The sequence below is a fragment of the Eulemur rufifrons genome, chromosome 29 (genome assembly GCF_041146395.1).
Source record: "Eulemur rufifrons isolate Redbay chromosome 29, OSU_ERuf_1, whole genome shotgun sequence".
Lineage (NCBI taxonomy): Eukaryota > Metazoa > Chordata > Mammalia > Primates > Lemuridae > Eulemur > Eulemur rufifrons.
In genome coordinates this window covers 69,100,409-69,244,587 of record NC_091011.1, presented here as the reverse complement: position 1 = coordinate 69,244,587, position 144,179 = coordinate 69,100,409, and the positions used below count along the sequence as shown (strand labels likewise).

At 36.9% G+C, this 144,179-nt stretch overlaps 1 protein-coding gene across 1 annotated transcript; it reads right to left on the bottom strand.

Annotated features, from left to right (window-relative positions):
• Positions 1-52,609: 52,609 nt before the first annotated feature.
• MDFIC (MyoD family inhibitor domain containing) lies at positions 52,610-133,630 on the bottom strand. The gene is made up of 4 exons (XM_069462094.1): positions 133,492-133,630; positions 114,626-114,748; positions 80,526-80,801; positions 52,610-53,512 (listed from the first exon to the last, which is right to left on the bottom strand). The coding sequence occupies exons 1-4, from the start codon at positions 133,583-133,585 to the stop codon at positions 53,265-53,267; spliced, it is 741 nt and encodes a 246-aa protein (XP_069318195.1). The 5' UTR covers positions 133,586-133,630; the 3' UTR covers positions 52,610-53,264.
• Positions 133,631-144,179: the final 10,549 nt, after the last annotated feature.

The window sequence follows — 144,179 nt, the reverse complement described above, 5'->3', positions numbered from 1 at the left end:
AATCTCAGAGGACACAGAAAAAGGGTTTGGAGTGAGAGGGCCAGGTGCCTTAGTGGTCATGGTCATAGATATATAAAGTATTTAATATGGGCCTAAGCCTTAGTGATAACAGGTGGCCTGAGAGGCTTAGACTTCTACGGGCAATGGCAATAATCTGGACTATGAGGCGAGCTGGAGTCAGTGCTGATTGTCTCTTACAAGAAGAGTAAAATATTCAAACTGTCTTCTCAAATATCTATTAATAGTATGATGGTGTGGGTACCTATTTTCCTTCCTGGGGGCTCTCAGTGGTACACAGACAACAGAGGGGAATACTGACCCGGCGTGGACACAACTCCTTCTTCTAGTTCACCATTCAGTAGTAATAATTATCCCACAAAAACATAAATGGGAAGTTCTCTTTGTAGTATTGGCACCAAAGAAATTGATCTATTATATGAAATAATTTAAATGTGAATGGTGGGAAAATTCAAACCTGGTCCCTTGGATCAGAATAACACAGTGCCAACCTGGCCACTAGGATTCACCTTTTCAACAGGGACTGTGACCGCAATCTTCCAAAGGAGGCACTGGGGTCTGGGTCCTAGTTTCTATCTGTTTCGCTATTCCTTTTAGTACTTATTTATCTAATTCAATTTTCACAATAGTTAACCTAATTTTTAATAAAATTATATATATTTAAGGTATACAAAATGATGTTTTCATATATATTTATATAGTTAAATAATTCCTACAGTCAAGGTAATTTACATATTTATATCCTCACATAGTTATCATTTTGTATTTATTTTCGGTGATGACAGCACCTAAAATCTACTCTCTTAGCAAATTTCTAGTACACAATACAGTGTTATTAATTATAGCCATCATGCTGTACATTAGATCCCTAGACTTATTAATCGTACATAATTGCAACTTTATACCCTTTGACCTACATCTCCTCAATTCACCCTGCCCGCCTACCCCCAGCCCTTGGTATCCACTACTATACTCTCTGTTTCTATGTGTTTGATTTTTTTAGATTCCATATGTAATTGATATCACACAGTATTTTTTTCTCTCTGTATCTGGCTTATTTCACTAAACCTAATTTTTAAAACAATCCTTTGGTCTTTAAGTTCTTAGCCATTTAACCTATAACTTTCTCTTCCTCATAGGAAGAGAATGGGAGGTGACTCAGCTATAAGAAAAAGATTGACACTGAATGGGAGACACAATCGGCCTCAACATTTTGAATATTTCCTCATCTAAAGCAAACTCTATCTACCTACCTCTCTATATAAAATATATACTTACTACAAATATGTAAAAATATATTATGTTAATATTTTCTGTTATTAAGTATAAATAAAATATATTTAAAATTTTCACATATCTTTCATAAGTATAATTTAAGATGACAATTATCTGAGTTTAAGATATTACTAAAATGTAGAGTTTCTAGTACACAAAATAATTTCACAACTTTCAAATATGATGCAATATTGGCAAAATATGTTGAAGTACTTAAAGAGGAAAAGGAGATCGATCACATGATTAATACAACTTTACAGATATTTATTTTTTCCTGACTCTCTACATTGCACTGAATTTGGTATTATTAAATGTGACATTTTACCCACCATGTTTTAAGTTTCTTCAGGGAAATGAAAAAAATATAGCAATTTTTCTCTTTAGGAGTAAAGGACCAATAATGTTATGTTGTTATGGTAACTAAAGTTGTAAAACATCTAGAGAAAGGCAGTACTTCAAAAGTTGCCATAACTTGGTAATCAGGCAGGAACAATACCATTTGTTCGAAATGCATTCATTGTTACATGATTGTAATTGTCCCCAGAATGCTCCAACGGATTTCTAGAAGAATAACTTCCTAAAAGCTTTTTAAAAAATTAACGAGCCAAATATTTATTATTTTATTAAGAAAATTATTGCCAGCATTTCACTAGTTTTAATATATTTAAATTTATTTTCTGGCAATTTATGCATATCTAGAAACTTTTCTATGAAGAAAAAGTAGGCTTAACTTCTTGCTAGAAAGGGTACTATAAAATTTATCAGTCATGCTTATACCTATTAATTGGGTTTTGAGTGGAGAGTAAATCAATATTTTAGGTGACTCTTACTCTGTTTCTACTGCCTACTTGATATCACAAATATACGATGTAACTTTAATGTATGAACTTTAATTTCTGAACTCTAACAGTACTTCAAAGTAAACCTTAAAAGGATTCTCTTGGACAATATTGTTCAACCAACAGAGTTTGTGACTAACACTTGGCTGGAAGATCACTCTAGGATACGTGGGACAAACCAGTGGCCCTCGTGCCAGACTGGGCCAGCAGCCTTGCTGTTTTGGCCTGCCAAGTATATCTTAGTTTGGTTTGGATTGAGCTAAACATTCTTGAATTGTAGGAGTTCAACTGTAACCATTCTATTTCTAGCTTCTCTTGGAAAATAAGAAGTTCTGGCAGCATAGGGGTTACTTTTCCACTGAGGCTAGACCATGCTTTCCCTTTTAGCTGGGCTCTCCTGGTTGCCATGCCCCGGCCCCTATGGTAGTGGTGGGAAAATACCTCCTTCTTCGTCAGAGCTGGCTTCCTGAGCATGCAGCCTATGCCATTGCAATGGGCCCTAAACATTAGGTAGCCAGTCCTGCCACTCACTCACATCCATGACCTTCCCCTTAGGACTGGGGTTTGTACTTCTGCACCAGCCATTGTCTTTTTTAACTAGCTAACTCCCCAGCTACTTTCAATATTCAGCTCAAGTGTTCCTCCCCCAGGAAGCCTTATCAGAATCACCAGAGGCTAATTCAAGTGCCTATTTTCTGGGCTCCCATAGCCTAGATTTATTTCTAAAAATTCTCAAACCATTATATTGAAAATCACTAAAACCAAAGGCAGGAGGGTTTTGCACATGTGAGTAGGCAAAGAAAAGGTTGAGAACAGTAGTGTCTAAGCCTCATAAGGGCAGGCAGAGTGTCTCTGTCATTCATTCATCCAAGCATGTATGCACAAAGATGCATTGAGTTTCTACTCTGGACCACATATCTGTGGTATTTTGATGAATACACCAGTGATGATAAAGACAAAGTCCCTGACATTAAGGAGCTTGCATGTTAGTGCCCAGAACATAATAAGTAGTAATTGTAACTGAATTAAACTCTTGAAATCCAAAAAGAAGTACCATTTCTGAGACATTCTAATGATTAATTGTTTTGCTTTGTTCTCCTTCCTGCTATGAAGATAAAGCAATCAATTGTCCCCAGGTTTAGGGTAGGAAACCACATCAGCTAATAGCTTTTTAACTAAAGATTGAAAATCAAAGCAGGAGATGGGATACGAAACTGTCATAATCAAGATGCTTCATTTCAGAGTGACAATAGAGAGAGACAGAGTGGAGAAGGGAAAAAGATGAATGAGTATATAGCTGTAATTGATGGGGGCAAAATAGGCCAGGGAAGATTTGTGTAGAGAAATGAAGTACTAGATGCACCTTATCCATGTGAGTTCTCTTAATATTCCTCAACAACAGCAGCACTAAAAGACAAACTTGAGAGAAAGTGTAACAGTTAAAGACAGGATAAAATGTGAGTCAAAGAATGGTGTCTTCCAAGCCTCAGCAAGAAATATATGTTGAGTTAATATCACTGTGAAATGTTAATACCTTTATTCACTAAGAAAGAGAAATTTTGTAACATGGGGCTTATTTTTTTTTTGTCTTGCACAGAAATGGGAGAAAAAAAGAAAAATAAGGGCACAAAAAATGGGGTAAATAGAAGTTCACCTGGAGCAGAGACTCTCTAAAGGGAACAAATTTTCATTTGTAGACATATCCATCCGGGACCGACACTGAAACACTTTTGAGGATAAATTAATTCTTTGGAGGTGGTCTTAATACTCAGCAACAATGTTAGTTTCAGGGATCTCCCACCTTTAGGTGCACAAAACTTGGACTACTTCATTGTTAGATGAAATATTTTTATTAATATGTACCTATCGGGTCATTTTATAAAGAGATCCTCCAGTTATAACTATTATTTTTAGCTCTAGAAAATAAAAGAGTAAGCTATAAATCTGAACCTTAAATTTTAATGTACATTTTCTTTCTTTAAAAATAATTCATATTCAATAGAAAAAGTATAGCAAACAAAGACAACATGGAAAATTGAATGTTTATTAATTCTATTTTCATTTCATAAAACTGTTTGCTTTTTGGTATATGTTTTTCCAGACTTTAAGGACGTAAGTTTTAAAAATATTGTCTCTTGCCAATAGATATTCTTCTATCGCAACAACTTAAGATGCACAAAGTTGCATTCTTTCAATGTAAAATGATTTACTTAACCAATCCCTACCCTTGAGCATTAGGCTGCTATAAATTCATCATTAATGTAACTAACCCTGTGACATACATCCTTCTCTCTGTAATGTTTATGTGCAACTCTGAATATTTTCAGGAGATAATTTCATAGAAATCTGCATTTTGGGGGGCTTGATCCAGTGTTCTCAATTTCCTTTTTAGAAAAGTTGTATGGATTTGAATGAGAGGGCTTATATCTACATTCTCAGACCAGCAATAAAGGGCATTGTTATTTTTTTTCTGTACCAAATATATTATTTTTTTGTGCAATGTAATAATAACTTTTGTGGCTTGAATGTGCATTATCTTAATTGTTACTGATTTTGCTTTATTAATAATTACTTGTATTCTTCTCTTTTGAATTCTAATTTATGCTCTTTATCCATTTTCTATTATAGAGTTTGTTTTTTGTATTGCTTAGCAAGAGGATTTTAATATTAATATTAACCCTTTGTTATGTTATGCACATAGTTCCAAGCTTTTCAAATTTCTGTATGGTACTTTTAAATTTCAGAAGTTGGCATTTGTTTGTTTTTAAAACGGCTGGTTTGATATAACAATAGCATTTATTGAATGAATTGTGTGTGCCATACTCTGTACTAAGGATTTTAAGTACAGATAATGGTAAAATTTTCACTATGATCTCACGTTGGTACTCATATTATCTTCACTGGCAAACCAGTAATCACAAAGAAGGGAATAGCAGGAGATGTTTTCAGCATTGAGAAGCCAGAGCCATCAGGTGGGAACTAGAATCAAAGTGAAGGTTGCCCAGTAGGAACTGGAATCACAGACCAAAGAGCTGCCCAGAAGGAGCTGGGGCCCTGAAGGAGTCAAAGCTGCTGCCTGGCCAGAAAAGCCCTCCAAGGAGGAATGGGGGTGGAAATTTGTACTCCTGGCTTCTCCCTGTCTCCCACCTTCTAATCTTTTTCTGCTAGTGCCGCCCTGCTCTGAACCCAGACAGAAGCTAGCTCCAGCAGGAACTTGGGAAGCAAGAGTAGTAGAACAGTGGAGGAGCAAGGGAAAAACATGGGAGCAGAAAGTCAAATGACCAGCACACATTCACACTAACATATACTAAGTACTACTATATTATTGGGTGGTTTTTTTTTTTTTGCAGTGATATTCCTGCGCCGGCATAATAATCTATGTTGTATATTAAAGTTCTCTTATTTTGTTCTTTTTTCCAATATATCCTTGGCTATTTTTGCTTGTTTACTCTTTCAAATGAAGTATAGAATCACTCTTCCCAAGGTTCTGAAAAAATTACAGTTAACTTTAGAGATTAAGTTCTGAAGAACAGGAAATACTTTAGGGAAGAAAGGTATGGATATCTTGCTGAACCTTATTTATACCACTTATATGAATTCTCCAGTATGAGCAGATTATGAATATGTTAGTTCTAGCCAAATTTGTAGATTTAGTGTAATTCCAACAAAAATATCAAAAATAATTTTCTATGATATTTACAAAATAATTCTGAAATTTATAGGGAAAAAGACAGTAGAAAAATATTTTGAAAGGAAAACTAAAATGAATAGGTACTAAAATTTCTATATATTAAAACATATTATCAAGCTACAATAAGAAAAATTATGTCAAAAGACCCTAATTTCTTTTTTCCTAGAATTTTTATTGCTATGGAAATTATCTTTTTTCCATTTTATTTTCTGCCATATGTACATTATTCCTACCATTATAATAATTCCTTATTGTACTTTTATTTTTCATGGTTATTGGCTATTTAGTTTTTTTTATATTTTCTTGAGTCTATTTTGGCAAATTGTATTTTTCTAGGAAAACAACAATTTTACTGAGATTTTTCAAACTTATCTTCATGGTTTTTTTTTTTTTTTTTTTTTTTTTTTTTTTTTTTTTTTTTTTTGCTTCTTTTTTTTTTTTTTATTTAATTTTACAGAATCAAAGAGTCTAACAGTATATCTTGTTAGATACAGTATATCCTCATAATGTATACATTATTTCTTGTACAATGATATGAAATAATATGGGAAATATTCATGATAAATTATTAAGTGAACAGTGCAAGTTAAAAACAATAGTTTCATATTTTTTTCCCCACCCCCCCTTTCCCGAGTCAGCACCATCAAGTGTTACCACTCCCCAAACGGTGCGCAATGCACTCATTGTGTAGGCATACCCCCATCCCCTCCCCCACCCCCCACCTCAGTCTGATGTCCAATTGGTGTCGTTTCCAGATTTGTATTTAGGTGATGATCAAGGAAACCAATTTTCTGGTGAGTACATGTGATGCTTGTTTTTCCATTCTTGGGATACTTCACTTAATATAATGGGTTCCAGCTCTCTCCAGGAGAACCATAGAGATGTTGTATCTTCATCATTCCTTATAGCTGAGTAGTATTCCATGGTATACATATACCACAGTTTACTAATCCAATCATGTATTGATGGGCATTTGGGTTGTTTCCACATCTTTGCTATTGTGAATTGTGCTGCTATAAACATTTGGGTACACGTGCCTTTGTTACAGAATGACCTTTTTTCCTTTGGGTATATGCCCAGTAATGGGATTGCTGGGTCAAATGGCAGGTCTACTTGAATCTGTTTAAGATACCTCCATAATGCTTTCCACAGAGGTTGCACTAGTTTGCAGTCCCACCAGCAGTGTATTAGTGTTCCTGTCTCTCCACACCCACGCCAACATGTGTTGTTTTGGGTTTTTTTGATAAAGGCCATTCTCACTGGGGTTAAGTGATATCTCATTGTGGTTTTGATTTGCATTTCCCTGATGATTAGAGATGTTGAACACTTTTTCATATGTTTGTTAGCCATTTTTATATCTTCTTTTGAAAAATTTCTATTCATGTCCTTTGCCCACTTTTTGATAGGGTTGCTTGATTTTTTCTTGCTGATTTTCCTGAGTTCTAAATAGATTCTTGTTATCAGTCCTTTATCTGATGTGTAGTATGCAAAAATTTTTTCCCATTCTGTAGGTGGTCTGTTTATTCTCTGGACTGTTTCTTTGGCTGTGCAGAAGCTTTTTAATTTAATCATGTCCCATTCATTTATTTTTGTTGCTGCTGTGATTGCCTTGGGGGTCTTCTTCATAAATTCTTTGCCTAGGCCAATGTCTGTAAGAGTCTTTCCTACATTTTCTTCTAGAATTCTGATTGTATCACGCCTAAGGTTTAAGTCCGTTATCCACCGTGATTTGATTTTTGTGAGAGGTGAAAGCTGTGGGTCCTGTTTCAGTCTTCTACAAGTGGCTAACCAATTCTCCCAGCACCATTTGTTGAATAGGGATTCTTGTCCCCAGAGTATATTCTTTCCCGCTTTGTCGAAAATTAGGTGACTATATGAGGATGGTTCTATATTTGGATTTTCTGTTGTGTTCCACTGGTCTGTGTCCCTGCACTTGTGCCAATACCAGGCTGTTTTAAGAACCACGGCCTTGTAGTATAGTTTGAGGTCTGGCAAATTAATGCCTCCCATTTTGTTTTTGTTGCTTAAAATTGCTTTTGCTATACGGGGTCTTCTTTGATTCCATACAAAGTGTATAATTATTTTCTCTATGTCTGTAAAGAATGATGTTGGTAATTTAATAGGGATTGCATTGAATCTGTAGATCACTTTGGGTAGTATAGACATTTTAACAATGTTGATTCTTCCGATCCACGAGCATGGTATATTTTTCCATCTATTTGCAAGTTCTGCTATTTCTTTTCTCAGTGTTTCATAGTTTTCCTTATAGAGGTCCTTTACCTCTTTAGTTAGATATATACCTAGATATTTTATTTTCTTTGTTGCTATTTTGAAGGGTATTGAGTCTTTAATTTGGTTTTCCGATTGACTGTTATTGGCATATATAAATGCCTCTGATTTGTGTATATTAATTTTGTAGCCTGAGACTTTGCTGTATTCGTTAATCAATTCCAGGAGTCTCTTGGTTGAATCCTGGGGGTTTTCCAGATATAACATCATATCATCAGCAAAAAGTGAGAGTTTGATCTCTTCCTTCCCTATTTGGACTGCCTTGATTCTGCTCTCTTGCCTGATAGCTCTCGCAAGGACTTCCAATACTATGTTGAAAAGTAATGGAGACAATGGGCAGCCCTGTCTGGTTCCAGTTCTAAGTGGGAGTGCTTTCAGTTTTTCCCCATTCAGTATGATGTTGGCTGTGGGTTTGTCATATATGGCTTGTATCATTTTTAGGTAGGTTCCATCAATGCCTATTTTGTTAAGCGTTTTTATCATAAAAGGGTGTTGAATTTTGTCAAATGCTTTTTCTGCATCTAATGAGAGTATCATATGGTTTTTGTTTTTGCTTCTATTTATGTGGTGAATTACATTTATAGATTTACGTATGTTGAACCACCCCTGCATCTCGGGGATGAACCCCACTTGGTCGTGGTGGATTACTTTTTTGATAAGTACTTGGATTCGATTTGCTAGTATTTTATTGAAAATTTTTGCATCTATATTCATGAGGGAAATTGGTCTGTAGTTCTCTATTTTTGTTGTGTCCTTTCCAGGTTTTGGTATTAATGTTATATTGGCTTGGTAGAACGTGTTAGGGAGAACACCATCCTTCTCAATATTGGAGAATAGTTTATGTAGGATGGGCACCAGTTCTTCTTTGTATGTATGGTAAAATTCAGGTGTGAACCCATCTGGACCAGGGCTTTTCTTTTTGGGAAGGTTTTTTATTGCTGTTTCGATTTCAGTTCTTGATATTGGTCTGTTCAGGTACTCTATTTCTTCCTGGTTGAGCCTGGGAAGACTATGTGTTTCTAAAAATTTGTCCATTTCCTCCACGTTCTCCAGTTTGTGTGCATAAAGATTTTTGTAGAATTCATAGATGATATCTTGTATCTCTGTAGTATCGGTTGTGATTTCTCCTTTCATGTTCCTAATGGAGGTTATTAGAGATTTTACTTTTGTGCTCTTGGTTAGTCTAGCCAGAGGTGTGTCTATTTTGTTTATCTTTTCAAAGAACCAACTTTTCGTTTTATTAATTTCCCTTATAGTTTCTTTGTTGTCCTTTTCATTTAGTTCTGATTTGATCTTAGTAATTTCTCGCCTTCTGCTGGGTTTGGGATCGTTCTGTTCTTCTTTCTCCAGTTCTTTGAGTCTATTCGTTAGGCTGTCTATTTGCATGTTTTCTGTCTTTTTGATATAGGCATTTATGGATATGAATTTTCCTCTCAGGACTGCTTTAGCTGCATCCCATAGATTTTGATAAGTTGTATCTCCATTGTCATTTAATTCAAAGAAATTTTTGATTTCCATCTTGATTTCTTCTTTTATAGAATAATTATTCAGGAGAAGGTTATTTAGCTTCCATGACTTTGAGTAAGAGTGAGGGTTTCTGTTTGTGATCATTGTTACTTTTATTCCGCTGTGGTCTGAGAAGATGCATGGTATAATTTCTATTTTTTTGAATTTTTGAAGACATGATTTATGTCCTAGGACATGGTCAATCTTAGAGAATGTCCCGTGAGCTGATGAGAAGAATGTATATTCTGTGGACTTTGGGTAGAATGTCCTATAGATGTCAGCCATGCCCATTTGTTCTAGCATTCTATTGAGGTCCATTATGTCTTTGTTTATTTTCTGTTTAGAGGATCTGTCCTGTACTGTCAGTGGGGTGTTAAAGTCTCCAGCTATTACAGTATTGTTATCTATCATTTGGTTGAGATCTAGTAGGGTTTGCTTTATGAATCTAGGTGCACCTAGGTTGGGTGCATATATATTGAGTATAGTCATGGCTTCTTGATGAATTGTGCCTTTAATCAGTATGTAGTAGCCATCTTTGTCTTTTATTATTTTTGTTGGTTTGAAAGCTAAGCTATTGGAAATTAAGATTGCCACACCAGCTTTCTTTTGGTTACCATTTGCTTGAAATATCGATTTCCATCCTTTTATTTTCAGTCTAAATGCATCTTTGCAGGTTAGGTGAGTTTCTTGTAGACAGCAGATACTTGGATTGTATTTTTTTATCCATTGGGCCAGTCTATGTCTCTTGAGCGGGGAGTTCAAGCCATTCACATTTATTGAGAAAACTGATAGGTGAGACAGTTTTTTGTTCAGCTTGTTGGGTAGAACTTCATTGTGATGTTTTCTCTCCTGGGCCATTGTGGTATCTGGAATTTGATCTTTAGCTCTTGAGTAGTTTTACATTCGTGGATCTTTCTTGTGCTGATCCGTGTATAATTCTCTTTTGAGTACTTCTTGGAGGGCTGGTCTTGTCTTGGTGAATTCCCTCAACCTTTGTTTATCTGAGAATGTCTTGATTTCTCCTTCGTATAGAAAACTTAGCTTAGCTGGGTACAAGATTCTAGGCTGGGCATTATTCTGTTTCAGAAGCGTGAAAATGGGACCCCAACCTCTTCTTGCTTGTAAGGTTTCAGCTGAGAAATCTGGCGTAATTCTGATGGGTTTTCCTTTGTAAGTTACTTGTTTCTTTCTCCTTACAGCTCGGAGAAGTGAGTCTTTAGTGGATATTTTGGTCAGCCTGATGACTACGTGGCGTGGTGTTTTCCTATTTGCTATGAATCTCCCAGGGGTCCTTTGAGCTTCTTGAATCTGTATGTCTAGAGTATTGGCAAGGCCTGGAAAATTTTCCTCGATTATGTCTTCAAATAGCTTGTCCAACCCTTGCTTGTTATCTTCTTCACCCTCAGGAATGCCAATAACTCTCAAGTTAGGTTTCTTCACATAATCCCACATTTCTTGAAGACTCAGATCATTTCTCTTACTTTTTCGATCTATCTCTGTGACTGACTTATTTAGTTGGAAGGAGTTATCTTCAATTTCTGAGATTCTTTCCTCTGTTTGATCTACCCTGCTCTTGAGACTTTCCACAGTGTTTTGTAGCTCTCTGAGTGAATTCTTCACTTCTAGGAGTTCAGTTTGGTTTTTCTTCAATATTTCAATTTCTTTAGTGAATTTTTCCTCCAAATCCTGTATTTTTTTTGTGTTTTCCTTGTGTTGTTTATCCATTGATTCTTGTATATTATTCAGCTTGTTTATAATCCATAATTGGAATTCTTCCTGTGACATGTTGGTGTTTTGAGTCTGGTTTGTGTCAGATGGTTGGGAGCTGGTATTTCTCTTTGGGGATGAGCTTTCCATTTGATTCTTTTTGCTCTCCGTGTTTTTTCGCTGGGCCCTTCCCATCTAGATTTGTCGTTGGATCTTTACTTATAGGTTTAGTCTGGTTAACAGGACTCTTTGTGCTCTATTCTTAGGCTGTGAAACAGTCTAGGTATGTTGCTTCTTTTGGCAAGACGGGGAGACTGTTGTGTATTGTTCAGAGATTTTTCTGTTTCCGTTGGGGGACTGCTTCCGATGGGTCCAATCCTAGAGGATTGGAGTGATCCAGGACCGCTTTGGTGAGTTAGGACACTGTGTTGTGGTCTTTCAGAAGGCAGGCAGGGTCCACACTAATAGTAGACCGAAATTCTCTTTGTTTGTTTGTTTGTTTGTTTCCCTTTGGTTCTTCCTCTATAGGGGAGGTTTCTGACTCTATCTGCCGGCAAGATACTAGCTATGGGGAGAGGATGGTGACTTTGCTTGCTCAGCGCCCCAGTTGCTGTAGCTCCCACGGGCAAAAGTCTGTCTTGGCCCAATGTCCCCAGGGATCAGGTTCCACACTCTCGCTTCTGGAGAAGTATTCAGTGTTTACACTTGGGCAGGGATCCTATATAAGGTCCGTGGACCAGGGGAGAGGGCCGTCCAGGGAGCCTCTTGGTACCCTATTGCTCCGCAGTGACTTGGCTGTGGGCCCTAGAGTGGCAATTGCGTGCCCGCAGATCTCCGGCCCTGGGGGTGACTACTCAGGATCCGGTATGTACCAGAGCCAGGGACCTGGCCCGTTCCGAAGCTCACCGTGGGTCCCCAGTTAGAAGGCGAAAAGAAAGGAGAAAGAGAAGAGAAAAAAAAAAAAAAAAAAAAAAAGAAAAGAAAAAAGAAAAGGAAAGAAAGAAAAGAAAGAGGAGAAAACGAAAGAGAAAAGAAAAAAAAGAAGAAAAAGAAAAAAGAAAAAAAAAAAAAAAAAAGAAAAAAAGAAAGAAAGGAAACGCAAAAAGCCAAACCAAAAAACACCAAAAACGCCAACAAAAATGAACAAAAAGAAACTACATAGCACCTCACCACACCACAAGGCAGAAAAATACACAAATCTGAAGTATATAATTCAGCGACTCAATGTTTTTTTGTTTGTTTGTTTGTTTTACGCCTTAGCACAGCTCTGCCCCTTCACTTCCGCTCGGCTGGGTCCGGAGCGGCCATAAGATGTTTTTGTTTTTACGCCTTAGCGCAGCTCCGCCCCTTCACGCCCGCCCGGCTGGGTCCCGGGCGGTTTCGCAGTGGATTTCAAGATGACGTCTGCGCGCCCGCACAGCTCCGAGGGTGGTGGGGATCCAACCTCCGCGCTCAAAAAGGCGCGGCAGCCAGAGGCCCAGAGGGCGAAGGTGCCCGCCGAGGCTGTCCGCCGCCGGAAAAAAAAAGAAAAAGAAAAGAAAAGGAAAGAAAAAAAAGAAAAAACCCAAAAAAACCAAAAACAAACACAAACACAAACAAACAAAACCCAGAAGAAATTTACCAAGAATAAAATATACAGTTCGGCGAGCCTATTCTTCTTGTTCGTGTTGTTTTTTTTTTTTTTTTTTTTTTTTGCCTTAGCGCAGCTCTGTCCCTTCACCCCGAGCGCGGCCCCGGCATATCCCGCACTCCTGGCGTTGGTTCAGAGACCAGCGGAGGGCGCCGGGCAGAGAGAGCCGCTCGGCACTTTATGGCTCCCGAGGGGTTTCGCCCTCGCTTTCAAGATGGCGCCTGCCGAACTCCGGGGCTGGAGGGGACCGGCTCCCCGGCAGGCAGAGACCGCCACTGCCCAGGGGCTGGCCAGCAAGGACACGCACCGGGGGTGACCGGCTGGAGAACCGCCGAAAAAGGCAGCACCGGCAGAAAGAGCCGCTGGGCACTTTTTGGCTCCCGAGCCGTTTCGCTCTCGCTTTCAAGATGGCGCCTGCCGAGCTCCGGGGCTGGAGGGGACCGGCTCCCCGGCAGGCAGAGACCGCCACTGCCCAGGGGCTGGGCAGCAAGGACACACACCGGGGGTGACCGGCTGGAGAACCGCCGAAAAAGGCAGCACCGGCAGAAAGAGCCGCGGGGCACTTTTTGGCTCCCGAGCCGTTTCGCTCTCGCTTTCAAGATGGCGCCTGCCGAGCTCCGGGGCTGGAGGGGACCGGCTCCCCGGCAGGCAGAGACCGCCACTGCCCAGGGGCTGGCCAGCAAGGACACACACCGGGGGTGACCGGCTGGAGAACCGCCGAAAAAGGCAGCACCGGCAGAAAGAGCCACTGGGCACTTTTTGGCTCCCGAGCCGTTTCGCTCTCGCTTTCAAGATGGCGCCTGCCAAGCTCCGGGGCTGGAGGGGACCGGCTGCCCGGCAGGCAGAGACCGCCACTGTCCAGGGGCTGGCCAGCAAGGACACGCACCGGGGGTGACCGGCTGGAGAACTGCCGAAAAAGGCAGCACGGGGTACAACGCTATTTGCTGTCCGGGAGTCTTTTGTGTTTTTCCGCCCTGGGGCAGATCCGTCCCTCCTCGCCAAGCGCTGTCTCAGCTGAGATCCCCCAGGTTCTAAGGTAATTTCGCAAATAAAGCCTCCTGTCTCCAATGCGCCACGTATCCCTCAGTGATTCTGTGCTGGCCTGGGTCAGGGCTCTGTTCAATTGGGAGCGGAGGGCTAGCCGCTTTCCCGAGAGGCTGCACCCACCCCGGCTGGGGGCGGGTGTATCCGACCCGCGCTCCGCTGGCTAGTGTCTGTCCCGCGTTCCCAATTTTCGTTCACCTCAGACCTCACTCGCTCTGTTTGTCCCACGCTGATTCTCCGTGGATTCACACCGCTGTTCCAGTGTGGGAGCGGTCTTCTAGCGTTGTGGCAGGTCCGGATCGATGCCTTCCTTCCCGGGAGCGCAGATTCAGGCCGTCACCACCACTCCGCCATCTTTCGACAATCCTCCCATGGTTTTTTTTTTTTTTTGATAATTTTTTAAAACCCCCTTGAGGTCTGTGGTGTTATCACCTCATCTTTTTCCTAACTTAATTTATATGCCAAATAAAATGCTTTTGTGTCATCTGACGGAAGACTCAGTTCAAATTGGCTTAAGCAAAAGTGACAATTCATTGATTGCACTGCTGAAAATTTAGGTAGATCTCACTTTGGTTATTGCTGAATAAAGGGGCTCAAAATATGTTATAGAAAAATATACGTTTCCCCTTTCATATCCACTGCCTCTCTTTTGCCTACAGTTTCAAATATGTCTCAAGACGGCAGCCAGGATCTCCCAAGATCAGATATTTCCAGCTTCAGATAAAGTATAAAAGAGCAAGAGCTTTTGCTCCAGCAAATCACCTGAGTCATTCTTGTGGGACCAGCATGGGCCATGTAGCTACGCATTATCCAGTTACTTACTGTAGGCAGTGCTGACTGGCTTAGGTCAGCCACATGCTTCTTCTCTTCGGGGTGAGTAAGTAGCTCTGGGGAGAGTGAGGGTAGGTCTCCCACTCTCTGAAAATCGGGGCTACTGATATATAACAAAGAGCCACTATCACATTGTCTCTATATGGTTTTTCTTTTTACATAATTTCTTGATAAGATTGGCTTGATGGTTTGTCTATATTATTGGGTTTTTTTGCTAGGATTTACTTGAAAAATCTAATTTTCTAAAACACAAATTTCTGCATTTACCTTAATAATCCTTTTCACCTGCTTTCTTTAGTTTTAATTTGTTGGTGTCTTACCAACTTCTTGACTTGAATGTCAAAAGTTTCTTATCTATCTAATTTTAAATTAAGGTAAAACCAACTGGACGATAGTTGATAATAGATTAAGAATAGTTTTACAAATGGATTCAGTCCAAGATAAAGCTCAGCATCTTATTTATTACAACTCTGCTTCCCCTTCCAACTGTCATGTGACACAACTACCAATGGAGAGAGATTTCATCAAAATCAGTCTTTTTGGCATAACATGAGTTAGGCTACAAGGTGAGACTAATGGGTATAATAAACATACACAAAGTTTCTTCATTGAAATAGCAAACATAATGAGTCTAATGCAAATTACTTATGTGTATATATATTAAGCGATTTAATGTTCAACTTATAAACACAGTTCTACACCAATATATCTGCCCCTGTGTTTGTGATGACACTTCTTTAACTTGTGTATGCTAAACACTCCCTAGTCATCCCTTAGACAAAAATAAATTGCTTAATATTAAGAGAATCCACCCTTGGCTAGGACACAATGGAGTGAAGCAGTTCATAATGTTTTTATTCAGGCATTTAATTTAAGTAAAGACAATGATGCCATTTGTGTCTAGGACAATAAATTTTTTTCATGGAAATAATAGCATGAAAGGCCTTACAGGCATACATTTTCTGAATAACCCTGACATATTTCTCACTGAATATTTTTGAGCATTTTCTTTAAATTATGCTGCCAAACATCACCAGATCCCGTTTTATTTTTGTATCCCAAAAGCCTTATTTCAAGCTTCTAAATAAAATGAAGTAATCATATAGCAGTGTTTGTTAAATTATAGTTAAGAAGTAAGCCACTTGGGCACAGCTGGCATTGCCTGTGAGTAAATGAGGAAGACCCAAGACGAAAAGCCTTTCACTTCCCAATGCAATCTGACTAGAGCACAACCAAGGATAATTTACAAAACAGCATGGAAGTTGATCCTGAGGATGCTTCAACACATTAATCTTGTGTCTAAGTGGCAGGCTGTGGAAGTCCTCTTCTCATCCACCTTATGAAAACACTTCTACATAAACAAACATGAGGTGAAATTTATAAATTGCATTCAAATACAACTTTCTGAATAGTGGTTAAGAACACAGCTGGTAGAACCAGATTTCCTGGATTTCACCCCAGCCCCTCCCCCAAGGAGCTCTGTGACTTTGGGTAGTTTCTTCCTCTCTCTAGACCTCAGTTTCTGCATTTGTAAAATGGGAATAATAATAGAACTTATCTCATAAACTTATTAAGAGGATTGAATGAGTTACTGTATCTAAAGTCCTTGTAACCATGTCTGCCCTAGTGTAAGGGCTACTGTTTTACATTTCTTTTTTTAGTGAGGCTGCTCACATATATCCTCTACCTTTGTCTAATGCTTTGGAACCCTATTCCATTATAATACATAATGCCCATATATTTAAAGCAATAAAGCCTGAAACTTAAAAAAATCACATGCTGAATCAAAAAACAAAAAGGGTGCTGGGGCTTCTATGAATAGGGCAGCTTCCCAGTCTTCAGAGGAAGAAACCAGGGATAATAGGAATAAGGATTTGGTGCCTGATGCCTGAGGGGTCTCTTCTTTAGCTAGTGATTCTCAGTCTTCTCTAGCTAAAGAAGGTGACTCCAAAAAGCCCTGAGAATACAGTAGCGATAAAGATCAGGTGGGTGGATGTGACTTCATGGTGCAAGGTAGAATGCTGCATAAGCTCTTTGGGACTCTCAGAAAAATTACTGCGAAACACTGTCCTCTCCTGATTTATAGGACCCCAGATCCTAGAATTCTGTTGCCTTATCCCCTCATCGACAATGCCTGACCCTGCTATCTGGCTTCAGAGTAGCAGAACAAATCTGCCTAACTTTGCTGGTTTTTTGTCCATAATGTTTGACAACTGAGCTGAGATTGTGTAACCCCAATGAGGCATGTGACACTATCATGAACATGAAATTCTTAGGGCAAAACCCTGAGAGCAGGGAGGTCATTACTTTTCCAAAAACATACAGAGAGAATGCATTGGAATTTCTGTAGCCCACCCTCTCAAAATATTATTTCCTCTGCTAAAGCAATTAGCTATAAAGCACCTTCATAAAGTCAGAGTTCAGGCTTGGCCTTCAAATTAGACGGGGAGTACAGAGGCCAAAGGGTTAAGATCTTAGCACACTGCCAGACAGGTGACAAGTCTTCTGTAAATCTAATTGTTGTTTTATCATCACCATCATTATCATTATTGTTATTACCGAAGAGATAGAGAAGCCTTTTACAAGGACCGAAGAAATCAACTGCCGAGAATTTTTCAAGAGCACTGGAGAAATCAAATCTCTTTAAGAAAAGCATCAAAAACAGTTGGTTCTTAAAGTGAATGGAACAACTGAAGCAAAATTGGATCACTTTGGATAAAAGTAGAAATTTTCACTGCCTAGGCATTTCCTTAGACTCTCAGACTCATCTCCACTTTCACTCTCAATAATCTGCTTTCTCCTTGACTTGTGGGATTCTTCCAGTTGGCAGCCACTCTTGGTTCCAGACCCACTTGGCTTGGAATCTTGGCTCACCACTTCTTGTCTTATTCCATTTGGACTTGTTAACAAGGATCCAGATTGTCTGCTCCATGAATAGCTTATAGAGCACAAAGCACCCTAACACTAGGAATTGTCCGCAGCTTTCCCTCTGACAGGCCTATGTGGGTCTGTAGAATTCTCACCGTAATAAACCAGTCCAAAAAAGCCTCTGGAGAAGAAAGTGTCACCTCAGCAAGGCCAGTGTGGACAAACAACCAAGGATTACCAATATCTGGACAACTTATTAGGTTGGGAAATCTATATTGGCTTAAAGAGACATTATGCTCTAGAAATAATGGACTCAGTTTTCATCAATCCCCAGTAAGGAAAAATCAGCTATTTCTATTACAAACTCATTGTATAGTACTGACAATTATTTATTTTGGGTTCAATCATCCTAAACCAACCTTTACTGTTGCTTTCAAAGAGTCCAAAAGAGTGAATTATATTTGAATATTTTATCAAAACTTGGGGGCAGAGAGGGGGAAAAAATGAAGCAGAATTCCTTACTTAATGCTGACAAAGAAGAATCTTCAGTCTGTGAGATGCTACTCATCAAATAGTAATCCCTTCAGGGAACTATTGTTACTGTCTATTGGTGTGGTCTACCTTGTTCGTTTTTACAAAATTGAGACCAGAATCATCTGAAAAGCATGACTTCGGACTATACTCTTTACTTTAATGCCCATCCCCATCCCCAGTTTTTTCTTGTAATATCATCAATTATTTTCTTCATACTTTTTATGGTAATTTATAATTGTTTTGTTTATTTGTTAATTTATCATTGTCTCTATGTTTTGTAAAGTGGACTATAGCAGAGACTAAATTTTCAGCTTCAAATACAGCTCCGAGTATATAATAAGTGTTATATTAATGTTAGTTACATAAATTAGCCTGGCTCAATTCTTGCATATTGCATTTACAGATGAGGAAATAAGATTTAGTGGTATTATTTGATGTACTGAAGATCATGCTTTTGTTCACTGGCAAATTCCAGAAATGATTACCAGGTTTCTGAATATTAGAAGTTGTTATTTTCCCTTCTACAACAATTTGCCCCTTTTAATAAGTTTAAAAAAATGGTTCTCAGCCCAGAGTGCACATTAAAATCGCCTGGGGAGCTTCATAAAACTCTGATGACAAGGCCACACTCCTCATCAATTACTCAGAATGAGTATGCTTAAAGTTCTCTGGCAGATTCCAAAGTGCACTAACGTTGGCAATTATTGTGCATGTGTGTGCATGTGTGTGCACATGAAGGTGTGAAAGGGAAGAGTTTGAGTTTTGTTTAGTTGCAAATGAACAAGTAAAACCATGTTTCGAAAAGGCTCATCTGGCAGCTGTGTAAAATGGTTTTGGATAGAGACTGAATGACAGCAAGGAAACCAGTTATTTGAACAGTTCACTAAACAACAGATCAGAAAGAAATGAACTCAGGTGGTAGCAATGGCAATATTATGAAGGGAGCAGGAAGCCTAGATGAGATGCTTGTAGAAATAGCTCTACAAGATTTGGAAAGTGATTGGATGTGAATGCTACAGGGCAGAAAAACTCCAGGGCCTTGACAATTTTGCCTAGCCTGATTCCAGGAGTAATTTGTTACCCACATGTGGTAAATTAACACTTTGAGTGACAGTGTACCAATTTGCAAATTACTTCTTTCAGAGCATTAATGACTGAAGAGTATAATCACCATGGCATTATTTTTATTGGCATTAGCATTAATAAATATTTCATGAGCAACCAAAAATTACAGCGCCTATACTTTGAAGAATAGTGTTTCCAAATATGAAATCCAGATCTTAGGCTATCACCAGTGCCAAAAATTATCTAAATATTTATAAATAAAATAACAATTCATTTGAGTAGAAGATTAATTGAGATGAGTTGCAATTATGCTTAATGTTAAGTAGTTTTGTTTGTGTAATTATAAATTGGAGGGCTTGAAGAATTGAGCAGCATGAATTCTAGCAACAATTTAACTGTAACATTGGGAGAGTTTATAAACTCTCTGGATCTCAGTTGCCTTATCTGTACATTGAAGAAAATAATATTTTATCCACCTCATAGCAACAGTCTGAACCAGATTTTTTTCCCTTACTGTAGGTGTTCAGGTTAAGAAAATATGAATGGTGGTATAGTACAGAAATGGCACTAGACAGGAAGTCTAGTGTCTTGTGATCCAGTCTGTATTCCAAATGAATGATGTATATTATGGTCTGAATGTTTATATCCTCCCTCCCCAAATTCATATGCTAGAAGACTTACACCCATGGTGATAATATTAAGACATGGGGCTTTGGGGAGGTGATTAAGTCTTGAGGGCAGAGCCCTTATGAATGAGATCAGTGCCCTTATAGAATAGACCTGAGGGAGCTCATTCACCCGTCCATCATAAGAGGACATGGCAAGAAGGTGCCATCTATAAACCAGGAAACAGGCCTTCACCAGACACCCAATCTGCTGGTACTTTGTCCTTGGATTTCTCAGTCTCCAGAACTGTGAGAAATAAATTTCTATTGTTTATAAGCTACTCAGTTTAAACATATATTTTGTTGTAGAAGCCCAAACAAAGATGATAGGAGAATTACACTAATAATCTCTAATTTTCTTTTTCTCTCTAAAGTTCAAATTTCAGTATCATAGATGTGATGCTTTCAGGAAGATGGGTATAGCAAGATACCAAGAGAAATGAGCATACTGAATTTCTAGAAAATTGAGAAGACAGTGGCCTGGATCTAAAAAGAAAAGAGTAGGAGTCATACAATTGTTCTTGAGCCTTTCTTCATCCACTGATTATATGAAAGCACAGGAAGATTTGTGGTGGCATTGTAAGGTCTTTCTAGAACATATATTTTTTTTAAATTTTATATGAGTATTTTGTTGCCATTTTTGAATGTAGGAGGCCAGGCCTTTGTTTTATAGAAAAATTTAAGAGAATTTGCAAGAGAAGTCCTCTGCTCTACACAAATGCCAGGCTTGCAATAAAGAAGGCATTTTATTTTGCAGTATTTTTGCAGATTCCTTTTCACCATCTTGTATAGGCATGTAAGTAAAGTAAGTTAATGATTTAGTAGGATTGAGTTGATGAATTGCAGCAATAAAGACTGACTGGTATAGGAATAACTCAGTCTTTTATTTTTAGCCTTTCAAAAGCTATAACACCAGAGAGAAATAGTCACACCATTTGCAAGCCCACAGAAAATGCCTTTATACCATTGTAAAAGTCTCTGCCAAATTTCTCAAGGAATTATGATGTGAACCAGACAAAATAACCCAAGCCACCAAATATCAACAAGACAGGTGTGAGTGGCTGGCGATTACCATTTCCCAGACAGTTGTCATTTAGACAAGCAAGACAGGGGATTATATAAAATGCAAATACAGAATGATAAAAACATTAGCATCAGGACCACCGCTCCAATAAGATTACTTTGAGGGGGGAAAAAAGATAAAAAACAGAATTCTTAAGGGCATGATACTGAGCTCTGGTAAAAAATGGCAAAGTTATTTAACAAGAATAGTTAAAAAGAGCCAAAGTTATTCAGTTTATAGGAAAGAAGTGATTCAACAAATAGTTATTGAAGACCAACTATGTGCCTTGGTGGGGCTTATATGCTGAAGAAAGAAAAACACAATAAATGTAGCAAATTAGAGAGTATGTTAAAGGGGAATATGCAATGGATAAAAAGAAGAACTAGAATAAGGGTCTGAGGTTTGGGTTTTACTCAGGGGAAGAAATAGAAGAGTCAGGGTAAACCTCACTGAGAAAGTGAAATGTGAGCAAAGACTAGAGAAATCTGAGAGCATTAACCGGGGGCTGAGTGGTGAGGAACATTCCAGGCAGCAGGCCAAGGTCCTCAGATGAGAGCATGAATGGCTTGTTGAGGAGCAGCAAGGCTGGAAAAGCAGGACTGTGTGGGGAAGTTGCAGTCAACCAACAAGGTCAGAGAGCAGAGTGTGTCAAACGTAATCCAGTCGGGACAGGAGACCATCCTGTAAAGGACTTTGGCTTCTACTTGAGGTTTCAGGCACAAGAATGACATTTTTAGAGCAGAGGAGTCAGAACTTCTGTGTTGAGAAGAGACTGGAGGTGCAGCAAGCTCACCTATTAGTAGGCTGTGTTTATATAGAAAAAGAGAACAGCCTAACTCTCATAAGGATGTGCTCTGAGCTCATTACCTATAAAGGAAAAGGTTGTATGGTATGATATCTATACCTGCTTCCTCGTATTGACTCATATTCAATGCACATGAAACATGGTGGATTCTGAAAGGGAGGAAGAGAATTGCTCACACCTGGAGATTATGCTCCTTTCTCTTTAAATATGTCCTTCAAATAATCCATCCATTTTCTTAGTTCAAGTACATTCTTTCTCCTCCAAACCCAAAGCCATATTCCTGATCCCATCCTCTACCCTGAACTCTAATTCTTTGCCTCCAAAAACCTGCCAGTTTTCACTTGGTTGTGTGTCCACTTCCCCAAATCAATGTTTCCAAAATTTACTCTGTCACGACTCAATTTAATTATCTCTGTCCTGAGTCCACAAGTCTGTCAGTCACTGTGGCTTAAACCCAGAAGCCTCTGATTCATAGTTCTTTATTCCACACATCGTGGCAATCTCTGTAAGGTTTTAATGATTCCTTCAAAATATCTCTTGTATAATTTGTTTCTTCTCTTTCCTATATCCACGACCTAAAACAAAGTACAGGTTGAGTATCCCTTATCCGAAATACATGGGACCAGAAGCGTTTCAGATTTCAGACTTTTTCAGATTTTAAATATTCACATATATATAATGAGATAGCTTGGAGATGGGACCCAAGTCAAAACAAAAATTCATTTATGGTTTGTATACTTTGTCCACATAGCCCAAAGGTAATTTTATATAATATTTTAAATAATTTTGTGCATGAAACAAAGTTTGTATACATTGAACCATCAGAAAGCAAAGATGTCACTATCTCAGCCACTCATGTGGACAATCTGGTTGTCTGGCATCTCCTCATTCCTGACTCTGAATTTATATGCTACCAATAAGAAATCTTCTTCTTACACTTATTCACACAAAAGTACTTAACAGTAAAAAATATGATTAACCATTAAAAGAGTGAAAAAACAATGTGTTCAGGGTAACAAAGCAGCATAGAAGCATCATCAGAATACCTGGGTCAGCTGTTAAACAGCAACAACAGACAGCATCAGTTTTCAATCTCCATGTCAATGTTCAAAAAGTTTCAGATTTTGGATTTTCAGATTAAAGATGTAATCTGAACATCTCATGTACATCTCATCCTTGTATTACTGGAATAGTTTCCCAAGAGTTATCCCATCTATCCTACTGGATCCTACCTAAGACTCTTATAAACATTATTTTTATTGATACGCAAAACATTTCAATGGTTCACTATGTATATTCTAGCATCTAAAGAAGAATCATTAAGTATGCAAATATTGTTAGAAAGAGCAAAAGAAAGAAGTCAAATTTTTGATTGTATAAAAATTAAAATTAAATTTATCTAAAACATGATGATTTGAAAGATGAACTAGGAAGAGTAAATAAAAGCTTTCTAAAAATGAGATTCCATGTAGTCAAGTTGGAAAAGCTGTTTTCAGCGATGTCATTCATTGTCAGTGGGCTGTTGTTTGGAGGCCAAATGAGTACAACCTTTTTGAAAAGCAATCTGGTAATACCAATGGCAGTATAATTAAAATTCTATTCATTTCCTTAAGGAAGAATGAATTCAGGAAATACATTTTTGAAAGTGTTTTCAAAGAATTAGTTACTGAAACAGAGAATGAAAAATTACTTAAATGCTGAAGAATAGATCTTTTTAAAAAATTATGATACATTGAATGATTATTATACAACCATTAAACATATAGTTCTTAAAGAATATTTAAAGCGATAGAGAAATACTTATGATTTAGTGTAAAATTGTATAAATTATAAAATTATAAATACAGTATGTATTAGTTTCATTATGCCACTGTAACAAAATACCACAAACTTAGTCACTTAAAACAACACTGATTTATTATTTTATAGTCCTGGACATCAGAAGTCTGAAATGAGTCTCACTGGGCTAAGAAGTTATTATCAAGACTGTATTTCTTTCTAGAAGCTCTAAAGTATAATATGTTTTCAGTTTCTAGGGGCTGCCTGCATTTTTTGGCTCATTTTTTGACTGCATTTTTTTGGCTCCCCTTCCATCTTCAAAGGCACCAATGGAGATCTAGTCTTTATCATATTTTATTACTCGGATACTGACTCTTCGACTCTCACCTCCAATTTAAAGGGCCTTATGATGACATTGGCCCACCAACATAATCCAGGACAATCACCTTATTTCAAGATTAGATGATTAGCAAACTTAATGCCACTTGTATCCTTAATTCCCTCTTGCCCTGTAATACATAATTTGGTAATGTATAACCTAATAAATATAGTCACAGGTTCCAGGACTTAGAACATGGCCATTTTGGGGGGCTCATTATTCTGCATACCACGGTATGTTTTAAAATTTTGTAATCTACTGATACTTTTATACATATGAAATGATTTAAGAAATGTAATCAAATATCAACAACCAACCTTAGTGGTTGGATAACAAGTACTTTTAATTTTTTTATTTGTACTCTTTTGTATCTTCCACATTCAATGTAATGAGCATTATAATCTTTAAAAAGTAGAGAGTAAAACTTTTTAATTACTTTATTTTTGCTATTACATCAATCTAAACTCCTTTCCACGATCTTCAAGGCAAATATTTTTCAGTTCATTAAATCAGACTTTCACTGATACATTCCACCTTTGGTCTTCTTCCCATGTTGTTCTTTTACTATTTTCCTTTTACAACCACCAGCCACCCCTCAAAAGTCTAGAGTCTTAACTAAAATGCTTCCTTGGATTAGTACAACTCTTACTCACCTAAAGTTCTACAACACAGTGTGTACCATGAAATTCAACCTGTTGCTCACCACTTAATTTTGGAAGCTAATTTATCACCAATAAAATGTGGCTTCTTGAAAGGCAGCAACACCATATTTATTCATTTTACATTGAGGCTTGCTAACAATATTATGTGCACACATAAATGCTTGTTGAATTATGCTTCTGAGATTTTAAAGCAATATTTCTAGAGTTTGAAACAATCTTTTTTCTTTCTTTTTGGTTTTGCTTATTTTCTCAATGAAAACTATTTTTGCATATAAAAAGAAAACCCATTGTCATCACCTCCTGGCCACCAAATTATTGAAGCCATCACTTCTGTCTACTCTTAATTTCTCTCCGGTTATTTCCTTTTCCCTCTGTACCGATTCTCTTCTCCAGCCTATAAACATGATTAAATCACCTGCAATTAAAAGAAAACTCGCACAACTCTTCATTCCCTTCTATTTATTTCCCTCTCTTCTCCCACTAACAGCTAAGCCTTTTAAAAGTCTGTTTTCTGTATTTCAGCTTCCTCACATTTCTGATGTTGACTTCCAGCACTCCACTGATACTGATCTGACAGATTATTAATGATCTCCTGGTAGCCAAATCAAGTAGACTAGTTTTGATCTTCACCATACTTAGCCACTCAGCAGTACTCAACAATGGTGACCATCATCTTCTTCTTGACACTCTTCTTTGACTTCTAAAATGTTTTTAACTGGACTCTAGTCTTGTTCCCATCTAATGCATCCTTCATGGTTGCCACTAGAATGATCTTTCTATTAACAAAACATGGTTCTCAATGATACTTTCTATAGTGATGGGAAGGCCTTTTATCTGGACTGTCCAATATAGTAACTAGACACATCTGACTATCGGAGAAATAAAATGTGGCTAAAGCAACAGAGAAACTAAATTTTTAACTGCATTTATTTTGAATTAATTGTAATTTAAATAGCCACAAGTGGCTAGTGGCTGCAATATTGGACATCATAGTTCTAAAACATATGCTACTTTTGATGGCTACTCATTGTCAAAAAGTTCTCAAATTTTAACATGCCTAAGGATCATCTGAAGAGTTTGTTGAAAATGTTGATTCCAGGGTTTTATTCCATTTATTTGTTTGTTTATTCATTTATAAAATCAAGAGCCTACTGGACTAATAGTTATTTTTCTCACAGATATTGCAAATGAGAAGACTAGATGATCATTTTTCCTCTTCTTTAGAAATGGATAGAACCAAGATAGGAATGTAATAGTCCTGACCTAGGCTCAGATGACTGTTTGACACATGGCAGACCCAACTCCCACCACCCCGCAAATTTAAAGTTTATTGACTTTATGGTTTAAACAAAGTGTTTTACTCAGTTTTCTGTTCCCAGGTTTTAAGATGGTAAAACTCAGATTTAGGAATGATGACCCTTCCCTGCTACTGATATCAAGGGTAGAAATCAACATGACATATGGTGGAAACGTAATCAACAGAAATATTGAAGCCACATGGGTAGGCCAAATTTCTGTGGGTAGGGCTCAGGAATATGAATTCTCAATTTTGGGTAATTCTAATGGAAACTACACAAATTCCCTGCCATGTTCTAGAAAAACCTTTCATCCTCTCCAGTTTCACCTTATATATTACCACCACATTCTTCCCACCATCCTTTATCCCATTTTGCCAAGCCATAGGAAACTACTTAATACATATAAAGTGTTTCTATGCATTGAGAATTTTTCATGTGCTAGATACCTTCATGCATTTGATCATTTAATTTTTACATAATTTTATGAGATGGACATATCATCTATAATTTCACAAATAAATTGAGTAATTTATCCATTATTATATAATCAATAATTAGCATGTTAGTAGGATTTATATGCAAAATCAATACTTTAGATACATGTAAAGCAACATGAATAGGTCCTAAAACTCAATCTGAGTAGCAAAAGCATAGGTGACCCAATATGCAACATCATTTATTAAAATTAAAAACTATATGCAAAAAAATTGATGACATATTTGACAGAATATATGCAAAGATGATGGAGTTGGAAAGAATGGGAGCAGGGTAGGTGGATAAATGACAGTAAATGAATAAATAAAACAAGAGAAGGGCTTCATTTCAGCCAATTATGATATGCTATGACCTGGAGATAGGGAGAGAGACAGAGAGAGAGAACTTTCCATAATTAGAATATGTTAATTAGAGCAATTGTGAATTTCCTCCTGAGGTTTTTAAATATAAACCTACAACACTTTGCATGTACTAGGTGTTGAAAGTTGAGATTTTAGCAACATTCCACTTTTTACTCAAAAATACACTTATGTTTCACTAGGGAGTCAGTAAAGCAGTTAATTTTGTCAGTATGTGGTTTGCTCAGTGTTTATTTTCCAGTTGTCTTAATTGTCTACTACATGTCTGTTTTTAAGTATTGTTTCTCTTAGAATCAAAATCTATGAAAACAAAAGCTTTTAGGTACTTAATTTGCTTGGCATATACTCTAATTTATTTATTCAACAAAATCATATCTTTACTTATATCTAACTCCTAGATATATGCCAGAAACTATGCTAAATTCTTTAATGAATGTAAAATATTTCTGATGATTATGAAGTGTGAAGTAGATGGCATCCCAAAGTCTGATTATTTACCATCAAATTTTACCATGCTTAGTATTAAATTTAGTCCTTGTGTCTAAAACCATCAAATTTATGTTAGCATATGCAGATTGTTTTAGTTATATAATCCTAACTCTTCATTCCAGAAAAGAACTAGGAAAGACAGATTAAACTGTATCCTTAAATTGCAGAAGGTGATAGTGGAAAGATCCTATATGCATATATTGGTTCATACTAAATTATTCTTTAACATATTTGTCAACATTTTACTTCCCTTGGTATTCACCTCTGTATGTATTTCTCACCAAAGTGACTTGCATAAGGAGAATAGCTAAAAAATGGTATCTAGTAAAAGAAATCCAACATTCTTCTTCTTTGTTGTTGTTGACTGACTAAATCTGGTTCTAATACTGAATGGAATTTCCAAACATGACCCTGGGGCAAGACAGAAAGCAAACGTCAACATATTTCCCTAGGTATTAAAACTATCAGAAGGAAGTTCTAGTATTTCCTTAAACACACACAATAGAAAATGAATCAAGATATGATGTCATGCTTTATTGAAATATTTATTTTCATTACAATTCACACAGTTCTGCAAGGTCAAAGTGACACTGGTCTTACCAGAAAATATGGGATTTGAGTTACATAAATCATTCTCTACTGTTTAGAAAACAAACCATGAATTTTCATGAATTTGGGACACAATTGCAGGAACTAGATGGTATGAAAATTCAAAGAAAAGTGACAATATTTCTTTTTTAAAGCCTTCATTGGAAAAAAAAGTTAACTTTTGTGGTTATGTTGAAAAAAAAATGCAAAGACCAGTACAGCCTCTCCTTTTTTCTTTTAGAAGTTGTGGAGGCCTTTTTTTCAGCAGTGTGATTCCCTGACATCCCCCTACCCTGCCATTCTACTAAATTTCCTCTCACATCTTCTATACAGCCCCCTCCCACATACACAGGACAGAAGTGGAACAAGTGGAGAAGAAAATGATGAGAGTAATGCCGAGGGAAGACAGCAGTGTGTTTAACATCACAAGATCAGAGGGAGCCCAGAAGCAGAACCTAGAAAAATCCTTTCACAGCATGCAATATAGAACAAAAATCCCCAGAAAACTCAAATACTACTATTATCATGTTTCAAAACAAGAAAGCTAAGAAAGGTGACAAAAGGACCCAAGAAAAGATAGCACACACTTTCAGCCACCTGTGTGTCGGGTGGAAAGTTTTCATCAGAACCCTTTAATTCTTTTCTTTGATGTATAAGCCCAATCAAGACAATAATATGTCCTTGAACCAAAATGAATCCTCTATGATAGACTATCACTCTGGGTGATAAACAAAGCTTTTAAAGACATAAACTAGCTCTGTAGGTGGCCTTCACTCACTCCAAGAAAGCTTTTGATTAAAATAAAAAATGTATGTAGGAGCAAAGTTGAATGAAGGCATACAAAAAGTTTTATTCCATTTGGGAGAAATAAACATGAAAATGAGACCTCTTCAATACCTCTACAAGGGTAGACAAATTGATCAAACCAGACAGCAAGAAAAAAAGAAGAAAGAACAACTGCCCTTCAACTGTTTTAAGATTTTTACTTTTAGGAGAATAACCATCAAGGGTTGAACTACACTTAAATAATTCTTTCCTATAGTGTTCCCTAACTCGCTCAACAACAAACATGAACATCTGTTCAATGGGCTTAGCTAAGAAAGCTGAAAAGCAAACTAAAGTTAAAGGAAGCTTGTGACTTCTGACCCAATGGCAATCTGAGGCAGCTGTCTCAGATGAAGGGGTGAATGCTGGTGCAAACCAAGTGAAAGAAATCAAAAAAGCAGGTGAGAAATGGAAGAACAATGGGAAACAAAGGGACAAAATTGGGGCTGGATTTCAGCATTAAGAGAAGAACTTCTAATGGATAAGAATTGCTCTGGCTCATAACTATAGACATCTATGATAAAAGTGGACTCTCTTGCTGTCCAGCAAAAAATGAAAATATGGAATCACTAGCTATTGGGTAATTCACAAAGAAAAGTGATTATAATTATTACAAATTCAATAACCTAGGGGAGTATTCTGTTGGGTGTTGAGTATAACATAGACAAAGCTCTCTAAAAACAACTCTGATGAGGCGAGTTCATTGGCACAATCACTGAAGCACCACCATTTTTCAGACTCGGAGCAGGTAAGAGAAATTCAGAATTGAGGATACTGTTAGTAAACTTATCATTTGGTTGCTCAAAGATACCAGAGTACTCAAAAATGGCAGAGAATAGTGTCAAACTATTCACTTCAAGTTCTCCAAAAGCATATTTTTATAAAACAACAAAAGCTGTTCAGGGAGGAGAGGTTGAATTTGATTAAATTTGGTTGAGTATGGTTAGTTATTGTGTTTTTAGGAAAACTGAAAGAAATGAAAACTGTACATAAACCAACATTTTTAAGCTACCACAAGGTTATGCTGGCAGATTTGAAGGTTTGTAGAGGAAAAATATTGCAATGTGACTTAACTGCAAGAAAATATACAGTAGAATGTTTTCTTTTTTTACTTTTAACTTATCCTTTAACATTTAATTGTTAAAAATTATGGAAATGTTGAAATGGTATTATGTAAATAAAAATAATTTCAAAATTAATTTAAATGTTTCCTTCTCATTTATTCGCTTACACTGAAATAAAAGTAAGTAAATAAAACCACAGCAAATTGAATTCCAATTCTTCTACAATTGAAATTCTTGGCTAATCCCTCAAATCATGTTCAACCAAATATTAATAATTCTTGGATATTTTTAATAATAGGTTACTGATAAGACAAGACTAATTTAAATCAACATTCATTACCCAAACCTATTTAAACCAATGTCTTTCATTTCATTCTCTTATCAAATAATTCTTATTTTAAAAATCAGAATTGCCAATAATCAAAGACATTTATTAACACTAACAACTGGGACTCTGTTATAAACAGTTATATATAATATACTTCTTTGTTGCAAAAGTGCTATGTGTTTGGAGGAAGCATCAAAAACATCTATAATTATTAGTGTCTATAAGGAAATCATGTACAAATACATTTAAGTACTCAATTGTTTTATTCAAATTATTATAAAGATTTAAGATTATCGATTTTTGGTTTTACATAGTAAAGAGTACCAATATAAATGAATCATATATAGATGAAAAAATAATTTTGAAAAATACCTGGCCTTAGCAATTTTTCTGGCACAAAAATGGAAACCATGTCAATAAACTTTTTATATTGTTGCATTAAAATCCATCGACCTATCTTTCACTTCGAATGGTCTTTCACCCTTACAGGATCTTTTAATATCATTCATTGGTCTTTGGGAAATTTGATTCCCTGATACAGATCATCCCAAATGTGGACATATTCTGTTACAAAATATTTTTAAAATTGCACTTATTGCTATTATCATTGATTTAATTTAAAAAAGATTTTGGGTAATGGATATAAGTTTTCAAAAATTCTAATTTTCACTTGAATTCTCACATTTCATAATATTCAATAAATACTGACAGTTGTTTTCCTTAAAGTGACAGACTTCATTCATTTTCAAGATATGTCCTCTGAATTCCCAACTCTGAATAACCATAATTTTTCTGTTAGTAATTGTTTCAAGTTAAAATGGTCCACCATAAAAAAAGTGACAGGTTCAGCTCAAGACTCAATTGCACAAGTGTTTTTTTCTCAAAAAAAAAAAAAAGAAAAAGAACCATTTTATCATGGCATGTAGAAATGTTCTTCCAATTTTGTCAAACAGAAAATTTAGAAAGTCTTGTGGCCTGACGGTTGACATTTACTACAATTAATAAGTATTGCTGCTTGATCAAAGATATTCTTAAGTAATAATGGCAACTTCTTTTAATACCAGCGTGTGCTGATGTGAAGGCAACAAATTTTGCACAGATTGGTGCCAATGTCATGCTTTGTGTTAATGACAAACAGTTCTACTCACCATTGCTTTTGTACCATAAATACATAAATACATAAATATCAACATGGTGGGGAAAAAAAATCAAATAATCACTTACTCTTACTATGACAATAGTTTTGATCTTGTGGACTCATTGAAAGGCTCTCAGGAGCCTCTAGGAATATGTGGACTATATTTTGAAAACCTCTACATTAGAGAATTTCTCTGACAGGATTCTTGGAGAATACATGTGATATTTCCAGTGCTATTCCTCATTGTTAGAATAATAGTTTGTTTTATTTAACATATAATATTTACCTAAATAATTTTTTAAAGCAAATTGGCAAGCATCTTTCTCCTTTTCCCAGCCAACCACCACCACCACCACCAAATAATCTGGCTACTACTAGATTGCCAAGGTCATGAAGAAACAACTAAAGACTGAGAAAGTGTTACAGACCAAAGGAGATAGGGGAGGAATGCCAACTTAAAGGAATGTACTACCCTGGACTGAATCGTGGGACAGATCAAGGACATTAATGAAGAAATTGATGAAATCTGAAGTCTAGAATGTGGTTAATAGTAATGTACCAATGTTGGTTATTTAGTTTTGCCAAACATACCATGTAAGACGTTAACAATGGGGAAACTGTGTGAGAACTATATAAGAACTCTCATTGCTATCTTTACAACTTTTCAGTAAACCTAAAAAATTATTCTAACGTTAAAAAAATTAAGTTGGGGGCGCAAAAAAAAAACTTTAAGGCAGATCATTTTGCTTCTCTGCTCAAAATTCATTTGTGACCTATTTTGCTCAAAGTTAGAGCCAAAGTGCTTTAAAAAAATCACTATATAATCTCATCACCCACAAACTTTCTAATATCTTTTCTTGTGAACTAGGTCTTTCCCTAGTTCACTTTGCTCCAGCTGTGCAGGGCTCTGGACTGTTTTTCTAACACATTAAGCCTGTCTGCCGCAGGGCCTTTGTACTTGCGCTTCCCTCTGCCAGGAACATTCTTCTCCCAGCTAGCAGTGTGATTTATTCCCTCACTTTCTTCAGGTCTCTGCACAAATTTCACCCTATTAGAGAGGTCTTCTTTGACTTTTCTATAGAAAATAACTACCTATCCCACTCTGGTACTATTTATTCCATTTACTCTGTTTTATTTTTCTCCCTCTGATATAATATCACCCTCTAACATATATATATATATACATATATATATATACTTGTCCATTTGTATATTGTCTCTTCCTCTTAGAATGTAATCTTCTTGAAAGCAGGGACTTAGTTTCAACATTATGTCTTATTTCAACATTATGTCTTTGATTAATATTATGTGTGTATGAAAAAGTCTTTTGAAGATATTAACAAAAACTAGTGGTTTTTTTAAAAGTGGTTTTTTAAAAAATGTCTTTTTTAGCAAAAAAAAAATAGTTAAAAATCCTATATTTGCTCTGAGAATTTTTTCTGGAAGTTTTACTGGTCTAAGAAATTCAAAAGTTTGATTTTAAACTTCTATATAGTACAAGGTTCTAGGGAGATTCAGTAAAAAAATTGACTATCAAAATGGGACCATATTTTAACGGCCACCATCAATAATTTAAATATTACTAGTACAAAATAGCAACATGAGTTTTATATCTTCTAAAATCTTATAGTTCTAGAAACTTTTCTCAAGAATCTCAGGTAGAAAACTTCTCAATAAATCTTATCTTCTGAAGGACATTACTTTTATTTTTGTGTATAACACAAAAACAGCCTGGGAAAACAGTCTAGGTCTTTTTTCTATGACAAAGATTTAGTTAAAGGATATATTTTTTATAAATTTTTCCCCAGCTAAATATGTAGGTCTGCTTTTTTTTAAAATATATATATATTCCTTATTTTAATTCACATTACTAGATAAATAACAATCTAAGTAAAAAGTATGCTATATTAGAAAAGAAAGTCCTTCAAGGTCTGATTGCATTGTCCTTCACTAATTGCGTATAACAATTTATTCAAACTTTTAAACCTTTTTAAAAATTATGCTTTACCCCATTTATAAATAACAGCAGAAAATTAAAGGCTACGCTGTTGTATTCTGAGTTACCGTATTTCTTAAAAGACAATTGGTTTTCTTTACACATTTCTAGAATTCTAAATGATAAAAAATTTTTATTGGGTTCTGAGTTGCATTCAAACACTATTTCTTATTTTTTAATTTTTAAAATTTGAGATCTAAAAATATTTGATTGGCCTGGAAATATAGTGTTTAATTTTTAATATTGACAAAACGGATACATTTAAAAACTGAGCATATTAATTCCCCATCCTTCCTGACTACACTGTCCCCACTTCCCAGAAGATTATGTCTGGATTCTAGGTAATCATAATTTGGAAGACCTGACAGTAATATTTAGTATATGGCAAGTATATAAATGTTTTAAGGTCATCAAATTATTAGAGCACAAAAGAAAGTTTTGAGATTAGAAATACAATCAATAGTTTCATCAAAGGCTATAAATTTACTCTCCAAATAGAAGTAAAGAACTCTGTTGATTTAAAACCCAGCTCAAAATTAACTCTAAACCTTAGGTGTCAGTGAATAACCTTGTGAAAGAATTATGGCATATACATTTCTACTGTTCTGTTTAAATAAGCTTTTATTATTATATCTTTTCTTCCAGTCAAGGTAGCATTTTAAGGTCATCCTTTGAGATCCTTCTCTGTTCCAACACATCGACACACAGCAACGTGGAAAACTACGAATCCATCTATCTCTATCTATATTTATATCTATCTATATCCATCTATCTATCTATCTATATATCTATATATATTTTGCATATATATTATATATATATATTATATATATATATATGCACACACACAGAGAGAAAGAGAGAGAGACCTGATCTCAAAACAAGCTAAAGGGCTCTTGGTTCTGTGGCTCTGTGGAATAGACTGGAACAGGTGAACCAAGTAAGTGGTAAATAAGGCTGAGGCTGTGGATTCACTGGGCTCCAGACCCAGACACAGGTCAAGAGAGCAGAAAGTTCATTTACTGTGATACAATGAAGATTCCACACAATATGGGTAATCTGAACCAACCTTAGTTTTTGAAACACGTACCTATTAATAGGATATTGTTTCCTATTCCCTGCTTTTGACTTTCACTGTTCTCTGAAAGGAGGAGAAAATAGCTGCTTTCAATCTCTTGGGACCATGATTTATATGACAACACATACTTTGAGAGGCAGGAAGTAGCGAATGTAGACTTGAGGCCAAGCCCAAACTCAACCCAGATATTAACCGCTCACATTTTTGCATATCTTACAAGAATGTTTGTACAATGAACATCCTTAGAAGTTAGAGATATTATCTCCCTCTGGAGCACAAGCCATGTTTTCTTATTTTCTAGTATAATAAACATAATATCTTCCTCTAGGCAAAAGTAAAGTACATTTGCTTACTGAAGATTAGAAAATATTTGAATTGGTAAGCTTGGGTAACCCAACCTTCCTCATATGCAGGCATTGCCTGTCCTTCTTTGCTTTACCCTGTGGGAATTGGAACTCAGGGAACTGGTACAAGTGCTGATTGTTATTGCTATTAGTAATTAAGTTCTTTGTCTCTAACCCGTGAGTCTTGTTGTGTCTTCTACCAACATCCATGAAATTGCGGAAGATTAATTTTTAACTGGCAAGTAGAGTAAAACTCTCAGACTTTTCACAATTGTTGACATTGTTAAAAGATTGAGGTAAGACTCCAGGAAATGTTGTGGAAAGATCTCCAAGACATACTGTTGAAGCAAAAAAAAGTCTCAAAACTACATATGTGTGCATGAAGATATAAATATGATTATATATATGCATGTGCATATATGAATATATACACACTATAATAAACCCATTTTTAACTCAATATACATAAACAAGTGTATAAATATCTAAAGAAAGTTCTGGAAAATATATACCAAAATAATTACAGATGAGTACTTACCTACTGAAAGAGAAATGTGATTGGGCATTTGGGTTAGAGGTGGGTTGGACAACGAGTAGTGTGTTGAGAAGAAAAGCGTTCAAGCAGTTGACTTGTGATCCATTCAGTCTCTTTGTGGGTAGGGAGAACCCCTAGGTGAAAGAAAATAAGGAAAAGTCAATTGATCTAATCTCCTTGTTCACTGGATTTCCATGTAAATAGACTAATACTATTTGCTAGGAGAAAGAGACTTTATTCACAGAATTCCCTTAGCAGAATATCCCTGAGTAAAGGTTTATTTATAGTAAATACACCCAGAATCTATAGATTTATGAGGCATGGCTCCTTGGAGGATGTCTCATAAATTACAGAACTCTCTTGGGTATAAAATGAAGATGTTCCATAACTTAAATGCTCCCAACTGTGTAAAGTAACCCTGGACGGCTTTATTTGGAGGGCTCATACATGATTCCGGGCCAGTTATAATACATGAAAAGTAGAAAGAAGAGCCTGAGGAGCCATACAGATGTCCCAAAACTTTCTGCTTCATCTGTGCTTCTTGAGAATATCTTTAAAATGATTTGTAAAGCTTGATACTGGGTGTGATGTCTGATTTGTGAGTCTGCTTTGACAATTCAATATTTGCTGCTCAACACGCTACTCTCCTGACCTCTATCCATCCATTGAATTTTGACTGTTCTTGAAAATCATCAAAAATTCAATACACTTTTTTTCATATCTTTTATATATTTGCCTAATTAAAACTATCATTTGCTTCTTTTTGAAACTTTTGAAGGGATTCTATTACACTGTCTCTTCCTGAGTATTTTTCTACCTTTCTGAGAACTTTTTATGCAATGAGCATTTGCTTTATCCTAAGTATGTAGCACTCCTTTCCTATTTCATACTCACACCACCACTGTGATACGCGTTACTATCTCCATTTTATCTGTTTTACAGAGGATCATCATGAGGCTCAGAAAATGCAATAACCTGCTCAAATTCACATAGCAGTAAGTTACAGAGCCCAGATCAAACTCAATCCTTTATGATTCCAAAGCCTAGGCACTTACTTCTTTCTCCATCTTTTCCTCTCTGACTTAAATGTTGTTTTTCCAAAATTTCTTTTCTTACACTTCCATTCTTGCTCCAAATTTGTATTTCTTAAACTGTTCTGGATCGAGAACCACTTTGAGAGCTTAGTGAAAACTATGGACTTATTTTCCAGAAAAGTGCATATAGAAATAAATACAAATACTTTCCATGGATTTTCAGTGAAATCTGGCCATTTCAAAAGGTGTTGGTCTTCATGTTTACTCTAGTGATCTCATCAAGTCTAGCAGCTCCAACTAGCACCTATTTGTAGTTGTCTCTTATAGCACACACATCTGATGCCCTGACTCACATCCTGTAAGTGCTAACTCTGTTTTCACCTGTGAAGAGTGTGGACAGGTCCATGTGGGCTTCTACCTATTTCATCTTGACCAAATCTAGCATTAAAAAAATCCCTTCTTAATCTTCTGCACCAAGAGTTCTAGCTCAGACCACTGTAGAAGCAGGGTTGGCCAGAGTGTAAGTGTAGCTTGGAAATGTGGGATGTTACCACTGGGAGAAATGTCAGCCAAAGGAGTAGGGCTTTATGTGTTAACGTCCCTACCCTCCTGTCCTTCAGGTGCACACTTCTGGGAAAAGTCCTTTCTCAGCAGCACTGGTGGAGTCGAGCAGCACTACCCACAGTGACAGCCTCAATAATGCTCTTAAACTGCCTTTTCCTCCTTGCCTGTCTCTCTTTTCCTACTCCTTCAGTCTTGCTCATAGTGTCACCTCCCAAATAAACTGTGTGCATATTCTTGTTTCAGGCTCTTCGTTCAGGGCAACCCTATCCAGGCTAAAACAACTCTCAAATTTACTTTTCTAGTCCTGAGCTCTTTTTTGAGATCCCATTCTGTGTGTCAAACTGCATGAATAATTAAACTTTCATATTGTATGAGGGCTTCATTCTTAGTACATTCCATTCATCTAATGTTCCTTATCTTGGTTAAGTGACAATATTATAAGGCAGTTCTTCAAGATAAAAACCTGGTATTATCCATGACTCTTTACTCTTTCTCACACTCAAATCCTATTGCTAAGTCTCATCTGTTTGTTTGATCATCAGTTTATCTTCTGAATGTCTCCTCATTCCATCATCCCGCCCCCACCCCCCGCCCCCACTTCACTTCAACCCACTGCTATAGCCTCAATAGCCTTAGCTTCTAGACAATTGCTTACCTCTCTATTGTAACAGCCTCAGATCTGGTCTCACTTTCTCTTTTCTCTCTCCCTCATTTTCAATATCTCCCATTCTATTTGCCTAAATGATCTATCTACACCAAAAATCCAAAACTGCACTTAAGGTTTTAAATTATTGCATATAGGATATAATCTAAATTACTTTGCATGGCATAAAATTTTGTAAAAACCTCCACAATTTGGCCATAGTTTATTTTCAGTCTCATCTCCTACCCTGTTCCTCTTGTACACGCTATTTTTCAGCCACGTTGAACATTCTCTGGTCTTAGAACATTCTGTGCTCTTCACCACTTCATATATTTGTAGATGCTGTTCCTCCTGCCTCAGTGGTCCTCCCTCTTCTCTCTTATGTGCCTTACATCATCTTTCAGGAACTGGCTCAAGTGACATCTGCATCATAATTCGTGTTCCTCTCAAGCTTCAGTATTCTGTAATCCCATACAATTTTCATGTTTCTCTGTCTTCTTACAATGTATTTTAATGATTTTTTCACCTCTTTATCTCCCTCAGTCTACTGTGTGCTCCATAAATGCAGGGGCCACCTCTGATTTATCTTGTCTTCCCAGTGCCTAGAAGAAAGTGGCCACTTAAAAAATGTGTGCAAAATTAATTGAATGATACCAAGAATGGCAAGAGGAAAGAAGATGTTGAAGAAAAGCACAGGGAAAGAAGGAAGATGGACTAAGGAGGCCTTATTTATAAATAGGCAGTTTAGGGGAAGAATGCAAAGTGATGAATGAAAATAGACCTCAAATATAAAAGGAAAGCCAGAAGTCATAAGAAGAAAAATGTCCACAGACAGAGTGCAAAGAAAACAGTAATACAGATGAGGCAGACAGATGTTCAGGTTCAGGGATGTTGCTGCAGTCAAAAAAAAAAAAAAAAAAATTATCCCACAGGTGGTTAGTGCTATTATTTCCAAGGTACTGATACTATGTATACAAACTCCTGTATTTTCAGAATTAATTTAGCTTAACATTTCAAATTATTCTTTAAAATTATTGTGCAAATAAAGGGAACATGTACACAATACTATTAAGTGATTTAAATGATATTTTCTATTTTTGGAAATGTTTTGTAAACTGCAATTTTCCTTTTAAGAACGTTGGTGCTCCAAGCTTGTGTCTCAGAAAGAATGTTCAGTGTCAGTTTCTGAGTTTCTCATATTTTACCTAATTTAAAAGCCAGAGATGGAGCCCCATGAGTAGTGGTATTAGGCTGCCAAAATGGCTCTGAAACTTTTGCAAATAAAAAATTCAACATGTCTCATCATACAAGTAACTTCAGAGGAAATAGTTTTGATTTATAGTATTAATTCCCCTTGCCAGACTATAGTAGGCTAATAGGCAGACTTGAAATCTATTTTGATTTTAATATAGAAGATATGTTGGAGAGCTTTAGCTTTCTAAATTCATACAAAAAAGGATTTTCCATAGTTCTAATAAAAAGGATATTTTCCCCACGAGTACAGTGTTCTTTTTCTGCTATTCTGCAGTGATATGATAACCTGTTGTACCACAATTTGCTGTTCTATAAATTCTTTTTTTGACACACTTCCAATGGTATCTGTTAATATTTTTTTAATACAGTATAATTTTATTTATCTGTTCTCTATCTGCCATGCTTTCTGTTTATCCATGCTATTTTGCCATGGGTTCCTCCTCTTGCTTGGGAGGAGACAGCTAGAATTCTCATGCCTATATTATAATCAGATTTTGCTATAGAAGTGTCAGCAAATCTTCTTCATATCAGTTATTCAGGATACTTTTCCAGAATATAGGTGGTCACATTGAACAAGGAGACATATGTGTGCATGTGTGTGTATATACGTATATCCTATATACAAATAATATATACATAATATATATAATTGTTTCTGTTTATATCAATACAACATTGAAAGTTGATTTCTAGGATCTTTTTATATTTAGGTTACCAGAATATGACAGAAATCTGTATTTCTAGCTGACTTGGAAGCATCCAGAAGATACAAAAGGCAAACTGGAAAATGACACATCAACCTAATTTTTAGACTAAGTGAATACTGTTGACATGTTGCAAATATAAACTTAAAAAGGGATTGTATAAATTTTATTCCTCTCCCATGATGAAGTTCAATATAGGATATTAATATTTCTTTTTTCAATATAGGATATTATATATATATATATATTCCAGTTTCTCCCATTACCTTGTAAGAGTTCCTGGACCATAAACTATCCCTGAGAATTGATTCCACACTCCCTCAGATATGACTTTTCATAAGCCAAGTCCTTTAAAAATACATTTCATATATTTCTCAGACTACATGTCAAATCAGTATCATGCAAACATAATACTTTTACTACTTTCTTAGAGCATGGTGCTGAGAGGAAAAAATTTAATATATCTGTGCGACATCTACATTAATGCAATGGTGCAATATTGAAACTGCTTTTATCTGCCACATTTCTCAAATGAAAGCGGCAGCTAAATTTTATGGTAGTTAAACTGTGAACCTTGCTCACAATCTTGCCTATGTGGATGTGGCCCTTTGGTGTTATTAAGGCAGTAGTCTTTATTCCGCATCTTGGACTTTAAAAGTTGCTAGGGATATAAGAAGCCTATCATGTGGTCATGTCTACACCGTAAAATCTTCCCACAGTGTGCAGCAAATTCTTGATAGAATTCACAGGCCTTTCCAGAAACTAGAGTAAAATTTCAGCTGGCATTTCTGAGGCATGCTGTTGAGGAGACTATGATCTAGCTCGGCTCCCAAAGACACCGGAAATGAACGTGTCAGTAGTTCCCAAGTGAGTTTGGAGGAATCTGCCTGTTGTTTGTAGCTCCTACTGTCTGCCTTATAATAACCTTGTACTTCACACACAAGGAAAGTGTAAATTCCACTATTTGAACAAACAAAGGCTATAATTCGGTATTTTGAGGAAAATATAGTCTTTATTAGAGTTAGGGTAAATCTTTCAGAGAAGTACACCATTAGCAGTCAAAAAGGGTTACAGATAAGCAACTTCCCATGTGAATATGTTTAAGTGGCTTGGAAAGGAATTATGTTTTAAATATCCTTATACTTTTATGTAAATTGAGTATGCTGGAATCCTTGCTGTGATGCTGATAAACTCCTTGCATCACCCACAGTCAACAAGATCCTTTCTTTAGCTGTCCTGATTAAATGAGTGACATTCACTATTGGTAAATCCCCCACGGAGTAACTTGAGCTAGCATGTGCCTAGCCACAATAACAGTAATGACATGATTCTGAGGGGATTTGAAACCTTACCTCAACAAATTTATTTCTGTTTTTCAACATATATTCAAAGCAATACTTTGGCATTGTAATGTGATTCTTGACAGGGCTAAGGTAAATTCATCATGCTAAACTGAAATGTTTCTGGCAGATGTCTACTCTGTAACAATCAAATTGTGTGTACTGTGATATATGACAACCACAGTGCTACTTCTAGTTGTAAAACTTACAAGTATAATACTTTATTAATGCAAACTGGGAATGTAATTATGCAATGTATTATTCCCCCATATTTTTTCATTAAACAAAAAACTTTTTGAAGACAGTCTGCCAGCTTACAAATAACGGGAACTTTTAATGAATATAGAAAGAATGTAACTTTTTCATCAGGAAGATATTACAGCATTTTGGTGCTTTTCAAAATCATATACTTGTTGAAATTTAAGAATGCATAAAAGTAAAATGTTTTCTCTTAGTGAATATTAACTGTGCTCACCACGGAAATAGTCGTTTGTCTTAGGTAGATGCTCTTCTTTAAAAAAGAAGTGATTAAAATGCTAACACTAAGCATTGAAATATTTTAAAAATAAATAGATTTTGCAATAACCTCTGCATAAATATCTGCATTATCTATACACTTCAGTATACTTTATCATATTTTAGCTTTAAGAGCCTAAAGAATGTTTTGCTTAAAAGAAAATTAATCCAAATGAATGACAAACTTTTGACTTCCCAGTAAGTGGAAAGCCTCAACACATGACTCCTATTCTATGACCTGTTCACTCAATACAAAAACACAGAATCAGAATATGAAACCTTTTAAGAATCTGACAATTTTTCCATATATTGCTTTGGTTTCCCACTGCCTTGTCTGCCCCTCTCATAGTTTCAACAATTATTTCAAAAATAAATATTTGTATGTACAGATAAAAGCTCTCAGCTCCTATTTGATGATCCAGTTGCCAGATGCAACTTGAACTTCTGCCTTCGGACCTACATTGTGATTTTCTCTCAGTACCAGCCTCTACTACTAGAGACAATAACAAATTAAATTAAAAAACACAACAACAACAAAACCCAAGTGACTTGCTCTTGCTCTGGTGGTTCTTCTTCCCCCTCGTTATTTTTAGTAAGCACCTATATTTTAAAGACCTTGAAATTTCACTGGTATTTCCAATGTGAATTTAAATATTTACATTTTAACGTAATTATTTTTTTAAAAAACAGAATTTCGTTCCATGACCTTTTAGTAATTTACTGTGAAAATAAAATAGTTATAGCAGGTTTGGATCATTTTATTAGGACTAAGAAAACATGATGTGTGATGCATATAACGTAAGACAAATTAGGCAACCTCTTAGAGCCAGTAAACACCCTCCTAGACTAACACAAAAAACTGGAATATGCCGAATTGAGAACTGAGAATTAGGTTGTCTAAAAAGACAAAAGCTGGCAAGAACATAACCTTGGAAGAATTACTCATTCACTTAAGAGCTGCTGGAGGCTGACCAAAGAGATTTGGGTCATACAGTACCTAAGACTTATGACTGGAATTGGACTTATTCATTAGGCCAGTTAAAGAATGACTCATTTAACCAGTTGGTTAGTAACCCGTAAGATGTTAGTAGTAATCTGTTGATTTAGTCAAAAATGGTCAAGCCAGTGTGTGTGTCTAGCTCCGTGGAAACTTTTCTTCTCTTTTCAGTTATTATGCTTGTAATTGTCCTCCAATGCTTCTTAGTACTATATATCTGATTCTGCACATTACATAACTTATTCAAGCTACAATATGCATATATATGCACTCATTCACTCAAAAATCTAAAAATAGGTAATTAAACACCTTTCATATGCCAGGCACTCTGAATATCCTTTGTCCATATTTACTTGCTCCTTGCCTTCCTCTCACCTCTCCCCACCCCTGTACCCACTGGCTTGCATACAGCGTTAGTATACTAGGGAACTGGAAGATTTCACTCTGGCATTTAACTTGTTAGTTCACCCACCTGAACAACACATATTACTATCCTTGCCACCGTGTAAACCATAATAGCAATTATGATGGAAGTTCCTAATATTGGTGAAACTGTTTACAAAGCACTTTCAAATCCATTATCTTAAGGAAAACATGACATTTGTGGCCTGAAACATGAATGTGCTTTCAAACTTCTATGAACTTGACTTTTATTTAATATTCATACATTAGGTTTTATACATAAACACAGGGCACATTTAACATGCCCCTTCACCTGAAATAGTCTTTAATTCACTACCAGAAACGTATTTAGTTCAATTCCCTCTTTCCACTCTATCCCTCAGTCAATGCCTTAGTTCAGTTCAGGCTCTCAGCATCTTTTGTGTGTGTGTATGAATGCACAAGCTCTCAAATGCCTGTCCAAGTTCATTTCTGATCCCCTCTATTCTATAATCCACACTACTACCCCCATAAAAATGTGATCAAAATATAAATTTGATCTCACCATTTCCTTGATCCTCAGGGTTCACATTGTCTACAGGGTAGACTTCAGGGCCTTCAGCAAGGCAGTTAAGGTGCTACCTCATTGGACTCAGCTCTGCTTCTTCCCATCACCCCCTACTTTCCAACCTGCTGCAATGTAACTGCAACCTCAGAACGCACCTGAGGCTGCGTTCCCAGTTTGAATGCTTGCTCTTCTGGGAGATCTTCCTGGCTCACCTAGGAAGCCTTAATCACTCTCACCTGACTCCTCTCATGGCAATTATACTTGTGTCTATTCTAACTCTTTAATTACATCAAATTCATCTGCACTCTCTCTCGCTCTCTCTCTCTCTAACCTAAGAACTCACTGAGGAACACCATGCTATCATTAGTCCCAGCACAGAGTCTGGCCCACACAGGTGACCAATAAATGCCTCTTGACAAGTAGAGGAATATTTGAGACCCCATAAAAATGTTGCCAGTTTACTAACCTAGGGTTGAACTAGATATCTAAGGCTTGATACTGGACCTAGTTTAGAAGTGTTTGGTGCTAAAGGCATATAGATGTCATATTAATTTGTTTTATTACTATTGGTTATAGTTATATTAAAAATCCCCCCAAATAGGACATTTCTTGGTGGATTAACTTCCAGGCTAGGATTTCTGCTGTAGGTCTGCTTATGTTGATAATGATGTTGATTCATTTTAGGCTATGGGGAACAAAAGAAAACCTTATCACCTCCCAGGATCCTAAAGCTTTGTATACGCAATTGTAAACTTTGTGTCACTCATGGTAATGATACTTTCTTTCCCGTGCCCCCAACTTGTTATAGTGTCAAATGTTAGAATGGGGGATGTGTGACCATCGAACCAAAACTGTTGAGTAAATTTCTGGAATGTCTAATGTAGTTCTTACAATACTATATTAATATTTGAGTAACTGTTCATGTTAGACACAAACATCCAAGAAACCCCAAGACTTAGATTATTTTGATAAATCTTAGAAATACATAACAAGATTGGATTCAAACAACATGTGCATTTGCACACACACAAACTCATTCTTCCTAACTCCTTCATTATTCAGAGTACTGGCAGGAAACAGATGGCTCACTCAAAGGGCTTAATTGAAGGGAGTTTAATAAAGGGGACTATTTGCAGAGAAACAATCAAGCTTAGGAAAACCAACAAAGGAGTTTAAAGTCCCAGGAACTAACAACCTTGGGAAACCCTTACTTCTCCATGCCTGAGTGGAGGGAGCTGTAGTTACAGTGGAGGAGCCACTAATGTGAAGCCCTAATGTGGAGGAACAGAGCCACTGTCAAACCACTGTCTGGAAGGGAGGAGGCCAAGGGATAAGGTGGGAGTTAATACCTTGACCTCTCTCTCCTCCCACCTTTTGATTTCCCACCATTGCCTACCGTTAGCCAAAGTCAATGAGAAACCAGAAAGCAAGTGAGACTGGCACATAAAAAGGCAGAGAGAGAAAACAGATCTGAAGGGGTAAATAGTGAACAAGCAACACACAATCTTACGAAGAACATCTAACTCTTGGTTTCTCATCCAATCTAAAAAAAGAAGACATCATTGATAAGAAGGCACAAGACGTAACATAGTGTGAGTGCACTGACTTTTGGATCAATACACGTAATGAAAAGTAAGTAGCACAGTAGTTATTATGCTTTTCATTCACTCTTAGAGCTCAAGCCAAGATATCCACACAGGGTAGGAAAGATGGGAGACCAGAAACAAGGCAGACAAGACTTTAGATCCCCGTGTATCCACTCCAGCTTCAAGCAGAGCAGTTGTGATTGAGTCTATTGAGTAATATTTAAGATTTTATAAGAAATGTATGCACTGTTGGTGGGACTGCAAATTAGTGCAACCTCTATGCAAAATGGTATGGAGATTTCTCAGAGAACTAAAAGTAGACCTATCTACCATTTGATCCAGCAGTCCGACTACTGGGTATTTACCCAAAGGAAAAAAACTCATTTTTTCAAAAAGACACTTGCACTTGAATGTTTATAGCAGCACAATTCATAATCGCAAAGATGTGGAATCAACCCAAGTGTCCATCATTTCATGAGTGGATTAATAAAATGTGGTATGTGTACACCATGGAGTACTACTCAGCCATAAAACAAATGAATTAATACCTTTGCAACAATCTGGATGGAACTGGAGACCATTCACCTAAGCGAAGTATTGCAAGAATGGAAAACCAAACACCACATGTACTCACTATTAAATTGGAACTAAGTGATCAGCACTCATATGCACAGATGGAAGTAAAACTCAATGGAAATCAGGCAGGTGGGAGGAGGGAGGAGGGGATGGGTGAAACCATACCTAATAGGTACAATGTATACTATCAGAGTGATGGGTACACTTACAACTTTGACTCAAACAGTACAAAAGCAATTCATGTAACCAAGACATTTATACCCCTATAATATTCTGAAATTTAAAAAAAAAATTAAAAAGAAAAAAGAAAATGACACAATTCTTTAAAAAATAAAAATTATGGATCTCATGGAAAGATCTAGGATTTAGGTTTCCTAGCTCTATCAGTAACTAACAATGTCACTTTAGTAAGTAAACTTAAGCAATCTCTGCTAGATTTTTCATCTATAAAATGGAAGTAAAAATGTATATCCTAGAAGAATCATAATGTTGTGAAGATCAAATGAGAAAAAGGATATGGTTTCTCTTTGAAACGTTAAACAAGCTCTACAAATGTCAGGCCCTATCACTTCTGGATGCTATCTTATAAAGCTGGTCCCTGGGTGTATGCTTGCCAATCATCACATCCTCTCTTTTTGGCTATCTTTCCTCTACACATGGAGCACTTCACTCAACTCCAACTTAAACATCACATACAAAAGAAAGATAAGCAGTAAGAAAATCCAAATGCGTTGGCAATACCACTGCATGTTAAAAAGAAAGAACTAGATTCACGTTGAACTTCGTTTTCGTGGTGCATAACTCCCCTTTCCATAGGTCCTATTAACTTCAAAGGGAGCTCTGTGCATGTAAATGATTATATTTATTGGATGCGCCAACTCTTTCTTATCCTCCGGGCACAATTAGAAATATCATAGAAAAATGAATGTCAGAGACTTGGATCCATATTTGATATTCTATGGGAAATTTCCCATAGTTACAGATGTTAAAAATTCTGCCCAATGGTCCAGTTACGAATTTGTAGTATTTCCTCTTCTATATGCTTGGAATTATTTTTTCTCTGACTTTAGAATATTCTCTTTACATTAAAGGAAAAATATTCTCTTTAGGTCCAGATGAACTAGAGATAAATTCTTGGCTTGCTGTAAAACTTGGTGTGGTAACAAAAATTTAGACTGCATAACCCCTCTGTTAAGGAACTGTTAGTGCTTCTTTGAGATTATCCCATTAATACTTAGAGAATACCCTGTTCCTACTTCAAATTCACTCTGGGAACTGCTGTTAGAGTCAGTGTCTAGGAACTAAATCCCTGGATGTCCAGTTTAATATTATATCCATGAAACCACCCTGTAATTTCAGGGCTTGTTGTAAATTCAGGCCATTCTCAATGTTCTTGTTAGTTAGCCATAAACTCGGGTTTCTCCAGGTGAAGTTACCACAGCCCATGAAAACAGACGGTAGGTGTACGAAGCCCTGCACTTTTCACACCAATTTGTTGTTTGTTCACTTTAAATTCAATAGTCTCATGGCTCATGGTGAGATTGTCCGTGGTACTGACTCTGACAAACAACTTAGTGTCCCCACTCTGTCCTATCAGGGACTATAAAGACCTTGCAAGTGTTATAGACATGGCTCTTTAGCAATATTTTATATATACATATACATATATATGTATATTTATATAAATAAAACATCTAAGAGGGTAGGTCAACTCTTTAACTGCATATTTTTTAAGTGACAAAAAATAGAAGAAAAATAGAAAAAGCCTCTCAATTTAAATATTTAGAACTATTATAAAAGGGAAAACGTTACTATGTTAAATGATGAAAACCTTTACTGGACATGTACCCACATCTGGTGGATGCTTTGAAAGATAGAAGTACTGTTTAAAAGAATATATTGATAAGCAATACAAATTCCCAAAGATTCATTTTGACTAGCCTTATAGACAAATACATAAAACCATATCAAAGTAATTTGGATCCATTTTGAGTTATCTGTAAGAAATATGTAAGCAAGGACAGTCTAATTTTAGTAAATATTTATAGAGCAAAACAATCCAAAGTATATATAACAATCAAATTTCTAGTGAAAATGTGTAAGTGGGTTTATTTTGAAAGGAAAAGTCCTACTCCCAGTGTCATAACCAATTAAATTCTCCAGGTAATGACCCCATTTGCATAGTGAGCGGAACCCACAAGTGGGAATTTTAATGGGTACACCACCTGAGTACAGTAATTGAGAGTGACATAACTTGAACTAGTTTTGTGCTTACCCCACTGAAAATTCTACTCATATTATTTTTAATGTCAAGCTACAAGTCAAATTTCAAGATGATGGATTTGTTCTTTTTTAAGCACTGGGTTTGAATAAAAGAAATGCTTTAATTCTGTTATGCATTGCATATCTTTGCTTTAACTAATCTGTAGTTCTGATTCTCACCATTGCTTCATTTTCTTCAGTGATTGGAATTTAATTTTATTCATTAATTTGTGAATAATTAGATAAAAAAAATAACGCCCCCAGCAGCTAAATTGCTTTTGGATTGAGATTTAATGTACTTTTTACCAGAATATGTGTTATAGTTAAGCTGGCATAATAGTTTACTAAAATGTAATTGTGTAAATATGCCCAATTATTCTTTCTGATGATCTAACAAAATCTAATATAATAACCATTCACGGGTATTTCACTCCTCCTTCACCTCAGCACCAATAAAACGCACTTTCTGCAGAGCTGATCAGAGATGCTTTGTCATATCTAAAGGTGTTACTTTTAAAAGATATTCTCCTTCTCTCTCAGGAACTATTCATGTCCTTGAAAGAATTGTGCATTCTGATTGAGGAATCATATGACGTCCACATTGAACTATATAATAAAGGTGATTTCAAGACTCTAAGAGTCAAACACACATGACGAACTGTGCTTTCTAGGTTTTGAGATGACATTTTAAAACTTCTTTTGTTTCACTCTAAGATTACTTGCGATAATAACTGTTTGTAGGTATTTGACACCACTCCACCATATCTGTAATTGGCATAGCATCCAGCAGACAGGCTCTGTACATCTTTACACTGCAACCTACCAAGTTAAGAAATGTATTGGTTCAATATAAAACAGCAGGCTGTTTTTAGACATAGTTACTAGTGCACAAGCTTTAATATGGCTTGGCTTCATCCTATAATGAGATCTTTTGGTTCCCTGCTCAACAGGCTTTTATTCCTCTGCAAAAGGCTATGAACTATGTCAAGTGGATCAGTTGCTTTTGTACACCCTCTTTCTTGGCTTTGGAACATAATTCCTTTGCTTCTACCCCTTTATGCATCAGACAGAACTTAAGAACCTTTTCAATTTTTCAAGCTAAACTTAGAATTTGTTTGAATTTGCTTTTCACCCTTTTTTTAATAATTATATTCTCAACTAAACGTTACACAAAGACCTGCCTGGAAGTGAACATCTAATTGCAGAGCTATACTTTGTCTTTAGCACATGTATCTGTGCCCCATGTTGATAATGTGTCAAAGGATGGTTATCTAAAATGATTCCTTCACAGTCATCTCACAACTAAATTAATGATTCTCTTTTGGTGAACATTAAATGGGATGTGGTGAGGGATTGAGGGTATAAATAATGGACAAATAAACAGTGAAACTAGAAGCACTGCAATAATTCAATCCAAAGGCAGGAAACTACTTATGGCAACATCTGGCTGCTTAGGAGCTATAGTTGTGACCCTCGTGAAAAATGTCATGCTGTTGTCTCAGCTTGAAAAAGAACGGGGTGAAGCAGATCTGCTTGCCTAGAGACCCTGCTTTCCAGATGGAGCTTGGCCATGACTTTGTTTATAAACCTTTTCACTTACAGATTGCCTATTGACTTCATTAAAATTTGATCATACATACAATATTTTGAGTCACAGCCCTTTAAAGGGAACGATCACTGATCACTGGGAATTTTGCAGTGTAAAAATACATGGTGGATGTAATCACCAATGATGGTTTTTGCAAAACTCACCCTCCACATTAGGGCTGCATCACAATGTTATCCCCTCTCCACAATGTGTTCTATTTTTACCAAAACCTCTAAAAGTAATCTTAAATAGGTAAGTAAATATCAGCAGTCTCACCATTGGAACGGTTTTCTCATGGGAGGTGCCATACTTTTTCCCTGGGTTGACACTTCCTGAGGGCTCTGTGATTTCCTTGAGGTTCCTAGTACCAATCCAAGCAAAAAAAAATACTCACTATAAATTTATTGTTATAAGGGGTACATGGAGATAAAGGGTTGAAAGGACTCTGTTGCAATACCCAATCTTTGATTAAAAATATAAATAGTAAGTATGGAATAAACTCTATTCAATATATTAACCATTGTTTAAAACAAAAATGATACGCTCTCCTGCATTAGTGTAAATGGAAGAGAAAAATGAGTATTATAGTATTTGATGAAATTTTATCTTGCCTGTCAGATTAGATGCAGCAATCCTACAGGCCTACAAATCACAAGTAATTGGAAGGGGCATAAAGGTCTTGAATAATTTGAAAAATAACCTTATTAATAAATAAACTTATTCATTAGGTAGTTGGGTAAATCTAAGCATTTAACTATAGTATTCAAGAAGGCAAGACACAGAGTCTCTGGGTTTGACTCTTATCTATGTTAGGCAGTGATGTCTGATGTTTAAAACACAGAATCTAGGGCACTGATAGAGTTTGTATGGATAAGAATGGAAAGTTATTACATAAGGTTGCCTTGGTTACTCCTTGAACTGCTCAGATAAACTGACTATTCAGGTGTGGAAAATAGATACATTTAATACACTGTAAGAATACAAAAATAAAATTTGCTAAATAAAAAAGCTTCTCCTAAAGTCATAGTATATTGTTTTAGTTAAATATTAAAAGCAAGACATTTACAAAACTGGTGCCACTAAAATACCTAGATGGAAATGCTTTTCATGATTTACTTCTGTGTAAAATTCATTAAATCTAATACCTAATTTCCTACATCTTTAAGTATTTTTTATCTTGGTGTTCAATCTTAGCATATATAAAAAATTACCTTAATTTTATAAATTGAAATATAATTCCAAAGTCAATAAATGAAACCAATTTACTAAAAAATGTACAAAATTTGTATTTTTAAATATTGTGAATTTCTAAAAGAACACTATTTTTTGAAGTCACATATCAACTATGATTTACACTATAAAGATCTGTATCTTTCATAGTTCACTTATGGGCATGAGTCATGTGATTTACATAAACAGACTAGGAGATCTTCAGAAAAGGATGTAACAGGATTAAAAAAACCTTCAGGTTTTAAATTATGGTTGAATTCATTCAAATATAAATCACTATATCAATTAGATATGAAAATATGCTAAAGCACAATAAAGATAAAGAAGTACTTTTTTAATTTTAAAATAATATATTCAGGATAATACAGGTCCAGTTTAAAAATATTTAAGATTACGTTTCCACATTTAAAAACAGACCAAATCTGTAACAGGACATTACAGCACTTAGTCACGATTGCCATACAATTCCACAAAACATTTTACATACAGAAATCCTAAAAGATATTGAAACTATTTTCACATTTGCCTACTTTTTCATTTTCTTTTTGAAATTATACAAGATGCTTTATGGAATTACTGCCCAGAGTAGACAACAGAGGAAAAATACTATGAATATAAATATGAAAATAAAATTCTGGTATCCATTAATGTTCTCCGTTATGGAGAAACATTATTTAAAATGTGCCAATATTTTCATCGCAAATAGTAGCAGGATATATTTAAATATTAGACAAACCACTTCATTGAAAAACTCTGCAGGATAAAAAGTTAAATATTCTAACAATTCCAGGTCATTAGGAGGCTTTATGTGCTCATAAACAGATGATACTCTTACATTCTAATATATAAGCATAAGTTAATTTTGGATATATGTAAATATTCAGATTATGATTATTGTGAAACAGTACAAAGATCTCCTTATATTTGATGTAACAAATGAAAGAAAATCTTCAGAGGAGAAAAAGGGAGACAGCTGTTTACTAGAATTCTATTTAAATCTAACAATTTAAAGGTTTTGTGTGTGTGTAAATAGCACTAAAAGAGAGATTCAAGAGTTTGCTAACTTTTTTTTTTATTTCTTAAGCCCTTTAAGTAATGATGTAACTAGAAACCTGGCTTCATTTCAAAGGAAAAACTATAGGTGACATTCTCATGCTTCAGGTTAAAAATCTCTCTTAAAAGTCTAGATTTGCTAAAGGCTTCCTAAAAGTATGTTTTTGTTGTTACTACCAATTTGATATTCAGCCAGAAAAACTGAAAATAATTATTAATCCCAAAGTATACTTTTAAAACTTCTACAAGGAATTCTATTAAATGAAACCAAACTATAATTTTGGAGAGCTCAAATTGAGTAGGAGAGCAAAGTAAGAAAATTCACTCTCCCTTTCATCTGAGCCACACAGTCTCTATGTCTCAGTAACTACATAATTAGTCTTATAATTGACTTATTTCTTTATACTTAAGGATCTTCATAACCTGCTGTATTAGTTTAATTTAACATAAAATTGCAATACTGAGATTTGGTCACACTAGTGGATGTCTAGATTCCCTCTACATTGGAAGGAATGGTTTGCATTTAAGATTAACTGTATGTATAAAATATAACATTGGTTAACAAACAAACCAAAACAAACAATATCCCTCCCTTACAAAAAAAAAAAAAAAAAAGACATAAAGCTCTCAAAATAAAAGAAATCCTTTGAATAAATCAAAATCAGAACACTGGGATTTTAATATAATGCAATTTCAATTTAAATGCAATTTGTCAAAAGTATTCAATCTTCTTTATAAAAAATAGCTATTATTTATAAATAATTGCCTTATAAATAATAGCATTATTGTTTCATCAAAAATTATCATAGCATTTAAATTACAGGTAAGAAAATGCATATTCTTAGTGAATTTAAATTTTATTGCTTTAAAAAGCTGTATGTCTGCCACACACAAAAACAAAATATGCTGAAGACATTTTTCTTTTAACTGGTTAAAGGCACAGTCCAGGCTGTCCATCTTAAACGTTGTCCTAAATCTAAAGAACTCATTCAAGTAGGAGATGAGTCACTCTTCCTAAGAGGCTTCCTCAAATGCCACATCCTCCTTGAAGCCTTTCTGACTATTCTGGTAGCTGCTTTCTGGGTATCCCTACAGCCTTTTGAGTTTCCCTCTTTTGTAGTCTTCATTTCAGTAATGTTTTCTAGTATGGTTCATTCTTTACAGGTCTCTTTCCTCTGCTAAACTGCATATTCCTGTGGACAGGAGAGGAACGATGCCCATCTCCACAGTCTGGGCAAGAAAGTCTACACAGCAGGCACTCAAGGTGGGTTGAATAAGTGGAGAAGATAAGGAAGGGAGTGCAGAAATCATCACTGGTGGCCCAACTATTGTGTGGGTTTTTTTTCTCCCAAAGTGTACTTTAAAGCAAAGAATGCTTACTTTTAACCATCAATAGATACACACCTAAAAATAAACTGTCCGGTTTAAATAATATATTTGGAAATAACATATTTGGAGCAAGGGACTCCTAAGAACGGTTAGAAGAAACAGAAATATCAATAAAAAGGAGACATTTAATATGAGGGGGGGTCCAAATGTCCCTAAGTTATTGTAACCTATTAAGAAGTTTAAAAAACTAAAAAAGTAGTTGAAATTTCACATATTAAACCATGTAGATTTGGTTAAAGAAAAAAGGCATTCAGAGATTACTTAAAATAACGAGTTAACAGTGCAAATACCGCGATGCTTTATGAGAATCTTACCATGTGCTTTTCTACCCCCTCAAAAGAAAAAAAAATTTAAAACACTCTCCAGTTTTAACACAAACAAAAGATAAATATTTACGAAGGAAAACAGATTCCACAGCATTCCATACAGATTTCCAAACAGTCTGATGATTCACAACAGGCATCCATGATGCCACAGTCCATGTCACAAGGGCAGTTACAGTCATCCCCCATTTCATCGCCACAGCAACAGCAGCAGGCTTCTGAGGTGCAGATGCCACACGACGCTTGTCCCAGGACAATATTGCAGAGGGTCAGGAATTCACAGAACAAGCACGCCAGGATACAGTGGACACAACAGTCTTCATTTTCAGTTACGAGGAAACCACGTAGTGAGAAAAAAGAAGGAACACAAAATACATGGCATCAATAGACTGAATAAGAATTGATCACAATAATTAAATAAGCCACAATCCAAATGAAGCAGGAAGCTCAAAAAAGAGCTTAAGTTAAATTCTAGATGAGTAATCTTTACAACTATTATTAGATACTGACTTTGGAAAAGAAGTTGTAGTGTGTGCATGTGTGTTAGATCATCACTCTCACACATTGTGCAGTGGCCCTTAGTCCTAGGTACCACTTGTCTATGCCCCTTACCCATCTTTCCTATATCCTATTACTCTCAGTAACACTGGGCTAAAATAGTTCCACAATATTTATTAAAGTCCTTCAGAAATAGAACTCTCCTTCAATTGCTCTACCAACCTGCTCTAAAATTGGAAAGAAAATAATTTAAACATGAAATATTTGGTGTATCATTGAATAATTAATTCAATAGCTAAACCAGAATCCATTGAACTGGGATCAATATAGTTTACTTTCCAATACAATTGACTCAATTCCATGGTTTCACTTTTCTTTTCTTTAATTTCACAAGAATTCAAAGAAAAGAGTGAGATGCTCCATTGGTTTTGGAATAATTCTTTTGCCTGTTTCTAACAAAGGGGTTTGTACCTTAACAAAAGTGAACAATGACACAGTAACATTGCTTTCCCACTTCCTTTGGTGGCAAAGGAACATGTAGATGTGAAGTGACAGAATTCGTCTGCTGCAAATTCCTCTGCTACAAATGCTTCAAACACCAAGTTCCTAGGGCAGTCTCATAGCTCTACAGGACTATCTCTAACCATTCCATCATGAACTCCCCAACTCCTAGAATACCCCTCTGTTTCTCTGCAGTCTCTAACTTTGTACAGAATTCTAAGGATGAAAGGAGGAAATGTAGAAATACAAAGTCATGCTCTCTACATCCCAGATGGTGAAAAGAAGGGAGGTCAGAGAAGAACTCAAAAGGGAAACTCTAGAGTTGCTTGTAGAATTAAAGGCTAACAGGATACACCAATCTTCTCCTTTTTTTTCTTCTTACTGCCAAATCCACTCTCACATATGTTAGTTCATGCAGCTATGTGAAAGAAAAAAATCATAGAGTTTTAAGAGGCTCCAAGTCTCTCCATCTTCCCCTAATGTTGGTTTTTGCTAGTACCCAATCTCTTCAGGAGAACCCTGAAATCAACCTACATGAATCCAAGTCTATGATCTTACAAAGTTCTAGGTTTCTAGAGAGTATACATGGTTTCTCTCTATCAATTGTCTTTCTATACTTTAATCCCAGTAGTCTTTTATGTCTCTTCAGTTGAGCTTTTCCAGGATTATATTATCATCATGGTTTGTAAAATATCTAAAATGTTATAAACTGTTAGATTTGTTATTATTAAGAAAATAGCATTTACCTGCAGCAAGCCAGTTTTATTTGATGTACCTTCAAATGAATACCCATATTAACTAATTCCAACACTACTTTATTGAGACCTTAACTTTCTCTTCCATTGTGGAATGCTTAAATTTCAAGACTGAGTGAGGGAATTTACCAAAATTCACTTGATATTAAAGAACATTTAACCAAATATTGTTGAAACCCAAGAATAGTTATTGAGCATGTAGATTCTTTACATACTAGCCATAAAAGTCATCGCACATCATCCATATGTCATGGCTTTCTTTTCAAATGTCCCACCCAGCCTTAGAAATAGAAGGTTACAATATCTGAAGCTTCCTTTGGTCCCTTCCTGAGTACATCTTCTTCTCCAGAGAGGTAATCACTGCCTTAAATATTGAGTGACTCTTTCCTTTCCTTTTCATTGTATTTTTTACAACAGTGTCTGTGTAAACATCCCTATACCTCAGAATGGAAGCCATACTATATGCGTTCCTGTGAGTAGCATTCTTTGCTCAACATGACAAGTTTGAGATCTACACATGCTGATTCACATAGCTGTCATTCACTCATCTTCCAGGTGTATAGTATTCCATTGAATTATTATATCATGATTGATTTATCCATTCTACTATTTATGGATATTTTGGTGGTTCCTAGTGTTTTTGCTGTTCCAAGTATTGCTGTTTGATACAATTTTGTGCAAGTCGCCTAGAATACACATGCTAAATAACTAGCAGTAGGATTGCTGGGTCACAAGATTGGACATGTTTAATCTTATTGGGTCACACCAGATTTGTTCTCAAAGTGATTACACCAAAATTGACTTCTGCCAACTAAGTATTAGAGTGCTCATTGCTCCACATTCTCACCAATCTATGAAATTGATGGACTTTAATATGTGCAAGTTGGTTGAGTGTGAAATGGCACCCATGGTGGTTTTATTTTGCATTTATTTCCTTGTTTACTAATTACTTTGGACATCTTTTCAAGTTCATGAGCCATTCATGTTTCCTTTTCTTTGAAACGGGTATTCAGTGTTTTCATGTTTCTCCTTCATTTTTTTGAGTTGCCTCCTTTTTATTATTGATTTGTAGAAGTTTGTCATATCCTCAAGATATCTTTCCTTTGTCAGCTATGATTCTTTTCTCTCAGCATGTGCCTTTCTTAGTTAAAATAAACTTAAAAAGGGTAGATGAGTTAACTTTTAGACCCTGAGAGTTGAGGTGATGAAGGAAAATTCAAATCTTGTAGTTAGCTGGAGATATGAGATTACATGGTTAAGGATGTTAAGTGGCAGATAAGCAAATTTGACACCCTAATCAGTGAAAAGAAGAAGAGGAGGCATTAACAAGATTTGATAGCAGAATGAAATAAAAAGTTGTAATGTCTGATTCAAAACAAGGAAGTCTGGCCATGCCTATATACAGAAAGGGGGAAGAAACCAATAAGCAATGAGGAGGGAGAGACTGAATGTTATTGTTATGAAATCAAAAGTCCTCAGGAGGAAGAGAAATGGGAGTGGTATTCTCAACTAAACAACTCATTGTTGCTCACAGGATATATTCATTTGAGGATTAGTATCTCTTTCAGATCTTAGACTACAATGACAGATGTCATGCAGAAATTGAAAGTCCTAAGCCAAGAAATGAATCTCTCCTCACTCCTACTTTTAGTAAACCAGATGTACACATTAATTTAAGTCTGTTAAAATGTCATTTTATTTTTAGTAGGCAAAGAAAAAAAATTTAGTAGTTCTCAGCTCTAAGTAGATCAAACGTTCTTTTTCTAACCTATCTTCTTCAACATAACCAAACTTCTACAACTAATAGGTATGAGTGGTTGCTTTACTAGAATGTGAAATCTGGCATTAATGCGGGAACAGTATTTATTTGCTCTTTTCAAAATGAAGAAGTGGGTTATCTTAGGAAATGAAATGTTTTCATCACTCTTCCATTAAAAAAAAAATAAAGAAACTTTGTACTAAATTCTGTTTTAAGCTCTTTATAAATATTGATTCATTTAATACCAGTAATAGTCTCAAGAAGTAATGCTGGTATTATTTCTATTTTACCAATGCAGAGACGGACTTACAGAAAATTCAGGAAATGTTCCCAAGGTCACTGAGGTGGTAAGTAGCAGAGCGAGGATCAGGACCCAGGCCACTCACCTCCCAAGTCCAGGCTCTAATGCAGCATGCTATGCTGCTGCTACGTGGGTCGCTCACCTCTTACACTTGCTTGATCTTTCCTGGAGGAAGATCAGTTAAAATCCAAAACTTTCTGCTGATTTGTTTTGTTCATCTGCTTTCGTGTTAATCCATATTCCTTTTCTTTTCTAAAGATTATTCTGAATTTCAGTTTTAATGAAAGTTGATAGTAAATGTTATCTTTCAACATGTAAGAACAAAATCATCACCGAGTTGATGAATTAATAAACTGCCAGTCACGTTGCTAAAACAGACATAAGACAGTAGGCAGCCTAGAAAGGGATGATGTCTCCATCAAAAGAAGCAAGTCAGTAAATCTAAAACATAAAAATTATGGTCCATAGTTACATGAACAAGAGCTATATAGACATGATCCAGGAACTCTAGTGTCAAAACACAGGGTAATGACAGAGACCTCAAAAGATTAAGCTCTTTATGTAAATTTTAAAACTTATAAAAAATAGAGACATCATCTTAAAACAGAGGTCCTATATTATTTACTAGAAGAGTACTGTGGGCTACTCTGAAATCTATTCACAGGTACCTAAACATGCCACAAACCAAAATGTGTTTTAAAGATTATAGAGACATTAAATAAGCTGAATCTACAGAAACACCCAACAGAAACACATTCATTTTCTATGCTTTATAAGTAGAGAAATATCCAGAAATGACAATAAAAAATAAACAAACAAAAAAAAAAAAACAAGAAAAAGGATCTTTAAATTCTATCAAATCAATTAAATATTCTAATTCTTATTCCTTGCCAAAAAGGTTTTCTTTTTTTTAGGCTGCGTTCTATAAAGAGTAGTTTGATTGTGACTAAGGGTAATGAAAGGGTTAAAATAAACTAAGAAGAAATAGTTGTCATAGTTTCTACCCCTATAACTGCCAAAGAGAGTCAGGAGTCATAAAAGGCATAAAGATACTGGTTCAATTTGAAAAAAAGAAGATTATAAGAATTATCAAACTCAAGATGGCTTGAAAAGAGAAACGAACTTTAAAAAAGATGGGTCCTCTGCATCCATGTGGTTCACAGTCAGAAATAATTCTTTTTTCCCTGTTCATGAGGTTTTCAGTTTTTATGGTTTTATTTGGTTGGTCATTATTTGCAGTTATTGCCAAAAGACTTTAACCTCTGAGAAGCCAACTGGGTTCTGGGAAAGATGCCTGTCCAAAACTGGGCCAAGCAAGAATTGCACAATTCAGCGTACTTACAGGAGAACTCAGCACAACACTGACAACTACTGTAAATTTAGGAAATCAAAGGAACATACTGGCAGCCAAGTAGCTAAAAACAAAGCATAAGAGGAAATCTTTAGCACAACATTTGATTAACAAGACAAAACCAAACCAAAAAACAACAGCAAAAGAAAAAACAAAACAAAACACAAAAAAAACTATTATGAATTACTAAAGACACACCCCAAACAAAATCTTTTTTTTTTTTTTGAGACAGAGTCTCACTCTGTTGCCCAGGCTAGAGTGAGTGCCGTGGCATCAGCCTAGCTCACAGCAACCTCAAACTCCTGGGCTCAAGTGATCCTCCTGCCTCAGCCTCCCGAGTAGCTGGGACTATAGGCATGTGCCACCATGCCCGGTTAATTTTTCTGTATATGTTTTTCGCTGTCCATATAATTTATTTCTATTTTTAGTAGAGATGGGGTCTCGCTCTTGCTCAGGCTGGTCTCGAACTACTGAGCTCAAACGATCCGTGTGCCTCGGCCTCCCAGAGTGCTAGGATTACAGGTGTGAGCCACCGCGCCTGGCAAAATCTTTTGGGTGCTATGAAAGGTCATCAGTGTCACAATCACGCAGCTGGTGTGTCTCCCCGCCTCCCCGACACCATTAAGGTAACAACTGGCACCGACTTAAATAGCATCTTGGATGACTGGCAGAAAATGTCTGGGACTGAACTTTTATTCTGTTTAAAATGAAACTGAAGATTAGTTTTTGTAAAAACTATTCAGTTTATAACAACATTAGCCCAGATTGATTCACCTAATCAGTATGTAGCAAAAAATATGGTAGGGGACATGAGAAAGGCAGTTTGTTAGAGTGAAAGGAGGCATAATCGAGTCATCAAAAAACTATTTATACAGTAAACTCAACTATATTCTAAACAAGCCTCTTGTATTTATTTCCTTTCCTTCTTTTAAGATGTGGTATGGCAGGTGCTCTGAATTTCTTGGAACAAAGATACCAAACAGCTAAAGCGGAGTACAGGAAAAGACAGGGCAGAGAATTCTGAGAATAACCCACAACCCATTTTTAAGAGAATGCAGATCTGTATCTGTCTTATCTTGACGAATTTCTAATAAGGTTTCCTACGAAATAAAATGCTCACAAATACTTTCTTTTTTCTTTTTTTTCAACCCCCACCCCGAAAATACTTTCTTAATGAGGCCCCCATCACATACACTATATACTGAGAAACAGAAGTTCATTAGCATCTAGCATGCCAACAATGTGCCAAAAATCAACTGCAGATTAGAACATAAGCAGTCAGTTATGTGTAATTAGTAATTTAGGAAATTGCTCTGAGATCAAACCCGAGTCTGTAGCTTCATCATGAAAGCTACTGAGCACCCACAGTTGTTTCCGTTCTTTAGCTGCTAAGACTCCCATCTGTCCAGTGGTGGTATGACAGGACTCACTGTGCAGGTGCTTGACTAGGTGGAGGCATCCCTCTTCCCAGATATTGCTTTATTGCAACTGTTCTTGCTCAATACAAACTCCAAAAGCAAGCTAGAAAGTGGGTTGTGGTTATCCTGAATCACAGCCCAGATAGCTAAGTGAGTATCTAGCCTCTGTGAAAACCCAGCTGTGAGGGACGAGACAGACATCTCTGGAGAATTCTGCTCCTCAAGTGTGTGTGGGGCAGGAAATATTTACTAATACCGCACAGTAGCTCAGCTCCAAGTAGCCCCATGTCGCCAAGACAGAGGACGCACAGCGTTTCTGGCCAGCGGCCCTAGGCTGACCTGCTGCCTGAATAAACTGGCCTAAAGTGCGCCTCCTGCACAGAACCTTCTGGCATAGGGCTGTCCTGAGAGGCCAGGTGTCTTAGCCAGAACACAGTCAACATTTTCCTAGTGGGGAACAAAGTGAGACAGGTCAGAAGGTAAAAAGAAAGTTTGAAAAGAGCTACAATTTCCACTGCAGGACAAAGAAAACCACACTTTGGGAAATTGAACAATAATCTTTACTATTACTTTTAATCTCAACAAAGTCAAAATAACCTTGGAAAAAAACAGCACCGTTCTCCAACGTCCCACAAAGGGACTCGTCAATAACATTCCTACCACATGACCAAATCCTAGAATCCATTCCAGTCCTATGGGAGGTACTTTCGTATTTTAAATTACAGCAAGTGGATAGCACAGATTTTTTTGTTTCTCTTATTCATTTATTCTGTTGCCTGATCTATGGTTGAATCATTAAGTATTCCAAACTCTCAGACAGATCTGATCCAGTAACTGTCGGTCATGACTTAACTCTAGCACTGGTCCAAGTAGTTCTTTCTAAAGAGATGCATTTTACAAAGTCTAGGAAGATCACATACACGTCAGAGGACCTTTGGATTCCCAGAAGCTTAACAAAGAAATCTGAACAGGAGTAAAAGTTCAGTTATCAGAGGTGTTTATTTAAAACATTTTACATATCAAGTTAGCATTTGGGCAGAGGGGAGGGAAAAAAAAGGCTAAAAAATATCAATGGTGCAAATAATATTTGCAAATAATTTTTATATTTGTTTACTGAATTTCTAAACTTTAAGATCACAAACTTAATAGCTGGTTATAATATGACTGTCCTGATAGGGCTATGATGAAGATTAAAAGAAATAATGGATATAAAGTGCTCAATAAAGGATTTAACAAGTGCTTATAAAATACTATTACTGTGATAGCAATGACAAAGATGGCAGAATATTTATTCTAGAAAAACCACACCTGTCCATCTACCTAAGTTCCATTCACTCTGATTCCCACACCAACATCGGACCATTCTATTTTAACCTAAGAAAGTTTGTAAAAGGCTCTGATCACAGCTCAAACACTTGAAAAGTGAGAAACAACCAAGAAGGCAACTCTAAGAGACAGAATTTGCACAAGAATGAAGCATAAATCTGCCCAGAAAGAATTAGTAATCTTGTGGTTGGCTACAGCAGAAAATTTAGAAGTAATAACTTATTTTTTCCATATTTCACTTATTATCCATTTATTTTCTCCCAAAGCTAGAAAGCCAAAACAGAGTAAGACTATACTTTACCTGAACCTATTCAATGCCCACTATTTTAAGTTGAGCAGTTGAAATATCTCTAACACAAGTTTAAATAATGGCAAGGTTGAGTATAATTTTTGAATAATAAAATCTACTTTAGATCTTAAAAACCTCTTCTTTAGAAAGAATCAATGTCCAAAGGCCTGCTCAGGTTGGTAACAATACCATTTATGGGTAGGACAAAATATATGAAAATAAATCCTCCAGTTTTTAACAAAAACGTGTATTTGCATAAAATGATCTAAAAACTCTTTCCGACATGCTTAATATTTTTTCCAATTTTATCTTCCCAACTATGTTTATTTCATAATTCACATGTTTAGGCTTCACCTCTTCTTATTTGTCCTTGGTTTAAACATTGTGCAAGGCATGTTATGAGAAGAATCAGTTTTGTTTTATTTTGTTTTTTAAACCATAATGTACCCACACTGAGTGGCTCCATAAAGGGTTACAGTGATGATGATGGTGAGTAAAATAACACTCCGGCCCTATCTGACGCCCTTAGTCACTGATACTAGCCTATTACAGAGATGCACAGATTTGACCAGGTCACCTATGACATGAGATCTTCACAGCAGCCTGGGAGGAAACACACACACTCTAAGAGAAGGCCGACAGTGTTCACAGGACTGGGAGCACGCACAGCAGTTCTCCAGGCACCTGACCGACCATAGCTCAGCAAGGCCCCAAACGGCACCTCTGCAATCTAAGGGGCTGAGAGGTCCCCAGCAGTGACTGCCCCTGCAGGCGCCCTCAGAGGCAGGGGCAGCAACCCCAGCAGGAAGTACAGGCCTCACACAGGCAGGAGGAGCCTCTCCCAGAGAAGCCTAGGATGAGCTCCCCAGTCCCCACGGAAGAGACAGGCCCCAACCAAAGAGGCACAGCAGTCTACCAGACACGCCAGGCAAGATGAAGAGAAACAAGCAGAGTGAAATGTTACAGCAAAATGAGACACCAAAGCACGTTTCAAAGCAGTGCACAGGAGGTAAATCCTATTATTTATGGAATTAATTTGTGAATCAATGATGGCATTGTTACTCTTTCCACATCCCTCCCTCTCCACCCATGTTATCTATTAATACCATTTGATTTTTCATAAGGCACTATCACAAGCCTCAGATGAACAGGGCAGCATGACACTGAAATTATAAGGCATAAATACCTCCACCTTAATTTAGTGGACAGACAAGTCTGGAGCCAAAAAAAAAAAAAATCTATGAACATGTTGTTTGCAAGTATACTCTAAAATTGATGAAAGCAGATAAATGTGGTTTTCCCATATAAAACAAACAAAAAATCATAGCTCAGTGTACTACCTTAAATTGTGGAAAAGAAGATAAAAATAAAAACCCTCTTACTGAGATGCTTCCGAATCCTCTGCATTCCACCCAGGCCACCCCCCAACTGAGTTCTTCCTGAATCACAGCTCATTACCTCCTAGTACCATTCGGCCAGAACTACAAAAATAAATGGCTGTAATATAGTGCGGCTCTTACTGCTGTTTGTATGTTTGGTTTAAATGAGGCTATTAGCAACATACTTGGGGCACAAAAACAAAGGTGCTTCAATTAAGGATCACCCTCCCATCTTCACAAGTGGCACAGCCAGGTAGTACCCTATTTACGAGGACCGTGATACTGGAAAATTACAGCTGGCTTTCTAGTCTTAGCTCTGTCCCTAATTGGCTGAGTAATCTTGAACAAGTCATTTCACTCTGTGTCGACAGGCACACAATGAAGGGGAAAATGATCTCCAAGTTCTTTTCAAGCACTAAAAATCTAGAAACTTATCTATAACCTAGAATCTAGACTCTACCTATAACCAGTAGATTTTACAGTCTAGCTCAGAGTCTTTTTTTTTCTTTTTGCCTTGAATGAGGCCATTACTGGTTTAATGCAATATTCAAAGCACAATGGAACGTTAATTAATGCTGAATATAAGTTGACTATAAGTTGGCTGAGCCCCAGGAGCAGATGGCCGTGCTGTGCAGGACCCATGAGGACACAGGCCCTGACTGCCTTGTTGCAGAGATTGAATGTGGGCCCAGAAAGTAGGCTTCGTATAAACAACAGGCAATGGTCAGAGTACAAACTGTGTTCTCTGGTCCATAGAAGGCACGAGTCACGTGGTATTAGCCACAGAAGACTTTCTGAAGTGGCCAGTTTATAGGAAGTGGAAAAAAATGTAATAGAGTCCTCATTCCTGACCAGCATAGGAACCCAGACACGAGGCCTTGGTGGTTAAATGTTCGTTTAACAAAACTTCATGAGCATTTGGCTACATGCCAGACACTGACTAAACCGCAGAGATGAATCTCAAGGAACACAATGTATAGTGAAATAAAAATATAATTACAATACAGTGTGGGAATGGTTGTGATTCAGATAAACCCATGGGACCGGGGGTCAAGGATGATCAGGAGCACTAAGATGGTAAGTGACTCACAGCCCTTGTCTGTGCATCAAAGTCATGATGTGGCCATCTGGGTCATTTTATAGATGAGGAAACCGAGGTTCAAGAAGTTTATATAAATGATCCAAGGTGAAAAGCTAGTAACCGAAGGTCCGGGATTCGAATTTAGGTCTGTGTGATTCCAAAGGCTTTTCTCATTACCAAGATATACTGTCTCCATGTTTTATTGTATTAATTTCTATTTTTATGTAGCAACCTTTTATATAGTGTTTACTATGTTCCAGCCACTGCTGTCAGCAGTTTACAAATATTTACTTACATAAACTCTTACAACAATTTTGTAAGATGGATGCTATTATTGGTCCCATTTTACAGATGAGGAAACTGAGGCACAGACGGATGAAATATTTAATATCCAATTCAGACTTGTAAGATGGAGCTCTACTAGGGGTGGGAGATAGCACAGGGTAAAGGGAGGACGTTGGGGTGGTCCCTGAGCTGTGCCTTAGAGAAGTGTATGTTAGGTGAAAAAAAAAAAAAAAAAGCAAAGTTTGTTCCGGCCAGTGGGAAAGTTATGCAAAGGCACAAATACAAGAATATGATAGCATTAGAGATCCAAGTGGCTCCATATTGTTGGAGCTGGAGAAATCAGGTAAAACGCCTTCAATTTCCCATGTCAAAAACGAGGCCGCAGGAACAGCACTGCATAATATATAATAATAGAGTGTCAGTGAGGTCAGGCAGGATGACTTTGAGGAAATACAAAGGAGGTAGGATTAGCATGAGTAGATAAGACACTGGATGAGGCAGTGATGGGGAGAGAAGAGTCAAGTGTGACCCACCCCTGGATGGTGGAGCCATTTACCAAGGAAGAAAAGTAGTTTGGTTTAAAGGATAATATGCTGAATGGGAGACATGTTAAGTCTGAGGAGACTCAAATGGAGATGTTCACGTGGCAGCTGAAGATACTCACTGTTCTGGGGCCTGGAAGGCAGTTAGACCTGGACTGGGGGGTAAAGGTGGCCGAAACTCTCATTGTGACTAAAATTATTCAGGTGCCCAGGGAGGATGTACCCAGTGAAGAAGAGAAGAGATGAGAGGGAACAACAACATTTAAGGAAAAGACTGAGGAAGAAGAGCTGGCAGAGGAGCCTGGAGAGCGAACATGGGAGTAGAAATTCTAGAAGAAGGCGGTGCCGTGGAAGCAAGACAGAAAAATATCTCAAGGAGGTTGTGTCCGATACTCTGTTTGGCCAGAGACATCTCAGTGATGTATGAAGCGTGTAAATGAATAGCAGTGAGCTGGGGAGGGACTGGAAAGTGAAGAAGCAGAGACCACGAATGCAGATATCTTTTCCAGAAATCTATCTGTGAAGAGAGGGAGAAACGTGAGGAAAAACTACGATGGGACGCAGAAGCCAGGAGAGACACACGCACCCACACACGACCACCGCACATACACTTGTAGATAGGAGGAGAGTTGAAACTCTCTCAGAGTAGGAAGGGGTCTACTGGCTGGCGTGAGTTGACGACAGATCTGCAGAAACAGGATGTGAGCTACAACAGGAAGACGGGCTTCTCCTCCTTTGAAGTGCAAGGTAAAACAGCTTCCGGTTTAGGTGACTTTGTAAGGCCTGGGGTAGAGGGACTGTGGGGAAAAGCCGATGGCCACTTCTCCCCTCGGAGAGTGAGGCAAAGTTGCAGAGAGTTTCTTTCAAGAGAGTAGCAACACAAGGAGACAGCCACTGTGGAAAATGGGAGAGGCAGGCCTGCTTGTCTCTGCGGTTTGCTGCTGTGTCCAAGTACAGTACCTAGAAGAGTGTCGGCCACGGAGCAAGCGGTCAAGCATGATTTGTTGCATGAATCTGGGACAGAATAAAGACCTGCTGCAGGATTCTGAGAATCCAGTTGAGACCTGAGACCACACGTGTGCAGTGATAGAGATTTTTATGGTCAGCAGGGTTTCCTTAGTAGTGTTCAGCTCCCTGGTAGTGACAGAAGTTGAAAAGACAGATTTTGGGTTCTAAAAGGTAGGTATGCCAGAATGACAGGGTCACAAGCAAGTTAGAAGTTTCACCAAAAGACACAAATCTGGAAAGGGGGTAAAAATGTATGGAGGCCAGTTTTAAATACACACACACACACACACACACACACGTATATATCGTATATATTTTTTTGTAGTCAACTGGCATTCAAGAGCCAGTAGGTTCATACTTATTTCTGACTAGAAATGTATTTTTTTAAGGCAACAGAAAAAAAAAAAATCAAAGGCACTTGATTAAAAAATAAAACAGAATTCTTCTATATACATTAGCACACAGGCCTTGGCACATGGCTGGCCTTTCAGACACACCTGTTGACCTGATGCAATTCATCTGTGTGGCCTGAGGTAAAGATGACTTTGGGTTTTACTTTAACTTCTCCTGTCACTCCATGGAACACATTTTCTAGGAGATATCTACCACAGATGTTGAAATGTTCTTTCTTAAATAACTATTCTTCTGTCATTCCAAAATGCAATTGCTGCATCCCTCACTGAGCATAATTATTAGGAAAAAAATAAACTTCAACTTCTAGTGTCAACTTTAAATTATGTTATGTTATGGGGATGTTATTCCCCAAGAGGTCCAGTTCCTCCAGTTTGATTTCCCAAGAGAAGTAACGTTAGAAATTTAGGCAGATTTAATATGTCTTTGGAAAACTAGTATATCAATCCATTTTTCTCTTTTCTTTCAATTATCTTCACATTTCCCCCAAACTCCTGGATTTCTCAGTCTTCTAAGAGACAACCACTATTTATTGGTATGAATATTTTTTTCTCCTTCAAAATAAGGAGCATTGTTAATTTCCCTGAGCAAACTGTTTTATAATTATTCTATTTTATTCTTCTAATTGCCTCCTACATTCACTTGAGAGGATGCCTACCACCTTCCATTTATCCCTTCCATCAAGTGTACAAGAGGAAGGGAAACCAGCACAAATTACCAGGGTCCTGTGCTTGGAAGGGGGCCCGAAGCCACACTACGGTGCATATCAATTCAAATCCCACTGGAAGATTTGCCTAAGAGCCCTGAAAAAAAATGTGCTACCAGGTTGTTGATTTCGAAGCATTTCCTGTGTTTTCTCCTGTACTTATTTATGGAGAGTTAAATTAAGACTTCCCAAATTGTAGCAGACAAAAATTATGAAGTTAATTTTCTCCATTCTTCTGTATCTTGGCATTGCTGACTATGTATTGGGAAAAGTATGACATTAAAATGTAAACATGAAAACAACAGTTACTTACTAATTTACTATTTAATATAATTTTTTTAAGGTGGAAATTTGGATATGTCCTTTATTATCATTTCAATATAATATGAGCAAACAAAGCTATTAAAAAAAAATCTGTGTTGTCTGCATTGTGAAAACTGCACAGAGAAATGTAAATTCACAAAACAGCTATGTTACAAAAGAAATTGTTTTTTACCATAAAGAATGCTTAGGATGCAAAGGGGTACAGCATTTTTAGTTTTAGTATTTGTGGAGGTTATTCTGTGGGCCATGGACACAAAATATTTTTAAATCTGTAAAATAAAATGCATAAGATTTTGAAGAAAAACAATTACGTCAAAATAGTTATAATATTAAAAGCTGAGGTGGAATAAATGTATGCTGCTTTTTAAACACATTCACAACAAGATAAAGTAGCATCTGATAACTACTATAATTTTAAAGTGGTGATTGGCGGCCGGGCGCGGTGGCTCACGCCTGTAATCCTAGCACTCTGGGAGGCCGAGGTGGGCGGATCGTTTGAGCTCAGGAGTTCGAGACCAGCCTGAGCAAGAGCGAGACCCCATCTCTACTAAAAAATAGAAAGAAATTATATGGACAGCTAAAAATATATATAGAAAAAATTAGCCGGGCATGGTGGTGCATGCCTGTAGTCCCAGCTACTCGGGAGGCTGAGACAGGAGGATCCCTTGAGCTCAGGAGTTTGAGGTTGCTGTGAGCTAGGCCGACGCCATGGCACTCACTCTAGCCTGGGCAACAAAGTGAGACTCTGTCTCAAAAAAAAAAAAATAAATAAAGTGGTGATTGGCACAAACAATATTTCATGATTTCTGCAATAACTGTCCTACAGATATTAAAATATCAGGGACGAAGTCACAGGTACTACTAATGCTACTGAGGTTTATTGTCTACATTTATAATTGAGAGAAATACTAAATTTCATTTTAAGTTACAAGGTTAATGAAATTAAGTTGATTATTTTTTCTCATCGAAGTCATGAACTCCTCAAAGCTAAAGACCCCTGAGCTAGAGGGTCATAAGTAAATCTTTCAAATTGCTTCTAGGGTAGTCAACTTAAACCTTCTATACAAAAAATTCATCTTGCAAGGGTTTTCCAGAAATTTGACAGCTTTATACCATGAGCTCTCCTCTATCCTATTTCACCCTATACTAGTTGAGAATTATACATATTAATTATAAAAGGTTCTCAAAACTGTAATAGTTTAACACTATATTTAAGTATTTAGAAAAATGAAAACATTTCTAAGAGAAACAAGTATTTCTATGTAACATCAATTAGTTTTGGGAGTCAGAGAGGGGGGAGTCATTTGGGAATGTATTTAAAAAAACCCCAACAAACCGCTATGTACTCTAAAAGAATAGAAATGAACTCAAATACATGAGAATCTAATTCAATCTAGAAAAAAATCATTGTGGAAAAAGTCTTGGGTCTTAGATAAGAGATTTCTGGAGCTATTTCTTTTAAGCTACATACCCATACTCACAAAGATACAAACTAAGAATAAAAATAACTGAAAAAGTATTAAAGTCTAATTTTTGAAAATGTCATGAATCACTGCTATTTGGGTTCCCATAAGTTGTAATTTATAATTGAATGGAATCATGCAAAATTTTCAACTGAAACAGGTAAGGAGAGGGGAGGGAGCACAAGTAAGAAAAATAAACAAGGGAAGAAAGGAAGGAGCTATGAGAGAGAGGTGCGGGACAGAGACGGACAGAGATGTGTTAATAGAATGTGCACTTTGGAGTAATGACCAAAATCAGACAACTAAAACCCTGGACCTGGCAGGCCAGATCTGCAAAGACGGAAGGTCCTTTTACTATAGCACAAAACAAACATGCTCCTCACCAGGAAAGGCACCTTTTGTTCCTACTCCTGAAGAATCTTCTCTTCTTTTTTAAAAACTCCATGTTCAAAGTTAATTTTCTTCCAATATGAAAATTCTCTATTCTGAAATATTTTAGTGTCCATTTAGTGAGGAAAACAATAGATGTTTTGAGCATGCAGAAATAGAAGTGGGGGCACACGAAAAAAGGAATCGAAAGAATGTAGTAATAAAACACTGAGGGAAAAAGCAGGAAAATTATGAAGGCATCAAATACAATAATAAAAAAATACAGAATATAGTATCATAAAAAATAGTTTCAGTTAAAGACAAAGGAACATGAATGTAGTCCAGCTAAGCTTAAAATTTAAAACATTCTCCTTCTTGCAGATTTCTAATAACAGACCACACGGTATTTGGACATGAATTAAGGTATGTATTACACATCAGTACATTTCTTCACTTCAATAGCTGATTTAAATATACTTATTCTTCCACCCTCAAAAATACAACTCATTTTTCAGAAGGGAAAATACTTTAGCTAAAGTAAAATTCAGGCTAAAGTGAAATACAAAATATAAAGAAAATATTTTGATTTATTACAAGCATCTGAGATGAAGTTTTACTATAGGATGGTTATCTCAAATAGCTGAAGACAAAAATTATATTCAATGAATAATACTTGGATACTATTTATCTCTATATACCCTTTATAAACTACAAGACACTGATGAGTCATTAGCCAGTTTTTGTCAGAAGATTCAAAACATCCTGCACATTCTGTATCTTTTCCCAAAACCGTCTTCCTCTGAATTGTAGCATTACAGTATCTAGTGCTATTACTGTAACTAAGAAATGTTTTGAAATCCTTCTAAAATGAATGGAAACTTTTAGCACATTTACCATCATTCCAAATGATAAAATCTTTTCTTAGGTAGAAGGTCTTCAAAACTTGTAAATCTACTATGCCAAATCCTACTGGCCATTTGAAAAATCTCCAGTTAAAGAAACAGAAAGTCCCTCATATGTGTAAGACGAAAGCAGTCACTGTAAAAAGTAATGTCCTCCAAGCATGGCTCCTTTCTTTTAATGATCTAAAATCTGAGAAGGATGATAAGACACATACACACAATTACAACATTCAGGGCACTTTGCATTGGATCACCTCTCCTCATGCCTACTTAAGAACATCGTCCTCCTGTGTCATCGGCCTTCTGTCAGCTCAACAGCATGCAACCAATATATCCCATCTCTAAAACCATCCCCCTTTAGGAAAACTCCTTGCACAGAGTAACACAGACTTGCTATCTTCAATTTTTCTCTTCCCATTCTCTCTAGAATCCCTCTCAATCACCCTCTGACCCTATCACACCACCAGAAGTATGAAGGTCACCAATGACGTCCATATGACAATTTCAATGGTCACTCCTCATTCATCTTCTCGGACTCCTCAGCTGCCTTTGACACATGATCACACTCCCTCCCTTTTAACACTTTGCACCATCACTGACTACTCATCCACACTTTTTTCATGGTTTCTCTTTATTTTCTGATCTTTCCTTCAAGGAGTGGCCCAGGGCTCAGTTTTTACAATACTTCTGCACTTTACCTTCTTTCTGGGCAGTAGTTCTGAGCTCTGCATTCCTATCAGTATCATAAGGGGAGCTTCTGAAGGATGCTAAGGCCTCGGACTCACTCCACTCCAAGTGAATCACAATCTCTGAGCCAAAGCCCAGGGTTGTATTTACTTCCTGCTCCCTTTGCCCTGAAGCTCTTACTCCAAATACCCAGATGCCAGACTTGAGAACCCCAGCCCTAGGCGATCCTATCTATTGTACATTCTGTACCCTGATGACTCACAAAATGTATCTCAAGCTGCAGACCTTTCCTCTGAACTCCAGCCTCCCCTATCCAACCACCTATTCCACACCACAGCTTATATATATACATACATATATAAATATATCATATATATATATATATATATATATATAAAATAGGCAGCTCAAATCTAACATATTCAAAACCAAACCTATCTTCTTCCAAGACCCAAACCCTATTCTTCCCACAGTCTTCTCACCTTGGTTAATGGCAGCTTCATACTTTCAACTGCTCAGGCCAAAACACTTGGAGTCATCCTTAATCCCTGTCTTTCTCTCACACTAAAATCCCATTCTTTAGCAAATCCTGTTCTGTCCTCAAAATACATCCATATGCAACAATATCTCATCGCCTTCACCACTGTCACCCTAATCCAACCCTATCATGAGCCATCTGAATCACTGTAATAGTATCACAGCAGGTCTCCCTTCCTTGCCCTTGTGTATTTAGAGTCTACCTTCAGCACAAAAGGCAAGATGATGTTTAAAAATGGTAAAGCACATCATGTCAGCCATCAGCTCAAAGCCTGACACAGGCTTCTTACCTCAAATCAAAAACCTTACAAGGACTCATTAGGCCCCTCCTTCTTAAGTTCTTAAGGACATCTGATTTTAGAATATGATATCTGAAAGTATCCAATCTCTTTGTTCACCTCCAAGAATAACATGATGTTAATAAGATTTCATCACCTTTCATAAAAACTTGGAGGAACAAAAGTCATAACTTTTGTCAGATTCTTAAAGAAGCCCATGAAACCAAAAATGATAAGAATCACTGTGTAAGGTACTATCACAATTAATCAAAAATCCATGTTTTTTTTTTTTTTTTTTTTTGTTTTTTTTGAGACAGGGTCTCACTGTCACCCAGGCTGGAGTGCAGTGGAATGATCACAGCTCACTGCAACCTCAAACTTCTGGGCTCAAGGGATCCTCCTGCCTTAACCTCCAGAGTAGCTGAGACAACAAATGTGCGCCACCAAGTTTAAGTGTTAGCCATTTCAAGCCATTGCTTGTGACACAAATTTAATGATGAATAGGACATACTAAAACACAAATTTACTTTAAATATATTTTAAAATTAACCTACTGTTTTCTATTTTTCTGGATTATGCAATGGTTTTCCTAATCAGCTTTCCTATCCTTTTCTTCTCTTTGGTTTTTTTTTTACCTATTTGTTTTGTTTTATTTCTCATACTATGCATAAAAGCTATAATTAAATTCAATTAAGGGCCTTATGAGTATCGACTATAAGAAGCTATGAACTTCCATCAATTTGTGGTCCAAAACACAAGAGTCAGATTTTTGGAACACAGATTTACAGGCCCCTGCCAATGCCTTTTTGTTAAAATGCAATTAATGCTCATGGAATGAGGTAGGAGTGGGGACTAGAGATAGGCTTTTTAATCACCAAAGGTTACATTTCTTCATACCAAGACATTCCATAGAAATTACTCAGAAATCTTCTAAGATTAATCAACCACACAACCCATACAGAGCAGAGCCATTGAGGTCAACAACCAGCAAATGCTCTGGTTGCTCAATTCTCTTGCTTTGCCTAATGCAAGTACAGTCACTTATTTCAGTGTATTGAACTCTAGATAAAGCTATGCTGGCCTGTCAAGAAGGTATCATTACTACCTTCTTGTATCTTCAAACTTTTCTAACTTATCTCTCCTGGATCTTTTGTACCCAAATGTAAACATATCCAAATTGTTCCCACCTATGGAAACAAATATGCTCAGAATGCATATTTGACTGCTGTTCCAGTTCTACCCAGATTTACCCCTGGGCCTGAACCCCCTCATTCAGTCCTAAACCCCTAAAGAAAACCTTTGGGTCCTCGACTGCCTGCCCTTGGCATAACTTGGGCTGAAAGCAAACTTTCATCTCCAGCCTGGCTGCTGTGCCTACATATTATTGTTTGACCTTAAACAAAAAAAAAATCACCTAAACTTTTCATCACTGTATATTAAAAAAACCCCTTGATGTGTTTATAGGGTCATAAGAGTTATTCAATTCTTTCCATTTAGCTTATTATTCTGAAACCTGGTTTCTAAATAGTCTCTTCATCCAACAGCCCCACACCCCAGAGCTTCCTGGCCAATCTATCTGTATCTCCATTGTTTCATTTCCTCTCCACCCACCTCCAGAGTGAATGCTAAGCTAATATAAATTGCGAGAGCAGAGGCCTAAGATAGCCTGTCTATAAAATCAAAAACAAAAAGTGAAGGAAGCGGAGTCCATATGTAGCTGACACTTCTATCTCTTCAATACGATGGTCTGCAAGGCTATTGGTTATTATAAAAGACCTCTGAGATGCGAGGCACATTTTGAGTTGTCTCTAAGTTTCAATGTTAAGTTATATATTTTTCAGAACCTTGGAAAATCTTTTCTTTGCTCCTCATCAAATGGATGGGTGTGAGAATACAAATTACATAGTTAGCCTATTTCCCTAAGCTTTAAAGGTAATGTATTTAAATGTTTACTTTTGGCCCACAGAAACACTTACTACTACTTATAAATACTTCTGATGGATAATTGCTTTAATTTTTTAAGAAGAGCTGATTAAATATTTCAAGTAAACAAAAAGCAATGATTTATATGTGGAGAGTAATTTATATTTTTATATAGTCAGCTTTGATTATGGCTACGCTGCCACATGCACACCTCACTGTATTACTACTGTTCCATTTAGTGTGCTGGCTGAGCAGCAAAATTTGTTAAAATCTTATTTTCCAAAGTACTATCAAATACTGCATTGGAAAGCAGAATTCTAAACCTTTCTCCCACACCATTATTCTGACATGGAATGGAAGGCACTGAGCCTGAAAAAAACAGAACAAAACAAAATATCATCCAAGCAAATTAAGTATTTTGAGGAATGCAGGTGACATATCTTGCCAAAGTCACAGAAAATTTGTTTCTGGAAGCTCTGATTATAACACCATGGTCACATCATGAAGTCCTATTATTGTCCTTCCACTAAAATACCACTGTAGTACTTCTACAATTATGGAAGTACTACAAAACAGACGTTTTTTATGGAAATAAATGAATACAAGATTTTACAATTCAGACGAAACTAAGAACAACCGACTCAATTTCGATTTTACCTTTCTAACTTTTTTCCTGGCTTCAGGATTTGGGAACGTGTAGTTGTATGAAAACCGTACGGAACAATGAGAAACTTGACGCAGCTGGCAGGCAGGAGTTCTGCACTCCAGTCCTCCTCTACTGTGTCTTTTTTTGTAATTTTTTTAGTTCAAGTATTCGCACTCCCTTTTATCTCTTCATATTCTCTCCCTTGAGGATGTCAACCATTCCTGCAGTTTCAGCCCCGATGTCCATGGAATGTTAAAGAACAAGTACCTATGTCCTCCAATTTACACTCCTTACTCACTTCCACATTTAAGGGACTCTTGTAAGCCAGGCACTAGGCAGTATACTGGAAATTAAAAGATGAGTAAGACAGAGTCTTTGCCTGCAATGAGATTACACACAAGTACAGGAAATCAGTAACACACATAAATTTCTATACTGAAATTTATACTATTTTGTACCCCAAGGGTGCTGTGAAAACGTCAAAGAGGTGCAATTAACCCAAAATGGGGCATCAGGAGATGATGCCTAAGATGAGTTATGAAAAGAAATGTGTAGAGGTCAAGAAGGCAAAGGGAGTTATGAGAACATTCCAGGCTGAGGAGAGAGAAGAAATGAAGGCACTCAGTGGTGTCACCTAACGATGCGTGCAGACACCTCTAAGCACTGGGGTGAAGGCACAATTCCAGGTGCAAGGAGTTGGATCAGGGTTTGCAGATGATGATAAGGGAAGGGGAAGTAGTAAGGTCCAGAAAGATATTTTTACCACTTTACCAGTAATTTGCAAGGAAGGAGGGGGCTGGGCATCTCTGAATCACTTAGTGGGCTTTTCAAACTGTCCTGTCCAATCCTGCTGAGTCCTGTTTGAAAGCTCTGTGTCCCACCCAGACTGTCTCCTAGAGAACCATGGCTGAATGCCTCCTACTGGGGAGTATGCCCTAGCCCTCTGGTCTAGTGTGAGAAACGCTACACAGTGAATGCAATGGGAAAATGCACCCAAAAGGGGAGGAAGAGGAGCCTAAAAAGGAAAAAAAGAAAGGTCATAGAGGTCAGAAGCCAAAAGAATAGTTTAAAGAAAAGAAAGCAGAAAGAACCAGTAAAATTAGAACTGGGCTTCAGTCCATGCATAGGTCCAAACGTCTCCTGCAGAGCTTGTTAGCATCCCAAGCTCGACAAGTCTAAAACCAATTCATCATTGTATGTATGGTAATGGTTCATTATTAATGTACAAAAAGCCTATAAAGGCAATCAGAGTGCAGAGTGCAGTGTAGGTTAATATATAACAGTATTTACTACAAGTAACAAGGCACCCTGGTTCTACATAATTGCAACCATGGAATTTTTGTATTATGGAGAGAAAAGAAAGCATAATTTTTCAAAAAAGTATATATGGGATATGAAATAATGTCCTTCAGAGAAAACATATGGATCTTGGCTATAGCTTCAGAAGAACACAGCATCCCAGGCTGCCTCTGGACTGCTCCTTTCCTACCTGCTAGTCTCATCTCTCCTAATTTAGGTTCTCAGAACAGCAAACTGTTTATGGTTCTCTGAGCAAAATACATTAATTCATAAAGCTCCTTCAGCCTTGAATGCCTCCCTCTATTCTCAACTCCCTAACCTAACTCTGCCTGATCTTTCAGGTCCTCATCCAGGCATTGTCTTTTCCAGGAAGCTAACATTCCTGAGCCCTCTGTGCTCCTTAATAATGATGATCATAACAGCAGCTGACAGTTATCAAATACTATATCTGGGCCAGCCCATTTTCTAAGCACTGAGCAGTCTCAACTCAACCCTTTCTTCATAATAATCCTATGAAGTAGGTACATAGAAACTGAGGCGCAAAGAGGTTAAGTAACCTGCCCAAGGACACATCACTGGTCAGTGAAAAAGCCAGTATTTGACTCCAAGCAGACCAGTTCTAGAGCCTGTGCTTGAATCACCAGACCATACTTCCTCTATGTGATTAACAGTGAGATGATCCTAGTTATTGCTATATACACAAGGCATTTATTGTTCAGCATTTATATTCAATGACATGCTAGGATTGGGTATGTATTTCTTTATAAATACTAAATCTAGATTATAAAATATGGAGTATAAACTAACCATCCAAAATTCCTGAAAAGTATAAAATCTCTTTAAAAATATTTTTCTTGAAACTTAATTTTTACAAAAATATACAGCTGTAACTGGCATACCTAAAACACATTAGGATTTACCACTCCTGTGATAAGAAAAGTGTCTTCAAATATAATGGAAACCCTTGGCAATTTGAATATTATATGATACTAAATTATACTATAATTATTTCAAAGGTCAAGAATCTTAAACATTTAGTCTTAAAACTCTCCACCTGAATGATGCAATCAGAAAATTAAAGTATGTATGGAAATATTTAATTATACAAAACAAGTAGAAATCTATTAATTTAATAACCTTTAAATAAAATGTGCAATATTTTCCCACATGGCTATTTTTTTCCCTCTGTTGAAAAAATGGGATTTTTTAAACGAACATGTTTTAGCGAATATGAGCACACATTTTCTTTTCCAGTGCTAGTTTCAAGGAAGAGTAGGATAAAGTGGTTTGGAATAAAGAGTCATATCACTTATTAGCTCATGAAACACTCTATGAAGTTTTTAGGCTGGGCACCACTATAAATTAAAAATAAAAATTCATTCAGACTCAGTCTGGTCTTTTCAGGAATTTACAATTTAGTAGAAAAAGGAAAACAACAGAGAACACAGATGTGAGAGTTGGTGTGTAAAATTTTGTTAAGAAGGCAAATGTATACTAGTAAGATCCCTGCCTGACCTGCAGCTGTAACACTATTAACATCCAATGTGATGATGAAATTGGCCAGTAAATTATGTTTTTCTCAGAAAACTTTAATAAGGAAAAATAGCATAAACGTTAGGAGGCATAGAATGTGCAAACCAGAACGTGTGGGTTTGAATCTCAATTTTACCATGCACCAGTTGATTTCAGCAGCTTCACTTAACTTCTTTGTACCTTAGTTTACTCACTTATAATTAGATAATTGCACATAATTCATAGAATTGTAGTGCCGTTGGGAGAATTAAATGAGTTTATGAGAGAGAAGCAGGTAGCGCATAGAAGCCACTCTAACTATATGAATCAACATAGCTTAAAAGGAGTCTGCTGAAGTGCAGGCCCATTTGCTCTCAGGCCTTAGGTGACCCACAGCTAAAGACATATTAAAACATCTCATCAACCCACAGACGCAATCACATAGCTGGGTCAGTCCTTACCGCTATATAAGCAGTGGTCTCACATCTTAGCAGTGTTTTCCAAAGTTAGTCTGGAAGAGCAAAGAGGCCCTCAGTGCTCTTAATCAAACACTATGAAATAGTTAAATATTTAATTCCATCATCTGAACCAGAAAAATGGCCCTCTCGTTGTGGGTATTATTTATGTATAATACAAAAATCACAACCACAAGCACCAGGTAGGACCCTAACACACATTGTCAAAGTGGGCATGGCTAGCTGCTTTTGAGGTTTGGGGTTTATATTATTTTGCTACTTGTTTGCTCATTTGCTGTCAGTAGAGCAGATGATGAAGACTTCCAAAAAATGTGAAATGGTAAACTGAAAAAAGCCTCGGGCTGTGGTTTGAATGTAACCTCTCCCAAATTCAGGCATTGAAACATAACGTGCAAGGTGATTGTACTAAGAGGTGGGGCCTTTAAGAGGTGATTTTGCCATGAGGGCTTCTCACCTGTGAATAAGATTAAGATCCTAATAAAAGAGGCTTCACACAGTTTTTGACCTCTTGACCTGCTTTCGGCCATGTGAGGACACAGCGTTCCCCTTCTCCACAGGACGAAGCAGTAAGGCACCATCTTGGAAGCAGACAGTGGTCCTCACCAGACAACTGAACCTGCCAGCACCTTGATCTTGAGACTTTCCTGTCTCCAGAACTGTGAGAGAATAAATTTCTTCTCTTTATCAAATGCCCAGTCTCAGGTATTTTGTTATAGCAGCACAAATGGCCAAAGACTCTTAGCTATTAAATCCCACCTCCCATTGTTACTGCTTTTGTAAAAATAATTTCTAACCATTTTTATTTATTTTCATAGCAAATCAAGCCTGTTCAAGGCCTAATGTTCTGACATATAGGCCTCCTGAAGTTCAGGTGCAATTTCAGTTCACCAAAACTGTTTCTGCCATTGCCCTGTTCTGCGCAGCAGGTTTTAGGTCTCTCCTCAACAAGGGATCACGTATTTTGTAGAGCAAGAGACCTGCCCTGAGAGTGAAGCAGCTTTTCTGTAAAAGGAGAATCACAGACTCTCAACACTGAACTTAATTTTTAAAATGATTTAATCCAAACTCTTCATTTCATAGAAAAAGGAGGCCCACAGAAACCCAAGTCCCCCAGCAAGCTGGCGGCAGAGTTCAGAGTGTTTTTCCTTTTAATTTTCTATCAGTTTGGTAGGGGTTTTTTTTGTTTGCTTTATTTTTGTTTTTTATTCTAGCACATTGCCAGAGAAAAAACTTAACTTCAAAACTGAAAGTCAAAAGAAACAACAAAATTTTAGAGCATAACCTTAAATAGTGACAAAATTTATCATGATATCTAACTTTGGGAAAAATATGGACAATGGAATTTTAATCTAGATTTCAGCAATTACAATGAAAGGAATCTAAAATTGGCGAAATTCTGTAGACTTAAGGGTGAAGTTATGGATAGGACTTTGTACAATATGTTTAGACATTTTTACTTATACTTCATACCCATTATGTCTCCAACCCAATCTGGAACATATTTTGGGATAAAAGCAGATTAACAAGGAACTTCCTTCATCCAGATCTTTGTGGTAGGCCATAGTGTGGGTGTGTGCATGAGAGGGGGAGAGGAAGAAGAGAAAGAGAAAGGGGGAAGGGGAGAAGGAGGGAGAGAGAGAGGAAGAAGAAGGGCAGAACTGTATTTCACTCACAAACTGGTGATTTTCCTCCTCCTTCATATGTTACTTATGAAGCTGCATTCTTACATCAGAAATAAATTCAGACACAGTATTAAAAACAAGGAAAAATGAAAAATTTTATAAAAATTCCATAAGCTATTTCAAGTTGGATTGATATGTAAATGTTACCATTCTTTAATACTAAAATAAGTAAATATCAAATGGAAAATAAGAGGTTAGGGACATAATAAGTAAATTCAAATGTATAAAACAAGTAGATTTCAATTGCATCCAATTATTTCACCCAATCACCTAGAAGTGAAGATCCTCTAAAGAAAATTGCATTGCCTTCCCAACTCCTTGGAGAGCCAGTTTAGTTAACAGCCTACCTATGCTTCAGAGATGACCATGCAGCTTACATGTCAAACTCATTTTAAAGTGTCAATCAAGTCCCTTTCAATCTAATTAGTTTGGAAAGTAGTGTCACTGACCTGGAACTATGCAGACCATTTATTATCATATCATTTGATCAACCTAACACTTTACCTCAGTGGAGTTTGAGACACCTGTAGCCAAAATGTAATATCCTTTCTCCCACTCATTCCTGGTAACTCTCGATACAATTTCCTATTTACAACTCAATTTATGTCTATGAATAAGCATGGCCAACGTCACAGAGGCATTGCATAGAATTTCTCTTATTTAAGATTTCATGGCAAAAATAGAAAGGGAAGGGAAAGGGAATAGAAGGGTGAAGGCAAAGGGTTATACATATCTGAGATATATCTATATAGCTCAGATTCAAGGTTTTAGATGCCCACGAACTGGTAAAGGGCGGAAAGGAGGAATAGGAGGAATAGCAGAGGACCATAGACATGCTGTGAAAAATTGGGAACCTTAAATATGAGGGGAGATTTTTCTTTTTTTACCATAATACAATGAACCATGTAAAAGGAGTCTGTAGGTTAATTGTCATCACATGGATTTGTTTTACAACAAAGAAAAACTTTCTCAGGTTCATAGTATTTAACCTGACTTTAACCTGGTTTTGCAGGCTAAGTGCCTGAAAAGGAGGAGCTAATGGCCAGACCACAGTCAGGCTGGAATGGCCTGGGGCAGTGGCAATGTGGTGGCTGGAAGATTCTGGTCAGTCAAGCCATAGAAATCACCTGGCCCATTCCCTGGCAAAAGCATGAAAATTATCCAATCTTTTTCTCATCCTAGCTTGGCATATTTAAGAACTGATTTGCAAGACAAAAATACAAGCAGGTAATCTTATCTCTGAACTATAGAATAACATATTGCATCAGGGAGGGATAAAAATACACACACACACACACACACACACACACAACACTCATGTATGCCACCAAAATGTTGTATTCATATTTTTAAATGTAGCATTAAAAAAAGAAGTATAGCAGTTTATTTAAAGTAATGACTTCACTAGAGAAGACGATAATCTAAAAGCAGGATGTCAGCTGCTAATGCTTCCTTTTCTATCCTGTGCTTTCCTTTGGGGAAGTTAAGCTGCATTTTACCAAAATTCCTGTTTGTCTGAAGGATAAGCAAGATTCTTCAATTATGTTTGCTTGATCAAATAATTACTAGTGAACATGATTTTACATCTGGTGAAATAAAATATGCATACATCTCAAACTTACCTTCAGGTGAAGAGCCTGTCTTTTGGGAAAAGACAGCATTTACTTTGCTCTTTTTACTGATATCGTTGTTTACAGACAAGCTGGACTGAATTTTTCTATGCATTTTTTGAGAAACAGGTGCTGAAAGTTTGCGATTATCTGCGGATACATGCTTGGCCCCGTGGTGAATTCCATTTCCATTGCTCAGACTCGTGTGGCCGTTCTTTATCTTGCTTATTTCCTCCTCGCTCGGTTCCTGCGCCGAAGTTTGAAGCTGAGGCAAGCGCTGAGGTTGGGCTAAAAAAGAAAGAAAAAAATTTACACAGTTAAGAAAAAGAAATTAAATTTTACAATAATGAAAATATACTCAGTAACAGAGATTTGGGGTTTTAACCATGATACTAAAACTGGAGAGGCAACAAAGAAAGAAAAATACAAACATAGACATAGAGAAAGCATACTTTACCAGCAGGGAAAATGGAAGTGGGGTCATCAGAAGTGACTTTACACAAGGATATGAAAAAAGAGCAGAAAAATACTGGTTTTGGTAAGGAAATGTAAGTTAGAAATCTGAAAAAGTATTTTAACACTCATTCAGCAAATCTTCATTGTTTTCTATGTGCTGGACACGCTGGGGTACAAGAGACCAAACAGTGTTTTCTCATTACTACCAATAATAAACTACTCAATTATCTTTTGAAATAAAAGAAAAGGAATGATGAATTCAGATATTCAAAGCTGGACAATACAGAGAGAAATACAGTGGTTTTTTTAAATTCCATTTTAAATGCCAGAGAAGAAAATCTTCTCTATACTTATTCTTTAATTTGATTTAAAAAATTAACCATTTATGAAAAGTTAGGAATACAAGAGAACTTACTGATCTTATAAAATATATTTATCAAAATTAAGTAGCAGCACTTTAGAATTACTCCCATTTGGGCCAGAAAGGAGCAAAGAATGCCCACCTTCATCCCACTTATGTAACATTAACTGGAGGTCCTGGCAAAAGCAAGAAACAAGACAGAGAATTTTGATAGGTCTGAATTCTGGAAAGGAAGAAATAAAATTTTTGAGATGCGCACAGATTTGAATGCTCTGGGGATAAAGTAAGAGACTATAATTTCTGGAAAGCTAAGAATTTAGCAAGATTTATACACAATCAACCACATAAAAAATCAATAATATTCCCATATGCAAACAGTAACCAATTAACAAATACACAAGAAAAAATTAACTTTCTTCACAACAGCAAAAAAAAAAGAAAAAAAAAAAGCCCACAAACAAAAAAACCCTACAAGTATATAGGAATTAAATTAGGAAAAAATGGACAGAGTTTTTATGGCAAAAATTACAAAACATTACTGAAGGGCATAAAAGAAACCCAAGTAAATGGAGAAAGTATAAATATGTTAATTTGGTTAATATTATAAATCTCTCTAATTTATTATTTAATGTAATTCTCATAACATTTCTATCAGGCTTGTTTACGGAACTTGACAAACTGTTCCAAACATGTGTATGGAAGAGTAATTCAGAACCACCAGGGAAATTTTAAGGAAGAAAAAGGATTCTGGGACTTGACTTACCAGGTATGAAATCTTACTATAAAATTAAAGTAACAAAAGCAGTATGGTGTTGGAATAGACACAGACATATAAACCAATGGAACAGTAGGGTCCCAAATACGTAAGTGTGTGGGCATGTATATGCATGTATACCTCATACAAATAAATTCCAGATATATTAAATGCCCATGTAGGATAAGCAAAACTTTTTTAGCTTAAAGTGAAAATACAGGAGACTATTTTAACAGCATGATACAAAGAAGGACAAACCAATAGGATTATTTGGACAATGAATCCTAAAACAAGCAGGATGAATATTCATCATTTGTATGCCCGGCGTTTCTGAACATACTCAGAGATTTTGGTAAATTCCCCTATTACATCCTATACTACTCTGCAGCTAGAGGGCAGGTATGTGATCTAAGTTCTGCCAGCAGAACTACGGCTTGCATTTAGAAGTGACAAGTGCAAGGTGTCAGCCACACCAGGGAAGTGGAGCCTCTCCGCACAGGCAGTGGAGAGGCATTTACTGGTCTTGGCAGTTGAGTCAGCTTCTGAAGTCCACTTCCTAGCAAAACGGTGGTCCAATGGTGCAGCAGTGGTTTCCATCAGAGAAGCCCTGCTGAATGGATGGATATGATCCTTGGCTGTATAACTCTAGGAGAGCCTATGTGCTGATAATAAATTCATTTTATATTTAAATCAGCCAAGATGGATTCTGGTTTTGGGCAGTTTAAAGTGCTGATGCCCCTCACAAGTTATCTGTTTACATTGGTTAAGTAATGAGGTTATTACAAAAATCATCATTTATCTTCATTGTATAGATCTTAAACAAAGCTATAAATCATAGTTTTTCAGCAACAACAAAAAACATTCATTGTGAAAATTTTACTATTCTATGCTTTCCTGGAATTTCAAAATCTAAAACTGCTGCTTTAATTAGTTGTTTGTTTATGATTATGAACAATCATGAAATGTAAATTACATATGACTCTGCCACTTAGAAAAAGTATTGCATGCAAAGCCATAACAGTTATACATAAAGTTGATAAATGTCTAAAAGAAACTGATTATCTGTAGTCTGGGAACTAGATAAAACTTGGTACATATTTTTGACAGAAGACAGTTTGTATCTGGGTAAGTCTTTAGCACACCACTGTTTACTTCAGTTCTTGTCCACATATCCTACATACCATGACGAAAAACATCTTAACATACCAAAATATTCTACTCATGAATGTGCATGTTTCAAGAAAAAGAACATATTCATATTTTTTTACTTAACAAACCAAAGCATGTTTTCATACAAACTCTACTAACATTAACATCTGATTTATAAAACTAATATTTGAAATCCTCTTACAGTTTTTCAATTCTTAAGTGATAAAGAAAGGGGAATAACTGTCTAAAAGGTACAAATCTGTTTAGCAGCTATATATGCCCTTTTCACAACTAAAATCTACAATCAAAGCATCTGCAAAAGAAGATCTATTTCTTATGGGTATGCAATCGTTTGATTTAGAGATTAATTTGCTGCTTCTGAAACTTCTTGTATCAACTGGAATGACATTCTAATGACTGCTATTGAACATAAAGGTAGTAATGCATATGTATTTAAAAGGATGCCAAAAAAGACAGTTAAACCTAATTTGGTGTTCTTTTCAAAGCACTTTCCAGTAATCTCACCAAATAAATGGAAAATTTTGTACCACTTTTTCTCTAAAAAGAATAATTCAAGCAATCTGAGAGCTTGATTAAGTTGAAATGTCATTGACCAATGCTAGGGAAGACTCCATGTCAATCAAAAACGTTCTGTAATATTCCATAATCCAAAATAAATTTAGAATTACTTTTTAATAAACATTTTCAATAAATAAAAATAATGGTGGTAAATGACAATTGTGTCCTGCCACCAAATTCTAAAATTGACAGATTTGACGTTTTTTTACTATCAAAATTGACTATTTGTGAATACTGGGTATAGCTGGAATGATATTCTAACATATTCTTAATGATTTATCTACATTTCAATCTTGAAAATGATACCTATTTCTGTTACAGATAAATAATAGTACATTATTTTTGTTTCACTGTCACCTAATTATTTTTACGATAGTTTATATTATGGTCAGATAACGAAGTATTATCTTTTTACTCCAGTTTTTTGATATTAAAACAATTTCTTATTTGAATAATTTTGCCAGATGCATGCGGTATATAAGTCAAAGCAAAACTGGATAAGCCCTAGATATATTAGTTATCTCAATAGATATCAAATTTAACTTTGTTGAAAATTTTTTATGGGTATACTTGAAGCTTATAGTAAAATTCCAATTAAAATCAAGCAGAAACTATGATTTTATTTTTAAATAAAGAACAAAAACGTCTGATCAATTAAATCACAACTACTTGGCTTTAAACAGATTTCCTTATTGTGTAAAAGTTGTGTATGGCTTTAAAAAAAAAAAGGCACGCTAATATGGAAATGACACAATGCTTCTTAAAACACAAGTGATGCCTAGGGACCCTGACTCTCCCTTTAATGATCCACTGCTCTCATTCAGCTGTCTTTCTTTTTTCAAATCTTTACATATGTGACAGCTCTCAAAAGTAGACCATAGACCATCTGGCATTTTCAGAGGTGTAACTTGTGCAAATTCAGCTCTATTGGGAGTGCACTGTTATCTTCTGCCTGCGTTATAAAGGGACAATAGAATGTAGAACTTATGAGTTGTTCTGAATTATTCATTTTTTTTGCCTGTATATTCAAGAAATTTTACAAACTCGGCATTTTGTACTACATAATCACATGCGTTAAAGGTACAAAGAAACTTTTTGACACCTCTTTTTTACAGAAAGCTGGCATTTTGTTTGATATGTGAACATTCAGCATCTGTTATATCATTCTAAACAGGATGGGTGCTTCTACAAAAGACCCCATTTTAAATTTACTCTATACCAGCAAAAAAATGTATTCTTGATATTCAGTAACGAATGCAATACACATCAAAATTTCAAATACTAGTTATAAGAACATTCAGCATCTTCAAATCTGGATAGCATTGGTCACCCGCTTACCATATGTGTAAAGATTTTTTTTAAAAAAATCATTGCTCACACAATGCAGCATGACTGTAATTTTAATATCCATGATGAATAGTTACAAATGTCTTAAGAAATACTGTGCTTCCTAGGTTCAAATGTTTTCAATCAGGAAGGAAACCAATAGAATTAGGTCTAGTGATTTTCAATAGGAATAATAAATATAGGATTAAATGAGTCAATAGCATGAACTTCTTTTGGTAATTTTTTTAGAAAAAACTGGGTGATATTGTAGCTGGTAGTAACTATACTTGAAACTGCAGCTGCTGGAGTAGCAATACAAAGCAACGTTTTGCTATAGCATATAATCTATTAGCATGTGAAAATCATCTTCAGTTATTGGTCTCTTTACACAAGTCAGATTTAATAAAATTACAAAGGAATTCTCATGCCACTTAGTTAAACTAAAGATCTGAACTTGCATCTTAATGCAAGTTGTTATACACATAAAAACATCAACATTAAAATGCTCATGGTTTAAAATTGCTGGTAACAAAATGATCCATATAGAATATGGAGGTGAAAATGGGCGTAAATCTAAATTACTTCTCCAGAAATAGTTACAAAGCTTTTACTGGGCACCCAGTATAATGCTACTCCATGATCACTATAGCACAAACACTCACACACACAGATGATAGAGATTACATATATACAATATTATATATCAAATATGATATATATTAAATATTCATCTATATGGAATAACAGCTTTAAAAGGAACATGAAAAGTTACTTCAATATGCACTAATATGATAAAATCACATCACTTCTTTTTATTACCCTACAATGTGAATTTAGGCTAAAATCAATTAAAATAAATGTGCTAACATCCAGCTCTTTTCATCAGTTGTTTGATCCAAGCCTTTCTCAATATATAGACCTTGGGTAGATTCCATATACTAACATTCACGTAGTCTGGAAGCTTCTGGAATTTTATGTATGTTTCCTTAGTTTCCCTCCAAGGGCCTTCTAAAATTTTTTATTTACCTCTTAAGCTCCTCAACTCTTTCATCACATATCATATTTTCCATCTTCATTTTATTTAATATATATAGTTAACATATTGAAATATATTTTGGAATGCTGACTTTTTGGAACATTAATCTATTTGAAGATCCCAGTTAAACTCTGTGACTACATGACTGGGAACTCCCAGGGTAAAAAGGATTGTTTTACGATTCTATCACATTTATACCATTTTTAACATTAATTCAGTTTTAATTGTTGCAGACAATTAAATAAATGCAAATAAATCACCAGATGACAATGGGAGCTAATATTACCAAAAAAAAAATGAGAAAACTTTAGAAGTTGTTTGGAGAGGCAATAATTTTTCTGCATTTCATAAAAACATTTGAAAAGTACTGACACATATTTAAATAATGCCTGGAGGGGCAGACTGTTCCCCAAATCCATTTTCCCCATTGTTCTGGCACCAGGCTAATCCCACTTCCTAGCCTTCCCCTGCGATTAGGTTCAGCCATGCAACCATGTTCTCTCTGAAGGGATGAGAGCAGAAATTATTTCTGCCACTTTTGGGCCTGGGCCTTAAGACTTGGGTGTGCCCTCTCTATACTTTCTTTTTTGCACTTGGCAGCAACTGAGCTTTGACCACAGCAGAGGGAAACATCTTAAGGGATACTGGAGAAACCAAACAGAAAGAATCTGCATGGCAGCAGCAAGCAGAGCCTCTCACTGACCTGGAATGCCCATCCCCTACTGTTACATAAGAAATTAACTTTGATCCTATTTAAGCTATGGAATTAATGCTGGGCCTCTTTATAAAACATTAATAATATCCAGCAATGCCTATGAACAACTATCTACTGTGAATAGACATATAATATACATAAACTGCCCCTAGCCCAAATGACCCAAAGTATATCAAATTTCACAAGAAAGAAATGTTTAAGTGAAGTTTTACTACTAATATAAATAATCTATTACTAGCAGTAGAAAGATCACTGCCAAATCCACAGCCTGTGGTGCATCTTAGAAAGTAGACAATTTTTACAACGCAAGATCTGATTTTTATTGAGAAATAATAATGATATCACGTAGTTTTGTAACAAAAGGCATCTATCCCGGCTTTACTTTGCCATTCAAAGACAATTATGTAAAATTCCATTAAATTTTCATCCTTACCATGGTGATGAGAGTATCAGGTAGGGTGACCAACCATCCCAGCTTGCACAGGACTCGGGGATCTTGGGATGGGGAAGTGTTAGTTTTAAAATCAGGTCATTCCCAGGCAATCTGGGATGAGTTGGTCACCTTTATATCAGTACAATTTGTTTATAACTACTACAGTTTTCCTCAAATGAACCACCGGCAACAAAAAATGGTGAGAAGCCTATAGGCTTTGAACAAGACAATCTAGGGTTTTAATTCTAAAGTCAGTATTACCTAGTTCTGTGGTCTTGAGAAAGTTAATTCACCCCAATCCCTCACCCACACTGGGCCTCAGGACTTTCACCTTCAAAATCAGAGAAAATGACAGATCCTTGTATACTGCAAGGCCTAACTTCCCAGTCCCTTACTCTTATTTTTCCCTTTCCTTATTCTCCTCAACATAATCTCCCCCCATTTCTTTCTGATTTACTATTTGGCTTTTACTTTTTTATATTCTGTCACTAGTTTTTTGTTCTATAAATCAATGCACAACCTTTTTTGCAAATAAACATTTTTCAAATAAATATGCAAACATTCTCTTTCATCTTTCAGAAAAATTATAGCTTCACAGAAAAACAAATTCAAATATAAAGATTTTTAAGGCAAACAATCAGCACTTCCTCTTAAGATTGGCATGTATAACTACAAAGTCCCCAGACTGTAAACCAAAGAACAAAAATCTCTACTATATTCTCTCCACGTGGAGCTTTTCACTAATGCTTGTTATCCAGATAAATTAGCTAGAAACTATGGGGTACAATAGTTGGCATAATATAAGGCCAAAGGTGCCAAAGTTGCCATTCATGTAAGGATACCAACAAGCATTAGAGATCACAAAGCATGTAAGAAGACCTCCCATTAAGAAGCATGCAGCACTCTTAGGTTTCAATTTAATGGACACATTGACACACTTGGACAGATGCAGAACGATTTTCTGATATGGGTCCTAGACCCAGTCCTGCCTTTGGTCTCTATAGCCTCCTCTGTGTGATATAGGCTCCCTGATAAGACAAGGATGCAAGTCAAAAGGTTGAAACCAAAAAACTCTGATCTAATAAACACTTGCATCAGGAGCAGATTGTTGAAATGTGAAGCTGGCTAAGTAAAGGGAAGAATGGGAGCAATGAGATCACTCCATCCTCACTTGAAAAATCAGCAGTTAAACAGCTGAAAAGTAGTTAGTTGATATACACTACCATCAGTTTTTTGGATGCAGATAATGTGTATACAAAGCGTGGAGCTTTAGGGTACTCTGCAGAAAACTGCTCATGTATTGATATACTGGACTTCTCATGGCTTTCAGTAGTTCCCACAATAAAATTACAAACTCCGTTCTAACTGGTTGAAGTGAAAACCAACTAGAAAACATGAATAGCTTTATTAAAAGCTGTTTTTACCTGCAAGCAATACAGCCACAGCCAGCAACATGCAAATAAATTTGCTATTGTAAAAATTCAAAAAGGTGCTTCCTTCTGTATAAACAAATTTCAAAAAAAATCCTTGCTGGACTGCAAGCCTTAGTGAGTAGAGGAAGGGCTGGAGTTCAGCCCCCACTGGCCTTTGTGCAATTCACAGATACACAAACATAAGCAACAGTCATGGTAGCCAGTGATCTGAGACCACTATAATTCAGATCATTATCTATGTTAGATGAATTTCAGCAGCTGAATTATTTGTTATGATCTAAATTTGGTGTGCTGATTAAAGTGCTAGAAAATGGAATGGGAAATATTAGGAAGGAGAAAGAAGAACCACTGAAGCCTAAAACTCCAGGCTCACTCAAGTGCTTCCCCAGTCACTGCCCATGAGTAGTTCAGATAACTGATTCCCAAGGGGGAAAGCCTGGGGAAGGAGCTCCAACCCCGTGGAGCCTCCCCACCCACAGAGGAAAAGCCAGGGACAGGAAGTCATTAGACTGAAACTAAGGGAGACAGGGAACTCAAAAACAAAAGTGGCAAGGCAAGGTACCAGAGTCAAAGATCATTATTTGACACATTTTTGGTACCAACTACCAGAAAATGAAATCCTCCCCCACTACCTAAAAAAAAAAATATATTGATAATATTGATAAGCAACAAAAATGTTAAAGAAATTATATTGCTGGAAAAATCCCTAGCCTAGAAAATACAGGCTTGTTACTGTTTCATCCTAAGGCAATCCCTGAATCTAAGTCCTTGTTACCAACAAGAAAAGAACTGCTGAGGCCTCTCCAAGGGAATCTTCCCTGAAACCCTTCTCAGAGATGGCTACCAAACAAGGACACCAAACAGGGAAAATCTTCTTAGCAAATAATTACGCAGCAAACAGGTCTGCTGGCCATGGAAGCCAGGCCAAGGTCCGGGAAGAAACTCAACAAAATGCTTACGACAGTTCCTGGCCATATTATTTTCTGTACCAGCTCTAACCGGGGCAATATGGTATACTCCCTAGACCAGTACTGTCCTTCAGAGTTTACACTGTGGGTATTGCATAGTTCCTTCATGATTACAGATGTGTTTTAAGTCATAAGTTGCAGGATCCTGAGGAGCTACAGCCAAATTTGATCCAGGTCAGATTTATGAATCATTTCAGAGGAGGAATAAACATCACCTACAGGTCTGTGGAACAATATGACACCAGCTCTAGATGCATCATGTGGATGTGACTTTGATTTGACTCTCAATGGGGAGAGGTGAAGTACCCATGTGCTTCTGTGAGGGATAATGGGATCTCGTTAAGTAGAAACATTGTGAAATTATATGTATGGGAAGAAAAAGTATCTGCATGTATACAGATGCATAAATATGTGCTAGTCAGCCCAAATCAGGAACACAGTAGACACCTACTCTTGGTCTATTCAACATCGCCTCTTTCTTCTGGTAGTAGTATAGTTATTAGGTCATTATATATGAAATGTCCAATTTTGAATCAAAAGTGTAGTTTATTATATCTTAAACAAGAAACAGTACAATTAATCAAAGTCTGCACCTAAACTATCGACACAGTTTTGACATCTTAATGGTAACTTGCAGAGAAGAAGCCTGGAGAATGAATGGCGATGAAATCCTGAAAGGTGTTTTCCAAAACTTGTTGACAATGAAATATTTTTCTTTGTAAGAAGTGGTCCAAAGCCTCGAAGAAGTGGTAGTCATTTGGTGCACAGTCTGGTGAACATGGTGGATGACAGAGAATTTCCCAAGTCTAGCTTCTGTAGTTGAATAGCGTTGTTTTTTGCAACCTATGGTCTTGCAAGAAGATTAGCCTGTTTCTATCGGCCAATCTCGGCTGCTTAATAACAAGCATCCTCAGCATTTTGTCCAACTGGTTGTAGCAGACAGCCACTGTAATCGGCTGACCAGGTTTCATAAAGCTGTAGTGGATAATACCAACACTGGGCCACCAAACAGACACCGTTAGCTTTTTTGGATGAACATTTGGTTTTGGACTGTGTTTTGGCACTTCACCTTTCTCCAACCATTGTGCCGAACACTTGCGATTGTCAAAAGGAATCCATTTTTCATCACACTTAACAATATGGTGTAGAAATAGTTTGCCTTTATGTCGTGACAGCAAAGAAAGGCAAGCTTCAAGATGGTATCTCTGATGCTCTTTTAATTCATGCGATCCCCATCTATCCAGCTTCTTTACCTTGCCCATTTGTTTCAAATGGTCCAATACTGTTGGAATAGTAAGATCAAACCTTCCTGCTAATTCACGAGTTATGTTGAGATGGATTTGCTTCCACTACAGCTTTTAGCTCATCATTACCCACCTTGGTCTCATGTCACTCACATGGCTCATTTCAAGATTAAAATCACCAGAATGGAACTTCTCAAACCATTGATGTACTATGCGTTCATTAGCCATGTTCTTCCCAAACATTTGGTTGATATTTGGAGCCATCTGTGCTGCATTGGTTCCACAACAGAACATATATTCAAAAATAACATGAATTTTTTACTTATTTGTGGTTTCAAAAAAAATTGCTCTAAAAAAATTTTGAAAGATAATCATAAGCCAAAATGTGCATTTGAAAGAGTAAGGATGTACCTTCACAATTAAAAAAAAAGAAGTGTCAAAGTGAAATGTCATAGATATCAACTGTCAAACTTAGTACTGAAGGAAATCGAATATTCCATACTTAATAACCTAAATATTAACAAGAATGGGACCTCAATTTACTGACATGAACCCTTCTTAAAAATAAAATGTTTTTAGTTACATACATTTTGTACACAGCTTGACAACATTGAATGTTTGCTGACTTGCCTTATATAGACAGTTCCTTAAGGACAAGATCCCATATTCTTAGAATTCCATCAACCTTATCAGGCACATATATGCTGACAAAGAGCCTTGTATGATGTTCAGCACCCAGTGGACACCCAGTGAAAATTAGCTGATGATGATGAATTATACTAGCTTTTAAGCTGTCACTTGATCCCAGCACATAACAACCTTCCTGAATAAATCAAGCAACAGTTTGGTATTCAATACCATTATAAACTTCATCCTTCACCTTCATGAGTCTAGGGAATTGCTGTAAAAGCATAATATGAGAATGGTGGAACTGTAGCAAGGAGTCAAGAAATTCTCTCTGTTGTAACAAGGGAATTAAAGATTCAGTTACAGATATCATACTATGTGTAGAGAAATGCATCAAAAATACTAGTTAAGTAACCTTTTTGAAAACAGCCTAAGAAAAGTCAGAGCTAAATTAGAGATCTAAAAGTTTTTTTCTTTCCTCCTTGTAATAAAAGCACACCCAACTTCATGTATAGGTGAAACTGGTATCTCCTTGAGATTAGGGCAGTGCAAATGCAAATGAAGCTCCAGTTAGGAGACAGGGAGTTCAGCAGAGGAACCTATAGATTGCTCACTGAACGTTTAAAAAGTAAATTTATTTCTGGTAGCTAATACAAGGTAAATCAGAAGAAAAGCAAATTCTATTATTACACATGCCTCCAGAAGCTTTAATAGTGCTTATAACCCTGAAAGTTCATTGGTGAGTTGTTACTAGGAAGGCTTCCATAAATCCCCTTAAAATATGGCCTGGGACAAGGAAACCTTTGTGCTTTAGCTCTAGTAGCAGTTCTCATTATGAATGATGCTCTCTCTGACATAATTTAAAAATTTAGGACTGCAAGAAAAGTTCTAAGAATTAACTCAAAGACTGGGATGGTCCTAATTATCTGCCCAACCCCTGGCGAGGATCATGCACGAGTTGTTCATCCCACATAACCTAACAACAATTCAGAAAAATGGTGCAGCAAAGTTTTTCAAACCTGCAGAAGAAGTTTGCACATATGAATTTTAAATCCTTTTTTATATGTGAACAACAGATTATAGCTTAAATACAATGAAAATTTTTCAATATGTAAACAATTAAGGAAAAACTGACACTATTTTCTCATTATTATCATCTTGTCTCCTCCTGAGATTAAAATCCTGTCCCCCTTATAGTGATGCTTTAATATTTTTGGAGCCTGATTTGAAGAATGTGAATTTCAGCTTCTTGTCTTCATCAAAGCACAAAGACAGTTTTATCCTTTGTGGGAGTAAAATGTTACCCCAAGCATAAGCATCAGCAAATGGCTAACCAGAGAGACAAACTCGTTAACTACTTTAAAGATTAACATGATTGCAAACATTTACGAAAACATTTCTTTGTCTAATTTAGCCACTAAAACCCACTAACCCTGTCAAGGTAACTTTGGCTGCAAACTGACTTAAATAAGTCATAAAATATTTGTTATTATATATTATGGTGGCAGGCACTGTTCTAAATAAGGGATGTTACAAAGGCCTTTGCCCTCATAGAGCTCACAAGTATTTATCATCTTGCATAATAAGAAATCCAAAGATAGGGCAGCTCTGGTATTATTAATTTCACAGCTTAATGCCATTCAAGACAAAGGTGCTATATTTTTATAGTCATCTCTAGCATGTTTAACTTTCCCATTTGACTGTGACTGTTCCCCTCCTAGTTACAAGACTTCGTGATGCATTTCCAAGCATTTCATCCAAGAATGATGTCAACTCTTGAAAAAAGAAGGTACTCTGTCTTAATGTCTTTTTTTTTTTTTTAAAGAGATGAGGTCTTGCTCTGTTGCCCAGGCTGGAGTGCAGTGGCAAGATCATAGCTCACTTCAGCCTCAAACTCTTGGGCTCAGGCAATCTTCCTTGCCCCTTCAGAGTAGCTGGGGACTACAGACACAGTTCCACCATGTCAAACATAATGTCTTTTTTTTAACAAAAATATTTAAAAATCCGTTCCCAGAAACCCTCCAGAAGATGTCCTCTCACATCTCACTGGTGAGCACTGGGTCACGGGCCGACCCCAAAGCCCACCACTGACTTGCAAGAGGAACAGAATGACCAGGATTGGCTGAGACTAATCAGGATTTCTTCCCCCCCACCCGACTTTTGGACATCTGAACAAAATCTTTGCTCTCTTAAGAAAGAAGGTGAAGTTCAGAGGGCAACAATTTCACATGCACCCACACTTTATAAAAACTTTTAAACACTGAATAGTATTGAAAATAATTTATAACACTCAGATATCTACCAACATAAAAAAGTTGGCTTTTTTTACATATTTGCTTTAAGAAGTTATATTTAATTTTTTAAAAAAGCCTATACCTTCTTGAATGACTGGATGCTCGTACCTTCACCCCTTAACTTCACTCAGAAGCTAAATTCTGTCTCTTAAGAATCTCCTAGAATAGTCTGTCTTGCAAACTGTCCTAACTATTGCTTCCCAGATACAACAACTACATGTACTCCTGGGGCCGACCGCTGCCCCACTGCATCAAAACCTTCCAGGGAGTGGATCCCAGAAACAGTCTCTGGAAAAAGTTTTCCAGGGGATTCTGATAATCAAACCGATTTGAAACTATTGCTCTAAAGTAAATTGCTATATTGTAAATATTCTCTTTTACTATTTTATTATACTGTTTAGAGCCATAAACAACCCATTCTTTTTGTTATATTGTTGGTGAAGAGCTGCAATCATATAAGTTTGAACTGTAGAATTCCATTCTGACAACTTCATCTAAGGCTCATCAGCCTTAAGTGCAGGTAGGTGTTTCAAAAATGTCATCTTGATGGTTTAGTTCCGAATATAGGGGAAATAATCATATTAAAATGTCATCATCCAGTCTGGGTTTTTTTCCCCCCACTAAGACATTGGAATGAGCACAGTGAGAAGAGGACTCTCCCAACCGTAAATCAGAAGTAAGAACAGGCTCATAATTTCAGCACAGCCAAGCCCCGTGGCACTAACAAATCATTCCTTACCTTTGGGAATTCACTTTGATAACATAGAACACTAACCCTTATCTGACATTTGGGGAAAAACTAATTTTGTTACAATAAATTAACATATCCTAATAAAACTGTATTTATTTTCTAAATTTGTTCAAATGACTGCTTTCATTTATGAAATTCTGAAATTTGGTCAACCCTATTTTCAATGACTTAATGACATTTGTCAAATACATAAAACTCTAAAGTAACTTTAAGTAAACCTACACATTTTAGTTTTAAACTCTCTCTTTAGAAAGAGTATCCTTTCAAAGTACTGTATATATAGAAAGAAAAATTATAACCTGAAACAACATTGTACAGAGACATGTTATTCCTTTTTACATGTGATACATTTTAATCAAAGTACTCTTCTAGGGGGAAAACAAAAACAAAACAGAAACAGTGTCAGAAAACAAGGATAAAATGAGAGGAAAAAAATGAAACAATAAAGTAGGGAAAGATACAACAGAATGGAAGATAAAGAAAAGATAACTCATTCTCATGCAATAAACTTTTATTGAGCACCTAATACTATCCAGAGGACTTTTTTTTTTTCAGCATATTATGGGGGTACAAATGTTTAGGTTACATATATTGCCTTTGCCCCGCCTGAGTCAGAGCTTCAAGCATGTCCATTCCCCAGAAGACTTCGTGCTAAGTGCTAAAGAGAGAGGAAATTACATTTGGAAGACTATCCCAGATTACAAAACTGGTCTGTCTCTGCTCATTTCCCACCACCTGTCACCTACTGAGTAAGCCCTTTAGCTGGGTGTCTTGCACACAAATCTCTCTCAAATGCCAACTGTGCTCTACAATTCATCCTCCCCCCTCCATCTTCCTTGCCAACGTCAGTTTAAGTCCTCATCATCTCTTATCTAGGGTATCTTGGTTGCCTAACCAAAGCTTCCTGCCTCCAGATTTTCTCTTCCAGCCCATCTTCCAGACCACTACCAAAAATATATTTCTAAAAAATAAAACCAAAACAAAATCTGTTTATATTAATGCCCTAGATGAAAGCTCCAGGGTTTACTTATCTTGAGGATAAAATCAGAACTCACTCCAATCTCATGTCCCATCATTTTCTCTGATTTTTCCTTGCTCTAGCTACACTAAATTTCTCCTAATTCTCAAACATATAATCTTTTCATGCCTCCAGGCCTTGCATCTACCACTCCTCTCCTTAGAATGCCCTCCTCTACCTCGACACCCAGATCAAATGTCATCTACTCTCCTCCTTTGTTAAATGGTTCCCCTGGGAAGTTTGTGGCTCTTTCTTCTCTGTCCCTAGAACAAAATTTATTTGAAGGTCTGCTCTTTCCACTAAACTGTATGCTCCTCCACAGCAAGAAACGTGCCAGCATCTGTCAACAAGCATTTATTAAATGTCACATGTATATGCTATGTACATACAGTGCTATTCTTCTGAATATATGCTCCAGCACTAAGGACAGTGGCCACTTAGGAAAATGACATAAACGAAGGACAGAAAGAAACAACAATGCTCTTCTGTAGCTCCCCATCTCAATTGATTAAATAAAATCTTAATAAGTACATATTGCTCACCTAGAAAATAAGTAAATAGGAAAATATAAGCACAACTGCCTTTCTCTTCACTCCCCGACATAATCTGATTTCTTCTACTTCCTGTAGCAAGTGTCTACATCCTACAAACCCCTAAAACTGCCAAGCCCCCACTTACACATAATTCGCAGGTATAATTATTATTATTTCTAATTCAAACTAATTGTAAAAATGAAAATGTCAAATTTCTTCATTGCCTCTTATTAATTTCACCAATATTTAGAAGAATATTACTCTGTATTCCAACAGTAGCCAGAAACCCATAAATAATAAATGGAGCTAATAAAAAAATGAAAGAACAAAAAGATTTTAGCACTTAAAAATAAACGGGGCATGGAAGTGCTTATCATACATAAAGTTATGTTTCCTTTATGTTGTACATTCTTTGATCAAATATTTATTGAACATCTACTATATGCCAGACACAGTGCTAAGACTAGTTAAATAAAGGTGAACAAAAAGACATTAAATATGTGAATAAACAAATAATAGATATACCATTTTAAATGACAAACTGCTATAAAAGAAAAGTACTACTGGTAGAAAATAACAAGGGAAAATATTTTAGTTTGGATAGCTAGGAAAGGTGTTGCAACAGAGACCTGAAGGGGAAAAGGCCTCTCAAAGGGGAGGAGTGATAGGGTCTCAGACCAGCCTAACAACACACGCGAAGCCCTGAAGCAGCACGTTTGCTAGACAGCCAGCGTGACTGGAGAATACACACCCCATCCTCTGCACTGTATACTTATTCCCTAATTCCAATTACAAACATTAACAAACATATTTGAAAAATTACATAATGTGCCTCTGTAAACCCTTCCTGGCAGTCTCCTTCCAGATATTGTGCTTCTTTACCATATAAGCCATTACCATAATAAATTATTCACTTACAAGACCACTCGTAGTATAACTGGCTTACATATTTACTGTGAATCAAGACTCTCACAACAAAAGAGTTCTCAGGAAGTTACATAAAGGGGCCATCAACTGTTTATAAATGCAAAATACAACCACAACTTGGAATATTAGAACACATTTATAGAAATCTTATACTTTAATTACTCTCCAAGAAAGAAACACATACAGCCATTTCCCTGAAATGTACAAACCTATTTATATTGAAATTGAGTGAAAATTGTTCTTAGGCTAGAGAGAATAGCATGAATGATTTGATGTTCTTTACTAATGAAAGGTACAGTTGTGGGGGAATCATGCTGCTATTCTTACGCATCGGCTCAAATTTTAGAAATGAGACTGTTGCTCTGATTTGTATTTATCTTCATATTTTATTCTAATTTCCTAAATCAGATTCTTTTACTCAATTAAAACACATAATTCTCTGGCAGTAGCTCTCAACCTTCTTCCAACTCCACAGAGTTTATTTGAGCACCACACATTCTTTACTAATATCTTCTGTGGTTCAAAAGAAACAGACTTTTTCTCCAGTGATTCTCATGTCTCTTGCCTTGCACACCCCACTGGAGAATCAAATTCTAACACTGGAACCATGGGTGGTTAGAATGCTGACCAAGTGCAATTTTTATCATAAAGGCAAACCCTTAGGAGAGAACAAAACGGGCAATTCAACAGTGAATTGAAGAAGTTTATCTACCTGGGGCCTTAAAAAATTCCTATTAATTTCTAGTAATTATTTTCTATTAATATAGCCTTTCAAATCCCACATCGTGGTTTACAAATTGCAAGTGGTTACTATATGTTCTTGCTGATAATCAAAGATCATTTTAAAAAGTTACAGCCCTAGTGCTGCCACTAACTACTTGAGTATTCTTGGACAAACTGCTTGTCTCTTTCACCTCAGTCACCTGAGAAACACAGAGGTTGAACACAATGATCTCTAAGCACGTTCCCTATCTTTAATATTACCAGAGTACAGGTTCATGATTCATTGTCAACATGTAGAAAAACACGGTGTATATGACATGATATCTAGAAAACAATCTGGGGAAAATCAGTGTAAAGGCCCACTTTGTTAGAAACTTGCAATTTAGCCATCTAGATAATATCTATGAAAACAATTATTAAAACATTCTTCTTTCTAGATAAAGAAGTAAGAGAGGGTGGAAGGTATGACACCTTCAACGGAAACATTCACTGGGGACAAGAATAACCTGCAGGAGTGACAGCAGTAACTGAGCACTGTTCTGTCTATCTACAGCTAACAGTTATTAACTGAACAAGTATCTTATCCCCTCTGCCCTCAGCCAGGGGTCAGGAGCTCAGGACTGCTACTAGTGATGATGGCAACCAGCAGGAGATAAGATTAAATCTCTCTTCCATTTTTTTTTTCAAAGTAAAAAACTAGTGAATAAAAGAGAATATGAAAATAAACATTTTCTCCATCTAATTCATGATATCTGGTTCACAACCATCATTGATTAAGAGGGAAGCAGGTTACAGCTGTGTATGTGTCATGGGGGATAAAGAGGGTGTCTCATCCTTCAGTGAGTCGACTTCACTGAGCAGCCTGTGGTTTAGTACGACATTCAGTCCTGTGCTTGCTCTGCCATGCCTAGTGCCCGGGAAGGGTAGCGCAGAGGAAATCTGATGGTCTAAATCTCGGGCACTCTTCTCAAACCCAAATTTCATCCCAGCTTCCAGGAGCCCAGGGACCTCCAAATCTTGAGCCTTTTGGGGCAGTACCATGTTGTGTCATATTAACATTTAAATTCTGGCTTCTCCGCATCACAAAATCAGCTATTATTTCTCCTTCTTCCAGAAAATTCTTGAAATATCTGATCCAACGTGGTTGCCTTGTCTTTTCTCTCTTTCTCTCCTTAAATGTATGGCTTTTAAAAAATTACTATTAATGGCCGGGCGCAGTGGCTCAGGCCTGTAATCCTAGCACTCTGAGAGGCGGAGGCGGGCGGATTGTTTGAGCTCAGGAGTTCGAGACCAGCCTGAGCAAGAGCAAGACCCCGTCTACTAAAAATAGAAAGAAATTATATGGACAGCTCAAAATATATATAGAAAAAATTAGCCGGGCATGGTGGTGCATGCCTGTAGTCCCAGCTACTTGGGAGGCTGAGGCAGTAGGATTGCTTGAGCCCAGGAGTTTGGGGTTGCTGTGAGCTAGGCTGACGCCAAGGCACTCTAGCCCAGGCAATAGAATGAGACTCTGTCTCAAAAAAAAAAAAAAAACAACAACAAAAAAAAAAAATTACTATTAATTTACTATCATTTACGTGGGATTTCTAAAATAAATGGAATATCCACGTTAAACCTCCTATGTTGAACAAAACGTTTTATTTCTTAAAAAAAACTAAACAAGAACATTGGACAAAATATTAACCCTTATTGGAACTGTGTGGTTGAAATATCCTTTTGTATATTTTTCTAGCTTATTGAGATATTTCATTCTATCTCAAACTGAAAATTAATTTTAAAATAAAGAGAGACCTATTCAGTGCAGTAGCTCATTTCCTCAAATTTTTGTGGGAAACCCTGTTGATATGTTTTTGTAGGGTTTTTTGTTTGTTTGTTTATTTTTTAGGATTATATACAAAGGCCATAATATGCCTACTGGACTCTTCCCCTAACTCCTGGACAATCAGTAAGAGGCTCCAGGGTGTCAAGCTCTGCTTTTGTTTCCTGGTTCTCTGCTTAGGATCTCTGGACCAGCCTGAACATGCGATTAGGAAGAGGTACTATTCTTCCCACCACATAACTCCACCTGGCCCTGCACTTCCTCCTTTAACCCAGGTACTGATTATTCTCATCATTATGTGTAACTAATACTCATGTAGAGATTTAACAAAATATTTCCATTTAGGGTTTTCCTCTCAGACCCTTCACTAACCCCAGGAGGGGCTGAGGGAAGGGATTACCTCCAAGTATATTTCAAAGATGCAGAAGTTAAAGATGAAAGACAAGTGACTTGCCCTACGTCCCACAGCAACTGAGTTTTAGTCAGGATTAGAATCCAAATCACAAGACTCCACCCCTCACCTTCTGCCAGGCACTCTCCCTATGTACTGGTGACATGCACTGGCTGTCCCTTTTCTGTGTCTAAGCAGGAGCCTCACGCCTATCATATACGGAGCAGCTGACGTGTGAGTCACGCTTTTGGCCACTTTTTTATTTTCACTTTTCCTCCAGATGCTTTAGTAGTAGTATTATCATTTTGTGTATTTAGAATATGGGAATTAAGCTAATTGGCTTACCACATGAGTCTGTTCCCTTATTTTAACAAAGCACCGTGCTATGTTTATATCTGCGGTCACCGACACCTAGTTCTTCCGAACTCTTCACACGTAAATCCCGAACAGTGTGAGATGTCAGCAGTTCGTTCCCCGGGCACCAGAGTGGACTGCAGCAGGCCCAGCTGACTGGAAACTGTCTACGTGGAAGCAGCCCTTAGGAAGACTCATAAAATTAAGTTCTCTGAATAATGAAACATCTTTACGATTTTTTCCAAGGGACTAAGTTTTCACGCTGTATGCCAAAATAGTATCAGAGGGATATGCTGAGGGTGGGAGATGCACAGGTTAATGAGTCTCTCTTCCAAAGAGACCGACCACAAATATTTTCACATTTGTATTAATACGCAAAGAAGTGAAAACAGTATCATACCATCAATTAAGAGGGAGAAGAATAAAACCATCCCCAAATAATTTAACGTCATCTTTGCTCCCTGAGAAATGCTATTCTAGGACTCTAAACCACCCATTTTCAATTCACTGTAATTTAGTGTTTCATACACGAAAATGGACACTAAAATCTGTCATTGTTACTGACCAGGCTATGATCGTACCTACTCAGTCATGCCAGAGCTGTAGATTTTGACTGAAAGCTTAGTTATCCAATTTTGTCTTTTAGACCCATGAAGTAGTGGTTGGTGTTGTGTTTGTTTTTACTAGAATAAATAAATAAATGCAGAAAATGGACACTCCCACACATTTGTGCCTTTTGCACGTTAAGTATGTACTCTGCGGACTGTACCATTTAAATATTTTTACTTTTACACTGTAGATGTCACCAGATAAACAAATTTAATTGAAGAGTTCTTCCCAGTGAGTGTTATAACAAACCCTTCATTTTCTCTAGGCTTAATGAGGACAAGGATCTGATCATGAACCCAGTGTTCATCAAAATAAGCAAACCTGAGAAAGACGGTGACTGAGGAGTAATGAACCCTCAGCTAGGTAAAGGGCTCCATTTCTCAGGGAAAAAAAGTTTTGAACATATTTAAAATAATGATGATAACCTGCACCAATTTCAGAGTACAGACTACAAAGGGTTGTGCAAAAGATGAGACAGTATGGTACTTTGTTTGTATGTTTCAATTAGGAGTAGATGGTAAATTGTGCTTCCATATGGTCTTATACTACATATACTACATGTGTATACAGTGGCCTAGTTAGTTTCCACAGCAAAACTGAAACCTTTGAAGGAACTATCTTAAGGTGAGAATGATTAGAAATTCTTCTATGCAAGAACAGTTTAGTTTAAAATATTTATTACTGGTAGCAAAATAGTTTTTTTCCCACAGAGACAGTTGCTTCACTTTTACTTAATAAAATTAACTTATTACAAGTTGCTCTCCCTAGGAATATATTTATTTCACAATACTAAGTTTTCTTACTCTGAGTGCTGATTTTTCTAGAATAAATCCATTATTCGGTATTTTATGAAAGAGTAATTTTTAGTAATTAAATGACCAAGCCCTATTAAATTCTTAAACATTGTGATATGGATTATTCTTATACAAGTAAATTATTATTATTGGTTTACTGGCTACAAACAATGGTGCCAGAAGTTGTACAGAAGTAATGTTTTCCAAGCAGGTCTATAAATATTTGCTATTATCTTTGTTTTAGTAACTACTCCTAAATGAGCAAACTATGAACTTTTATACAATAAGAATGGTTTAAAATTGCCCCTAATAAATCTTTTCAGTCTTATGCTATATTTCCATACCATTGAAAGAAATAGCTGATATTGCAGAAGTTTTGAAATACACTGTTCTCCAAAGTGTATGCTTCATCAGCAATTTATTTTAACATCCACATCTCTCTCTCAAAGGGAATTGAAACTAATTATGTATTGTCCCAAATGCCTAGATACCAGTGATATCATATGAATTCATATATTATTCAAAAAGCTGATTTTTTTTTTTACTTATTAATATGACTCTTAGGTAAACTGTATCTCTATTATAAGAGACTTTGCTTTACTTCAAGAACAAACTCTAGCTATAATAGTTAGGGGGATATTATTTCCAATCTATCTACAAACACTTGATTGGAGGGCTGCTTATTCCAGAAAGTTTTAACTCTAAGAGATAACCTACTCCAATTCAGAACACAATGGCAAAAGAAGATGAAAGAAGCTGGTATTTATTCATTCTTCAGAAAAACAGGCAAAAGAGTTTTTCATCCTTAAAAATTTTACCCATATATAACATAAATCTTGATTTTAGTTTAATACATCAAGAATCCTAACTAAGATAATCAAATAATTCCTTATGAGTGCAACTAAAAAATTCTGAAGTCCTTTCATGGTGCCATTTAACCAGGCTACATGTGCAAATTATAATAGTACTTTTGCAGTATTATAAAACTTAAAGTGCAGCTAGTGAAACTAAAGGTAAGAAACACATTCTGAACAATGTTAACATCTCTCAAGAAAACAACTTCCCAAAACACTAAGGGCTAAACCAAGAAGCCAATACAGGGCTATCGCAAACAGGCAGTGACACCTATCAGCTCCCATGGGTCATCAATCATAACTATAAGAAACCACCTTCCAAACAAGAGCCTTTGAATGTTCAAATAAATGATTCTAGGGCAATATTTTCAATCGAAAGCTTTATTGGTTCTCACTCTGTGCTGTAGATCAGAACTACCTGGGGGTGCTTACGAATGCCTAAGCCCTACCCCTAAATGATTCTGAGTTAACTGGTCTCAGGTGGGTTCTGAATATCAGTATATTTTTTAAGCTAACATGAAGAGTTGAAAACCAATGCGTCACACAAAGGGATATGACTATAGAATCATATTCCTCTCCCACCTTGTATTTTCAGCTTCGGTTACCAAGATTTCTTCTTGCTGCAGAAGGAAACTATATTAGGTCATTAAATATGAAATATCCAATTTCAAATCAAAAGTGTAGTTTATTATATCTCAGATAAGAAGCAGTACAATACACCAAGTACACACCTAAACTATCGTCACAGTTTTGACATCTTAACGGTAGCTTGTCTATGCCAGCAGCAAAAAAGCCTGAAGAGTGAGTGGCAATGAAATCTCAAAAGACGTTTTCCACAGCTTGTTGAGAATTGAATATTTTTTATTGCAAGAAGTGTTCCAAAGCCTGGAAGAAATGGTAGTCACTTGGTGCAAGGTCTGGTGAATACAGTGGATGACAGAGAGTTTACAGGTCTAGGTGCTGTAGTCTGAGCACTGTTGTTTGTCCAACATGTGGTCAAGCACTGTCTTGCAAAAGACTTGGCCTGTCTCTATTGACTAATCTTGGCTGCTTACAAAGCATCCTCCTCATTTCATCCCGTTGGTTGCAGCAGACATCTGCTGTAATGGATTAACCAGGTTTCACGAAGCTGTAGTGGATAATACCAACACTGGACCACCAAACAGACATCATCAGCTTTTCTGGATGAATAATCAGTTTTGGATTGTGTTTCAACACTTCATCTTTATCCAACCATTGTGCCAAATGCTTGAGATTGCCAAAAAGAATCCATTTTTCATCACACATAACAATATGCTGTACAAATGGTTCGCCTTTATGTTGTGACAGCAAAGAAAGGCAAGCCTAGAGATGACTTCTCTTCTGATGCTTGTTTAATTCGTGCAGAACCCATCTATCCAGCTTCTTTACCTTGCTTGCCATTTTGTTTCAAATGGCCCAATATCGTTGGAATAGTAACATCAAACCTTGCTGCTAATTCACGCGTAGGTTGAGATGGATTCACTTCCACCACAGCTTTCAGCTCATCATTATCCATTTTGGTCTCAGGTCACCCACATGGCTCATTTTCAAGATTAAAATCACCGGAATGGAACTTCTCAAACCATCAACATACTGTGTGTTCATTAGCCACATCCTTCCCAAACACTTTGTTGATATTTCCAGCTCTCTGTGCTGCATTGGTTCCAAGATGGAACTCATATTCTATAATAACTCAAATTTTTGACTTATCCATGGTTTCACAAAAATTGCTCTAAAAAAATTGAAAGATAATCACAAGCCAAACCATGTGTTTGAAAGAATGACGATGTACCTTCACCGTAAAAATAAAAGAAGAAGTGTCCAAATGAAATGTCAGAGATATCAACTGTCAAACTTAGTACTTAAGGAAATTGGACATTTCATACTTAATAACCTCTTTCATGTATCTTCATACTGCAAAAAAGGGCATATTCCAAGATTCTCTATATATCTATTATATGTACATACATATTATTAATATAAATAATTAAACCCAGAAATTGTCTTGAATTTAGCACAACAAAGGATGAAATTTTTAAGGGGTATAGTATATTGCAATTTTTCCAACTTTTTTCTGTAACATAAAGACACGATACAGTTTTATCAGTAATAGCGGTAAAACAGCAGTAATTTTCAGCTAAGGAAGTGGACTAGAATTTGAGGCTTGGAATAGGGTTATAATTTTGAAAACCTGCCCCCTCACCTGTGATTTTAATACAATCTCTAGCAGGCCATAAACATCACAAAGTTCCTACCCTTTCCTCTACCCCATCCCCTACTGAGAATTACTCTAGGCTTAAGAAATGTATGCTGGAAATCAGGATATTAGCTGTGTAGCCCTAGGTAAGCTGCTTGACTTTTCTGAGCTCAGTCTTATCTATAGATAATAATACTTATTTCCACCTGCCTGATACAGCTGCTGATAGGCCAGGTTAGATTATCAATACGAAAAATTTCATTAACTGTAAAAAGCTGTAGTAATAACACTGTTAATATTACTAATAAAAAACATGCTTTAATATGCATGAACTGTGGACTGAGAAAATTAGCTCCTTAAGAGAAGCAAAGATAGTCAATCCACATTTTAAACAAATTACCACAGCTTAACTAATTGAAAGCTGTCAGTCTCCTACAGAGAAGCTAAGTGTAGTCAAAAGGTAAAGACTTTCCTTTATTCAACAATTAAGACAGAAGCATTAGGAAAAAGCTCATTGCATGGCCCTGGGCTAACGGATGAGAGGGCTACATAGCTAAATGAGACACCAACCCTGCGCTTAAGGAGCCTTCAGTCCAGTGTGGAGAAGAGGGTCATAAACACAGGTACTACAATTTGAAGAGTCTTTTAGGAGAGATAAAGATAAACACTGTGAGTCCAGAAGGGAGAGAAATCACAAAGGCTTTGCTTGTTGGGCTGGAGATGTGGGAGACGTGAGTGAAGCCTGGGAGAAGGGAAATACGAGACAGACAGAGAGAAGCTCAAGTAACATATTTTGGCTGTGGCAAAAGTTCATGAAAGGAAGCAGTGTGGAAAAAAAAGCAAAATTTATTTTATTCCTAGAAGCAATCATCCAAAATCGTTTACTGAAAGTTTATCATGGTCCTGGAATTATGCTAATTGCTGGGGATGCAACTTAGAGCAGCAGACATTAGACACGTAATTGCACAAATAAATTACAAATTGTGGCAAAAGCTAAAAAGGAAAGGGTGCTGTGAAAAACAGGAAAACCCATTTTAGATGGCAAGGTCTGGGAAGGCCTCTTGCAAGTGACAATTAGGCCTGAAGACCTGGTATGCCAAAGCCCAGAGGCAGAAAGGAATCCAAAGGCAGCTGAGAGATGGAAAGGAAGCCAGTGTAACTATCGAGGCAGAAAGTGGGGGAGAGTGGCAGGAAAGGGAGGAAATTTCAAGTAGGAAACACATCCTGCTAAATGCCACATACAGAATGAGGACCGAGAAGAAGCCACTAGACAAACTGAGAAAAGTGACCTATGCAGTACCAAAAGACCATTGCAGTAGTAGTAAATACTTACTAATGATTCCAGGACATAGACCAAGATAAGCTGAAATATCAGCCATGTAGACTAGAATTGGGATTGCGTATCAGGAGCTGGTGCCCAAACATAAACTAAATTGACCCAGTGATGAAGGAACTAGAATATAATCTGAATCCTTATAGAACAGTGTCATAAAATCAAAAGGCTAGAATGGACCACAAATGGGAATCAACTAAAAATTGAGAAGTAGAGACATATCAATTGAGATTAGAGAACATACATTTATACTACAACGAATCCTGCCTCTCCATCTGCGGTCCCCAATCCCTGGGGCTGTGGACAGGTACTGGTCCATGGCCTGTTAGGAACTGGGCCGACAGCAGGAGGTGAGTGGTGGGCAAGCCAGAGAGGCTTCATCTGTATTTACAGCCACTCCCCATCACTCGCATCTGCCACGGCGTTAGATTCTCACAGGAGCATGAACCCTACAGTAAACTGTGCATGCGAGGGATCTAGGTTGCATGCTCTTTATAGGAATCTAATGCCCAATGATCTGAGGTGGAGCTGAGGCAGTGATGCCAGCACTAGGGATTGGCTACAAATACAGATTATCACTAGCAGAGAGGGTTGACTGCACAATAAATGCAATGCATGCGCTTGAATCATCCTGAAACCATCTCCCTACCCCAACCCTGTGGAAAAATTGTCTTCCATGAAATCGGTGCCTGGTGCCAAAAAGGCTGGGGACCATTGCTCTACATAACATTTTCCTCTATGATCCACAGCCCTGCTGGAACCTGAGTGAGAAGACTGATGGTGTGGTCTGTTACCACAGTTTCAGTGTAAGCATTGAAGACATGGCATAAGGTCATGGAATTTAGGGAGATAATGAAAGATCATTTGCAGGTTCCAGCAGGCCAATAAAAAAGTCAGGTGAGGCCAAGAAGGAGATGAGATACTACGGAGGAAATAAACATAGTTAGCAGATTAGGCATAATTATTATAAAGGTAAAGAGCAGACAGAAATGAAAAAGCAAACTTACTATTTCAAACTTTTAGAATGGAGCAAATCTCAGTGATAATAAGGTCCAAGGTGTGTCCATATGTGTAAAGAAGCAAGTGTGAAATAGATAAGGTCATAAGACTTAAAGAAGTAAAAAACTGATTAGATTTCAAAGAAATTAAAAGAAGCTCTACATCAGTCAAACACTGGAAAGACTTGACTTAGAGGGTCAAATATAATAAGATACTACAAGTCAGCCCTCCATACCAGTGGGTTTTGCATCCTCAGATTCAACCAACCATGGATCAAAAATATTCAGGGAGCAGGGAGAATGGATGTTTGCACCTGTACTGAGCATGTACAGACTTTTTTTTCCCTTGTCACTATTTTCTAAACAATATAGTATAAAAGCTTTTTATACAGCATTTACATAGTATTAGGTATTAAAAGTAATCTAGAGATAATTTAAAATATATGGGAAGGTGTGCTTGGGATATATGCAAATACTATGCCCTTTTATGTAAGAGACTTGAGTATCTGTGGGTTTTGGTATTCAAGGGGGGTCCAGGGACTGATTCCCCACAGATGTCGCGGGATGACTATAGTTAGCGATCACATAGGTTAATCTGGAAAGTATAGAGGAGTCACAGCCATATCACACTCAATGCCATTTCGCACAATGACTGACTATCTTAAGGTTTTGCCATTTGATTTTCAGTGTGACCTTGGAATTAATGTACTATCAGCATCTCCTTCATATCAACTGTCCAGGTACCAGATTGGCATCTAGCCTGAAATGAATGCTCAAACAATTAGAAGATCTTGGTGTCTGAAACTGTTCACGCTGCCTTGAATTAGTCCAAAGAAATGTGGACTTTATGGCAAAAATTTGTATTATTCAAATCCTCTATAAAAATTTCTATTTTTTATATGTATATATATATACACACACATATAATTTCACTGGGGTAAAATCTTTGAAATTTAATAAATTTAAAAGGAATCCTTTTATTTAAAAATCAAAAGGGATGTTTTAAACCTTTAAATAAAAAATACTGAATGGCTTTTATTCTTTTTCTTTAAAAAATAATAAATCCAGACTAAAAATCAATGGCCTTAAATTGGATGAAATACTGAAAACTTAAATATGTAAGAATATGGATTTGACTTTACATTTCCAATAGTAAATATCTATATGCAGAACTATTTTATAAGACTTAAAAATCTACTAGATATGGGAGAAGTGCAATAATAGGAACCTAACCCACAAGGAATAGTAAGAAAATGATGATTACTCATAATCACATCATGCATTGGGCGTGGTATTGATGCCGCTGCCTGCATTATCACTCACCTTTGTGATTACCACAGCACCTTTGTAATGCAGGAGTATGGGGAAGGTAACCTGCGAAGACAGGCCTCTACATAAATGATACATTAGTATCTTTTTCATAAAGACAAGGAATGATGGGCAGCATCCAAAGATGAAATGTATGGTCTTATTATGATCATCCTGGCATGAATCAATTATTCATGATAATTTGAGATGGTGGGAATCTTTTTTTTTTTCATTTAAATTTTCCAATCTGAGTTCTCACAAGTTCTCAAAAACCATGGCAAATTTATTTAATTAAATAATGTTCCAAAAGCAGAACAAATTTCTCCACCCACTCTCTTCTATGGTTCACTTAATATAATTTTCACTCTCTAATACCAGCCTCTGAGTGTTTTAAAAGAGTTTTCCCTTGACTTCTGTGTATCCTGCTGCAGAACCAGGGATCTGGGAGGAATCCAGCTTTGGGTGGAAAACTGTAGAACATGGATTTACCACCAACTCCTCAAGGGCTAGTTGAAAGAATCATGGGAAAAGTTACAGTACTGACTCTCAGCTGTGCTAAGACTCCTAAAGGGGGCAGGGAGTTAGTTCTGTGCTAATGAAACATACCATATGCATTTTCTTGTATATTCCAAAAACGACACAATGGGGTACATAGCGTTAACCCCTCCTTTTTAAAGATGAGAAATTAGGGCTCACACAGAGGTTAGATAACTGGCCCAGCACCAGTAGTAATGATGCAGCCAGGGTCTGAACCCTGGCAATCAGTTTCCACTAACCTCTCAGCCCCTGAACTTATGACACTCAAAACAAAAGCTGGCCAGTGGTTCTCCCCAGGTTCTCAGCAAAACCGAGATGAGGATGAAATAATGCACACTGAGCAATAACTGTGTCTAGAACTTGATCTCCATTCTAGAACACAGCCCAATGGCTGCCATTAAGCAATAAGATAAATACAGTAGCCCATCAAAAATGACTTAAGATTATCCACCCAACCTTGAAACCAAACCATTAGTTTTATTTTGGAATAAATGATGGCAAAAGATTTCTTTCTAAAACAATAATCAAAGCATGTGAACTGAAGCCACATAACTATTTGGTCAGCACATTGAAATATAGAGAATTTTTCTAAGAGCTAAATGGAGGAGGAAAAAACACGAAGCAAGGCAAAAGTCAGAATGACCTGCTCCCAATATGGGCCCTAAAAAATGAATGAGCATGAAATACTAGGGAAAAAATACTAGATTATCTAAGAAACATAACATGAAAGAAAGCTGTATCTACCAATTTTAACTAGGTCGTAGTTATCTGGGGCTTGTTTATGGCCTTTTTTATGTAAAGTGAATTCTAAATAAAACCAAATTAGTACTTACTGAAATGTGTATTCAAACAAGAGAGTTAAGCAATGAAAGAAACTTAAATACAAACCTCTGGATGCTCTTTCCTTATCATCAAAGTAAAAAATGTTTTATGTATATAAATAGTATACGTGAGTATCTGCTTTTCTTTCAGTGATTTATTATAAAGTAGGCATTCCCTAAAGTGATAAAATGGTATTCATTAAGGGGTGATCAGCAGTAAGTTGGCAAAGGCTAGGAAAAGAAATAATAGAGTTCCTAAGAACAGAGCCTGTTGACGTTGAGAGGAAATGCAGATGATGCCAAGAGGAAGGTTTCAAGTAGCAGGATGAGAAAAGGCATGATGCCGGCGCTCCTAAGGGTGAGCAAGTGTGAGTTAGAGAAGGGATGGCATTCCACTGCCAATTAAGTGCTTACTATTATGAGAGCTAAAAACTCTTCAGAATGAATAAATGGGTTAAATAGAATGGGGATTACCATTTAAGTAGAGCATTCTAACTTTGCTTCAGACCATGGGAATTCTATAAAATCACAAAGGAGAGAATTAGCTGAACAAAATAGTTTAATTTAATGGGAAATTTATTTCAGAAGAGAAGCTAAGGAAAATTTCTGGAGTTAAGTAATGACATTTAGAATTAGGAGACGTTTATGTAAAAGCAATGTCCAAGGATAAAGTTAAGTAATAAGAATTTTCAGAAAGAACTAGAAAAACCTGAGATAGAGACCTGAGGCACTTTGTAAAGAGGAACAAAGAAAAATGTAGGCTCTCTATAGGAAATAATTAGAATAGTAGAATTTGACCTAAATTAAAGAAAAATATTACACATGCCTGAGTGTAAGCACAGGAACACACACACACACACACACACACTCTCTCTCTCTCTTTCCTACCTTAGAAATCCCCCCAAAGACTGAGATCAAAATGTTACTTCTGTTCCTTTTCTAGTCTAATTAAAACATGAAATGTTGCCTATTGCCTGTTACCAGTTTATGCATATTATGGGTTAAACAGAAAAATTAATATTAATTGAGGGTGTCACTTTACTGCAACATTTATTTTACTAAGTCAGAGGAATAGTGATTATCAAAACAAGGCATAGATCCAAATTATATATTGCGCCATATATGCTGATCTGAGAGGAAAAGGCAAAGTTTTAGCTGGTGCTCCTATAAAAAAGATGCTCTTATAAACTTCAAAATTTAAGCCCCATTCTAGAAAATAATTATACACCAAAATATTTTCTCAGAATATGAAAGCATTTTGAACTGTAAAAAGGATAAAAAAAATCATAAAATAAAAAAAGAAACTTTCCAATTATAAAATTTCCTCACAAAACCTCCATTGTGCTTTTAATTCTTTACTAATTTGATTTAGAATATTTTTTAAACAAAGTTAAGTGGTTGGAATTATCTTTCTAAATTTAAATTTCATAAGAAACAGAATCACAATGCACATTGCCTGACCAGATTGCCTGTGGCCTATTTTATTCGAAATGTTCGATTCCATATGGATTTCTTCTCTTTACTTATTACGTCCAGAAAGGATTCTCTCTAATAAGTTAGCAACTCAAGGGTGACCAATTTGAAACCCACACCCTGAAAGGCTGCAGTACCCCAGATCTGCCACCTGCAATGTTTTCTAGAACTTCTGTGTGGAGCATGAACCAAGTGTGAGCCACAAGCGGGTGGTCCACTGAGGTTAGGGTTAAAGTTCACAGAATAATTTGGAAATTATTCTCAGCTTGGATCTCGTTTATGAGGCCTGAGAATACACCCTTTAATTAGAATACAATTTCCAAAGCAGCCACTCCCTTGACTTTCCAGAGCTCAGTTATTCTCAGCAAAGAAAAGTAAAAACAGCCTCATTACACTGACAGCTAACAGTCCCCTATAAATTAAGCCCTAAATGTCCGACAAAGAAGGCAGCAGCCCGTCTGGGACAACGAAGACGTGAGCTGCCAGCATTCGCTAACCACTCTCAGGAACGCAGAAAGAGAAAGCAGTCATATTCAAGAGAGTCCCTCTCCTTCACTTCTTGCTTAAGCTGCTGAGCTGTGCCATGGAAGCTTGGAAAAAGAGTGGGCTGTGCATTTGAAAACGTTCCCACACCCCAGCCGGTCTCATTTTTCTGATGATCCCTCCATCCAGCCAACCTCGCACTAGAGTGGGAACACTAACATCAATTCCGTGGGAGCCAGCTGTCCGCCTCTTCCACAGTGCTCAGGGAGCCAGCCACACAGGACTCCTGGAATGGGAGCCAGCCCAGTCCTGACTCACCACAGATGTGTCTCTCCTCCCCCATGGAGCTCTGAGCTGGAGTCTCCCTTTCCAGGGCCCCTTGTTATTACCAAAGATTTACTGGGCCCCAGAAATGTGCTAGATGCTGGAGCAAAAGGAAAACACACATCTCCCTAACCTGGGAGTTAAGAGACACAGACATTAAATTATGCAGAGATGGCCAAAGACCCTATGGGGAAAGCCAAAGAAGGAAAGTCAGGCAGCTATGCAGAGTTTTATCAGGGAGTTGGAATAGCAGAATCTACAAGACAAAACTTTCAAATGCTATCCAGAATTGAGTCAGTTTTAAAGATGATATAAAATGTTCCATTTTTGCAAATCCAGATATCAAGTTTTTTCTGTTGATCCAACAAAGTAGCCTTTGTCTAAAAAAGTGTGACTGTGAAAATAACAAGAACAGAGTTTTTGAAATTTATAATCACAATTCAGTCAGATGTCACCCAAAAATATTTGGAAACACTTGTCGGCTTGTTCCGGGCAGGAGTGGCACTATTGTCTTTGGCCATTATCCTTTGTATATCTATTCATCTGTCAGTTTTCCACCAGACCTCTCAGAGGGCGCTATAAATCTCTCTATCTCTGCATTCCTCCAATGTGTATTAGGAAACTAGACAGTTGTTCCCGAATGTTCCAGTATTTCATGGCAGAGAGTGTATCATCTCAATAAAGAAATTCTGTCATGCAATTTATAATATTTTTGATCAATGTCCACTTAACCAGTAGGCAATAAAGAAATTCATTTTAAACCTATCCTTTTAAATGGTATGAAATCTGTGACTACAATTAACTTTAACGTATAACACAAACACATTTAATATTAATACATTAACATGATTCTTCATATCCTTATTCAACAGTGTTTTTTTTTTGTTTGTTTGTTTGTTTTTGCCCTAAGAGATCTTATTCACATTTTCCTAGTGTGGGCCTTGGAAAAGAAGATTAGGGAACTAAATCAATTAAATGAAACACACACACTTAAAATTCTGTTACTACAAAATAGGGAGAAAACAATCTTGCTTCCCAACAGGTGGAGGTAAAATTATCGCTAAGACCTACCTCTTCTAACACTTACTAACTCTACTTGCTAGGAAATCACAGATAAAATATGCCAGTATCTCATAAAACCGTAAGTTTCACAACAGCAGAGTCAATATTTAGATAAAAGGCAAACAATATACATTTGGGGGATAAATAGTTACCTGAAAAAATGTTTATTTGATTCTTTTGGGAAAGCTAGATAAATTTTGCTCCTTACTAATTTCTGAGTCTCATTTCCTTCCTTCCTACTCCCTTCTCCAAGACAAAAGTGTATAAAAACCAAAATTGTTCTAAAATTAAAACTAAAAGACACTCATTTTTAGAGCTTTTGTTTGAATACTGAAAATTTCCTTCAATAGAATTTTTATTGTTATTGTTTGTTCCCTGCTAAGTGGCTCTCATCCTTCTTTCCTTTTTCTACTTTATTCTGTTAGCTTTCCACATAGGAACAGGTACAGGACACTGTATAGAAGAAAGAAATACTCCAAGTTTCAAAATAAGTGTAATATGTAACCCAAGAAAGGTTCTATATTATGAAGTTGTCGGAACTAAAGAATTAAATTTTAAAAATTAAAACACTTGATTCCCAGCAATAAATTCTTCTCCTTTGTCTACTCCAAAAAACTGAGAATGAGACATAGTAATTTAGTTACCATGAATGAGAATTTCAAAAAATGTACTCCTGTGCTCTTCCAGGTGTGACACAGCAGTGATCTTTACTCCTACACGTTTGCTACACAGAATAATTCATTAGGTGGCAAATTCATCTTGAATCCACCTGGGGGGAATTTAGCAACCAGAACATAAGCTCCAGAAGGTCAAGAACAGACCGTGACATGGAACAGCATTATGAACAGCACCCCAAAAACAGGTGTTTCAGTACATTCCCAGAGTAAAATACCCACCCACCCCACCCCCCCAAAGCTTTTGTATATATTCTACACAGCAATTTCTAGGAGAGGATTGAAAAAGGTTTTTTTTAAATAGTAAATAGTATTAGTAAATAAAATATTAATTATAAAAATGTGTTACCGTTTGGCTAGGAGAACAGAGACCACAAGAGCATTTATCTTTTGGTTCCATCTTTCTCTTTTCAGTTTCATAGTCCACATATATTTAAGAGTTGTTAGACTTCCACTTAGTCACTGCTCAAAAAGGAAGTGATTTTTGACTAAATCTCCCAGAGAAGAGTCCAAAATTTATGGGTCAATTCCTCCTTTCTAATGAAAGGACAAAAGCTGACAGCATTATTTATATCCTAGTTTTAGCTCTATAATTTAAAAAACTAACAAAAACACCATTGATAAGCTGTTGATTTACAGATTTGCAGCAGATGATATGGGACAATTAACTGGGAGCATATTATCATAGTCATATCCCCAAATCACTCAAGTGTTTCCTAAAAATACTTACTTCTGATGAGTTCACCATCCAGAGGATTTCCCCAAATGGACTGGTCTTGCGTCTCTCCATGTGTGAAGTGGCTATCGGTAGCCTGAGTTATATCTTTCTCAGTATTGTCTTTATCACATTTTCCTGAATAAAAAAAGATATATATGTTTATTATCATTGAATGTTACATATTTTTCTCTCTTTTTTTAGCTTATATATTTTTCCAAATATTTCTAAGGCTTCCATAATTTAAGGAAATGGGAGAAGTATACATTGACTGACTATTGCATATGTTACTGGCTCAATAACAGAAATTTATTGAGCATCCACAATCTGCTAGCATTAAAGAAATAGAGGTGTTCATAATAAAAATAATCTATTATAGTAAACAAACAATTCTAACACAGCAAGTGATCTGCCATGATAGAGAACTGTGGAAAGGTTACATCAAGGATGAAAGTGAATGAGTCCATGCATGCAGAGTGGGGGCAGACTCAAAAGCATCAGAGAAGAAATTCTGATGAATGGTTAGGATGAAAGTTAGACTGGAGTTGAATGAGGAGTGACTGAGTAGGAGGAGGTATAGAAAGCAAGGACAGAGTTCACTCTATAGAAACTTAGGAAAAAGTCAAGGACTATGTCGTGCATCCTCAGAAAAGGGTGTTTAGGATGAGAGATTCATATGTGGGTTTACAGGTTCTCAGGGGAAAAGACAATATGTAAGAAAATGTAAAATCTTTTGGGGAACATAAGTTAAACAAAAAGCAAACTATAATACGAGGTAAAATGCATGCTATGAGAGGTCCAGAGAACTAAAGAGGTTCAAAGGAAGAAAAAATACTCAATCAGGATTCAGAGATCAAGAAAGGTACTATAGAAAACGATGCATGTTAGATGGTCTTTAAAAGATCAGTAGGATTTCAAAAAGTACAGATGGGAGAAAGGTTGAAGAACAGCATGAGCAAACTCCAAAAGCAGACACTTGGGCAAAGGTTCCAACTCTTTGGACTGTGAAGTACTTGAAGGGGGACATTGGGAGCTAAGACTATAAAAGTTTGATTACAGACATAGTGTGGGTATTTGAATGCAAAGGTGAGAAATCTGGACCTAATTCAAAAGCAAGAAAAATAAGTCAAAGTAGCCATTGAAGCTTTATGAAATGCCTAATCAGAGCCATGCATTAGGAAGATTAATAAACCTGTGCACATCAGTGGTTCTCAATCCTGGCTGCACTTAATTCACTTGGAAGCTTTAAAAGAAACAGATTCTTGGATCCCACCTCTAAAGATTCTATTTCAAATGGGGGAGAAGAGGCTGCAATCAGATGATTCCACAGCACTTACATCCTTACAATTGCCAGAGTATGGATACATCTAAGAGGCAGAATAGAGTAAAAGAAAGACCTAGCAAAGTCCACATAGAAGTAGGTGAGAGTTTAATTAACTGGAAAACAAATAGAAATGGATGTAAATGTGAGAAACTAACTAGAGGCTTGTACAGATAATCAAGGAAGATGCGGACTAGAGATGACCAATCTCGGTCTGAATTTGATAGGGAAAATCTAAATATCAGGGCAATAATTTATTTTTTTAAAAATATATATTTGTACATAGTAGATGTTTAGGCATCGTGCTAGGTGATGAGAATACAATGAATTATAATATGCAACCCAGGCCTACAAGGATGAGTTCAGTACCAGACATTTGAATTTGTAAGTCAGAAAAAAAAAGTTATAGCCAGAAACTGCCATCTTTCTAAACCTTAATTGCTGAAGTCATGCAAATTAATGAGCTCACCAAAACAGTGACTATATTAAGAGTACCAAGAAGAGTCTGTACAATTAGGAAGGAGTTAGGGAAGTAAGAGAATCTGGATGATGTCAAGCCATGGAAGCAAAGAAAGGAAAGAGATTCAAACAGAAGTTGTTAGTCAACTGTGTTAACATTTCCAGTGGAAGGAAAAAATTTCTGCACATGCAAAAATTTCTCATGTCCCATGGGGATTTCACAACAATTGAAAAGTTCTGCCATGAAACACATTTCAACACATGAAAATAGATGGACACCCACTTAGGACTAAGTCTAGAGGCTAAGATCTCTGAAAAAAAACAACAGGGCATAAATTCTAAGTATTTTTAGAAAGCAAAACCATATTCAAATAGCAGTAAAATATAAATTAAAAGCACGCTAAACCAATATGTTCTAGATTTATGTAACATTTACTCAGCATTATCCTAGAGGAAATGTAATCTTCATGAGATGTGTTAGTTTCAATTAAAACCTTTACTTTTTTAAACAACTCCAGAAATCTTTCCACTGCTACAGTCAACTCAAGGCCTTTCTGAGATTATCAATAAAAGAGATTTTTATACAAACCCACTAGTACACATGAACCGGGTCATCAGCAGAGTCCTACATACTTGCTGCTACTGTTATGTAGCTAACTGCCGCCAGGTGTCATGCTAGTAGGCTTGATTCAATTAGCAACTTTAATTGAAGCTGAATGAAATTAATTATATAATTTTGAACTGTTCAAGTTTAATTCCATTAAAATTAATTCATGAAACCAAGGCATTATGAAGTATTGCTGACTAAAAGAAAATAGGTTTGAATAAAGTCTCCAGACACACTTGACTCATATTTGAATCATGTCCAATATTCGAGTGCTAAACACAGCCCCTTTCAATTCTCCACTGAATACATTAAAATGCCATGTGGTCCATATACACGTAGACATACAATCATGTGACCCACTCTAGGAGGAAAATAAAGTTCTTCCTGCTCTACATTTTTATTAATGGACAGTTTATCATACTTTTTAATGAAAGTTTCCTTATCTGTGAAATTCTAGAATAAAGTTCATTCCCAGTGTCTTTCTCAGGTCAAAAAAAAAAACTATTATTCTCTGTTTCATTATATTCAAGAAATGATATATAATATACTATTACAATAAAATCACAATCATCAGTGTATCCAGATTTGCCTTGTTTGAAAACTAAATGTCTTGGCTCAAAAGTTGGTCTCAGGCTTTTGCTATGATCCACAGCACGCAGCCCAAAGCAAGGCTCAGAAATGGGTCAAAGCAAAAAATTTAAACCGACTTTTGCCAATTCTCCACTGGTAAAATAAAACTTCTGTGACCACATGACTGTTCTATGACTTTCTACAATATGCATATTATTTTATTAATATGTCCTTAATATTTACTCATTTTAGTGGAATATCCATGTGACAGCCTCATAAATGGTGAGCAGTTACATATAACACAACACTGAAGAAATGCACTGAAGAGAAAGCAAGATTTAACTGACAAACAATTCTAAGACAGGCACCATGCTATCCAAACACAGAACCAACCTTACTATAACTTTCAACTGGTTGGGTCAGCCACTATTCATTACACTGACAAAATGGCAGTTTCTAATAATAGGTTTCTGTTACTGATGTAGGTTTGCTGTGTCACTTCTGAATGGGGAAGCAGAGGACAGTCTTGGTTTAATCAATTCCATTCTGGTATATGGAGGTTAGCAGTTGCAATTCAACTACTACATAGGCCTGTAAAACAGGCAATCAGGTGAATTTCACTGATGTATGAAATCAGACTATACCTTTCAACAAGATTTCCATTTACACATCCAACAGGCACTCCTCCCCAACACAGCAATTTTACCTTAAAAGGGGCCCTTCATCATCTTGACAATGCTGTCCTTCAAGGCCAATGGTTCTCTATTTTGGCTCTGAGTCAGAACCACTGTAGAGCTCTTTAAATATAAACCTCAGAGGTCTCAATTCAGGTGTGTGGGGTGGGATGGTGATGTCATCATGACACATGGCCAGGTTTGAGGGGCACTGTTCTAAGTGAGCTTTTGTCCTGTATTGCAGAATTACTTAGAAAAAAACTTAGAAGAGCATATAAAATATTAAGATACAGATCTTGCCACTCATTGCCTTGTCACAGTATTCCAAAGAATCATAAAATAAAATTTTATCTAATCATCTAATTAACATAGAAGTATTTAGTTCTGTCTCCAGGTCAGGACAATTATGAGAATACAAAACCTGAATTATATATAATGCTAATCCATTCTACTAATAGATGGGATGAATAAACATGTCTTAGATATTAAAATAAAAATTGAAGACACTTTAAAAATAGTACTAGACCAAAGGATAGTTGCACACCAGTGGCAATTGCTTCCAAAAGGCTAGCTCCCAAGCATTCCAGTGTGCCTCCTCTGGATACAGAAGTGAGGAAGAATCTTTGGATGAGGAAAAAAGGCTGGGTCCCTGAAAACGAATCCTTCTCTCTGGAGAGACCAAACACACACACATGAATCAATCAAGCAACCACAAAACAGAAGGTAATGAAAACTGCTCTGGGTCATAGTTCTGGCTCAAAAGCTGACCAGCTGTGTGACCGGAACCAGCCTCATCCTCTTCATCCTCTTCCTTGGGAAATCAGAACGCTGGGCTGGATGATTGCAGAGGCCTTTCTGGCTCTACAGTTGTGTAAATCTGACTCTGCACAAAGGTTAAACAATAGAGCCAAAATCTCATATACAGGCTGAAGGGTGTTTAGAATGGAGTAGAGGAAATCATAGAAAAGACTTGGATTTTTCTAACGCATTGGAGTTGAGTTAATTTGAGTAGGACATTGGATTTGAGTTAATTCTCAAAGACAGTGACAAGCATGAATTAAGCAAAAGAATAAGTCAAAGAAAAAAAATAAGGGTTCCAAGTGATCAATTTAAATACAATATGTCCTACTCAGAAATGACTATTTATCTTACAGGATCAATAATTTTTATTTTTTCCTGTTTCTAAAGAAGGGCATAAATGATGGAAGCAAACCTCTGCAATCTCGATTATTTCTGCTGAAGGAGAACAGAAAATACTCAGGTAAATAGAATTTCCTCTTAATTTAAAATGCTATAATATTTTACCAAGTTGGCATTATCCAAATTTAAAACTTTGATAGTTTTACTTATCTCAAACAGTTGAGGAATAAAATAATAGAATGGTGATTAGCAAGAGAGAAAAAACTAAGAGCATTACAAATAAATTGCAAAACAATTTATGTAAAATATTATATATGCCATATAACAGCCACTTAGCTGGCATGTGGTTGTTAAATAAGATTTTCAAAAAAGAAAAAAAATTAAAATGCTTTCTTTTGTTGAAATAATTAATGAATTTTTGCAATTACAGTATTAGCAGTTTTCAAAAGGCTTTAATATATAATATTTACTTGATCCTTAGAACCATCAATGATGTATTAAGGGGGAAAAAAAGCACACTAGCTCAGTCTTACTGATGAGAAAACAGAGTAAGTCTCAGAGGTAGATATTCAGTTAGAAACAGAATGATAAAAAGCAGAGATGGAAAAGATCTCGCAGCTCAACTAATGTCGTATCTAACCCAGCATATAAAGTTCAGCAAAATTCAGCTATTCAAAATTTCAAGGAATGGTATCTCATAAGGGAACACACTTTATTCTTGGTCAGTTTGGTGCATTAGTAAGTTATTCTTTATTTTGAACATAAATCTGCTGTCAGGTCTAGTTCTAGTTCTGCTCTTGGTAGGTAGAAACAGCAAGCTTAACTTTTTCTATAAGACAACTGTTCAAACTACTGAAGAGGGATATTTTCCTATCAGTTTGTAATCAAGCAATAATAGTGCAATAGCTGAATGCTTTCGACAAATAATAGTAACAGAAGAACCTAGGAATATTGCTTCAGGATGAAACGAGCTTATCAAAGTTACTACAGACATATGTTTAATTGAACTTCAAAACATAAAAGGTCTATGCATGCCACAGTTTTAAAAAAAAAATAGGAATAATATTACCATTTAAATGCCCAAATAGCTGAAACCTTCCTGATGAATACAAAGATTCTCATTAGTGTCTCTGGGACAGAAATACTAATCCCTAAACTGTACCCTGCACTAGAGAAGTGGTTAAGGGCACAGGATCTGAAAGCAGGGTGCTCTCACTTCAGGCCAGAAGACCATTTCTCTATGAAAAATAAAATAAAAGCTAACCAGGCATAGCGGTGTGTGCCTGTAGTCCCAGCTACTCTGGAGGCTGAGGACAAAGCAAGATCCTGTCTCTTAATTAATTAAATAAATAAATGAATGAATGAAATCAGGTTGCCTCAGTCCACCACTCATGATGTGGATCTCGGGCAAGTTAATCTTTGTCAGATTCTTCATCTCTAAAACGAGAATAACAATAGTACCTACCTACCTCATAAGGTGGATGTGGAAATAAATGGAGTCATGCCAGGAAAGCACAGTGTCTGATATAAAATAAGGGCTCATTCACACCAGCTATTATTATTATATTAAGTGTTATTACAATAAGCACCTTTTAAAAACTCACTATAAATGTATCATAGGGAGGCTGTTAAGAGCAGTATCCACTCAGTAAACCCTACATGAAAAACCACACAGGAAATCTGTTTCCAGACTGAAGAAAAGGAAAGCATTCCTTCCTCTGACAAGCTAGATGTTATTTTTTTCCCTATAGACAATAAAAATCATACTAAAAAAAGTTTTCTTTTTAACTCAAATTTATAGACAAAATTGAATAACTAGGATTGACCCTACAGTCCATACCTATACATTCTGATTTTCCCTCAGACTTAGACTTCCTAGGCTACCAACATCTTCCATTATTCCGTTTTAATCTTTTTTTTAAATGTACGCTTATAAGCCACCTCAAATATTCTGCTGAACTAGGCAGAAGTGTGTGTAAATTCACAAACCAATCATCAAATACATTTTCTAATTGTTATCCATATTTCATTTGTGCTTACTTCATGAAAGACTAATATAAATAATGGTAGTTGGCAGAAATCTTTACAAAACCTCATAAAACAATCAGTGTAAAATATATTTACATCCTTATAGAAAAGAATATAAGTAGCTCTCTTTTTGGTTAAATTTTGGACTTTTTCATGTTAGCTCTCATACTCTTCAATTAAATATTAGATGATAATCTGCAACAGATCATTTATAATCTACATAATACATACATCGCTACTGCTATGCAACCAATATTCACACATCCTTTATCTATAAACACTTTAAACAATTTCATATTTACTCTTTTATCCAAAAACCAACATTATGATGAATGATCTATGTGTATTCCAGTTTATGAAATTTCAAGTAATCTGAGATTAAAATCTCTCAGAAAAGTAAAAAACCTGGGTCTGTATTTTCCCAGTGGCTCAGAACAATGGGGAAATTCTACAAATGCTTCCCAAATGTAACCTTTAAAAAACCAAAGATAAGGCAGCTTTCAGGAAGACCGGAGGCTCTGGAATTTTACTTCTTCACTGATCAAAAAAAAAAAAAAAAAAACCTCAAGTCTAATGACCTTTAAGGAACATTGCAAAACCAACCTGCTTTGCCTAACATTCTAAAATAGATTAAAATCACATTGTCCAAAAAATGTTAAGATAACCAAAGCATTTTAACAGCTGAATGAACATACGCATAAAACTTCATAATTGTGCAAACACAAGAAAGTTATTATATAACCACAGACATACTATAAATGTTTGTTGAATGAATTGAATGCTTAAATCAACTTAATTGTTATTATCAGCATTTTAAAAAACAATAAGACTTCTGAGTAAGATCTAAAATGCATTCCTTTAAAGGGCTTCCTATGTATTTAGAAGCTTATGGTGTGTTCAAATTCAAAAGAACGAAAAAAGTGACATTGATAATCACTTTTACAGGTTTAGGTTGAGTAGAAAAGAGTGAAATATGCACACAGCAGAGTGGGAAACAATTACAAAATTATATGAATATGCAATTGAGTATGAATATGCAAAGGAATAGGTACAAAATGTAGCAATAGTTTAAAACACATCTCAATAAATCAGGGCTCTAAACAAATGAGGTGAGAAGGAGAAATCTGCACTTTCCACTTTAACAAAAGGTAAGGGAAGTTACCTAACAGCAATATGATATGGGGGTCCAGGACATATTAATTCAGCCATCTTAATCCCCTGCACCTTTTACATCTAAAACTAAAGTCCTTACTCTAAGAACGTATTTTCAGGATGACTGGCATTGAGGCACAGTAAACGCCTACCTCCTCAAATATAGTTCAATTATGTTTATTTAACCAAAAAGTATAGTCATGACTCATGCTAAAGCCAAACATTTATAGGCTCATGGAATTTGGAGTTAGACAGGCTCTTAGAGCCCCCCTCTAATAACCTGATAAAATGAATTCAGATGAAAACAATAAACATCCAACATCCCCAAGAATAGGCCAAGGACTGAAACCATGAATACTTGCAGAGATTGGGAAACAGCCTCAGAAAATTGCTTATTCCAGTTTAGGATTGTTTGAATTATTCAGACCATCCTCATATTTGGCTAATATCTGCTTTCATAAATTTTCCACTTATTCATTATATTTTGCTCTTTGCAAAATCAAACAAAGTAAACAATCAAACAAGTAAAGTCTAATCCTCTCTTCATATGACAGTGTCATATTAGAAAATATCTCGGGCGGGCGTGGTGGCTCACACCTATAATCCTAGCATTCTGGGAGGCCGAGGTGGGCGGATCGTTTGAGCTCAGGAGTTCAAGACCAGTCTGAGCAAGAGCGAAACCCTGTCTCTACTAAAAATAGAAAGAAACTAGCTGGACAACTAAAAATATATACAGAAAAAATTAGCCGGGCATGGTGGTGCATGCCTGTAGTCCCAGCTACTTGGGAGGCTGAGGCAGTAGGATTGCTTGAGGCCAGGAGTTTGAGGTTGCTGTGAGCTAGGCTGACGCCACGGCACTCTAGCTGGGGCAACAGAGCGAGACTCTGTCACACAAAAAAAAGAGAAAATACCTCATGTTCTTCTGTCTTACCTTCCCTGTGCTAAATACCCTCAGTTCAGTTCGTTCAATGAGTTTTCAAAGCCTTCACATTCTATTCACTCTCATAGGCACAATAGTCTTCTTAATCTTGTCTAGAGAGCTATCATGAGAGAGTTTGTCTGACTGCTGAAATCCAAAGATGTCATATCTACAGCAGTTCTCTTAATTAGCAGTCTGTCAACTCTACTATAAAAAGGAATTGAGGACGCTACCATCTTCCCCTTTTTAAAAATGATAATACACACCCATCTTAAGTCTTTCAGCGTGATCCCTTGTATAAGTGCCACAGTTTTAAAAACTTTCTGTTAACTCTCACTTTAAGAGTTAATTTGTCAAGAGCACTTTTTGCTCAAGCTCTCTGGTTAAGCAATGAGCCCTTATTTGGCACTATTACAAGAATGAAGGCCAATGGATAACAAAAGTAAACCAAAGACGGCTTTTTTAATCTGTAAAGGCATTTCTGTGTTATAATTTCAGTCTGATCCTGAGTAAATAAAGACAGGATGCAGAAGAGCATTTCAAATAGTGGTGAAGGCACAAAAAAAATAATAGTAAATCAATTAGAAGTATATTGAAATTGATTTCTTGGACTTCAGAATGACAGATATGGATGTGAAGTCAGAAGGTGTGTCCTCTCTCTTAATTGTCATAAAGGCCCAAACAGGAGCCTCTCATAGCCTTCTGGACACTCCTCCCTTGCTCTGGGACACTGCATACTTTGGATTCTCCTTTAAGCCCACAAGCTCCTTTATTCTTCTGGCTCTACCATCTTTGCAAGCTCATTAGCTTCCACAATTTCAGTCACTTCCAGGAGGACAACTTGTAGACCCATTATCTTAACCCTGATCCCTGTCCTGAGCTATAGATTTGAAATTTCAACTCTACATGGAAATAAACTCAATATTTCCCAAAATTCATGACTACTTTTCTTCTCCAACTGTGATCTATATCTTGGTCAATAGTAGACACAGAATCACCCTCAATTCTTTATTTTCCCCTTATTTCCCCTATCTCTACACAATCAATTATCCTCCAAGTTACAATTCCCCAGTTTCTCTCAAATCTATACTTTCTTCTCCATGCCCACTACCAGTGCCTCAATCTCTTTCCCCTCCAACCAGAAACACTTTCCTAACACAAAGATTGAATATGTTACTTCTTAGCTAAAGTAAGAATTACACTCATTTTGCATATTGATGACAACCTGATGTAGTTACTTCAACACCGTACGTATTTTCAAGGTTGTAAACTCCTCTACCTTTCCCATGCTTGATAATTTCATCTTGTATCCTGATGAGAAATAAATAGTATAACCCCTCACAGAGAATCTTACTAAAGATCCTGTGTGTTGCTTAGGTGATGAAAGGTTAATAAGAACAGAGTAGGTCTATGTTCATAGTAGAAAAGTAAAGAGAGGAAGCTGGTTCCTTTGCACTCTGCCACGTAGTTTCACCTGCTCAACCACAAGGTGCTTTATCTTTAGTGCTCAACTCTGTATAATTCACACACACACACAAAAAAAAAAAAAAAAAAACACCTACAATCTGCATTCTTCAGCTGGGGTCACTAGCAGCCTAACCCAGACAAAACTGACTCCTTCATGCCATTCTCAGATTCTCTCTCAATCTTTAAACTTATATGCCTAGAATTACACAAGTAAATTGGCAGCATGACTCTTACTGTAATCTTGAATTGATATTTAAATAAGAGATTGCAAATTAATTTGGTACACAGTCATATCCCATCATCTCTCATCTAGTTTACAAATTCCTTGTGGAAAAAAATATATATTCTTAATCACAGAACCTTGTAGGCACACAAAATATATCTGTGAACAGGGTTTTTCCCCTTCAAAATCTCTCAATAGTAAAATGTATGTGCTAGCAAAAAAATTGATTTCAGATTTCATTTCTGGAACTACTAAAAACTAGAGCATGGAGGCACATGTATATGAATCATCTTACTTCAGATCATGTGGGTGTGAATCTGAAAACAGAAGTGGACTGCAAGTAGAAACCACAAACGAAATTAAATTCATGCTAAAATAACTCTTTTCATAGTTCCTACTTAGTGAAGCCTGAGTGATTAGAAGTAGAAACTATAAAATGTAATTCGATTTCAAAAATTTAAGGTTAAAAAGCTTTCCTCCTTCAGGACATGTATGCTAATGTAAAAAGAAGATATAAAAGTTTAAGTAACTTCAGTAAAGTATACTGGCAAGACAGAGTGAGAGGGCAAGGAACGAGAAGGAGAGAGGGAGGGAGGAAGGAAGGGAGAGAGAGAGAAAGCACACAAGCATCCAAAATACTGCTACATATACATTGCACTGATTAAGACAGAAGCATCCATCTTTGATCTACTCTAATGAATCACTGAAGTTAAACCATCCAAAGTCTAGACTCAAGCCAGTCCAGAATCAGTCTTCTCATAATAAAAACTGAATAAAGACTATTAAAAATCAAGAAATCACTTGATTTATCCTCTGTCTTTACACTTACATTATCTCAGAAAGACAATTTGGTTAAATTTCTTCTCTCTTTTGTTTGTTGTTCTAAATAATTTTCCATTTGCAAATGGCATAACTTTAGATTGTATCAATTTATGTTTCCTTATTTTTTCCCAAATCTTCTATTACTATAAAAATGTAATAACGTAAAATAATTACACGTTGTTATTAGGCCTTCTTTCCATGAAATCACCTCAACAAGATCCAGGAAATAAGGTTCAAAGAAACAGGAAAAGCTTTTATACACCCAAAAATTCCACAGCTTCTCTCATAATCCGTGTAAAGGTTACCCAATCATATATATTAAATCTTTGTATGTGAACTGATCAAACAAAGCAACAGCCACAGGCTTTGCTCGCCAGAAGCGTCAGCCTGCCAATTGCATTTTTGGTCTCTGGCTCCTTTTCCCAGCCTGGAACACGGGATCAGTTAATACAAACACACTCTTCCCACACACGTGTGATACGGATCCCTTGTCTTCCGGTTGCTTCCAGCCTGCCAATCTCCAGCCCTACGGTAATTCCAAAATCCATTCTATCTGCTTCTCTTCTCAAGGTCACACATGCTCATCACTGGGAAAGTCACTCAACCATGCTGACCTTGCTCACTAGAATTCATGGCATTCATTCCTAGTTAAGCCCTCAGTGTTACTGAGCAGCCCTTTTGTTTGCCCCAGATTCACTCTCTCTTGAATTCTTCCCTCTTCCAAATCTTTTCCACAAATTTCAAATTTCTTGACTCATCCTAACTTCCCTTTGCTCTCAGCAAATGTTACCATCTCGTTAGTGAGATCTAGGCCTTCGATATTCTTTATCATAACAAATTTTCTCTAATCACCCATCCTTTGCTCCCACCCCATCTCAAAACAGAATGTTCCCAACTGTCCTAAGACTGGCCTCTTCATCCCATTCCTTCCCAGAATTTTCCCATTTCACTTATCAGTACAAACACCCACTGCACCATCAACATCCCCCCCCACCCCCTTTCATCTGCAATCTCTCTCTCCCCTGGCTTTCTTCCCATTAGTGCTTTGGTGAGCACACTCAATCCGCCCATCCAAAAGAAGCCCTCCATGCACCTGGTTTCTCCTTCAACAACCCACGACTCTTTTCATCTTCTGCATGCACCAAACATCTCATCCTTCTGTGACCAAGCATTATGAACTTCTGTATTCTTTTCCTACTCCTCCCTGATGTGTAGCCATTCCCCCAGATTTAGTCCTCAGTCCGCTCCCTCACTCTTGTGCTTACCCATCAGCTCCCTGGTGGTGAATTCTTAGTCTGTGAGCCTGACCCTCCCTCACCACACTCCTGACTAAATATTTGCTTTTCCAGCTGCCTATTGGCTATCACGGTGAGAGATAAAGTCCCTGGAATCAACATAATCAAAAGAAGACCCAACAGCTCCTCCTATGTTTCCACTCAGGATACAATGCAAATTTATAAATTACCTTAAATTTCTACTTTTCCACTATCTCCTATATTAAATATTTTACCCAACCGTATCAGTTCAATTCATCAAAATGTGAACACTGTGCTTGGACTCAGGAGATTCAAAGATGTATAAGTAAACGTTGATGCCCTCAAGGGGTTCTCAAAACTAGGCAGAGTTCTATCCTGCTTTTGCTATTGTTCTTAAGTCCATTTGCTCAATTCTACTCTCACTGATGCTGCCCTAGGTCCTCTAGTCTTTTGTCAAGCTATTGTAGTAGCCTCCTGATAACCACTGCCTCCACTCTTGCCTCTCCCTCCAAAATCATCCTCAGAACCTGGTTTTCCTAAAAACACCAACTGGGTCCTGTCCATCCCCTTCTCAAGAACCTTCAGTGGCTCGTCACCACCAACAGAAAGGATACACAAGCTCCTGAACAGGAGAATCAGGGCCCTCTTGATGAAACTGACTTTCGCCTATCTTTACAACTTTACCCCATGCTCTGCCCCTTCATACAGCCCATACCATGGTCTTAGTGAAGTACGCAATATTCTGTAACCATCCCCTCTGAGCCCTGTTTTCTACCATGCATCGCCACACCACCGAGTCCTCCAAGCATGCTTCCTGGTGCAACTCAAACCAAAATTTTTCTTGAGGTTGTTCCAAATGCCCCACTAGAGACATTTTCTCTCCCTCATGTCCTGCCATTCACACTTTCTCTGTGTCTCTACTATAGCGCCTATTTCCCTAACTCCAGTCACAGGCTCAGTGCACACCATGCCCTTCCTTAGAGCTTTTTTTCCCCTAAGTTCTCAACTCAAACAGTTCAATCTCTCCAAACACCTCATTAGATTTATAGACATATCTTCTTTAACCACTTCCTTCCTTCATCCCTTCTTAGTTCTTTTCCCAGTTACATCCTTCTCTTCTTCATTTGATTTTTTTTCTTAGCAAAGGGAAAATAAATATGTTCGGCTGTTAAGAGTTACCCTTCTATAACTAAACTTACAAAATGTACATTAGTTCCTTTAGACATAAAAAAGAATTAAAAGTGTTAGTTCTAAGGTGCTTGAAAATGTACCCAAATCCTCTTTCAAATCAAATCAAGTCTCCCTATATTTTTCTAATTAACACTTGTCCTTCCTGAAGCATCTATATTCAAAAAGTGCTTTAAGCCAGTTTCTATTCAGTTTGATATTTTCTTGGTTATTTATATTTGCATTATTACACAAATACAGTATTATAATGGTGTATTATTTGTGATTTATCATTGTAAAAATAAAAAAATTAATAAAATTTACTTCCAACAATTTTTTGAGATTTATTATGGAACTAAATATAATTTATCATGCTGTTTCTATGAGAAAGTATAATCCAGTTTCCAAAAGTCTAACTTACAAAGGGACACAAGTCATGTAAAAACTGGGGACTTTTTTCTTTGTTTTGCCATATCCTGGGGTCTCCAAAGAGAAGTGCAGGGTAGCAAGACAAGAGTATCTACTGAGGTGGTAAAAAAAAGTATTAAAACTCTATTCATTTATTCTCTTATCCTTTGTTATTTTTACTAATATATTTCTTTTATAATGTTCAAAATATATTTGCATTATGGTATACATAATTTTGAAAAGAAACATTTTTGAGAGCGAATATGCAGGAGTATTTTGAGGATAAACTAGGATATGTGGCAAAATTTTTTGAGACTGTTATTAGATAGTTTACATAGAGTAGTAACAATTTAAATTTTGGAACTTGAAAAAGGAACTTGTTAAAAGATTTTTGAAGCCTTTTCTCTCCCCTCCACCCCCTAAAAAAAGAATGTTTTTAAAAGTCTATCAATATAACATCTTTTTACAGATAAAAGCCTGCAAAACAGTGATTCTCAACTAGAGTTAAGAAGCACCTGGAACGTGTTTAAAATGCAGACTCCTGTGTCTCACACCCAAAGATTCTGAAAGTCTGCGGTGAAGCCAAAAACTTTAGTTGCCTTGAGAGATTAGTATAGTATATAGATAGTATAGGGTTTCTCAATCTCAACAGTATTGACTACATTTTGGGCCAGGTCATTCTTTCATCCTTTGTTGTGAAGGTTTCCCATCCTATGCACTGTAGGATGCTTAGCAGTGTCTCTGGCCTCCATTCACTAGATGCCAGTGGCACACAACTCACCCCTGTAATGACCACCAAGCATGTCTCCAAATATTGCCAAATGTCTCTTGGAGGGCAAAATCATCCCCAACTGAGAAACAGGATTAGAAGCTTTCTGAAGATAACAAATTTTGAGAAATGCCATCCTTAATTAAGAGAATAAAATGATAGAATTAGAATATAGATACCTACAAGCATACATTATATAAATTCAAACAAACAGGCTTCCCAAAAAGAAAATCTGATTAACCACTATAAACTTCTGACAATTCAGTTAAGCTTCTAAGTAAAAGCTCTTCTTATGTAATTTCAACTTGATTCTCTCCCTAGCTACTATTTTAGATTATTTTTAATTAACTTCACTGGCATTTTGCATCCTGCTATGAAAAGTCCGCCTAATAGTCTCAGAGGACTCTCCCAAGGGAGAAGAGTGCATTAAATCACACATTATCACATTAAAGTATATTCCAGCACTCAGAGTCCAACCGTCTACATCTTGGCAAATGCAGTGGGGTGGGGAGATGATACAGGGATGGGAACAGGCTCAAGTGATTCACAATATCCAAAGCCTATTATCTTCAATGCATCCATCCCTATAAAAAAGTCGTATTGATTCTCCACTTCAACTGCATTTATCACAATGACATATATTTTACAATTTGTGCTTTCACCCTGATTTCTTGCTACTGACTGTGTATGAGACCTTGGGCAAGTCACTTAAATTCTTATTTAAAAAAATGAGCAGGTTGGACTAAACTATTTCTAAAGATCCGTCTAGTTATAAATCATAAACTTATGAAAGAAGAATTTAATCAAAAGGTTCTTTCAATTATAGGGATTCTAGTAACTACTGTATCAAAGAGCAAATACCTACACTTTTAATGCTGCTTGATAACACAATTTTAAGTGCTGAATCAAAAAGAGAAAAATGACCATTAGAATAATCACATATACAAGAGCCATTTCTTCTTAAAACAAAAAGTTAAGTATGGCCCAAATTATCCTTCACCTATCAAGATATTTATATAGGTACTTTGCATGAGAAAGTAAATCAATATTTCACAAGCTAGTCATAAATAGGAAAATAATTTTAAATTACACATTTAATTTCTATTTTCTACAACACAGATCACAAATCAGCTGCTTGGAGGCCACATCCAGCCTGCAGGTGTGGTTGTTTTGTTTGGCTTGGACAAAGATTATATTTAATTAGTTGCCAACTTTTGAAAATGGAGAGATGATACATGAAAATCCAGATTTCCAGTATCACTTGAAATACTGGAAGATACTAACTCACATGGCAACAATTAGCTAGAACAGAGGAATGCTGACTCTTGGCCCATGAGTTCTCCAGTTCCCGAAATTCTCAATGCTCTCTACTGTCTGACAACCATCCTGGTTCCCTCTGACAGCCTGGAGCACACAAGCTGATGTCCTTACTCTGTAACAATTTTTAAAAACACCTGGGGAAGACTTGCAATGCTTTATAATGTTTTCAAAGCAATAGTAAGGCTTGCAGAATCACAACGAAAAGGAAGAAGTTTTAAGGAAGGAGAGTAAGACTCTTAATAAGGAAAATCTTCCTAACTTTTAAGGCTGATACTTAGAAGGGGCTACACTGTAGGTTACTAACCAACCACCAAAAAGGATATAGAATAGCATCTTAGATTTGATAGGGAGTTCAGACTAAAGAATCCCTAAAATTACTTTCAACTTTAAGGTCCATGCATTTGGTTAACAATATGGATAGCTCAATAAAACATAGTATAGAATATATGCATAGGTTATAATATCTTTTTGTATATATATATATGTATATATATGTCTCTGCTTGCAGAGGAAGACTTGATCATATCCTTCTTCATGAAATGATATTTTCTGTTAACTTTTACAAAGCATTCAGTTTTTCTCACTGACTTTAATATACATAATTATAAAATTAAGTTTCAATTAAATACACATCCATGTCCTACAGGAGAATTATTAAACTATTCTTCAGAAAGTATGATAAAGAATCCAAGGCCAGAAAGAAAGGATAAAAGAACTTCAGAAAGGGCTTAATAGTGGCCTTTGAGCAAAGCTTCTTCACAAACATCTTTACCAATAAAACCAACCGTGGCAAGCTACACTTGAAGCTTTTCTCTACCCACTCACCACAATTTTTTTCTTTAAATATACCTTATGAAATCTGCCTGTTTGAGATACAATATTTTAACAAGATTCCAAGGATTTCCTTTTTTAAAAATCAATTTTATAATACACTTGTGATTAAATTGATCCCTACTTAAAGAATATTATGAGTCAAAGTTAAACTAATAAAAAAGCAACATGTAACCATGTTGCTGAAGCTAAGGCAATTTTCAGGTAAAATATAGTCCATGAGTTTCCACTGATAATATGTGATGTACACAGCAAACATCCTACTTTAAGCCATTCTAGATGCCCTCCTTCTTAAGGTTAGATCACATCATACCACACAGCATCACACTGCACAGGTGCATTAAGTACCACTGCAAGTTCTTCCAGCTTATTTGAAAATGCAAATTATTAAAGTTGGATTTTATAGATATCACCTATTTTCAAATCAAATGGTTTTCCTTGGGTGTTTGATGTTGACGTTTAACATAAGACTTGTTTAACAATAATGATTAACAGCTCAGGTGTGAGCATAAACAGCCCATCAATGAGTCGATATGACTACTGAGAGCATGCCTAATGACAGGAAAATGATTGTGTTGACAATACAACGTGTAGAACACGGGCTGCTTCTGGGAAAACATGTTTATCATTCTAGTTTTCTGATGTTCTGCAGCTAATCGTTTTTATTTTCTCTGTTTAGAAAAATGAGTCATTCTTTAGAAGCAAAAAACAATGATAAATATAATTCAATTTAACAGCCCTGGATGGCAGAACATTTTAATTTAACCATGGATGTTTTCTGCTTTTACTTATTGTGGCTTGAACGTTAAGTTAACTTCTTTTCCACTTTTTGCTGCCTTAAAAAAAAAATCCTATGAAGCTCACTACATTATCATCACAGGAGGAAAAAAAGCTATAAGATATGCTTAAAATCAAGGGTATAAGGTAGGCTTTGAGCCCTGGAAAAGTACTTAGCTTTGATATATCAGTGTCAGAACTCTTTAAATCAGAACCACCCTTAAAGTAAATGCATGAGAAGTTTAAGAACCTTGTTCTCTGTCCCAATGAAAACCTCAAGCATGTTAACCTCAAGAGAGAAAAGATACTGTCTAACTTGTTCATAAGCTTGTTATGGAAGTTTCCCAAACACAAGAGTACTTATTTACTTTTATAGGCTGTATGTGTTTACACTTTGGAAGAACACAAAGGAGCTAATTCATTCTTGGAAAGTGTTTCTTTTAAAGCATGTTTATTTCAAAACAAACCAGTTATTGAAAACATATGCATAAACCATTCCAAAGCAATTGGTCGCAGAAACCTGGATTATCAACCGGGTTGCAGAGTACCCCACAAGAAACAGAACGATGAAAGGGAGGGTGCATGCTTGTTCAGAGAGCAGGGCCAGTCCTGGATCTGATGAGGACGCGAGAACTGAAGAGACTTAAGGAAGTGCTTCAGAACTCACATTTGAGTCTTAGGCCCAGAAATGCATATGCTTAAGAAAAAAGCAATCCTGTCATCCTGTTTCTTCCCAACCAAAGGAAGGGGGAGTGGAGGGACCAGCGGATCCCGCCCTCTTATCCGGTTGTTGATCCAGGGCAGGAATCCTGGAGAACTTGCTTGAATAATGCGAACTGTGCAAAAGTTCACAACTACGAGGTTGGAAACCGTCCTCACAGCACCATCACCGTCCCCCGACCAGTACACGTGTGGGCAAACTGACAAATGCAATAACGAAAGAAGCTTGCAACTTGCAAGCGCGCACTCACCCTGGGCCCGGGCGCCAAGCCGGCCGCCGCCCGCGTCGGCCGCGCGCTGCGGCCCCGCGGGCCGGGGAGCGACAGCTTCGCCCGCGCTGGACATGGGCCGCTCCGCCGAGCCCGCGCCGCGCCGCCGCCCAGCTCGCCGCCCCGCGGGGCGCACGGAGGAAGGGCTGTTAGGTGTTGAGTGCAGGGAACTGACTGCTTCTGGAGGGGGAAAAAAAATGTTTTTAGAGAAGAGCACACCACTGCGGGACATTCCCTCCCCCTCTGCTGCCCTCCCCCAAACTCCACCCCGGGGAAGTTTTGATTTGAAAGTAACGAGGAAAACTGTTCCAGTGCAAGTTGACAGCGGCGGAGCGCCCGGGAGTCCCAGGGGGGAACCACGCCGTGCGGGAGCTGGGAAGAGAAGTCGGGTTTGGGAGAGGTTCGGGGGTGGGGATCAAACCCCTCCTCTTCTCGGCCCGGAGACCACCACCTACCTCGGCATCCCCCCAATAGCTCACAGCCCCTTCCTCCTCCTCCTCTTCCGCCCGGAAAGTTAGCGAGGCTCGGGCAGCGGCCGCATGTCGCCCCGGTGGCCTGACGACGGCGGCGGCCGCCCCTGCGCGTCCCTCCCCGCCTCCCTCTGGCTCAGCCTAGACGCCGCAGTGGCGGCAACTGCGGCAGCGGCGGCTCCTCTGGCTCCGCGCACTCCGCCCCCTCTTTCCAGCCAGCTCACTCCGGCCAGTTCCCCTCCGAGGGGGACTTTTCTCCCCTCTGCCTCTCTGTCGCCCCTTCCACCACTCCTACACTCCAACACTTCTCCCTCTGTTGCTCCTTTTCATCACATCCGGATTGGGGAGGCCTCGAACTCTTGGCGGGCAGCCCCGAGGCTGGGGGGCGGTGCGACCCAGGCTCGGCGGAGCGCTCCCTCGCGTCCGAGGCTGTCTGGGTCAGGAGGCCAAAGCCTGACTGGGCTGGCGCGGGCTTCCCACCCGGCGCTACGCCCTCCCCGGGCTGGGAAAAGGGAGCGAATGGGCCGGCCCCTGGCTGCCCAGATGTCTCCCCAGAAGCTCTGGGAATGCCCCAGGGAAGTAGAAATCTTTAGGATGACAAAGAAAAACACAAAAATACTAACTTTTCTGGTGCGACAGTGCATTTGAAACCCTGAGCCCCTAACTGAGCGTTTAATCTCTTCATCTTTGACTCTGAGATCACTTTTCGGTCAAACAGGATTCCTGATCAGGTATAACCAGGATCCCTGATCAAGTAGAACCAGTTGCAGTTTCGTAAACCCGGACATCCAGGCAAGCAAAGTTGACGCCTTTGAGGGTGTCCTGGCTCAGGTCCCCAGACTGGCCTATTGCAGACTGCATGGCTCACTGGACCAGTCGTGTTCGTGGGGAGATAAACTTGTGGTCGGAAGTAAAAAACTGATGAACACTCAGTGCATAAATGAGACGTTCTGATTGTGTCTTAATCTGATGAGCCAACAATAACAAGTGCACAATAATTCACAGATATAAAGTGCTTGAATAATATATTCATATAATTTTTGTTCTTTATTTCATTGTGAGTAAAATGCAGAATTCATTTGTAGAAAGCTAGGAGGAACTCATTCTTCCACTCTCTAGGACAAGAGGAATCACAATGATGTTATCAAAATTGGAGAAAATGGTACATCGGATTCACCTTCTTTCTAGATGAATCATTAATAATAGCCCAGGAATTTCATTTCCTCAAAAAGTCCATTGGAATAGATTCTAATTGATTGAAAAAAATCCATCTTTTTCCTGTAGCCAGTGCATTTAAACTTGATTTCAGTCATCCTGAAAAAGCCAGTCTTCGAAGTTTCTGATGACAGTCATTCAAGACCATAGTCTTCCAAAGACAAATGACATTTTGCCCAATGACCCATAACTAACAAATGCTTTAAACAAAAATGTGGAGATTTCAGAAATGGTATGTATGAAAATGCCTTAACTGTCTTAAAAACTTGTCTAGGGGCCTGGACTATTTATTGTAGAACCGGCTTGATGGAAACAGATGAATTCTGAGGATGAAGGCATTACCATCAGACAGCAAACATTTAGGAAGCCTCACTGTCTACTGCAGCGTAATCTGTACTCAAAGGAGTTGTTTAGAATGTAGCTGCTCTGGAAAATTCTTTTTTATTGCTTTATTATCCCTCACCTTGCCTTTTTTTAATTCTCTCACAAAGAAGGTCTAGAAATATCAAGAAGTTATAGCACTCTTCTAGAAAGTCATAGTCAGTGATAAGTATTTGTTAACCTCACACAGTTGTTAATGTTGCTCACATGGTGAATGAGTCAGTAAATACTCCTTGAATTAAATTTAAATATCTTACTCTTTAATGGGGAAGAAATAAAGCTCAAATAAAACTATTAGGAATAAATGAGAGCCTGTGTCATAGAATCACCAAAATGGCCAAATGCTGAAATTTGTTCAGTCATCTGACTTTGGAAGTTAGTTGACCCCTCTATGTCCTGGTTGCCTCATAGCATGAGAATGACAAGAGAAACGCATCATGGAGTTTCTTTATGAGGACTCAATAAGGTAATTCTCCTATAACATTTGGAAAAATGTTGGATATGGGGAAAGATACTCAAAAGTACTATTATTACTATTATATAGCACAAGCATTTTGATGGGTACATGCCATGAGCATGGCATAATGACTATATAACATGGGCCACATCAAAATAACAGGTAATCATGCTCTGCACTTTACACAAATTATCTCAATGAATTCTTATGTCAACCCTTTAAGTAAATTGCCAGGATTGTACCTCTACTTCATTCGATCATTCTTTCACTCACTGTCATGAGCTGAATGTTTGCATTCCCCAAAATTCATATGTTGAAATCCCAGCACCCAATAAATATGATGGTATTAGGAGGTGGGGCCCTTGGGAAGTAATTAGGTCATAAAAGTGGAACCCTCCTGAATATAATTAGTACCCTTATAAAAAGACACGAGAGCTTGCTGCTTCTCTCTCTGCTCTTTGCCATGTGAAGACCTAATCATTTCCCAAAGTCCCTGCCTTATTAATACTATCGCTTTGATGATTAGGATTCACTTGGTGATATGAACTTTGGGGGGACGCAAACATTCAGACCACAGCAGGGAGGATATATTATCTAAATTACCATTTGTGAATGCCACCCTGATATAAATGTGTAAAATGATTTGGAGGTACTGAGATCGGATCTAGGAAGTCCAAGTAAGAGGCAAGAGCTGATGCTGGCAGTGGAAAGGGAGCCAAGTAGATGAGGGTAAAGTATGAGGCAGTTAGAGGAATAAAGGAAAACTTCCAGAGTTCTGCATCTAGGTGGATGGTGGTTGTACCACCTACAGAGATGGAAACATTCAGGACAGGCAGGTTTGGGGGAAAACTGTTGAGTTAATCATGTGAATGATATAGTACCTTTGAGACAGCTAATTGGAACTGTCCAGTAGGCTGCTGGGTATGTATCTGAAATACAGGCAAATTGATGATGCTTCACTAGCTAGGTGGTAATAAGAGTGCCCAAGGTGAGTGTGCAGAGTGAAAGCAGAGGGCCTAAGGCACAGCTACGCCCTGAAACTCAAACCAAACATGTCCTTACTGGCCTCTCTCCTTTTCTCCACACCCTTTCCAGTGTGGAGATACTGGTATTTTTCCAGCTTGGAGAATCACCATTATTTAAGTACTACTACTGCCAGTGCCCCACCCGCTATCCCAGATGCCCCTAGATGGTCTTCATTAAGATAGATTTTGCCATGTCTTATGCTACAGTCATCTGAATGAGTGGAAACTTTCCATGGGGACCAACCTGCCATTGGAGTTAAATGCCCTAGCCCTGTATCCAAAGCCCCTGCCTTTGAAATTCCAGTGTGCCTTACAACCATTCCTACTTAGTGATATACATACCAATAATAATATAATAATATGTTATTACATTGTGAAAGATGTCTGACATGAGCTAGGCAGATAAAAATAAAGAACTAATTAAAAGAATTTATAAACCATTCTAATGGACTACTTAATCTTCATCAGTCTAGGCATTCATCAAACATGTATTGTGCACATACTATATGCTAGGACACATGTTAAGCGCTAGAGATAAATAAATTTGTTTTGATGTCTTGAAAATCAGCTAGATTAGTTTTCACTTGGGCAGAGGCTTATTTGCCTAGCTAAAGTCAAAGTTAATATCCTCACATAGTTATCCAAAGCAGCAGAGATCTACAAGTAGGGTGTACATCCCAGTGGGTGTACAAGACAATCCTGTGGAAAGTGGTCAGAAAATATTAGAAGGAGCATTTATATTTGTTTTCATGTTGTAATTTTTCATTTCTATTTTTATATGTTTTGAAAGGTATATAACCTAGTAGTAAAAAAGTACTTGGGTATAATTTATAAGAGAGTGTACATTAGGGATACATACTTAAATATTTTATCAGTTTCTTTGTAAAACAAAAAATGATTTAAATGCTTTGAATCATTCAAGGTACATTCATTCAGTCATTCCCAGATTGTACCAAGGATGGTTTTTCTGGAAAACATATATACCTCATTTATGTAGAAGCACAACTTTAGCAATCTGCAAAACCAAGGACCTAGAAACCAAAAAATAACACCATCCCACTAAATATCTAACACAACCTTCATGACCCTCACAAAGTGACAACACAAAAACCATTGACGTGTTCAAATCCTACTCATTCTTTTGTGAACACATACCTCTAAATAAACTTTATTTTCCATTATTTTAGCTCACAGTGTATTATAATAAAAGGAGAAAATTTAGGGCATCGGGGCTTTGAGAAGATATTAGCTAAGGTTAGTAATACGGACAGCAGGAGAAATGACAACAGACAGACAAGGAAGATACAGGAAAATAAATATGTCGTAACAACGCCTCTGTGAATTTGGCTCAGTGAAATACTCAGTGTTCCTAATGAAGACCTGAGTCATTAAGAAAAGAGTCAGTTATGTGAGTGCCATGCTCTACTTTTTATGGAGCCAGGTCAATATTTTTTTACATTTTAGGAAAAGTTTCTTCAAAAATGTTCAAATAGGCCGGGCGCGGTGGCTCACGCCTGTAATCCTAGCACTCTGGGAGGCCGAGGCGGGTGGATTGCTCAAGGTCAGGAGTTCGAGACCAGCCTGAGCGAGACCCCGTCTCTACTAAAAAAAATAGAAAGACATTATATGGACACCTAAAAATCTATATAGAAAAAAAATTAGCCGGGCATAGTGGCGCATGCCTGTAGTCCCAGCTACTCGGGAGGCTGAGGCAGTAGGATCGCTTAAGCCCAGGAGTTTGAGGTTGCTGTGAGCTAAGCTGACGCCACGGCACTCACTCTAGCCTGGGCAACAAAGTGAGACTCTGTCTCAACAAAAAAAAAAAAAAAAAAAAAAAAAAATGTTCAAATAAAAAATGTTGCTATTCGAATGAGTGAATTTCACAAAATAACAATTTTATAGGTGCAAGGGAAATTAGCAATGATGATTTGGGGCCTAGATGTTTGGATTGTATCGCTGCACCTCCTAGTACTGTATTCTAAGAGGAGAGCTCAAGTGGACAGTTTTCTGAAATCCGGTTCTTACTTCAAATAGAGCATTTTCTTCTTTTTTTCTATAATGTATTGGTCCTTCTCTTCAATTTGAAACTGCTTCTTCCAGTTTTGAAAGTTTAAAAAACCAGCAATCTTGTCTAACTCCTTCATTTGACATATAAAGAAATATAAAGACATAAAGTTCATTCACTAGGTTCAACAAACATATTGACTGTTTACTATATGTCAACCCACATGTCAGGCACTGGGGTTTCAAAAATAGAGGAAATACTGTTTTAGTCTTCTGGGAGCTCACAGTCTGTAAGGCAAGGGGAATAAGAAAGCAGCAGAGTAGGAGAGGGACATTCACATAAATCGTTACCAAACTACAGGAGCACAGAGGAAGTAGCACCTAATTCTGCTCAGGCGTAGGTGGGGGGAGCCAGGGGATGGTTCGGAGAGAAGATGATGCAAAACTGAGTGTTGGCAATGAGTAAAAGCTTGCCTGTCAGAGACGTTAGGGAATTCCAGATACAAGAAATAACACCTGCAAGAGTACAGAAATGTGAAAGCCCCAGAGAAGTTAAATGACTGAGCAAAGGTCATTTAGTGAGTTAATTACAGAGCCAGCACTAGGAGCCTAAGTTTCTCGACATCCAGGCTTCTCGCTCCAGTTATCTGGATAATGCATGTAAATGAATCCATCATTTCTAAGTGATGGCAAAAACAAGGGTACACTTGATGTCATATTTAGAAGCTCAAATATTTTTCTGTTGTGGATGTGTGACTGAAGAACTGGGCATAAAATCTCCTGTTGCTGAATTAGCCAGATGTGTCCTCCCCTTCCAAGCTCTCAGTTAGTGTCTCTTTCAGTTGTCTGACTTTCCTGGGCTGGGGCACTGGCCTTTAGAGTCTCCCCTTGCTGTCACTGTTCTTCCTTGCTTGTGTTTTGAAGGAAGGGAGGGAGATGAGACGGTAAGGCATACAGTGACACATGTCAGATAAGAGCAACACGATGGAAGACAGAAATGAAAATGGTCATAACATATGCAGCAAACAATGCTTCATATATAGAAAGTGAACCTAGCTATACCAGGAGAATAAGAATTACAGAAAAGTAGTAAATGCAAGAGGCCCTTGAAAATGATGACTCATCTTTTGAAGCTACAGTTAGAGATAATCTTAGCATGATGATCATGACAAAGATGTTTAAAATGATATAGATGATGAGGATTCTTTTGTTAGTATGACCCCTAAATTCATTCAGATTCTCAGGTAAAGAGAGGCGATATCAACTCTGACATTTAAATCAGTACCTATATGTCTCCAAATTTTGTTTTAAGAAATAGATACTAAATCATAAAAACAGGATTGTAACTAAACTACAGTTATGTACCACGTAGCAATGTTTTAGTCAACGACAGACTGGATATATGACAGTGGTCGGAGCTGTCCTGCTACAGGTGAACCATTTTCTATCTTTTATACTATATTTTTACTGTACCTTTTCTGTGTTTAGCTATGTTTAGGTACACAAATACTTACCGTTGTGTTACCATTGCCTACAGTATTCAGCATAGTAACACACTGCACAGGTTTGTAGCCTGGAGCGATAGTCCATACCTATAGCCTAGGTGTGTAGTAGCCTATTCCATCTAGGTTTATGTACATATACGATGTTTGTAAAACAACAAAATTGCCTAAAGACACATTTCTCAGGAAACACTTCTGTCATTAGGTGATGCATGAGTGTGGATCATTCACCCATTATGGGACCTTTAATCAACTCTGGGAAAAAGGAAGTTTTCTTGAATATCCTCCCTCCTACTATTATTCTCCTCTCTCCTACTTGGAACAGCCCCAATCTGTCCCCCAGGCACTTGCATCCCCATACTCTTCTCTTGCTACCCCAGGTTCCCAACTTTAGACGCTGTGCAGATATGTGCCAAACTTTATAAGGAACAAATCTGATTTAGCACATTAAATACAAAGATATAAATAACTTATAATTTTTCTTAATCTAGGGGCAATAATTATGTCCCTATATTCAAAGTCCCCCCAAAATGTATCCAGGCCCAAAAGGGGACATGAAGGGGTTATTTATTCCACATTATTTGTGTGGCGGGGAGTTCAAGTCAACTTTGGCAGCCACCCTTGTGAAAGCAGGAAGTTAATAAAGTGGATGAAAAGCATGGATTACTGCGGAGCTATTAGAAGGAGCAGATTACGTATACATGTAGAAACAAACTGGATCTTGAAAAATGACACTTAGTAAAAAGAGTAAAAAGCAGAATGCAATATAGTTCAGTACCCATTAATAATTAAAAATATATGCACACAAAACAACAAAACACATTTTACAAGAACACATATAAGCAAGGATGTACATAAATATGTTAGAATGGTGACCTCTGGGGAGACAGAGAAGAGAGTAGAGAATGGGATTCAGAGAGAACAAATAAATACAAGTAGATAAACATAGGTATAAGAAAGGGGACTTGCACAAACCAATGAAGATAATGTGCCATACATCAAGGTGTTGATTAATTCAACTCTTTGTCCTAAGGGGTCCAAAACAATGACTATGACTGAGGGCATGATAACTTCTACTACTAATACCACCACCACCAAATATAATAATAATGGACAAAAGTCTCACCTTTGTATAGCTAGATTATCAGGGAATGCAATAAAATTACCAAAAGAAATGATGTTTTGGAAATATATATTGGGGTAGGATACCTTACACATATCCCTAAAATACCTAACATTAGATAGAAGTGACTACCTAATCCGTCTGTTTAAGATCAGCACCAGAACACTTTGGTTAATGCAGCAAATCTGTACAAAGATTTTTCTATCTATGCCTTTACCCAAGCTCCTACAGGTTGAGCATCACTAATTCAGAATCTAAAATGATCCAAAATCTGAAACTTTTTGAGTGCCAACATGACGCCACAGTGAAAAATTCTACACCTGACTTCATATGGTGGGACACATATTTTATTAAAAATATTGAATAAAATTATCTTCAAGCTGTGTGTATAAAGTGTACATGAAATATAGATGAATTTCTTGTTCCCATCCCCAAGGTATCTCATTGTGTGTATGCAAATATTCCAAAATCTAAAAAAATCCAAAGTCCAAAATGCTTCTAGTCCCAAGCACTTCAGATAAGGGACACTCAACATTTATAGATTGTTGTAGTCAGCTGAATGGTGGCCCCTTAAAAGATATGTCCATGTCCTAATCCCCAGAACCTGTGAATGTTATAATGCCATATTTGGATAAAGAGTCTTTGCAAGTGTAATTAAGTTAAACATTTTAAGATGATGAGAAAAACCTGGATTGTCCACGTAGGCCCAAACTTCAATGACAAGTGTCCTTATAAAAGGCACACAGAGAAGACAGATAAAGAGGAGAAGGTGCTATAAAGATGGACACCACAGCCAAGGCGTAGGGACTCTGTGGCCTTAAGGTGAAATGTGGCCTTCTAGGTCTTTAAGTGTGACCTTTTAACTGAATCCAAATTTTGCAGAATGAAACCTTTTGTTAAAAGAGGTGCAGCAGAGAAAGATGAAGCTTTTCTTGCCTCCTTTACTGCTTATAAAAGAAGAATCTTAAAATCAGAAGGCTGCAGGTTCCCCACCCCTTGTAGTTGTCAATGGAAAAGAAGACAGACAAGACGTTTATTCTGAGCCAAATTTGAGGACCATGGCCTGGAGCCATGCCCAAGAAGCCTTGAACAAGTAGACTCACTGTGGCTGCGTTACAGTTTGGTTTTATACATTTTAGGGAGATAGGAATTGCAGGTAAAGTCATAAATCAATACATGGAAGGTTTACATTGGTTTGGCTCAAAATGGTGGGACATCTGTAACCAGGGGCTTACAAGTCATAGGTGGATTTAAGGATTCTTTAGTTGACAATTGGCTGAAAGAGTAAGACTTTGTCCAAAAGACTAGGAATCAGCAGAAAGGAATGTTTGAGTTAAGATAAGAGTCTTCTGTCTTTTATGTGATGCTATACCAAAATCAGTTTGGGAAGTAAACCACATCATAAAAACCTGTTTACTGAGATTTTTGTCATTTGTAGGTGTGACTCACCAGGCCCCCTTAGAAAGGAATTTTTTGGGCAAAGCAAAAGATAAGAGTTCAGTCCGCAGAGTTAAATGGGTATAAGCCAAAGAAGCTGGCAACCATCAGTAACTAGAAAGTCATAAAGCAGATTCTTCTATAGAGCCTCCAGAGGGCAGGTGGCCCTGCCAACACCTTGATTTCAGACTTCTGGTCTCCAGAATTGTGGGAATAAATTGTTGTTGCTTTAAGTCACCAATTTTGGGGTAATTTATTACAGCAGCCAAAGGAAACTAACATAACTATCTTTGAGCATAGTGAAATTGAGGCTAGTTAGGCCCAATATGCTAATGTTAATTATTTAAATTTTGTGGTTTTCTCACTATCCAGGGGAAAAGCACTCTACTCTGAATTCCTGAAGGGACTCAATCCTTTCATCAAAGCCTTTTTCTGGTTGACATATGTCCATCCTAGTATCTCCACACCTACAGCCCATCTCTTAGCATTAATTAGAATGACTCTCATGTACAAAGCCCTTTAAAATATACACATTCTTTACCATCCAGCCCTCAATTTTATCTTTGGGATAACCCCGTATGATACATATCAAATATTGTAATTCCCACTCTATACGTTGAAAAGCTTGGACTTAAACTGAAATTAGCATCTAATTATTTATCAGATATTTATTGGGTGCAATTCTACACCAGGCCTCCTGTTAAGTCCTGGCAATACAGAATTTACTTGTTCAACTACAAAATATTAGGTGCTCTGCCAAACAGTGGAATAAAATGGAAAAAAAGGCTGTGTCCTGGCTATAAAGTTCAATCTGGAGGCAGACATTAATCAAGTAATCACATATTACTTATTACTGTTAAATATACAAATACTAACAATGATTAGTGACGAAAAATGATGCAATGCTGTCAGAGAGTGTAGGAGAGGCATAGAATAAGAGACAAAGTCCCTGTTCTAAAGGAATTTAACGGTAGAATACGAGAAAAGGCCAAGCAAAGGAAAGATTAAAATACAACGTGGCTGAGTATTCTCGCGAGAAGTCTGAGGGCGGCAGTG

Coding starts and splice junctions, on each gene's coding strand:
- MDFIC (XM_069462094.1), bottom strand. CDS start 133,585: ATGTCCAGCGCGGGCGAAGCTGTCGCTCCCCGGCCCGCGGGGCCGCAG. Junction 114,749..133,491: donor GCTTGGCGCCCGGGCCCAGG/GTGAGTGCGCGC, acceptor TTTTTTATTCAG/GAAAATGTGATAAAGACAAT. Junction 53,513..80,525: donor GACAGGCTCTTCACCTGAAG/GTAAGTTTGAGA, acceptor CTGAAAATGAAG/ACTGTTGTGTCCACTGTATC.